This window comes from Euprymna scolopes, chromosome 8 (genome assembly GCF_053919585.1).
Source record: "Euprymna scolopes isolate OS-2025 chromosome 8, ASM5391958v1, whole genome shotgun sequence".
NCBI lineage: Eukaryota > Metazoa > Mollusca > Cephalopoda > Sepiida > Sepiolidae > Euprymna > Euprymna scolopes.
In genome coordinates this window covers 95592682-95736860 of record NC_136489.1, presented here as the reverse complement: position 1 = coordinate 95736860, position 144179 = coordinate 95592682, and the positions used below count along the sequence as shown (strand labels likewise).

The 144179-nt window shown below is 33.2% G+C and overlaps 2 protein-coding genes across 6 annotated transcripts; one reads left to right on the top strand and one right to left on the bottom strand.

The window, feature by feature from the left end:
* Positions 1 to 8096: 8096 nt before the first annotated feature.
* On the bottom strand, positions 8097 to 53174 carry LOC145283660 (uncharacterized). 5 transcript variants are annotated; one of them, XM_080132658.1, is made up of 7 exons: positions 52921 to 53173; positions 36932 to 37153; positions 31262 to 31588; positions 24817 to 24939; positions 20744 to 20866; positions 12304 to 12633; positions 8097 to 8320 (listed from the first exon to the last, which is right to left on the bottom strand). In XM_080132658.1, exons 1-7 carry the CDS (start codon positions 53069 to 53071, stop codon positions 8205 to 8207), a joined length of 1392 nt encoding a protein of 463 aa, XP_079988784.1. In that variant the 5' UTR covers positions 53072 to 53173; the 3' UTR covers positions 8097 to 8204. The 5 variants fall into 5 exon arrangements, with proteins under 5 accessions (XP_079988784.1, XP_079988785.1, XP_079988786.1 ...); XM_080132659.1 differs by having other exon boundaries at positions 37022 to 37153; positions 52921 to 53172; XM_080132660.1 differs by lacking the exon at positions 24817 to 24939 and having other exon boundaries at positions 52921 to 53174.
* Positions 53175 to 62233: 9059 nt separating this feature from the next.
* LOC145283659 (protein SERAC1-like) lies at positions 62234 to 127385 on the top strand. The gene is made up of 17 exons (XM_080132657.1): positions 62234 to 62383; positions 76957 to 77129; positions 79128 to 79155; positions 83119 to 83237; positions 88230 to 88280; positions 89457 to 89582; positions 94300 to 94418; positions 99433 to 99549; positions 99828 to 99947; positions 103054 to 103216; positions 104409 to 104559; positions 107240 to 107387; positions 110796 to 110896; positions 115909 to 116006; positions 120786 to 120962; positions 125243 to 125386; positions 126659 to 127385. Exons 2-17 carry the CDS (start codon positions 76982 to 76984, stop codon positions 126844 to 126846), a joined length of 1998 nt encoding a protein of 665 aa, XP_079988783.1. The 5' UTR covers positions 62234 to 62383; positions 76957 to 76981; the 3' UTR covers positions 126847 to 127385.
* The last annotated feature ends 16794 nt before the right edge of the window (positions 127386 to 144179 follow it).

Genomic DNA, 144179 nt, shown 5'->3' with positions numbered 1-144179 from the left:
GTTTGGACCGGGACTTCAGCTGGAAAAGAATTGGTCGGAAGTACAGTCTAAGGTCAAATCGTCAGTAAAGACTTGGATTGGAAGGAAATTGTCCTTGAAGGGTCGTGCGGAGGCGTGTGCTACATACGTCTTTCCGCTCATCCTTTACCGTTTGTCTGTACTTCCTCTCCCTGCAGAACGACTAACCCGCTTACAAGGGCGCCTCGATTCACTTTTGTGGAACGAGGGTAAGCATTATGTCTGCAGAGAGGTCTGTGTTCAACGTCCGAGCGAGGGAGGCCTGGGTCAGCCCAGTCTCTTGTGTCATAGAAACGCCGAGAGATTGGCTTTCCTGGGTCGTTCGCTTGAAGGAGACGCTCCTTGGGTCCCTGTGGTTGAGAACTCGTTTCCCAATCTCAAACCCAACCCTTTGGTAGAAGGTCGTCGTAGACCGAAGGGGGAGTCCAAGTTCTGCTCCGAATGCCGGACCGCTCTTAGAGCTTTGCCGGGGACCAGTGTCCTCGATCAGCCAAGGAAGAAACTATATCGGGATTTAGTGGAGGGTACCGCGAAGGATCCACTTTGTAGGCGGATGGGATGGTCGATGGAGGTTGTCCGTTCTCAATGGTGTTGGGCGCCGGGACGGGAGATTCTGAATCTCGGAATTCTCCCTGACTTGGCGACTGGTCCGAAATGCGCTGCCCCTCTTCGACGAACTTTTCCGGTATAAAGAACATACCAGGCGCTTCTGTCTGTGCTGTGACGAACGCGAGCCCGAAACGATCGAGCACGCGTTTTTTAGTTGCAGCCGGATACAGCCCCTATTAAAGTACGTCGAGGGGGTAACAGCTCGCATCGATGCCGAGTGTCTGCTCGATCTCGACGTAGGAACTTTTGTGTATAACATGGAGCCGCCGTTCCCCAGGGAGGAAAGTTTGGTTTTCCTGGCAATCCGAGCAGTAACGCGAATGGTCATTTGGATCACGCGCCTCAAGTTGGTCCGCGAAGGGACATCTGTTCCGGATCGGGATCTGATCGTTTACTGTAAACATTTTCTTAAAGTAAAGATCAGATGCGATTGGAAGAGGTTGCCTAGAGTGGAATTTGACAAGAGGTGGGTGCACAGCACTAGTTTGTGTATCCGTCGAGGAGCCAAGTTTCAATACGTGTTCCCTCCTTAGGCATGGCACGGGCGGTGCTGGGTCCTTCGGAACCCATCCCGCTTAGAATTTAGCTAAATCATCTTAAGAAGACTCTTGACTGGTGGTACGACTGAGATCCTGTTCCTGATTTTATTTTTTGGTATTAGAGAACCTCTGAGTCTGCCCAACCCCTCTGCACCCCATCTTTGCTTTCTGGTCACCCCCCTACTCAGAGGTCACCTGCCTACCCCCTCCATCCGTTGCTTTATGTTCTCCCACTTCCATTAAGGCTTCTTCCCCAAACCCCAGTAGGGATGCCCTGCTTGTTTTCGGTTCCCCAGAAAACAGTGGGGGATCTAGCCACATAGATTAGTACAGGGGGGTCTTACTAACAACCCAGTAGTATTTATTCTTTATTTTTGAAATGAACTCTTTTTGATTAGTTTTTTCCCCACTCCACGAACATTTTATTGTAATAAATTCAAAAACTTTCTTCCAATGAATTCGAACTTTATTCTATCACACATGCATATACACACAAAAAAAAAAAAAAAAAATGCACACACAACACAATTATACAAATTGTAAATATGTTATTCTTTACACTGAACGCTGGGGTTTTTAGTTAGATTAAGTTCCACAGAGTAAATGAGGTATTTTGGTAAATGTTGCCAGTCAAGAGTAAGACCACTAAGTCTTCATCATTCATCATGTCATTTTAGTCACAAAGACCCTGTACCCTCCCCCTCCCAATTTCTTATAGGGCCTTGTGCCTAATTTTGTTGAACTGAATTTTTTGTACTTTTATATGTTCAATTTTTTCTTTCTCAATAAAATAAATAAATAAGATCAAAGTGTAGTATCTGTTCTTAGAATTAAAGCAGTTTCATCCTTCTCCCCCCACCCCCACTAAGAAAATAAGGAGAGAAACAAACGTCAATTGAAAATAAGGAGGGCCTTCTAAATTATATACACATGTGCACACACACACACACACACACAAAATTTAAGGAAAAAAAAAGTGCATACACAAACACGAAAACACTTTTACAACGATTTTTTTATTTGCTCTATTTAATTACTTTTGGGGAAAACGATGGGGATACCAGATAGGACTAACTCCACTGAGTGATTGAGGTATTATGGTGTAAGTTGCCAGTCAAGAGTATTCGCTCCAATCAAGCAAATTTATTGAAATAGCGTTAGTCATAAAGACCCTGCACCCTTCCCCTCCCCAATTTCTTATAGGGCCTTGTGCCTAATTTTGTTGTTTGAGATCTTTTTGTTTGTTACTTAATTGTATTCTCAAATCTTTCAAAAACAATAAAATATATAAGATCAAAGTGTAGTATCTGTTCCGGCAGATGCTGCAAGCTATGACTAGCTATGACTAGCTATGACTAGCAAAGACCAGATGTGGGGGCAACCCCACATGCCTGACCATTAACCAGCTCCCATTTCCCACCTCTTGGAGCTGGTCCCCTTTTTCCCTTCCCCCTCCCTTCACTCCTCACATTAAAAATCGGCCTTGTGCCTAATTTGCTTGGTGGGGGAGCAAATAAATACCATCTGTTCTTAGAATTAAAGCGGTTTCGTCCTTCTCCCCCCCGCCCCCACTAAGAAAATAAGGAGAGAAACAAACGTCAATCGAAAATAAGGAGGGGCTTCTAAATAATAATGTTTTTAGTTCAGCTGCGATTTTTGGAATATGACATCTAAATATAAATTATGCATCTTTTTTTAATAGGAGATAATGCTCGGGAGAAAATTAAGCTGTATAAGACGGTTACTTGGTCTTTTGGCTAAGATCAAAGTGTAGTATCTGTTCTTAGAATTAAAGCGGTTTCATCCTTCTCCCCCCACCCCCACTAAGAAAATAAGGAGAGAAACAAACGTCAATCGAAAATAAGGAGGGGCTTCTAAATAATAAGGTTTTTAGTTCAGCTGCGATTTTTGGAATATGACATCTAAATATAAATTATGCAGCTTTTTTTAATAGGAGATAATGCTCGGGAAAAAATTAAGCTGTATAAGACGGTTACTTGGTCTTTTGGCTAAGATCAAAGTGTAGTATCTGTTCTTAGAATTAAAGCGGTTTCATCCTTCTCCCCCTACCCCCACTAAGAAAATAAGGAGAGAAACAAACGTCAATCGAAAATAAGGATGGCCTTCTGTGATTTTTGGAATATGACATCTAAATATAAATTATGCATCTTTTTTTAATAGGAGATAATGCTCGGCAGAAAATTAAGCTGTATAAGATGGTTACTTGGTCTTTTGGCTAAGATCAAAGTGTAGTATCTGTTCTTAGAATTAAAGCGGTTTCATCCTTCTCCCCCCACCCCCACTAAGAAAATAAGGAGAGAAACAAACGTCAATCGAAAATAAGGAGGGGCTTCTAAATAATAAGGTTTTTAGTTCAGCTGCGATTTTTGGAATATGACATCTAAATATAAATTATGCATCTTTTTTTAATAGGAGATAATGCTCGGGAAAAAATTAAGCTGTATAAGACGGTTACTTGGTCTTTTGGCTAAGATCAAAGTGTAGTATCTGTTCTTAGAATTAAAGCGGTTTCATCCTTCTCCCCCTACCCCCACTAAGAAAATAAGGAGAGAAACAAACGTCAATCGAAAATAAGGATGGCCTTCTGTGATTTTTGGAATATGACATCTAAATATAAATTATGCATCTTTTTTTAATAGGAGATAATGCTCGGCAGAAAATTAAGCTGTATAAGATGGTTACTTGGTCTTTTGGCTAAGATCAAAGTGTAGTATCTGTTCTTTGAATTCAAGTGGTCTCATCTTTCGCCCCAACCCCCACTAAGAAAACTCAAAAATAAGAAGGATTTATGTCACCAAATCCATTAACTCTCTCATTCCGTATTATATTAAAATAGGTTGATTAACTCATAATATGCCTCCCACTTCCTGCCTCCCACCTTCCTCCCTGTCAATAGAATTAGGTCGTAGTGTTACTAATATAAAAAAGAAAATGGCCGTTTCTTTTGTTTTGTTTTGTTGTGCAAACAGGCGTCGATCGTCTCAAGCCAAATATTTTTAAGCGTAATTTTTTTTATTTACTTATCATTTTTGCGTATTATTTTTGGTTTAAGTCTCGGATTTTACTATTTTTAACTTGCTAATAACTTGTTGGAATTTTTTGGATGGTATTAATTGGTCTATGCCTACAAGTAACCATTCAGTCAGATCTGATACTATAGAGGACACATCTTTTTTAAACATGGAATGGAGAGGGAGATCAGATATAAATGTACGGAAGCTATACCAGTCCACCATAAAAACCTAACAGCCAGCCATGGTTCTCCCCCAAATGTGCTGCTGCCATCGCACACAGAAATCACTTTTTCCATAGCTACCAACGTAATAGATGCACTGAAACTAAAGCTGCTTTCAGAACCGCCAGCAACCACTGTAAAAGAGTAATAAAAAATGCAAGAGAGCTATATGCGCAATCCGTTAAGTCCAAAGTAGCTGAGCAGCGGCTTGGTTCCCACCAGTTCTGGCATATAGCAAATAGAATCCTGAACAGAAACGTGCGTTCTATCCCAACCATTATCAATGGACCAGAGGTCATCTCGACAGCATCCGACAAGGCCAAACTATTTGCCAAGAACTTTTCGGCAAATTCTACCCTGTGTGACAAAGGCCATCAACTTCCCATATTCCCTCCTATAACAGACAACACGCTATGCAGCATACAAATATCTGTGTGTGAGGTCGCCAAGCTAATCAAGAACCTTGACTCCAGTAAAGCAACTGGTCCCGACGGTATTCCAATTATAGTGTTAAAAAAATTACAACCAGAACTTGCCCCCATACTTTCCAAACTGTTTAAGCGTTGCCTTAAGGAAAAGTTTTCCCAACACCTTGGAAAACCTCATCAGTATGCCCTGTATTTAAGAATTCAGGAGATAAGTCATCCCCCTCTCAGTACAGACCAATAAGTCTCCTGTGTGTCATGAGTAAGTTGCTGGAATCCACAATAAATAGAGAAGTAGTCAACCACCTCAGCAGAAATAACCTTCTTAGCGACACGCAATATGGTTTCCGCTCTGCTAGATCTACAGCAGATGTGCTAATGGTTATATCTCATAGGATTAGTGAATCTCTTGACAAAGGCTTCATTTCTAGGGCAATTGCTCTCGACATATCAAAGGCCTTCGATAAGGTTTAGCGTAAAGGCCTACTACACAAGATTTCCAGCTACGGTATAACTGGAAATGTTTTCTCTATCATTAAGTCATTTCTCTCAGATAAGCTCATAAGAGTAGTGGTTGATGGGCAGAAATCAGAGGCCCACAGTATTAATGCTGGAGTCCCTCAGGGGTCCATACTGGGCCCAACTCTCTTCCTGATCTACATCAATGATCTCCCAAAACACATACTAAAATCTTTCGTTGACATCTATGCTGATGACACGACCATCTATGGCAACACATCAAAGGCTGTAAATGATGATGTTCTCTCTGATTCACTCTCCTCTGATCTTGAGCGCGTGGTACAGTGGGGAAAGAGGTGGCTGGTTACCTTTAATGCATCTAAGACCAAGCTCCTATCTCTACATTATAAACGCTCTGATTCCCATCTGGCATCAATTGAAATGGATGGCTCTCGTCTAAGGGAGGCCCCAGGCTTTGATAAGCTCCTGGGTTTGACCTTTACACCTGATCTTAAATGGAACACATACATCAAGTCTGTGGCCAAGGTTGCTGGGAAAATGGTGCGATCCTTCTACCGCTCCAGAAGATATCTCACTAATGATGCAATTCTCTATCTATATAAGAGCTAAGTATGTCCAAAGATGGAGTACTGCTGCCACATCTGGGCGGGGGCTACTAAAAACAACCTATCTTGCCTTGAAAGAGTACAAAATAGACTCAGTGGCTTGGTGGGGGATGCCCTTTTCTCTACCCTGCAACCTCTTTCCCACAGAAGAGACGTAGCGACCCTGTCATTGTTCTATCGTTATTTCCATGGCAGGTGCTTGTCTGAGCTCCATTCTCTGGTCCCCTCTCGCCAATCTTTTTCAAAAAACACCCGACTAGCTGAAACCACCATCAATAATTTTCCCCACTTCCTATCTGTGCCTAAATCAAAACGTGGATTTTATGAACAAAGCTTCTTTCTTAGAACTGCACGCCTGTGGAACTCTGTTCCGCTTGCCTGTTTCCCTCCTGACTTCAACCTGGATGTCTTCAAGTCCAACACAAACAAATTCCTGATGAACCGCCCCCCTAAGTCATGACACCTCACAATTTCTCCAATACTATAGCTACACTATCCCTTTCATTACTGTACACACAATAACCCTTATCCCTGAGTGGCCATTGGGCCTTGATAAGTGGTGAACTCCATGTAAAAAAAAAAAATAAAAATAAAAAAATAATAACTTTGGTAACGTTGTCATAGTGTAGAAGTTCATAGTTTCATTTTTATCAGTGTTATATTTTTTTTACTGATAACAACAATGTTTTTTTAAATTCAGACTGCCATTACAGCTTGCTGACATCAAGATTACGTGACATGACTCAGCGGGTTTTAAATACAAGTTGACCCAAAATGAACGGCCCCGTGTATACTTTATGTAGAAGAGTTGGTACCCGTATTTTTGGGGGCAGTTATAAATCGATTTAAAAATATGTAATGTTTAACATTAAAATGTCACTTTTTTTGCAGAAAATCGATCAGTTGACACACTTCTAATCGTTCTTTTGGGCCAATTTTTCGATATTTGTCGTCCAGAGGGTGGGGCTTTCATATGAGACCAAGTTTGTGAATTTTTGTTGTGTCTGTCAAAAGTTTTTAGCAGGCACACAAACATACATACATTTTCGCTTTTATATATATATAGACTAGCGAGGGGTACCCGGCGTTGCCCAGGTGTTTGTAGGTGTGTGTGAAAAAAACCCGAAGCCTAAAATGTGAAAAAAAACAGGTGGCCGTGAAAAAAAAACGAAGCCTTGACGACGCGCAGTTGGAAAATAGTAAAGTGTGAAAAAAAAAACAGGTGCGCGTTTTTGATTAACGTGACGACGATAGGTATTCAGCAGTTAGCATTTTGTGCGAGACAGTTTTTAATGAGGTCAATAAATCGGTTTGTTTGTTTTTAAAAACCCGCTCCCTCATCTCGAAATGAAAGCTACTGTCTGATATGACAAAGTCGACATTGACCAAACATTACTTAGCTCTCTAGCGACCACTGTTTCGCTTTTTGTTTATACCGAAAACTGAATGTAACACATGCCGATGCGGGAAATGTGGAATAATTAACGTTTGAAAGTCAATAAAATTAAATAGACAAGCGAGCTCCGTGGTTAAGTGTGAGATATTACAATTTATAGATGATATAAAAAGTTTTAAGAAGTTGTGAAGCGAGCGAGCACTTCTCTGAAAGAAGCCTTTTGTGGACATCGAGGAAAAGCGTACATACATACATACATACATACATACATTTTTGCTTTTATATTTATAGATAACATAGAAAATCTATTTGGAAGGGAGATAATGGAACAATAGTTTAATACAAAAAGTCCTGCTTGGAGGAAAATTGCCGGTGTTTGTATAGATTGGTGATCTTTTAAACCAACACATTTCATGTGAAAACATTATTACATACTTACATGTCAATGTCGAAATTAGTATAAACACCAAAAAATTATAAAAAAAATGATCTTGTAGAAAAATAATTACAAGTAAAAATAAAATTTATTGAGTTTATCGATTTATAGAGTTTTATTATATGTTTTGACGTGAAAGAGTTCCAAAATTTTCAGGGGAGGTAATTTAAATCAATCAATTTGAGAATCTGTCATTTCAAAATACAAAATGTATTGGCTTAAAAGATCACCAATCTACACAAACACCGACTTTCCCTCTGGAAGTTATATGTTCTTCTCTGATAGTAACCGAATGATATAGTGTAAGCAAACATGTAGCAGGAATACCTGTCTTTGTTCCAATTTATTTATTTCCTTTATTTCCAAATTTTTCTTTTTTCTATTTTTCTCTCACAATATCATGCAAATAGTTACCATGGTGATCAAAATTTCCTTTTTATTTACTTGTTTGAGCAACATAGATCTTCATCTTCATCGTCAAACTTTTTGGGGCAAGATAGATATTTACTTTCATCTTCAATTTCAAACAGATTTTCTGATGATTTCAAAATGCATCCTGAAAAAGAAAAAAAAATCCAGATGCCAAATTATGAAAAATTTATTTCTATTTTCCAAATATCAAATAAATAGGAGTTGGATAACTGAGCAAAGTGGCGGGTAGCCATGTAGGGCAACATAGATATTTACTTTCATCTTTAATTTTTAAGATATTTTATTATCTAATTGATAAAATTGTACATAAATTAATATTCATTCATAACCATTCTTCTCACATCGATTCCAACTGTAGTGTGGATCCTGGCTTGAATAAGATATAGATAATGGTCATGTTTTTTTAAATGTATCAAGACCAATGCTAATAATTAATCGGAACTTGTACAGTTTAATCAAGACATTAAAAAATGAAAATATTGAAAAAAGGTTATATTGTACGTATCTGTTTTGGACTGAAGATCTCTGAAAAAAAAAATTCATTTAATTTGATTGAGTAGTTTTCTTTTACAGCGAACGAACACATTTTTATGAGAGCGCATTGAAGTCAGCCATTATGGAAATTTTTTAACACGCCATGGGGAGATAACTCCATGTAAAGCGCCGACACTCCCTCCTCATCTTTATTACTAGCTTTTCTTCCTAAAAATCAAACCTTTTGCTCGGTATCATAACAACTGTTTTTTCGCTGTAAAAAAAAAAACTACTTGATGAAATTAAGTGAAATTTTTTTTCGGAGAACTTTGTTCCATAACGGATATGTACAATATAACCTCTTTTCGAAATTTTGATTTTTTAATGTCTTGATTAAACAGTACAAGTACCAATTAATCTATATAATAAATGTGAATGTCTCTGGCTCACTTCAATAATCATGCATGAAAATTTTATTTTATGAGCAAAAGAGCGAAGACTTCATGATAATAATTAAAAAAAAAAGGAAAGAATAATAATGTATGCAAATTTAAATCTATGAGCAAAGAAAGAAAGGCTTAATCTTAATAATATCTGATAATAATAGAAAATGAAGGAAAAAATACTTTCACTTTTAATATAGACACAAAAATATTCTCATTATTATTATTATTATTATTATTATTAGTAGTAGTAGTAGTAGTAGTAGTAGTAGTAGTAGTAGTAGTAGTAGTAGTAATTTAATTTTGACTTCTTTTTATTATTGATTATTATCTTCTTATCAATTATTTTTGTCTTTTCATTTCAATGATTTCAATTAGTGACTATGAATTAAACTGTGAAACGGTAGCAAGCAGGTGAAGTCAGTATGTACAGAGTGGAATGATAAAATTGTCGCTCTAGAAAAGAAAATGTGATTATATTTCCGTTTGATGAAAACCAATTTTCTTTTTTTTGTTGCAAACCATTTACTAGTTGGCCAGTTGTGTACAAATCGCAAGAGCCATAGGAGCCTTCTATCATGTCTGGAAGTGACACAATGTTCAACAAGCAAGATCAGAGATGCGCCGCTGTACAACTCATGCTTTCTACCAATCCAAGTTATGATAACAGGACCATTGCCAGCACTCTCAAAATGCAAATCCGGACGGTTCAACGCTTGAGGGAACAGCTAAATGCATTGGATGATCCACGATTATGGTCTTTGGTGTGGTTTCAAGCGAGGGCCACATCATGCCACCTCACATCTTCAAAGTCTTGAAAGTCAACACCAAAGTGTATCTGGATGTGTTGAAAAATGTGGTGATCCCTTGGTGCAATCAGATGGCCACTAGCAAACCCTGGGTGTGGCAGCAGGACTCGGTGCTAGCCCAAAAAGCCAAAGAGACTCAGGATTGGCTTCAGAGGGAGTGCTACAACTTTGTACCCTTCTCTCACTGCCCCCCTCCTCCCCTGCTGGATTATTTTGTTTGGTCATACGTGGAGAACATCACCAACATGACCTTCCACAACATCAAAGCCAGCCTGATCGCCACCATCTACTAAGTATTCGCTGTGCTCCCACCGACTTGTGGAAAAGGCATGCTCTTAGTTCTGGACCCGTATCAAGGCAGTGATTGAGACTGAAGGCAGCTACATTGAATAAATATCAGCTTTACTACATAATCAAATTACCTAAATTGATGTTTTTAAATAAAAGTTTTAAAATAAAGCTGTAGTGTTGTTTTCTTTAGTGTGACAGTTTTATCGTTCTACTCTGTAATAATGTTGAAAATGGACAAAAAATAATTGTTGTGAATAAAAGAAACAAAAACTTGCTTAGAAAATAAAACATATCTATCTATCTATCTATCTACATATATATATATATATATATATATATATATATATATATATATATATATATATATATATATATATATATGAGCAAACAGTTAATAAAACATGTTAAAAAACACTTTGAAATGAGTTAAAAACATATTTAATCTGAAAAGGAAACACTAGATAAATGGATAGTCCTATATATATATATATATATATATATATATATATATATATATATATATATATATATATATATATAAAATAAATACATATTATATACGTTAGAAGCCAAAACAATGCATTATTACAAAATAAACAGACATTTATTTTGTTTGAAATTTATGAATATATTTCGAGGCAAAGCCTCATCTTCAGTATGTCTTTCCTGCTTGAAAACATTATTTTAGATTGTGAAAAAAAATAAAAATGAATACATCAGCTGACCGGTTTCGAAGCTCGGTCAACAGAGCTAATATCGAGCTTAATAATTACATTCTAAAAAAGAAAAAAGGGGGGAAACAATGAAATGGAGATGAAAAAGCAGGGAGAAAAAAAAAGGGGAGAACTAATTATTAAATAGAAACCAGATTAAGCCCTAAGAGATTCTCTTTTTGTTTGCAAAGAGAAGGTCTCAGAGTCTTAATATATATAGTTTCTAGAATTTTGAGATGGTAGAGAGAGAGTGTGACTTGCTAAGGATGGGAAAAAGTTGCCACTAAAATTTGAAACACAAATACGATTATTTATAAGGTGCTCTCCTATAGATGAGCCATGGATATTGCTCAAAACATCCGAAGGTAGGTAGTTTCCATTCCGAATTTTGGATAAAACATGTTGTTTTACCCTATTATCTAATCTTTGAGATGTTCGCCCAATGTAGCACACACCGCAGCTATCATTATTTTCCTTATTATTATTATTTACTCACTCCAAGTTTTTACATGCCATTATTAGTGATTGCTCACTGACAATAACAAGTGGTATCCCATAGGTTCCAAGTGATAACAAGTCTCCCCAGACTTTCATCAATCTCTGCCTCTTTTGATAACCATTGCAAATCATTTTGCATTATCGCAACAGCTGCTTATCTTTGATTTCTCACATGTGGATCCAGAGGTTAGTGGAAAGGTAATGAGGAGAAAGTGATTCACAAAAGGTAGCTGAAATAGGCTTGTTAATCAAGGTGTGGCAGTAATGGGGACAAAAGATCAGGCATAGAAGTCAGCATATTTAGAGTTAGTTTACAGACAATATTAGGAGTGGTAGTGAGTTTTATGACAGTTTACAAACAGTCTTGAATTTACAACAGTTTACAGTAAGGGATAAGCAAGAGTTAAAGAACAATCTGAGATTACAGATAATTTAAAAGAGAATCCAAAACATTTGTCCAGTAGTGTGATGCTATGAAACCCCCTCCACCTCCACAAAGTATTAGGAAGTGAAAAAAAAAGAGGAAAATCTATAACAAAAAGAAGAAATAGTTGGTCAGCAGAACAAAGGTATATAAAATGAGGTTATTAGAAAGACAATCGGAAGGAAGTGATTCACCAAGGCTATTGAAATAAGATTGTTAATCGAGGTGTGGCAGTGACTGGGACATAGAAGTCAACATATTTAGATTCTCATAGATCGAGAGCACATGGTTGCACAAAGTGAGATGGACCTTAGGCTGTACACAAACGAATGTAAAGACAAATTTGATTGAACATATTGAAATATATGACCCCCACTCCCAACTTTGGTGGAAGTAACAATAATTATAATTAGTTTCCCCGGAGGAAAACAAAGTATTAAAAATTATTCACTTACGTAAATCTGGCTCAATCTGTAAGGCTAAGTCCTCTTGGCCGACATTTGTCAGAATTTTCAGGAACTTGTGGTACCAACCATTTTTAAACCGATGGATATTATAAAGCAACATATCGGCCGCAGCAATGTCCCCAAATTCGTTTTTCTTTCTATTTATTTCTTGTGCACATCGTTCGTTAATGAGTAAATTCTTTACTTGTGACAGCAACTCAAAATTCATGTCTATTCTTTTCACAATCTGCGGCATCATCACTTTAATCTGCTGGATCTCTTTCCCGTCGTCAATCTGTGACGTTTCCTCTGTTAATTTTTTAGATAAGCACTCATAGCCTTTGACATAATGAAAAAAAATATATATTAGAAAACAAAACAAGCAGAGAATATAAATAAAGCAGAGAATATGAATAAATTAAAATAACTAGTAGAACACTCATCCCAGAATAGGCATAGGAAATAAATATAGCATTGGTTTTACATTTTAATGGGTTTTTTTTTTTTGGTTGAGGAGTATATGTTACAGATTCGATAGCATACCTCTAAATGGTAAGGTTTACAAAAAAATAAATAATGTGCCTACATTACTCACTCTATTGCTTAGAATATATATTCCATAATTCATAATGATAAATTCAATAGTTTAGGATTCTATTTACAACTAGCAGTTGACCGCGTCGGCACACACACAACGCCAAGCCAAACACAAAATCGCGTACACTCAACATCAAGTACACTCAACATCGTCTTACCATCAGCACTTACCTTATTACTTAGAGTATGAGAAATACCCATACACACAAAACAAAATCACTGAAAAAACAAAAATACCCTAACTAAGGTAAGGATAATGAGTAAACTTTGTATAAAATGATGGTTAAAATTATTACGAACTTGCTAGGATTCGAACCCGTAATCAGATGCATTATCCATTGTGCCACAAGCCCTGTCCATATGCTAAAAGATGTTACCACGAGTGTATACAGACAGTGCTAAATTTTGTTGACATGGGAAGGTAACTTTTTTTAACAATTCACGAAACGGCCCCAAAACCCTTATTTCAGGCTTTTTGTGTGACTCAGCGTTGTTCATTACAAACCATATATAGGGACTCACACCTTTCAGGGAAAAAAAGAATTTTTCAATTCGGTACATCCATTCAAAAGTCTTATTGGTATATGTACACACACACACACACACATAAATAAATATAAACATTTAGAATTTTAATAATTTCTATACAATTATTATTAGAGTATGTTTGCACACTGACCCTTTTAAAAATGTATTACCTAACCCAAAAATTGATGTAGAGCAATTATTAAATTTTTAACTTTTTTTTTTTACTCTTTTTCTTTTCTTTTTTTTTTTAACTTTTTCAACTTTTTTTTTTTACTCTTTTTCACTTCAAACAAGGCAGCACACTGCCACTTGGAATGTAAGGGACTACTACTTGGATTGTGTCTAACAGGGTACTGTGAGCAGCGAGATGTTTGTTCATATTACATTTCCTGCAGGTTAGTACAGTCAGGGAAGCAGGAAACAGGAAGGGAATTCCAAAGTCTAGCAGTCTGAGCGATAAAGACTATTAGAGTACTTATTTTAATTTAAAATAATAATCATAAAGTGGGAGTGACGGTGGCTAAGTGATTAATAACACGGACTGAAAAACTGAGTATGCCAAGTATAAATCCAGTTCGTTCCACAGAAATACAGTCTGTTTTCTGGGTTCGCTATTGTTTTGACCTGGTGATATGAGAGATTTTCAATCATTTAATAGTATTCATCATCATTCAACTGTCAATCTATCCATCTTATTAACCCTTATCCTTGAGTGTTTTTAGCCTTAATAAGTGGTAACTCATTAGTAAAAAAAAACATGTGGCTTTTAGTCTATCTGTTGGGGATATTAAAATAGTTTGTTTTATAGTATATCAATACTTTTTTGTGTTATTTAATACTTAGATACAATGTGATATTCTCCAGACATTATTAGCTTTGGTAGTGCTACAATGCAACTTAACTCACTCTATAGACTTGTTGCATCAGGTCGGTGCAAACGTTTTTGCCAATTTAAAAGTGCATCCTGAAAATGAAAGACTGTTTTTTTTTTTTTTATGTTTATCCATAACAATGATGACTTTACTCTCTATAACTTGATTTCATCTGTCATAATTTGATTTGGGAACAATTCATTTTAAAACAAGTAAAGTTGGAATTTTGACCATAGCGACATTGGATTAATTACCAGTTACCATCGTTGCTGACCAGATGATCTCGGTATTTTTAAATGTGCATGATAACATACATACAAACATGAAATTACTTAGTATGCTATGAGTATTATACAAATTTTTTTTTTAATCTGATTTACTCCAAACTTTTACTTCAAGGCTGTATATGTGAAGCTGAGATTTATTAGATCAGTGCAAAAAGCTTTTGCTGATTTAAAATTTTATATTGATCGCTTAACAGGTTGACCCCAGTTAATCATTCATTTCTTGTTATTCTCAACTAATCATTTTGTATACTAGAAACATTACTTGCTCAATATCTAACACCAGCTACAGAAGCTTACCGTATTGCAATAGTGTCTCAAGTTTAATAATACTGGAAATATTAGGTCATTGCAAAAGTTTTTGCTGGTTGAAAATTTTATCTTCAAAATGAAAAACTGTTTTTGAAAATAATTATTCATAACAATAACACCCTTTGCTCTCTATAACTTGGATTTCATCTGCCAACGAGCTTATAAATGCCTGGCTTGTAAAATTCTTGAGGTTTTCACATGAAATATGAATTTAACTCATGTTCAGTCTCCTCTTATAATGTTAACCTATAAGGCAATCTAAATGGTTTTGCAATTCTAAAAATAAGTAATCCGAGAAGGCTGAGTCAGGAGAATATGAAGGATGGGGAAAGATTTCCCAAATAAATTCTCTTAAAAGATCTTTCTGTTGTAGTCAAATCTCTCTCGATTGTTTGCTGTCAGTTTCTTTTTCCATCGGAGTCAACTGAAGCATGTGGTTAGCAAATTTCCAAAAATGTCATTTGCAGATTATTGACGATACCCCCTGTTGATTAGTGTGGTCTCTGACTTCTTGGTTCATAGTTCAATTGCTCCATTTGATCCCGTGAATCTTTCTAAGTCATTTGAAATCAAACACATCTAATTTTCTCTCTTGGCTAATTTTGAGATGTTGGGTTTCACTTCCATGTAGCAGTGTGGGCAAAACATTGCTGTTATAAAATTGTGTTCCAAATGGACTGTCGACTTCCTATTCTCTCTTTGAACCGTGTGATGTCATGTCCGTTTTTATTAATTCCCACAGTCTTACTTCTCGTTCAACAAGTTGACCCTGGCTAATCTTTCATTTCTTGTTATTCTCAACTAATTCTATATACTAGGTTTACTTGCTTAATATTTAACACTAGCTACAGAAGTTTACGGTATTGCAATAGTGTCTCAAGTTTAATAATACTTAAAATAATAAGTCAGTGCAAAAGTTTTTGTTCCGATTCAAAATTTTATCTTGAAAATGGAAAACTGTTTTTGAAAATATTTATTCATAACAATAATGACCTTTGCTCCTGTATAACTTGATTGTATCTGTCAACAAGCTTATAAATGCCTCACTTGTAAAATTCTTTAGGTTTGGAGGTGAAATATGAATCTAACTCATTCTCAATCTCCTATCGTAATGCTAACCAAAGGCGATCTAAATAGTTTAGTAATCTTCAAAATAATTTATAATCCATTGGAGCTAGGTCAGAAGAATATGCAGGATGGGGCAAGATTTCCCAACCAAATTTTTTTTAGATCTTTGGTCAGTAGTGCTGTGTGAGGACGAGCATTATTATGATTGAAGAATGGTTCCCTTTCTGTTGACTAATGTTAAACTTGATGTTTTTTAGTCAACAGTGGGAAAAATATTACCAAAAATCATGAATGATGGTTTAATAATCTGAAATAAAAAAGTTATAAATTAATCATGATGATATGTTTAAGTAATAACAATATGCATAAAATAAATGATAATGGTTCAAAATGCCCCTCTTACAAACTGGCAAAACCTTTTGTACTGACCTGACAGTTTCAAGTGGATAGATAGAATTTAATGTTGATAGACAATCTTTTATTGATTTCTCTAGAGATAAAAAAAATACTAAAGGGTAGTAGGTAAAATATTAAAAATTACATTTCTTGAACTCTTTAGATGAGGATTGATAATTTGGATTATTTGGACTACTGTTCTCATCTTGAGCGTTATTCTCACAATGTTTCAGCTGATGTAACCTCCGACCTTCTTCAGGTGTATCTTGTCAAAGTTGGAAATCTGCATGGAATTTTAAACTGAATTTTTTATTTAATCCCTAAAGGTATCATGTTCTTGTTCTGTCGGCCATGACTAAGAATACAATCACTAATTACTTAAGTCTTCACGGCTGATGGAATGAGAGCACGTTGGTCCTGTGGATTAAATAATGGGTTCCATTCAAAATTCTGTACAGATTCCCAAGTTTGACAAGATATACCTGAAGAAAGTCGGAGGTTACATCGGCCAAAACATTGTCAGAATAACACTCAAGATGAGAACAATAGTCCAAATAATCCAAATAATTAAGAATTACACCTTGAAGGACCAGTCTTTATGACACGATCCATGATTGTAGTGAATGTTAATAGAATAATAGGAGTTCAATTCTAGTTAAAGTCAATTTAAATATATTTGATCCCCACTCTCCCCCCAAAAAAGAAAAAGCTAAATATAACAAATCGTGTTTTTTTATGAGTTGAAAAGTGATACAAAGAGATTGAGACAAGTAAAACAAGAGGAGGGAGATTTTAAATGAATAAGATAAAACTTATTAAAATTTATTTTGAAAGCAGGAGAGGGCTAGGTAAGAGCCCAGCATTCACTGTTATATAATATGCTGCTCCTGAATCTTTTATTGATTTCTCTAGAGATAAAAAAAAAAATACTAAAGGGTACACACAGTAGGTAAAATATTAAAAATTACATTTCTTGAACTCTTTAGATGAGGATTGATAATTTGGATTATTTGGACTACTGTTCTCATCTTGAGCGTTATTCTCACAATGTTTCAGCTGATGTAATCTCCGACCTTCTTCAGGTGTATCTTGTAAAAGTTGGAAATCTGCATGGAATTTTAAACAGAATTCTTTATTTAATCCCTAAAGGAGGGAGATTTTAAATGAATAAGATTAAACTTATTAAAATTTATTTTGAAAGCAGAAGAGGGCTAGATAAGAGCCCAGTATTCACTGTTATATAATATGACGCTCCTGCTACAAAACTTATTCTGAATGTCAAGAGGAATAGTTTAAAATTTCAGGTTATAATCAGCTAATGTACTTCCTAACTTCCGGCACAGCTGCTACCGGAAGTAGTGACAAGGCAAATCAGTTCCTTCACTTTTATTGTTTTTCAATATTTCTGTTGTGAAACAATTTATTGACATAAAATATAAGTAAAGGACATTATTGAAAAGTATACAATGAAAATTAACGAAATTATACAGATAAAAATAAGTTTTTATTTGCTCTTTTAATAACAAACTTTAAAAAATTTAAAAATTTATTTTATTAGAAATTTTATAAGAAAGATGCTTCATGAAATTATAAAAATAATTTTTTTTTAAATTTTAAAAATAAAATTTTTTTTATTTGAATTTATGTAATAAATTTGTTTATGAAAGTATAAAAATAAAATTATTGAAATCAAAATAATAAAATTTCAAACATAATAAAAACGTATCGAATATATAATTTTGATTTTTAACAAAGGAGTCATCACTTATAAAAGCCAAGTACGTCCAAGAATGGAGTACTGCTGCCACATCTTGGCAGGAGCTGCTAAAAACAGCCTATCCTACCTTGACAGAGTATAAAATAGACTTCGTAGCCTAGTAGGGGATACCCTTTTCTCTTCCCTGCAATCTCTCTCCCACAGAAGGGACGTTGCAAGCCTGTCGTTGTTTTATCATTATTTCCATGGGAAGTGCTCATCTGGGCTCCAATCTCTGGTCCCCTCTCGCCAATCTTTCACAAAAAACACCTGTCTAGCTGAAACCACTGTCAGTAATTTTCCTCACTCTTTATCTGTGCCTAAATCAAAATGTAGATTCCATGAACAAAGCTTCTTTCTTAGAACTGCATGCCTATGGAACTCTCTTCCGTTTGCCTGTTTCCCCACCTGACTACAACTTAGATGTCTTCAACATAAACAAGTTCCTGATAAACCGCCCCCTTAAGCAAGACACTTTATCAGATCTCCATTACTAACAATTACTACGATATTGTCCCATTGATTACTGTACACACAATAACCCTTATCCCTCTGGGCCTTGATAAATGGTGACTTCCATGTAAAAAAAAACAAAAAAAAAACTCTCTACTTATGTGTGACAGAACCTGTATTTGTTGTCATTATTGAGTCCACTCATCTTCTTAAAGGAATATTATTATATTGGTTTATATGTGTATTTTGATCTGTTGTTGCCTTATTATTATCTTGCATTGACTTTTCTGATAATTACAGATGTATTATAGGATGCTCTACTTAGAAGTAGCTTGGTTTTCAGCCAAGATAAAGCCCTCGGATATCAACTCAGAGACTATCCCAGAAAGTCAATGTATTATAAATAATATGCAGGTGATTGACAAAATTCAACAGCCTATGATGATCAAAAGAAAAATGACATGACCAACAATACAACTGGCATCAGCAAGACCATAATGGTCAAAAATAAGAAATTGGAAGCTGTCAACAGCTCTAAATTCTGTGGAACAGCTGTAACAGATGACGGGTCAAAGCCTGAAGTCTTTGAAAGAATCAGACAACAGCACCACTTATCAAACTAAAGCTCATGTGAAATAACAGAAATGTTACATTCAGCTCGAAAAATAAATTGATATACTCCCTGCCTATCCTCCCTTTTTTTTTTTTTTTTCAACTTTCTTATCAGTTTCTTCAAGCTGGGGATGGGGCATCCTACCAGACGCCAGATATTCACCTACTATTTCATATATTCCAACTGAAAGATTGTTTCAAGATTCTAAGCATCCCTTTAAGTGCAATAGTTTGAACCTCTTTTGCTCTTGGTTCACCAGGTATATTTGCCAGGTAGTTTCTGAAACTCTTTTTTCATGAGTCCGGTTGATCCTATAATTACTGGAATGATGGAGATCTTCCTGAAATTCCAGTTTCTTTTCATGTCATACATAAAACCTTGGTATTTCATTATCTTCTCCCTCTCATATCTGTTTAACCCAGCATCATTAGGGACACTAACTTCTACTAAGGTTGCTTCTTTCTCCTTTTGGTCCCATATCACTATGTTATGTTTAATAGTTCCATTTTACTAGGTACATAGCTGAAGGAATTGCATAGTCATGAATGTAACTTTGAACCCGGAGAGAAGGACCCAGACCACAGAGATGAGATGCTTCCAAAAGATCCTCAACATCTTATAGATGGGCCATATTAAAAGTAAGGAAGTGAAGAATAAACTTACACAAGCAGTCGGGCAATATGGGGATCTACTGACTATGCTGAAAAGGAGAAAAATAAAGTTGTACAGCTATGTCACACGGTCATTAGGTCTTGCAAGGACAATCTGGCAATGAAAGAGGTGGGAGTATAACAGAGCATGGACACACATGGGGCAGCAGCAGCAGATGTACAATCGCCAATGTATGCAAATTATCGAGCTGTGTGCAAGGTGACGTCACAGTGAGGAAGAAGGAAAGAAAATGATTAAAAAAAGAAAACATGGCCCAAGAAGAGCAGAGATAGATGTGTTACACACATGGCCCAAAAGTGTCAGGGAAAGATGTGTCCTAAACATGGTCAGACAAAGACAGAGTACCATATGTTCGACATGGCAGAGTCTTGCTATTAAGTACATTGGAGTACAAGAACATTTTCGAACAAGAGACAATGTGTTATTCTGGAAAGTACCTGTAAATAAATGTCTGTTGTTTCAATTGAAAAAAAAGTGAGTTGAATTCTTTCCTTGTCTTTGTTCCCTTGCGTCTGTTTGCATACAATGTGTACATCCTGAGTGTTGACATGTGACGACTATGTTAAAGGAGGACAATATCTGAGAGTGAACATGGCTAGCACCAAGTAACAGTTTCAGGTAGGCAGAAAATCGGGAGAGTTGGAGAAAACTGGTTTCCAGTTTCATCAATGGCATAACCAACAGTCATTCAGACCATTGTATATGAGATGCTTCGAAAAAAAATTTAAAAAAAAAAAAAGTACATAATGAAAGACATACGAGTTCCACTTCCTTATTCTTGCTTACATGTTTCAAGTCAACAATTGTTTGAGCTACGTTTAAGTGGACCTGTGTTTCAATTTTGTTTAACTCTGATAATCTCAACAAATGGTGGGGGGGAGAAACTAATTTGACTTACCTGCTATATCAAGGGCGTTAACAAAACTTCTCCACTTGCCAGCCACTTGTCTCTTTTCAATATGTGAAAATATTTTTTGCATTTCATCCATAGGAGACTCAAAATTTGACGCCATATCTGGAACTAAAAAAGTTACAAGAATTTACAAGAATAGTTTTCATTAAAATGCATCCATTCAATGTATGAATCTAGTAATAAAAATGCTATTTCAAACTTAAATATGACAGACCAGTGAAATTTTATTTCACACTTAAGCTTGATAAACCAAAGAAATTTTATTTCAAACTTAAGCTTGACAAACCAAAGAAATTGATATTTCAAACTTAAGCTTAACAGACCACAGGAAATGATATTTCAAAGTTAAGCTTGACAGACCAAAGAAATTGATATTTCAAAGTTAAGCCTGACAAACCAAAGAAATTGATATTTCAAAGTTAAGCATGACAAACCAAATAAATTGATATTTCAAACTTAAGCTTGACAAACAAATGAAATTGATATTTCAAACTTAAGCTTGACAAAGAAATTGATATTTCAAATTTAAAAGTGACAGATCAACAAGATGTTATTTCAAACTTAAGCTTGACAGACCAAAGAAATTTGAATTTTTTAAATAACAGCAAAACTCTTGAGTCAATCCAACTGAAATTTTAGGCACATATTTGTGACTATTGTCACAATGGACAAGATATATTTCATAAAGCTTGATTGTGTATTTATTTTAATATTATGATCATTTGAAAAAGAACTTAAGTATGACAGACTAATCATACGACCATGAAGAAAGCCTCTCATAAAGTCATAGAAAGGCAAGAACATGACCAAAATTTGATAGTTATATTTAAGACAAAACGTTTGTTAAAGCAAAATTTTTTGTCAACGTTATGGGTTTATTCCCTTTATTCATTCGAAAACTATTCTATTAAAAAATCAGAGAATTATTCATTGTAATGAAAGTTTCAGAATTTATTTAATAAATTGTATAAGAAGGCTACCTGGCACTGCTCACGGCTATAAAAAAAAAACATAAGAGACGACTTAAAAATGTGTTTGTAACACCTTTATATTAAAACTTCTATTTTTCCACCTCTCTCAATTCATCTTCCCTTTTTTTTCTCCCTTCTCATTTTTCCATATCACCTATATCCAACCCATTTCTATCTCTGTTTTTTTAATGCATTAAAAATAACAATGTAAGTCACTCACCTCTCCTTCATATAATAGATTACATTGAAAATGGCTGAAAAAATTGTCCCCCCTTTCCTGACAAAAAAACTCCGGGGGGGGGGGGTAAATAATAATAAAAAAAAAGGTTTTGGTAGGTGAGTGTATGAGAATCGAACCCATACCCTTGAGTTGGAAATTAGTGTGTGAAAAAAAAAAAACATGCTACATTAACCATTGAGCCACGACGACAGACAACATTAAGCATGTTTGAATTTATTTATTTAACTATAAAAACAGGCGTGCGCAATAAAAGTTAACTCTGCTGCTTCCGTTTGACCTAATTAAGAAGGTCAAATAGAAGTCACGCAAACCCAAATTTGACTGTTTCTTCCCCCAAGAGATGTTGAGGAGGGGAAAGCAGCTCCCAATTGTCCAGACTGATATACAAGATTGATCAAAGCTGATTGCTTCTGGACGTTTTTCCTGGCGCAATGCCGAGAAGACGTCGTTTGAGTTTAGTTTCACATATTTATACTAAAAAGCCCAATCAACACACGAGAAGCCAACATAGCAATAATTTTGTAAAAGTCGACGTAAATAATTCTAGATGCGACGCGCTTTCCCAAATCGTACATATTATTATTTAGGACCCATATAAACAGTTGTAAGCTATCGTAACGACCTCGGAACCGTGTACGAGAAAAGCCTTTTGAAGACATACACGAAATGGTCACACACATTTTGCCTTTTATATATATAGATTACTAGCAGGGAGACCTGACATTGCCCAAGATTGAATGATGATCAACGAATATTTCACACTGCTATATTTTTATTCTCGTCGAAATCCATGAAATCAACCGGGGGAAAGTTTCACATGCCTCCATCCAGTAACTTAGTCCAAAATATGTTATTTCTACATTGCACTCTAGAGAACCTACTGTTTCTTTTATAAAATTATTTTATATAAATTTGTTCCCAGTTAAAAAAAAACATTAAGAAATTTACATGCGTGGTTTGAACCTATAGACCACGTCATGCAAAAAAAAAACACGCTATCAACTTACCCACAGTAGAATTTTCATGGCCCATTGTTCTATCATTGTTGCTAAGTGACACATGGAAAAAACGGCTTACCGATGATAGATAAATTAAAATAACAGTTTCAATTATTGATTATCGGTAATTTTCAGGGAGATTCTGAAACAAAACTTAACTAAGATCACTCCCAGACTCATACACTAAGGTTTTGTAAATTTTAAAGAAAATCTGTAGGAACGAACTCACACACACAGAGACAAAGTTGCATTTATATAATTGTAGAGTTTCATCCAGGGAAACACTGATCAAGAATAGACCAACTCTGTGGTTATTTGTTAGGTAGTTTATTCTTTTACTTTAGCTGGACATACAAACACACATACACACAGAAAACTGCCCTTCATATAATGAATTAAACAATAGAAGTTTTCAAATGCAAAAACAATACCTATCGCAAAGCAAATAATTCATTGTATACAATTAAATAAATATAAGTTGCAATTAAATTATACTGAGAGTTAAATTGTATCATCCATAGACTGAATACCATAACTATATGCATAGAGGAAACATTAGCAATTATGAATCAAAATAGCAATCTGTGAAACAAAACATCTGAAGTATTTTCCTATTGCATGTATGGGAGCTAGTTTCGGTTGCAGCATTTTAAGCACTATGATTGGAATATTGTTAGGATCAGTTGCCTTGCTGGTATCAAGATTCTTGATACATTTTGCAAAGAAAAAGGAATTTTTTAGTTATTGTGACTTGCTAGAATTCATCACATAATACGTTCTGAGCCTTACATACACTAATAAAAAGTACATATGTTTTTAATAAAATACTAATCTTCAAATGGTATGTGTTAAAATTTGAGCCCAACTAGATTATTAGTTAAGACAATGAAAAATCTGATTTTTATATGTTGATAAAGCACTGCTTTCTGATGGTAAAAATACTGTTCAATCAAAGCAAAGTAATAGTTTGATAAGCATTATTATCTATAATAGACAGAAGGGGAAAACGAATGAACACTTAACCAAGGCAAACTTAAAAGACAATCTTCAGTCTTTAGTGAAATGGGGTCATAAATTGATGGTAACATTTAATGCTGCTAAGACTAAGCTTCTTTCTTTAATAATTATAAAAAAACCTGCTCAACCACTGATTGCCAAAACTAATAACACCTTACCTGAGAGCTCATCCTTGAGACTCTTCAGCTTAACATTCACAGGTAACATGAATTGGAACAAATACATTGAGGATATAGCGAAGGCTGCTGCGAAGAAGGTGGGCTCCATCTACCATGCTTAACATTATTCTCGAGAGTATCTTATATCTCTACAAAGCCACAGTTTACCATGCATGGAGTATTGTTGGCACATCTGAGCTGATGCATCTATCATTAGTCTCTCTTTCTCTCTTAGACAGGATTCAAAAAAGCGTCTTAAATCTAATAGGTCACACACTATCGGCAAAACTCCAACCTCTGTCCTCCAACCTGCAATGCTGAATTCCTATACTTGTTTTACAAGTACTTTAAAAGAATGTGCTCTGATGAACCCATAGCGTTTGTGCCCACCTCAACGTGCATACTCCCAACTAATTTGACAAGTAGCAAAATCCCACCTCTTCACTGTTAAGATTCCTAAATTTCAGAAAGCCTTCTCCTCTAAGCTTCTTCTCACAGACTTTGGAATTCCCTCCCTGTTTCTCTGAATGTATCAACATGCAGAAGTTTAAACGCAATGTAAACAGACACCTTAACTTCCCATAATTCCCTGTTAGACATGATCCAAAATATTAGCTGCTTACATCCAAGTGGCAATACATCTTATTTTATAAATAAATAATTAATTACTTACTTAGATCATAAGTTTTTAAGATTAACTTGATATCCTGTGGCCGTACTCGTTGTATGATATCCTGTTGATATTTCTGGAATAATATTTCCAAATCACCATGCGTGTAAATATTAATTTCAGATCCTAAAGAAAAAGAGAATAGAAATATATTGAAGCATATTTTTTTTTAATTCTGTTATAAAAACTTTTTAAGTTATGATTATTAGAATGTACTGAATGGCACCTGATCCACTGCATCAGTGTAAATAAAGAAAGGAAAGAGAGAAGGACAGTAAGAAGATGATCATTGTACATTAGTGTATACATTTAGTTTTTTGGGGGTTTTTTAAGAGGTTAAAGTAGTTTGCTTGAAGCATTGTTTAATGTGTATATAAATAAAATTTAGAATATGGAAGTTTTCTTTATTTAATTCTATTTATGATTACAAACAACTTATAAATATAAAGGAAGATTTATTTTGTTTATAGAGTATAGAAGTCCTATTTAAAGCAAAGTTATCAGATTTCTGATATATGCACCAATAACTCTGTTGCAGGAGTTGTTTTATAAATATGGTTGTGACAATAGAATATTCTTTTCATTCTTTTGACTCTCAGGTATATATCCGACACAGTTAGACATAGTTAATCAACTGAGAACTACATCCATCTATATAAAAACATATAAGATATTAACGGATATATACTCAAGAGCCAAAACAATGAAAAGAATATGCTTGTCACAGCCACATTTATAAATCTTTGGGGGTTGATAGCATTTCATGTTATGTTTCAATTCATTTTATGATTTTAGGGAAGAGTCTGTCAAGCATATATGCATAGTGTGATGTACTGAAGTGAAATCTGGTCAGTGAAAATTCTTAGGGTTAGGTATACGAAAGAAATTTAGGTTTATAGAAGTCAGAATCATGTAACGGATATACTTATACTGACGCAACTTATGATATAATGGTGGAAGCGACATGCAGTTTCACTTTATTGAATCAATACATAAGTGTGTGTGTGTGTACTATCATATATATATATATATATATATATATATATATTACTAAAAATAGCATAATTATACAAAAAAGGCAAGATATGCTCAAAAATAAAAATAAAGTGGAACTGGCCATGCAATTTCACTTTACTGAATCAATACATGTGTGTGTGTGTGTGTGTGTGTGTGTGTGTGTGTGGCTCTACAACAAATCCATCATGCACATTTGAAAGTCAAACACACGCTTGACGAGGGGATGACTTCCCGAAATATATAGCATCACGGATATGCCATCTAACCACCTGACGCAAGTAAGAACATAAGAACAAAGGAAGTTATATAAAATATATATATATATATATATATATATATATATATATATATAAAGCCCTTTCTTAAAGAGGAAAAATTAAATGACTGCAAACATTTAATTATTTATCTTTTTTACTGAAAAGAGACATGATGCATCAGGATGGTCAATAAAAAGGAAAATAAAAAATAAATTAAATAATGCAACAATTTTTTATTAATCAAAAACAAAAAATGGTTGTAAAAATTTTCATTAGTTAGTGTTAAAATTTGAAATTAATGTTTTTCATATTTATTTGAGAAATTATCTCTGTGAAAAACCTTTGCCCTGCTCAGGAGCTCCATGATGTCCTGAAATTTGGAAAACCCTGCTCTGTTCGATAGAGCATTACTATGAGGAGTAAAAGAAAATTATTTAATAAGTTAAAGTAGTTTGCTTGAAGCATTGTTTAATGTGTATATAAAAAAAAATTGGGGTTTATAAAAGGCAGAACAATACAGAGATGTAGCGGATGGACTCACACTGAAGCAACTTATGGTATAATGGTGGAACCGGCCATGCAGTTTCACTTCATTGAATCAATACATGTGTGTACATGTACAATCATATATATGTTCTTACTTGCATCAGGTGGTTAGGTGGCATATCCGTGATACTATATATTTCAAGAAATCATCCCCTCATCAAGCATGCATGGTGGATTTGCTATAGATTTACATCTACACACACACACACACACACACACACACACACGTATTGATTCAATAGAGTGAAACTGCAAGACCGGTTCCACCATTCTACCTTAAGTTGCTTCAGTGTGAGTCTATTCATTGCATCTCTGATCATCCCCTTACTCTCCTTCTCCCTTTTCTTTCTTCTTTATTTACGTTATCTTCTATTCTCCTTCTATAGTTCCTTTTTTTTTTTTTTTGTATTCACATAGTCTCTTCACTCTTCTCTCTCCTTTTCGCCTTTGTTCAGGTCATCCTTTTACCCTTCTCGGTTTTTCTTTTCCTTCTTTATTTACATCAGTTTTTACTTCTCTCTTTAATTTTTTTTGTTTGTTTGTTTAGATCATCTTCTTACGCTTATTTCTTTTTCCTTTCAAAATTGCAGTCTAGAAGAATTTTTAAAAAAAAGCAGATAAAAACCGTGTAAATGAATGCCAAGACTTTTAACTGGGTTATCTCCTCTTGAAGATATTAATGTAATTGAGTTATCTCCCTTTGATTAATTATATGTTTGGAATGATGGTGGCGATGATCTTCATAGCACCGTTTGATATCTGTGGGAAAGGAAGCTTAGTTTTCATTCTACTACATTAGTGCATAAAATTCTGATGACTAGAATAAAAAAATGTCCTCATTTTTTTATCCACAAATGCTCTTTTTTATTGTCAACAAATGCCTTTAATCAATACCATAGAATATGAATCAAAACATTTGATATAAGAGAATAGACCAAGAACAATCCAGAAAATAACAAATTAAACTTCACAAGAAATAACAGTATCCAAAATATTATAATTAGTTATTAAGTTATAATTATTTCCAATACAAAATATTATGGATATCTTAACAAGCTCAAACGAAAGATAAAATAGAAAGAATTTATAATCTAAAAATCAAAATTAAATAGCAGTTTCCCTACTAAAAAAAACAGATACTAGGCACAGCTTGTTTAAACTACGAAATATAACTTATATTTTATAAGTCAATACAAGAAAATACACACGCACACTCACACACTTCTCATCTGCATGCAAACACACGCACACACATACTTAAGAAACAAAGTAATCACAGAAAAAACATATACGCACACACTCTGTACCTCCACACATGGAAGAGTAAAAATAAATAACAAAATGTAAAATAAACAACATCTACATATCCACGACTTTAATTCCCACTCAATGATCCTGACCTGGGCCCAGAAAAACCAAATGTAAAGCACACACTTGTTAGAAGAAATAACACTTTAAAGACATATTCCGCCTCCAACCTCTTGGGAAGAGCATTTACTCTTGAAATGCTCCTTACAAATCATCTCTTTCCAGAAAATTTCTGAAGAGGACATAAAAAAAATTGTAAGACAATCATCTGAAATGCGTTAAACTCATTTCAATAATTGGAAAAATGAAAATATCAAATAATAAAAACCTTGATTCCAGTAAAGCAACCGGCCCTGAGGATATTCCAATTATAGTACTCAAAAGACTTCAACCAGAACTAGCGCCCATACTTACAAAACTGTTTAAACATTGCCTTAATGCTTCCCATCACCCTGGAAAATCTCATCAGTATGCTCTGTATTTAAGAATTCAGGTGATCACTCATCTTCCTCTCAGTACAGGCCAATAAGTCTCCTGTGCATCATGAGTAAGTTGCTGGAATCTGTGTTAAATACAGAAGTAATCAACCATCTTAGCAAAAATAACCTTCGTGACTCGCAATATGGTTTCCATTCTGCTAGATCTACAGCAGATGCGCTTACAGTTATCTCATAGGATTAGCGAATCTCTCGACGGAGGCAACCTTTCTAGGGCAATTGCTCTTGACATATCAAAAGCCTTTGATAGGGTATGGCTTAAAGGTTTACTTCACACGATCTTCAGCTATGATATAGCTGGAAATGTCTTCTCAATTATCAAATCATTTCTCTCTGATAGGTTCATAAGAGTAGTGGTTGATGGGCAGAAATCAGAAGCTCTCAGTATTAATGATGGAGACCCTCAGGGGTTCATCCTGGGCCAAACTCTCTTCCTGATCTACATTAATGATTTTCCAAATCACACCCTTACATCATTTGTAGACATTTATGCTGATGACACTACCATTTATGGTAGTACATGTAAGACAGTAAACGTCCAAGTTCTCTCCAATTCTCTCTCCTCTGATCTCAGGAACGTGGTGCAATGGGGAAAGGAGTGGCTGGTTACTTTTAATGTATCTAAAACCAAGCTTTTATCTTTACATCATCAATGCTCTGATCCCCATATGGCATCAATTGAAATAAATGGCTCTCTCTTGGGGAGGCCTCATGTTTTGACAAGCTTCTGGGCTTGACTTTTACTCTTGATCTTAAGTGGAACACATATATTAAATCTGTTGCCAAGGCTGCTGGAAAAATGGTGGAATCCTTCTATCGATCCAGTAGATATCTCACTGCTGATGCAATTCTCTATCTATATAAGAGCCAAGTACGTCCAAGGATGGAGTACTGTTGCCACATCTGGGCAGGAGCTGCTAGAAAGGACTTATCCTGCCTTGATAGAGTTCAAAATAGACTTCATAGCCTCATAGGGGATGTCCTTTTCTCTTCCCTGCAACCTGTTTCTCACAGAAGAAATGTTGCGAGTTTGTCTCTGATGTATCGTTATTTTCATGGCAAGTGCTCGACTGAGCTCCAATATATGGTCCCCCCTCGCCAAACTTTCACAAGAAACACTCGTCTAGCAGAAATCACTATCAATAATTTCCTCCACTTTTTATCTGTACCTAAATCTAAACATAGATTCCATGAACAAAGCTTCTTTCTTAGAACTACACGCCTATGGAACTCTTCCATTTTCTTGCTTTCCAGCTGATTACAATATGGTGGTCTTCAAGTCTAACGTAAACAATTTTTTGATGAGCCGTTCCATATAAGTTAACAAATTCACCAAATTTCCATTACTAACGATTACTATATTGTCCAATTTCTACTGTACACTCTTTAACCATTATCCTCGAGTGGCCTCAAGGCCTTAATAAGTGGTGATACCCATGTAAAAAAAAGATTTTTTTTTAAATACAAGTATATGAAAACATAACAATTGTTGATGACCCCACTCATTTAAATATACTTTTTTTTTTCTCTCATTTGAATCTCTGTACCCTTTTTATAAAAAGCATAATGAAAACTGTGAACCAAATTTTACAGGTAAAATTTATTTTTCGACAGAATATCTCCAATAAATAAGGATGGTTAATATATCCTTATTCTGCAGAGTTTCAAAGAATGCAAAATTTTTCTCCTCAGAGGAAAGAAATGAGTTAGCAAATTATATAAATAGCAGAACTAAAATATGCTGGTTTTAGCATTTTATGAAACTGCATTTTTAGGGATGAAAAGTACCTTGAAATTCCCATGAATAATGTTTTATGCCAGAAACAAATGAGTGGTAATTATTCAAAGATCACTGACTATGATCCACCCATTGCTGCCATGAACTATTTTTTTTTTTTAACTCATATTCATCTCAAGTAAAATTGCCACAGAGACATAGGAAGCTACTGTGAATTAGGAACCATGTTTACAGGGACACTAAGTAAAGAGTTAAGCAGAAAGATGTCTGTTCACATTGCATTTAAATCTCTGCATTTTAGTACAGTCAGGGAAGTAGGAAACAGGGAGAGAATTCCAAGGTCTTGCAGCGTGAGATAAGAAACTATTAGAGTAAAAGGTTTTCTACTATTGGAAGGCTACTACAGCAAAGGGATTTTGCTGCTTCCAGCTTAGTTGGGAATATTAACGTTGAGGAAGCACCAGTGCTATTAGTTTGTTGGACCACATTCCATAAAAGTACTTATAAAACAAGCATCAGTAGTTATGGGATAGAGTTTGGAGCTTGGTTGATAGTGTAGAACCTATTAGATTTGAGATCCTCTCTTGAACTCTATCCCATAGAGAGAGACTAATGGTTAATGTACTAGTCCATGGTGGCTTTGTAGAGATATGGGATTCTGTCAGATGCTGTCATTTATCTGACTAGTTTTGTCACTTTAACGGATATTTACTAAAACACAAATGATTATTACAAAAAAAAATGATTAATATAAAACAATAACATCATATGAATCACTGTTCAAACTTCACCTACTTCATAACTTTTAGTACTATCTTATGCTGTACATGCAGAGAAGTACAGAGGAGAGACCGATAGGGAAATCATTCAAGATACTCAAATTGGGGGTCATCCTATCATTTTCAACATATCTTCTTTTCTCATAATATTTCTTAGTATTAGGACTTATACTTGAGCCTTTGGGGCATACAATTAAGAACTTGGTTTTGGACATCAACGGACATCTGCAGGACAGATACTAAATCTCGACTAGTGATAGATGTTTAATTTTTAGGCACATTCACTATGAATTAATAATGGCATACCTTTCTTTTTTATTATTTGGCACAGGTTAATTTTGTTGATACCATAGAGACAAGCTAAAAGGTTCTGGAGCCAAATTTCCATAGAGTCTGGCAGACAAGAAAGGAATTCCAGGATGGCAGCAGATTCTCCTCCTTCCTGAAAGACAATCTTAATTCGTTCAAACTGACTTTGGCTGAGGCTATTCAGCTGCAGCATTCCCATACTCAGATTGAGAATGTCCACACCGTTGTCAGAAAAATCTATACAGAGCAAATCAAATATTTCAATGGAGTAAACAAAGTCTCTTCTTTCACAGACATGGCAAACTTTGTATAAACTTTGGAATTCTGAAGAGAGAAAAAAAAGAGAGAAACATCAGAAGATTTAGTCAAATCAAGAAATTTTGTGTTCAACTAAAAAACTAAAAGCCATAATATGCATGTTTGAAAGTAAACATATGTCTGATGAAGAAATATTTCCCTAAATATAACAATACAGATCTTCCACTGACCATATTAACGCAAGTAAGAATACAATACATGTAAAATATTTAAAGCAAAAACAAATATTTTATTTATATATATATATATATATATATATATATATATATATGTATATATATATATAAAATATTTGTTTTTGCTTTAAATATTATACATTTATTGTATTCTTACTTTATATATACATATATATATATATATATATATATATATATATAAATATATATATATATAAATATATATATATATAAATATATATATATATATATAAATATATATATATATATATATATATATATATATATATATATATATATATATATATATATGGAAAAAGAAAGAATATCCTGTAGCCTTCTAGGAAATTTTCAATGCTTCATCCCAATTTTCAGGGTATTTCTTCAGGAGATGATAGAGATGATTAAGGAAATAAAATGAGCAGAAAGACCTTCATGTCTTCCCCTCTGAAATATATATATATATATATATATATATATTCAAAAAAATGTTCTTTTAATTACTTATTAATGGCGCTATGTTATAGAAACCTGCAAGTTGTTTAATCGTGCTTGAATTTGCGATAAGTGCAGATTCAAGAAGTCTCTGGCGCGGTTTATTTGAAATAAATTGAACTATTTTTACTTGTTTAAAGTCAAAGGTGTGATTATGTTGCAATGAATGAGAGAATAATGCACTTAAAGAATTGCTATTTTTTATATCTCTTTTATGTTCACTGAGCCTTTTTATCAATTTATGCTGAGTTTCACCAACGTATTTATGATGGCAATTATGGCAAGGAATAGCGTATATACCTCCATTGGAAACTGGTTTGTTTTGGAGATGTTTCATAGTTTTTAATATATGTCTTATGGTTAGTGATGTGGTTTGTACGATAGGAATTTCTAGATTGTTTAGTGTGTTACAGATTATTGCATTATTGGTGTGTGTAGGTAAAAGAAGATGTCTGTTTACGAGAGAAAGGTCTGGTGTATATGATTTTTTATTATTATTTATTCTGGAAAATATTTGTGTGGCTTTTCTCTTAGCCACACAAATATTTTCCAGAATAAATAATGATAAAAAAATCATATACACCAGACCTTTCTCTCATAAACAGACATCTTCTATCATTTCCTTGTAGGGTCTTTCCACCCTTGAACAATTTTCCCATATGTTTTTTTTTCTTATTCTATGGATAATGTCTACTATCGGATGATATTGGATTATGTCTACTTTCTGCAACTATTCTATCTAAAGACAAAACATCAGTCCATACCCAAATACAAGAATTAATCTTCAAATTCTTCTATTTTAGCTTTTGATTCTTTGTAAAATTGCAACCTTGATATTACATCTATGTGTGGAATTGAATTTCCTTTGATGCATTCTATATCGAAGTCAAATGCCATTAATCTTATTGCCAATATGAATAAGATATATTTAATGGGTATCGATCAAATTTAATGTGAACCTGAAATATTTTAATTTTAAAATAATAGGTTGTGCATATATTATGTTCCTAGAAGTTCTTGATTATACAGAAATTTGATAGAAATTTATCTATTTACTAGCGGTGGCGGGGGGGGGGGGGCCTGGTTTTGCCCAGGTGTAAAATACGCTTAAATATGATATTTTAATTTGTCCATATTTTGTATATATTATATATATATGAGTCATGATTTCAAAAGTAAAAAAAAACAAAGTATTTAGGTGCCATCAGCTAGAATCAAAACCAAAACTGTAGCATTCAAAGCTGGTGACGTTACCACTGTACCGATGTGCCATGCATATAAAGTGATCAAAAATAAAAAATTAAAAATAAATTAAGATGAATGTACAAAATGTTTAACGATTTTTTTCCATTTTTACCTATTTTTGACCCCCTTAAAAACAATTTTAACTGGCTAAAGACCCATAAGAGAACAGCCCATAAAAAATCCAACCATTTGAGGCCGCTAATGCCGCTCTGTGACTTTTAGTTTCAGAGGAGATAGAGTTTGAAAATATAAAGACAGACAGACAAACATATAGCCGTTTATATATTAGATATATTATAAGTATCATTAAAATTTCAGAAAAAATTGGAGATATCTGAATTTTCACAAAGGGCTTCCACCTCTTTGATATATGTTAGTTAAAATAGTATTGATTCATATTGTTACATTTAAGTTCGAAGTATCATTTCCTTTGGGCTGTCATGCCTAAGTTCGAAATGTATTTTTATTGGGGTGTCACATTGAATTTTGTAATAATAGCTTCTTTTGTACGCCATACTTTAGTTTGAAATATTCTTTTTTATTTAGCCTGTCAAGCATAAGTTCAGAATAGAATTAAATTTGGTCTATCAGGTTTATGTACAAAATATTTTTCCCTGAACAAAAATAATATCTTAATATTCTTGATGTTTTGACTTTGAGTAACTAATTCTTGGATTGAATATAAAATATTTTATATGTTTAAAATGGAAATTTATATAGATAGGAAAAACATAGAATATTTGTTAATATTTTTTAGAATCCTTGTAAAACAAGGGGATTCTTCAACTAAGTTATTAAAGAAGTCTGAGTCGATAATTTAAGGACTGTAAATTATCAACAGGTCTGACAAATTACAATCAAAAGTTTCTCACTTATTTATGCAAATTATACTTGATTGAAAGTTATTAATAAGAGTCAATGTTCATTTGTTTTCATTTTAGAAAAAAAGTTCAGTGAAAAAAATTAAAAGTATTTAAAATGAATAAGTTTATATATTTGTTTTTGGTGGACAGACGATAATGTGAAAAGGTTAATCAGTTTTGTGTATATGCATGCATTAGTATCAGCATGTGTATGTTTATGACTGTGTGCAAGAATTATTAATTCAGTTGAGTGCATGCATCAAACCGGTTGCACAGAAACAAGTTTAAGCATTTTCATTTTGAACAGCAAAGAGTAAACTACAGTCTATGTTCAATTCTCAAAATATAATTTTTCTAGTTAAAAATTGTCAGGCTCTAATTGTTGTTGATACAATGGCCAATGCTTTCTTCTTTATATTTGTAAGTTGATCTACCTATTTCAGGAATAAATGCGCTCATCTAGACACAGTAAATAGTTATGACTAAACGTTGTGGCAATTAGTGGCAGTTATGGCCATGGAATTGGACACCAACTTTCTGTAACATACTTTTGTTAATTTTGTCTTGATTATTACCAAACCGTCAAAGTTACAACAATATTTAAATAATTAAATTCAGTGTAATGTCCTTTTTCTGGATAAAATATTTCCACTGCTGGTTTCTTTGCCGTAATTAATTTTAATCTACCAAAAACTATCTGTTGTTCCTCTGACCAGATAAATTCAACATTCTTTTTTCTTAAATTTGTAAAAAATTCAGTCAGGTTCGTACATTTTGGTAAATATCTTTTGCAAAATATTTTCCAATCCCAAAAACGCTTAAAGTTCTTTTTTTATTTGTAGGTATAGATTTTTTTTTTTTCTATTCTTATTTGTGCATGTTTTCTGTTTTCTTTTTTTCACTTATTGTCATTTCAGCATTTCTTCATTTATTTAAGATGGCATTTGGGTTCCTTATTTTTTAATTCATTTTCATTAGTAGCTCCTATGAAGATATTTCCAGATTATTGTCTTCTAATTTTTTTTAAATCTGGTTCAATTTTTAGGTTGATGTTCGCTTTTTTATGTATGATTAATGTAATATGATCTTTCTGGAGTTGATCATAATCATATTCTAAAATGTTTTTTTTAAATTTATTTAATTCTTTGAAAAACCCTTGGATTATTATTTTAACTGAAAACTATCAGGGTAGAAAGACTTCTGAAGAGGGTGTTATCTGTCAGCATAAAACCAAATGATACTATAATAATTAATTAATTAATTAAATAATCTTAAAATAATACTTCCAAAATCATTCTATAACTAGCAGTTCAGCCCAGCTTTGCTCGGGCTCTATGTACAGTGCATAACTTTATGTGCATAAGTATATATATATATTAAAAAGTTTGACTCATGTCCAGATAACCTATATGTTTAGACCCAAAATTGGCAGAGGAGTTTGGTAGAATCTGTAACGGTCAACTCTCTAACTTTGACCTCTTGGCAGCCAAATTTTCACCCAAAAACTGATTAAAAAGCTTGCTGCATGTCTGAATACCCTTTATGTAAAATTTCAAATGTTTAGACCCAAAATTGACTGAATAGTTTGCTAGAGACTGCAAAGGTCAAATCTTTTGAACTTTGACGCCTTGGCAGGCAAATTTTCAGTCAAAATCACATTAAAAAGCTTACCTCATGTCTGAATACACTTTATGCAAAATTTCAAATGTTTAGACCAAAAATTGGGTGACTAATTTGGTAGAGATCGCAGAGGTCAAATTTTTTTTAACTTTTACCCCTTAACATTTATATTTTGGGGCTTAAATCAAACTAAAAAGTTTGATCCATGGCCAAGTAACCTACATCTAAAATTTCAAGTGTTTAGACCCAAAATTGCCAGAGGAGTTTGGTAGAGTTTTCAAAGGTCAAATCGTTGAACTTTGACCCCTTGACAGCCAAATTTTTGGCCAAAAACCGATTAAATAGATTTTCCCAAATCTCAATACTCTCTATATCAAATCTCAAGTCTGTAGACCAAAAATTGACAGAGTAGTTTGGTAGGGAAATGTACACAAACAGACACACATACAGACAAACCAATTTCACTTTTATATATAGATTTGTTACATAAAAACTTTTTGTATTTTCAGCAAATACACATTTATTTTCTACTAAACTGGTTCCACTTTAAAACAGTCTTGCTAGATATGTACCGTTATATACACAATCCACTATGACTATGCAATCCCCAATGCTACATATCTAGAAAATGGAGATATTAAACCTGACATAGTGATATGGGACAAGAAGGAAAAAGAAGCAACCCCAGTAGAAGTCAGTGTACCCAAAGATGCTGGGTTAAACATAGCTGAGAGGGAAAAGATAACGAAATTACAAAGTCTTATGTATGACATAAAAAGAAACTGGAATCTTAGGAAGATCTTCATCATTCCAGTAATTATAGGAGCAACAAGAATCATGAAAAAGAATTTAAAAAACTAACTGGCAAATATACTCAATGGCCCAAGTGCAAGAGAGATTCAAACAATTGCACTTAAGGGGACAGTTAGAATCATGAAAAGATCTCTTACTTTTAATGTATGCAATAGCAGATGAATGTTTGGCATCAGGTAGGATGCCCCATTGCCGACTAGTACAAAATAATAAGAAAAATTTTTTACCAGCTTCTTTAAGTGCATGTGCGAATTTATTCCACTTTTCTGGCTCCTCACAATTTACTATCAAGTTGAATAGCAATTTGTTTGCATCAAGAGAACATTTTCGTTCAGTCTTTGTAATTTTGCTGGCACTGGCTAAAAAACAAAACCAAAAATAAAAAAGAAACTGTAAAATATTAACTTGCAGGCGAGTAAAAATAAATATATGTATCAACAATAAGTTTAACCACAATTCGATATTCAAAAGTCCAAAAAGGTAAAGCAGTCACAAAAAGTGCAGGAAATAAAAAATAATACCAAAAATGAAGTAAATAAAAATCGACATTTTACTCGCAACAGAGGAAAAACGTTCATATTATTTGGATTCTTCAGACTACAAACAAATATAACCCTTTCCGGGAGATATCAGTTCTAATGAAAGGAAATTAAAGATGTCACCTATTTGAAAAATGATTTATACCCAGACAAAATATTTTTTGGAAGAAATTACATTAAATTACATTTTGTTCTTTTTAACAATATGGTGCAATGATCCTCCAGAAAAACTGATGAACTGGAATCAAATGTTGATGCTGTAGGAAGAAAGCTATCGATGACAAAGAAACTATAAACAGACTGACTTTATATTATGTATAAGATAAAAAATGAAGTTTTAACGATGTGAAAATGTGATTGTTGTCAGTTTCCTGGAATTCAACAAGAAACAAACGGTGATTTTCAACTTTAGTAAATATGAATGATATTGAGAGAAGCTGTAAAGAAAATATCTTCTATATATTAATAGGTTGGAACGATGAAGAATTCGTATTATTGAGATTCTTCGAATTACTGTTCTCATCTTGAGTGTTATTTTCACATCGTTTCGCTCAATGTAACCTCCGATCTCCTTCAGGCGTATTCTGTTGAACTTGGGAATCTTTCTGTTGAACTCGGGAATCAGTATGGAATTTCAAACAGAACCCTTTATTTACTTCACAGGAGTTAGCATGCTCTTGTTTCATTAGCTGTGACTGCGTAGAAGTCCTCAAGTAATTCATAATTATATTTTGAGTGTCACCAGATCTGCCCCAGTCTTTAAATTCCGACCCACTGAGTGCTTATTAGAAAACGTAAAAATATTCAGGAAAAATTTTTTAAATGGAAACGTGTAAAAATAGTGTGGTGGTTTTTGTTTTTTTAATCAGAAAATAATTAAAAGAATGAGGTGGTATGGGAGAACCAATTTCACTAAAAAGCAAAGCTAATAAGGAAAACACTATAAAACATGTCCAAATCATTTTTTTTTTTATTTTGGCCCACATAGCTTTAAAAAATCAGCGACACATACACCCTCCCTTCGAAAACTTTAGATACCCCTGATGTAGACCACAAATTGATGACCATCAAGTGAATGTACATAACCAGGATTTAATGGCCAAATGTGCTGCAATATTCTCTCGGTTTCAGCTGTCTCAAAAAATATGCAAGAAGTCGTATTTTTTGTTGATGCTGCTGTTTCAATACTATATCCACAGCTATGCCCCATGCATTAACGACCATTGGAAACTGGGCATTGGACAAAAGATATGCAGGTAAAGATGCCTTCGCATGTTTTCTCTTCGCTTCATTTCAGCTGACTATTTTTCAGCAAAATCTGCTTGTTTTTCTTCTTCTTCTTCTTTTTGTTATGTAACAGATCAAAAAGATAATATACTCTGTTGCAGGGTTTCCCAAAGTGGGCTCCACATGGCTCCTAAAGCCCTTTCTTAAAGAGGAAAAATTAAATGACTGCAAACATTTAATTATTTATCTTTTTTACTGAAAAGAGACATGATGCATCAGGATGGTCTTTGAAAATAAATAAAAAAATAAATTAAATAATGCAACAATTTTTTATTAATCAAAAACAAAAACTTTTCATCAGTAGGTGTTAAAATTTGAAATTAATGTTTTTCATATTTATTTGAGAAATTATCTTGTTAGTGCTCCGTGAAAAACCTTTACTCTACTCAGGGACTCCATGGTCTCCTGAAATTTGGAAAACCATGGTCTGTTCGATAGACCATCTGACCACCTGACACAAGTAAGAACATAAGAACATATTACATGTAGAAAGTTATATATATATATATATATATATATATATATATATATATATATATATATATATATATATATAGTGATTTAAAGGTTATGAGGGGTTTTTTTGAAGCATGAAAAACGATGTTACTTTTTGTATTTAATATTTTTATTGTTATTTCTTATATTTCAAGCGGACCTCCACTCTTGGTCACAAAAAAGTATCGAAATCTATATATATTTTAAGGTAGTGAAATGAATTAGATTACTGGTTAGTGAAGTTTTTCTTTGAGGAGATGTTTTACATTGAAAATCAATGGATTAAGGATTATAATTTAAACATTGTATTCTTTAGTTCAAACAATAAATTTTTATTTTGAAAAGTGATTCTTTTTAAATGAAATTTGAACATATAAACTCTAATTTTATTTATATATATATACATATATATATATACATTTATATATATCATTATAGAAGCGTTGATTTAACTTGAATAAAATAAAATGCGTATCAAGTGCACTTGAAAGCCAAATCACAATGCAATATTCGATATACTGGAACTCATACCCTTGACGTTAATCTCACGTGACCAACGCAATGTTGGAACATTTCAAAATACAACCACTGAGAGACAATGCACAGATCTTTAAAAAAATATTTTTCTTTCTCCAACTTTACAACATGACAAGAAAGAAAAAGGAAAATAAAAGAAAGAAAACAACATATTGAGGATGGAGTTTGACTCTGAAATATATTTAAGTAATAAATTTCAAGCAAGTAAAATATTTGTTTACTTTCCTAATATTATGTTGTAATTTGGCTTTCTAGCGCACTTGATGCATATTTTACTATATGCATATATACACATATATATATATATATATATATATATATATATATATATATATATATATATAATTCTACATATACTCTACACATGTATTGACTCAATAAAGTTTCACCATTATACCTGAAGTTGCTTCAGTGTGAACCATCTGTTACATCTCTGCATTGTTCTGCCTTCTATAAATCCAAATTTCGATTATATAGAAAATATTTGTTTGTTAAATTATCAATTTGTATTTTGAATTTTTTTTTTAATTACTGTTTATAAAAACACAAATTTTTATTATTTGTAAAATTTGGAGGCAAAAAAAAATTTCATTGTTAAATTATAAATTTACAATAAATTTTAAATCCAGTTATAAACAAAAAAAAAACACTAAAAGAAATTATTTATTACTTGAAAATGTGAATCAAAAAATAGAAAAAGAAAATTACTGTCTGTTATATTGTTGGTCACTAATGATCAATTTTAAAACTAAGGATAGAAGACACAGGCAAAAAGGTAACACAGCAATGGCAAAAAAAGATAACAAATGCAGATGAACAATGTAAAAGATGGAGGTTGTACCTTTGGTTCAATAAAAACAAAGAACAGTAACAGAGAAGAAAAAGAAAACTAGTTATGGTGGATGACATCACTGAACCCCCAGATAGGAGGAGAGACATCTCTGAAATATGAATGGCAGAATAAGGTTTGGTGATGTCTCTGGAACCTGGACATCAGAAAAGGACATCTCTGGAACCTGGACAGCAGGAAAAGATTTGATGATGTTAAAATAAATTGCTTTGACTCTTCTGGAAATAAAGGATTGTAGTTATTCCCCTTACCCGGAATGAAGGATTCTGCCATATTGATTTCTCAAAAACACGTGTATATTTTTAAGTTGATAAAACCTTTATGAAAGGCATTCCTGTTTATTCTTCTTTTATCTCTACTTATCGTTTCAATTTTGTCAACTTAAAAAAAAAAATGGACAAACTACTGCAGCCGGACAGATTCAACGTAGAACCAACAGCTCCAAATTTATAAACACTGGAAATTGACGTTCGAGTATTACACACTTTAAACAATGGGGAAATAGAAAATAATGCACAAAATCACTTCGCCTTGATTAATTCAGTCTCAGCGACAATATTTGAAATAATGAGCGATGCTACAGATTACAACAGCGCCATAGAAACGCTAGACGCTGTTTACATAAAACCGACAAATGTTATATTTAACCAGCATCAACTTTTGACGAATAAACAGAAACTGCCACAAACTATCGATAATTTCATGCAACAACTGGAAGTACTTGCCAAATCTTGCAAATTTCAAGCAGTAAGCACTGAGGAGAACAAAAAGCAATATATCCATGACACTTTAATTAGCGGCATCTCCTCCTCATCTATTCATCAGCACCTACTCGAAAAACCATTATCAACTCTACAAGAGACCTTTACAATGGCTAGGTCTCTAGAACAAGCGGAGAAGCATACGATAAGCTTCGATAATCACCCAAACGTAGCCGCTACTGCAATTAAACCAGAAGACACTCCCTTAGCCGCTATAAAAGGAAATACTCTACCAAAAGTAATTTGTTTCTTCTGTGGGAACACACGACATTCACGGGTGATGTGTCCTGTGCGTAACTCCGAGTGTAGGGAATGTAAGAAAAATGGCCATTGGGTGAAGGTATGTAAATCTTCCTCCTCCACTGCTGCTGTGTTATACGACCCGGACTCCCCCCACCCCACCCAATCTCTCCTGACTAGGAACGGGTGCCAAAGACATTACATACACAAAATACAAAATAAATGGGCAAGTAGTGAATGCTATGGTAGACTCCGGCAGCGTGGGGACGTTTATCAGCAAAAATATAGCAAGAAAGCTGAAACTTTTTATTATTACCAAACATAAAACCGTAGCATTGGCGGACCCTAATCATCATGCCAAAATCATCGGTGAAACTATTGTTGACATCTCCCTAAACAGTAAAAACCACCATGCCATGACAGTGGAAGTAATTAAGGACCTGTTCATTGATATGATTATCGGAAAAGTCCTCCTAAAACAATATTAATGTAATGGAATAACCTAACATCCCTTCATAGATGAAATGAACTCACGTGACTGAGAGAGAAGGAAAAAAGACAGGAAGAGAATAAGACAAGATGTCGAGTAACTCTTATGTCACCTGTATTCCTTTGTAAATAAACCCCTTTGTCTTTCACTCATAACCCCGTGTTTCTTGCTGTATTCTTATTTAAAGTAAGGATATAACAAATGGCGACAGGATTCAAACTCACAAAAATGGAACTTTAAGCCAAAAATATTGGAAAACAAAGAGAAGAAAATACTGCACATATAAATTCAACTATTGAAAAAAAAAAAGCTAAGGTAAGTTATATTTTTTTTAATTCAGTCTGTTACGGTCCTACTGAAAAAAAAAGAGAAATTGACATTTCACGAAGCATTGAACGGAACAATTTTTGAAAGTGTCCATTTCAAATTTCTTTTGTTTCATAAGAAGAAAAAAAAATATGGCAAAAAAAACATGTGTATGCTGTGTTTCAGTGTCAATTTTGTGGGTGTTGCAAAAACATTATCTACAAAAGAATGGTTTTTTTTTGTGGTTTAAAAAAAAACTATTCAGTGAATTTATTTAATGCTTTGTGCAGGTACTGTTAACCTTTTGTTTTATTACTGTATAAAAATAATTCTTCAACATGGAACCATTAGCCGAGTTTACAAAAACAATACAATTAGCATTGGCAGCTCAACAAAGTCAGATGGAATTTTTACAAAAAGAACAGTTAAAACAAAATGACATATTAAAAACAATATTAATGAAACAAGAAGAAAAAAGGATTGTCGGTTCATTCCAGAAGGAATTGCAAATTGGCTGACATAATTTTTATATGAACCAACTAATAGCTTAACATTTCCAGCAGATACGAAAATATTTTTTCCAAACGATGTCAGGCCTGGTCGAATGAAGAAAAAATTGTTTTACTGTTGCAAAAACTGGGTTCCCATGAAAATACCAAGTATACAAATTTTATACTCCCAAGGAAACTCAAAGATATTTCTTTTAAAGAGACTATAGACATTTTATCGAACATTTTCGGGGAACGGGATAGCTTATTTTATACTCATTATAGGTGTTTAAATATTTTGAAACAAGATGAAGACTTTATCGCCTATGCTGGGAGAGTAAATGCCCAATGCGAGTTATTTAAGTTGAAATACCTAAAAGAGGACATGTTTAAATGCTTGATATTTGTGCAAGGGTTAATATCCTCGAATGATAAAGAGATTCGTTCTAGGATATTATCCGTTATGAACCAAGACATAGACATAACCTTACAGAAAGTTACTGAGGAATGCCAGAAACTGTTAAATTTAAAACAGGACAATACTAGTATCGAAGAGAAAAATGTTGACAAAATACAAAGGGTAAAGCCAGGTGACCACTATGTAAAAAAATACTGTAAGACTTGTGGAGGAAAGAATCACTTCACAAAAGAGTGCTACTTCAAAAGCAAAATATGCTATAAGTGCGGACGTAAAAGACACAAGTCAGCAGTATGCAAAAAGGAGAAATACTGTACATAAGCCTGAAATAAAGACCATTGATTCTAAAAAAGAGTCCATGTGGTAAAAAAAGGAAATATATTGAAGTTAGAATTAATGGCCGGAAAGTAAACTATCTTTTGGATACTGGAAGTGACATATCCTTAATTGATGAAACAACATGGAAGAAAATTTGGTGCTCCAAAGCTTCAAAACACAAAGAAAATTGCCAGAAGAATGTCTGGAAATAGATTAAAATTTAAGGGTGAATTTTATACTAATGTGACCCTGAATGAAAATATGTTAAAAACTAAAATGTACGTGATACCTGGAAAAAATTCTAATCTATTCGGTATAGATTTGATGATACTTTTCAGTTTATGGGAGAAACCAATAAACTCGTTTTGCAAATGAGTAAATGTGACAGGATCTGAAAGTCCCAAACTGCCAGGAAGATTTGTTGGGGATTTGAAGAAGGATTTTAAAAATGTATTTTCTGAAGGTCTGGGTTGCTGCACTAAAATGGAAGTGAAATTTGAACTGAAAGATGAAGCAAAACCAGTGTTTAAACCCAAAAGGAAGGTTCCGTATTCTGTATTAGAAACAATCGAGAAAGAATTAAATAGACTCAAAGAAATCGGAGTAATAAAAAAAAGTGGACTACTCTGAATGGGCATCACCCACAGTTTATGTGAAAAAGAAAAAGAAAAAAATCAGGGTATGTGGAGATTTTTCGACGGGACTGAATGAGTCCTTAAATGATCATAACTATCCACTCTCTACCCCTGAGGAAATATTTTCTAAGTTAAATGGAGGAAAAATTTTCACAAAAATTGACTTGTCAGAAGCATATTTGCAGGTCAAAGTCCACGAAGATTGTTCTAAATACCAGACAATGAATACTCATAAAGGATTATTTTCCCTAAAACGTTTGGGTTGAAAGTAGTACCAAATTTATTCCAACAAATTATGGATGCCATGCTAGCAGGCGTGGATTTTGCAATGGCTTATTTAGACAACATTTTGATAAGAAGCAAAAATGTTGAAGAACATAAAAACCATATTCAGAAGGTATTGGAGAAAATAGAAGACTACGGATTTAAAGTGGCTCTCGAAAAATGTAATTTTGGTATGCACAAGATTGAATATTTGGGACAAATAATTGATTGAAAAGGTAGAAGACCTAACCCAAATAGGACAGAAGCAATTAGAGACATGCCTAAACCAGACAATGTAGTGAAGTTACAGTCATTCTTTGGTCTAGCAAACTATTATAATTCTTATATCCCAAATATGCACGAACTAAGAGCACCATTAAATGAACTATTGAAGAAGAATAAAAAATGGCTCTGGATAAAAGAATGTGAGGAAGCATTCCAAAAACTTAAAAGATGTTTGTTATCGGATCTAGCATTAGCACATTACGATCCAAAAAAGGATCTAATTGTAGCGGCAGATGCGAGTGAATACGGTTTAGGAACGGTGCTTCTACACAGAATGAAAGATGGATCTACTAAACCAATTTCTCATGCCTCAAGGGTTTTATTACTCGCTGGAAGAAAGTACAGTCAGATCGAAAAAGAGAGTTTGGCGATTGTGTATGCTGTGAGAAAATTTCATGGATTCATTTATGGAAGATCTTTCGTTTTGGAAACGGACCATAAACAATTACTATCGATTTTTGATTCGAAAAAGGGAATCATATGGCAGATTACAGAGATGGAGTATTATTTTGCTCAATTACGATTTCAAAATGAAACACCTAGTATCTAGTAAAATTGCACATGCAGATGGTTTGTCGAGATTGATCCCCAGTAAAACTGAATTTGAAAAAACTGTTATAGCAGCACTAAAAGAAGAAAATGAACTTACAGATATAATAATAAATACTGTTAGGGAACTTCCTGTTACACTTGAGGAAATAAAGAAAGAAGCGAAAACAGATAAATATATTAATAAAATTTAAAAAAAAACAAGTGGGACAAGACGAAAAGAATAGAAAAGGATTAAAAGTGTTTCCATTTTCTATGTGTGATGAAACTCTGATGAACGCGGACAGAGTGGTAATACCATAAGTACTACAAAAGAAAATCCTAAAGGAATTCCACATGGGACATCCTGGAATCTCCAGAATGAAGGCTCTAATGAGAGGATTCACATACTGGCCTGGAATGGATCAGGACATTGAGAAAATGGTAAAATTATGTAAAGATTGCCAACTAGCTGCAAGATCTCCCCCCATAAGGACGCAACCTTGGCCTAAAACAGATGTACCCTGGACATGTATCCATATTGATTATGCAGGACCTCTGAAGGGATATTATTACCTAGTAATCGTAGATAGTATGTCAAAATGGCCAGAAATTTTTAAATATACAGCGGCAAACACAATAAAAAGCGCTGGACGAGATATTTAGTCAGTTCGGAGTTCCGAAAACAATTGTTAGTGATAACGGCACTATGTTCACAGGTCAAGAATTCAAGCACTATTGTGAGACACTGGCCATTGAACACATTACAACACCAACTTTTAACCCTCGATCAAACGGACAAGCGGAAAGATTTGTCGATATTTTTAAACGAGCTTTAAAAAAGAATAATAACATCGACATGGAAGAAAAAAGCATTCAAAAATTCTTAGAAATATATAGGATAACATCAAATTCAAATACAAATGCTAAATTATCCCCAGCTGAAATTATGTTTGCCAGGAAGGTACGTTCGGTGTTCGACCGGTTAATCCCAAGAGAAAAAGTAAAAAAAAGTATCAAGGATATTGTAAGGTAAAAGACTTACAATGACGGGGATAAAGTTTTCTTCAAAAATTTTCAGGCAAGGAAGAGTTTTTGGGAAGAAGGCATAATCTCAAGAAGAATTGGGAGAATGGTTTACATTATAAAAGGGCAGACTTTTTTCCACAAAAACATATTAACCAACTGAGACCCCGATACATAGAAACAGTCAGAAACCAAGAGTTACCGATGGAAGTGCTATATGACACTTTCCATATACAACCTCCAAAAAAGGAAGTACCAATAACTCAGAAATCCAGTCACTTTCCAAAAGTAAAAAATCGGCAAACACAAATGGTGAGGAGAAGTGAAAGGAAAAGGAAAAGGACCAAATTTTTTGGACAAAGTTTAAAAAGAAAAAAAATGGTAGAAGCAAAATTCTATGGAAGAATTTAGCTTGGGAGAAAGGTGATGTAACAGAATAACCTAACATCCCTTCATAGATGAAATGAACTCACGTGACTGAGAGAGAAGGAAAAAAGACAGGAAGAGAATAAGGCAAGATGTCGAGTAACTCTTATGTCACCTGTATTCCTTTGTAAATAAACCCCTTTGTCTTTCACACATAACCCCGTGTTTCTTGCTGTATTCTTATTTAAAGTAAGGATATAACAAATATAAAACTGTGACCCTGAAATTTGACAGTCCCGGGGAAGAACTTGTTATCAGAGCAATGGGTAAGAGGGACAGTTTTTCATGTATCAAAATTTCTCCCCCTCCCTTTTTCTCTCATCTTTCTATACACACGACCCCTATTGCCACCAAATCTCATCGTCACTCATTCACTGACAACATATTTATTAGAGAGGAAACTGCCAGAATATTGAGGGAAGGCATAATAGAGCCCTCTATATCTCCTGGCGAGCCCAAGTTTTAGTGACCTCTAATGAGAATCAAAAAAAAGAATATTCAGCCGACATGGCTCCCTACGGTGAAGTCAAGTGTATTCGCTCTGACAACAGTACGGAATTCACCAAGACTTTGAACTTTTACTAATTAACCATCATATCAGTGTTTAGATGACCGAAGTCTATCACTGGTAATGAGAGAAGCCCTGGACGATGGCTGCAAAGCATTGAACATATTGAGAGAGCATTATTTATCGAAAGGAAAACTCAAAATCATTTTTTTATATACTGAACTGACCTCTCTAAAACGAATGGAAGCCAAAATTATTACTGATTATATTATAAGAGCCAAAACGACTGCAAATTCTTTAAAAATGTCTGGTGAAGTTATAAGTGACAGTCTGTTAATTTCCATGGTCCTTAAGGGATTACCAAGTGATTTCAAGCCATTTACCACCGTGATAACCCAGAAAGAAAAACCCATGACTTTTAGCCAATTCAAGATAGCATTCAGAAGTTACGAGGAAACTGAAAAAATGATCACAGAAAAAAAAAAAACGAATCTACAAATATCATGAAATTTCAAAATACACACATAAAAACACCAAAATTAAATTATACTCATGCCAGGAATAAAAACCGCAACTTTGCCAAAAACAATTTTTCTCCTAAGTACAAAACTTATTTGCTATAATTGTGGACGATCTAATCACAAGAGTTTCCAATGTAGATACAGGACTCAAAATGGCGACTCCATTAAAAATGTGGAGAGCTCTGTTAGCGAACATACATTTTTATTTTCGTATACTTTTAATGCTTCAACAAACAATAATAATTTTCTTGTCGATTGTGGGGCCACGGAACATGTGATTACAAAGGAATCTGATTTTATCAATTTTGATCCCAACTTTAAGCCACAAAATCATTTTGTAGAACTAGCTGACGAGAGTCGAATAAATGATATTGTTTTGAAAAAAGACGATGCTAAAATCTCGCTAAAGAACAATAAAGGTGAACTGTGTTTCTGTATTCTAGAAAACGCTCTTCTAATCCCAAAATTTAAACAAAATATATTTTCTGTACAAGCTGCCACTAAACAAGGTGCAAATATAAACTTTAGCCCCAATAAACCAAAACTGGTATACCCAAATGGAACTGTATTCGACATTAAAGAAAATGGAAGACTATATTATTTAAATAGTGTAGTCCCATTGAAAACCGCCTGCCATGATCTACAGACATGGCATAAAATTCTTGGACATTGCAATATTCCTGATATCAAAAAGTTGCCGACTGTAGTTGATGGAATGAAAATACAAACATCAAAAACTTAAACTGCGACGTCTGTACGCAAAGGAAAATGACAAACTATCAAAGCAAGATACCAGACAAGAAGGCCAAAAAAATCCTATCAATGGTGCATTGTGACTTGAATGGTCCCGTGGAACCGATGGCCAGAGAACATTATAGATATGTGTTGAATTTTGTAAATGACCATTCAGGTTTAATAATGGTTTACTTTTTAAAGAACAAATCTGATACCCTACTAGCAACTAAAAAATATTTAGCCAACATGGCTCCCTACGGTGAAGTCAAGTGTATTCGCTCTGACAATGGTACAGAATTCACCAATAAAGACTTTGAACTTTTACTAATTAACCACTATATCAAGCATGAAAAATCAGCTCCTAGATCGCCACACCAAAACAGGACTGCTGAAAGAGCATGGCAGACACTTTTGAAATAGCAAGATGCCTACTCATTGAATCAAAACTCTCCAAAAACCTCTGGACGTATGCACGTATGGCGGCAGCCTATATATGCAACAAGTGTTTTAACAAAACACTATCTAAAACTCCATATGAATCTTTCTGTGGTAAAAAAACAAATTTAAGCAGAATGCATATATTTGGTTCAACTTGCTTTGCATATATAGATAAAAAGAGTAAATTGAATATTAAAGCTGACAGAAGTATATTTCTTGGATACGATAAAAACAGTCCAGCCAATTTAGTATTTTTTCCAGAGAAAAATAAAATAAAAAGAATCCGATGTGTAAAATTCACAGACACGTTTAATTTTACAGACGAAAACTCGTCATATGAAGAAGATGAAATTATATTTCCTCAAATTATTAAAACAAATGAAGACAATAAAAATGACGGAGACAAAAGTATCCATGATGATGATGATGATGAAGATAAAATCGGAAGATATCTCAAAAGAAATAGAAGGCGACCCGATTTTTTTGTGGTCGACAATATAAAAGACTATCAAATCGACTATTGCTATTAAATGGAAAATGCACTAAAAAGCTTTAATGAAGCAATTAATTCAGAACATTGTGATGAATGGAAAATTGCCATGAAAAAAGAAATAGATGCCTTAACCGAAAATGATACCTATACGGTAGTGCCTCTCCCAAAAGATAAACGTGTTATTTCTACAAGATGGGTCGTTACAAAAAAGACTACAGCATCAGGCGTAGAACAGTACAAAGCTAGATTTGTTGCTAAAGGGTACTCTCAGATTTACGGTATAGAATATTTTTCTAAGTTTTCACCGACCACAAACCTAATGACAATCAGAATTTTACTGCAAATCGCATCACAATATGACCTAAACATCCATCAAATGGACGTAAAAAATGCTTATTTGAATGCCGCAATAGACTGTGAAATTTATATTACCCCTCCAAAGGGATTTATAATGAAAAATAAAAATAGCGTGTGGCGACTTAACAAGTCATTATGTGGTCTAAAGCAGAGTGCTCAGTGTTGGAATACAGTATTTCATGATTATATTATTAAACAACAATTTAGACAATGTGCTGTAGACCCCTGTTTATATACCCAACACAAAGACGATAAACTACTGATTTTGGTTTTGTGGCTTGATAATATTTTAATCGCATCAAATTGTGACATAATGTTAACCGATGTTAAGAACAAATTAAGTAAAAGATTCAAAATGACCGATCTTAGCAAAATATCCTGGCTTTTGGGAATAGAATTTACTCAAACAAAGGACTTGTTACGATGAATCAATCGAGATACATTGACAAAATACTATTAAAATTTGGAATGGGAGAGTGCAAGAAATGCTCTGCACCGGTCGACAATGGTATTAATAAAAATATACACACAGAATCTGAAATAATAAATGACAAATAATACCGCAAAATTATAGCTAGTCTTGTATATTTTATGACTGCAACCAGACCCGACATATGCTATACAGTAACAAAACTGTCGCAAAAATTATCACAACCGACAATGAAGGATTTAAACAGAGCTAAACAAGTCCTGCGTTATTTAAAAGGAACTAAAGAACAGAAGTTAGTATTTAGAAAATCAAAAAATCCCCTAAAATTAGAAGGATTTTTGGATTCAGATTGGGGAAACGACGAAGATCGAAAAAGTATATCTGGATATTGTTTCAGACTCTCAGAAAATGGGCCTATTATTTCATGGAAATCTAAAAAGCAACAGATTGTATCTCTCTCTACATATGAAGCAGAATTTATCGCGATCACACACACAACACAGGAAGCACTCTACCTTAAAAATATCCTAAAGACTATTTTAGAGCCAGAATTAACTAAACACCCCGTAGTAATTAATTGTGATAATCAAGCCAGTATAGTCTTAGCACAGAACACGGTAATCAACCAAAGATCAAAGTATATAGATATAAAATACCATTTCATAAAAAACGAGGTGAAAAAGGGATCCATTATTTTGAATTACATATCATCAGAACAAAATATCGCTGATGTATTCACGAAACCCGCAACAAAAATAAAATTAAAGCATTTTTTCTCAAAACTTGTTGGGGGATTCGACTAAATAATTTTTTTTTTTTTTCACGACCCTGTATGTATATAAATTTCTATATATCAAAAAAAAACTTTTTAAAAAATAATAGTCCTGGACAAGGCGTTAAATTTCTCGAAAACACGTGTATACTTTTAAGTTGATAAAACCTTTCCTGTTTACTCTTCTTTTATCTCTACTTATCATTTCAGATGACATATCTGATACATACTGAGTTAGATAGAATGTGATGTGGACGTCCCAGAGGTATAATGAAGTACCTTAAGTAGATCCAGTCTGTACAATGTACTCAAGAATTGGATTGGCAGGAACATACAAGTCAGGGCATCAATGGGATGTATAATATGAGTCAGATGTCGGTGTGCACTAAAACAGAAAAGAACATAAATAGGCACTAGATCAGGAGCCAAACATCGAGAAACACTGGAATGGGTGCCAGACGTCTACATGTGCTAGAACAGGAGATGGAACAGGAAATGGAACAGAGGATATGCAGGAGTCAAACCAAAAAAGGAACATCTTTGCCATGTTTTTTTCCATGAGGAAATTTATCAGCAGGTTTTTAAAAATTATGACGTGAAATGTTTGAGTTTCATATCAAAGATTTTTATTATTCTATGTAAGACAAAGAATACATTAGAAATATTTCTAATGTATTCTTTGTCTTACATCGAATAATAAAAATCTTTGATATGAAACTCAAACGTTTCACGTCAATGTATTCTTTGTCTTACATAGAATAATAAAAATCTTTGATATGAAACTCAAACATTTCACGTCATAAATTTTTAAATTCATTGAATGACTAAAATTTTATATATATATATATATATATATATATATATATATATATATATATATATATATATATAAATATAACACGGAAATTACATAATTGTCGATGCAATAATTTATTTCAACCTTATGGTATTTTCAAGCATCTAAACTAGACAATTACATTTTTTTGTCTAGTTTAGATGCTTGAAAATACCATAAGGTTGAAATAAATTATTGCATCGACAATTATGTAATTTCCATGTTATATTTTTATGTTATTGCTCTGTTTACCACATTGAGCTCTCATACCCGGATTTCCTCTGGAATTATTCCATTATAACACTATATATATATATATATATATATATATATATATATATATATATATATATATATATATATATATATACTAGCAGTTCTGCCTGGCTTTGCTCGGACCCTATGTACTGTTCATAAGTTTATGTTCATATGTATATATTAAAAAGTGTGAATATGTAAAGTAATGCCTTTCTGTATAATAGTCTTCCTTAACTACCATAGAGAAAAGACAGACATTTTCACTTTTATAGATATACTAGCATGGGTACCCGGTGTTGCCCCAGTGTTTGGAGGTGTATGCTGAGCAAAAAAAAAACCAAAAAAAAACAAAGAAAACGGTCATTTTTTTAAAATTTGATCCCTATTATGACCCCTTTAAATTCATTGGTTTGGGCTCAAATCAAGTTATTAAGTTAGATCCATGTCCAAGGAACCAATATCTAAAATTTCAAGTGTTTAGCCTCAAAATTGTCGGAGGAGTTTGGTAGCGTTCTTAAAGGTCAAATCGTTGAACTTTGACCTCTTAACAGCCAAATTTCTGGCCGAAAACCGATCCCATAGATTTTCCCAAATCTCAGTACCCTGTATATCAAATTTCGAGTCTGTAGACTAAAAATTGACAGAGTTATTGCGTAGGGAAATATACACAAACAGACAGACAGACACGTTCACTTTATATATATATATATATATATATATATATATATATATATATATATATATATATATATATATAGCCTGAAGACCATATAAAACTGGCACTTTTTCACACATCTTTGTATAAGAAAGTGCCCCACAGTTGAACTTCAACAACACAATTAGAATGGGTTTGTCTACAAAAAGAAAAAAGCATCAAAACACTCACATCTAAGAAACGGAAGATTGGGTAAAAGATGTGTGGCTTTTAAATAATTCTGAGTTAAAGGTTGCAAAATTCTAAACAAATCGAACAAATGTTTTTCCGGCCACGTTCTGTTATTTGTTACATTGGAAAATTCTCCGCAAGCAGCCATCATACAATTTTCATTTCATAAGTTAAAATTTGAAAAAATAGTGTATTTTACCTAAAAAGAAATGAAAACTAAAAGTAAAACTAAATTGTCAACATTTGGGTTGTTATAAAAAACGAACCGCGTTTATCTCAGCTGGAAGACGGAAAGAAAACTAAAGTAAACTTGTTTCGTTTTTTTTTTTTTTTTTTTTTTTTTTATTCTGTTACTTGGGAGCGATATTTACTTCTTTGATTCAAACACTAAAAAGAGGGTCGTATTTTTACTGAAAAGTAAATGAATAAAATACAAATCAGTGCGGTAACATTTAGCCAGAGAAGAAAATATATTTAAAAAAAAAAAAATGAGACGAAATGTGTGTTAAACTAAAGATTGTTGTAACTTGATTCACTTTTTAGTAAATGCTTTCGTTCTAAAAATAAAATAGGAAAAATATTTTTGTTGACTAAATAACGTGTATGTTACTGATTGAGGTTGGACATGAATATTATTAATTCAAAGATGTGTGTGAATCTTTTTTGGAGGGAGAGTTACAAGGGTGTGATCATTATGAAGGCCTGGAGGCCACTCGAGGATAAGAGTTAATGAGTGTAAGGTGGTCAGTGAGACAACAACATAGTGATCGTTCGTGGTGGAAACTGTGTAGAATTTGATTATTTAAGGGGACTGCTCAACAAGAACTTGTTTACATTAGACTTGAATACGACCATGTTGTAGTCAGCTGGAATACAGAGTTCCACAGGCGGGCAGGTCTAGGAAAGAAGTTTTGTTCATGGAATTTGCCTTTAGATTCAAATATAGAGGGTGAAGATAGAGAGTGGGGTAAATTGTTGACAGTGGTTATAGCTAGTCGAGTGTTTGTTGTGAATGTTTTGCATGAGGAAGAGAACATAGATTGAAGCTCAGTCGAGCACTTGCCATATGTGCATGTGTCCATGCATCAGTTTTCAATGTTTGAATGATGAGAAAAACCAATGTCATATTTGTAAGCAACAGGTTATTTGGGATGTTTTATTATTATTTTATTTATTTATTTTTATTTTTTTTTTTGTCATGTTCATCCAAAACAAGGAATATTGTCACTGGGACATAAGGGGCTACTATTTGGGACCAAGTTGGGGAACATGAGCCAGATGTCGGTTTATATTACATTTAAACTTCTGCATGTCAGTACAGTCAGGAAAGCAAGTAACAGAAATCTACATGCTAGGTAAACAAGCATAATAAGCTACCCTTTTTCTTTCTTTATTCATTCGATCTACTCTTCCTTCTTCTTTCCTTTTCACTTCTTTTATCATCGGATTTTTACACCAATTCAAATGAATGCTAAAACGCAAATGGTTATGATTGTTTGCCCTCTTTCTTTCTCCAAGTCCGTTTCGATATGTTCTCTTCGTCACTTCCCAAAGCTACCAACTTTTAACTTGAATCAAAGAATTTTCAACCAAAGGAAATATTTCAAACTTCAAAAAAGAAAACCTATATGCGAATGTAATAATCCGGTGTGAAATTCTACAAACCTCTGAAACAGCAGCTTGATGAGCAGAAATTCAGATTTTTTTTTCAGGACACTACAACACCAGCCTCAACTTTCAAAACGTCTATTCCAGAAGACTAAAATGAGGTATACTAAATCCCTTTAAGCCTGATGCTCGATTTTCAGTGAACACATGCCACCCAGAAGATAAACCTTAGAGCTGGCTTGTGATTGGACAAGCCAGGAAGAAAGTAGATTTAAAATCTCGAGCTGCAAGAATTAGCTCCTGCTTGTGCTTGTTGCAATTTCAACTGCTATAAATACTTGCTGGTGATCCATTCATGTTCTTTTTCATCTTTTCATTTACCAATTTAGCTAACATATTTATTAATTGTTAGCGCTGCTTTTATCACTTTCTGAAGACTTCAGCAAAATACACTACATGTAGTCAGGAGCGGCACCACAAGACTCAAAAAGAGCAGGATTTGATTATTTAAGAGGACGGCGTTACAAGAATTTGTTAACATTGAACTTGAAAACGACTACATTGTAGTCACTTGGGAAGCAGCCCCCTTCTATTATGCACAGACGAGTAGTTAGTGGAGAAAAAAACAGTCTGCATATGAAAGTTCTGTATAGTTCATGTGATGCACAGGGGAATAATGGAAAATTACTTACAGTGTTTGTCATTCAAAAAGTAAAGCCTCCTATTTTTTAAACTCAAAAAGTTGAAGCGCTATGAAGACAGGAGTAGTACCATTAAAACGAGAGACATTTTGTGCTATAGGATTTATTTTTTACCATTAACCACCATTCTTAATGCAACTTTGCCAAGAATTCAATTTCAATGATGCATCTCTGCTTCTGACACACGTCTATAACAGGAGTTGCTTTTTTAGAGTCTGACACCGTCAATATCTGCAACAGAGAGATGAAACTTCCAGGTCATGAATGCATAAGTTCAATCATCATAATGCAATTTGCAATCCCCTCTGGTCGATTCAGGCGGAATAAAAAATTAGGAAGTATTATTTTTGGAACACCTCTCGTAGATGATTTTTTCTATTTGCAAATCATATTCTGATGATCTTGGGGGCATTATAAAAAGTGACCCAACACCCGCACTCGACATTCAAATACCTTCAATTTGCAGGAAATTTAAACCATAGTGATGTGGGCCCAGATTGGGACATGAATGACAACTCCGAACAGAGTATAGGTTTTTAAAATATATTGAAAAAGGAACAAGATACAGAGAAAAGTGATGATGTAAGCTAGGTTTACTCGTCAGTCAGATATCAGTAGAGTCCCATATTTCCAAGAGTACTTGACACAGTCTCATGACTAGTAAAAAAAAAAATATATATATATATCATCTAAACCTCCCCAATAGGGGCTTTGGTATAAGTCAAAAATTAGAAATGTTAAACAAATACTCATTTAAAAAAATAAAACATATTGCACTAGTCTGATCTTTTAACCATCATCTTTTGAATTGCATTTTCATCATGCTTCTTAACAGTGGATTTCTATTAATTTTAATACATGTGCACATGATCGAGCACAAACATTGAACTGGATGATACAATCTCTATCTTTGACAACTAGAGACTGCGGCCAAACACCATCATAGCTAGTAAGAAAAATAAGTATTGTCTAAACCTTCCTAAAAATAAAAAATACTGCACAAGTTTGATCTTTTAGCCATCATATTTTGAATTTCATTTTCACCATGCTTCTTAACATCGGATTTCTATTCATTTGAATAAACACACACACACACACACACACACACACACACACACACATACTGTATCAATAAAAACGTGTATCTGCATAGCTCATTCCACCATTATATGCTTTAATTTGCTTCAGTTTTTAGTCAATAATGAAGACAACGAAAAGGAGTCTAATTTTAACATTTAATAAACAACTTTATTTGTTATCTTCATTAGTAGTGTTTGTAGAAGAGAGAAACGGGTTAGTAGGTTGAAGTGTTCTTGCGTGAAGATAGAATTAATATCATGCCAGCTGGTTGAAGAAGAGAACAGTTCAGTTCTGTTTACACGTGTTTATAGGTAGTAGCCATCAGTATGAAGGAAGCCGGTTAAAAGAGAAAGAAAGGGCAAAGTCTAGTGTATTAATGTTTTGGTGTGCGTCAGTGTGAGTTGCATGTTCTTTAGCATAGCAAAGAATGTTCGTATGCGTACAGCACGTGAAAATAAATGGTAGTTTGAAAGGTCACCATGTTAGCTTGTAGTACTCACGTTCTGCCTGGGTGCAAAGCCCCAGGCAAAGTCTGCTCCCAGGCAGGGTCACTGATGTTCTGACGACATTATATACCCCTTTCTCTCCAACAACATCCAGTGAGTGACATCACCAGATTTGTCCGCTCTGGACCTCGTTTGGTCACTGGGACTGGGCTGTTTCTTTAACAAGGATTCTGGTTGATGGGAGAATTCAGTTGGACAGGCTGCCACTCTCCCCATGTTGCTTTTGATAGATGTGTGCAATCTGTTGAGCCCTGGTCTCTTAAGATGACATCACTGGAAAGTAGAGGTCATTTCAAGCCAAAAGAGGGAAAGAATAGCAAGTTGATAACTGGTCCTTTTGTATTAATAATAGGATAATTATTCACTGAAAGTTACAAAATTCTGATCAGTCATAAGTTTCTGATTCAAGATGTAAATGCGGCTTCTATTAGTAAAGTTGGGGTGGTTGACCCTAAATCTAAGGACTTGTCTTTTTACAGTGTGGATTCAGTGGTTTGGAACCGAATGAGACTTAAGTCAAGAGTTTTTCTTTTCTCTGAATTATTGGTTCCCCAGCAGTCAAGCAGAGTGTGTCATCAAAGTTATTTTTGCTTTTCATTCTATTGAGAATCAGGTGGGCTTAATCCCACTTCCTGATCCACAGAATTGTAGATATTTGACTCTTGGGTATTGAGGCTCTTATCTGACTTCAGTCGGGTCTAGGTAATTAGGATGTTGGGCTTGTATTTCCTGTAATCCTCAGTGCAAATTGTTACGAAAATAAAAGAACATAGAGTTGGCAGTTCAGCAAAAAAACAGGGAGATCAACACAAGGACAAAGAGAAAAAGAACAGAATGGCAATGATAACTCAAAATCCAGATAATTAGATTTATATATCTTTTCCCTTTTTCTTTTGGTCCGACTTTTATTTATTTTTTTATTAATAACAACAAACAACACTTGAACGGTGCTGAAATAAAAACATAAGCATCAACATAAGCATAAAATAAAATGCCACAGGTATCAAACTTAAACAGTCTTTCAGTTTTCCCCTGTAATTAGAAAGCCTGGTAGAGTTTAAGCATAGAGAAATCTTCTCGACTGAATATTCAATGGGACGACCCAACAGGTCCCTGGAAATGTAGCAAAGATGAGGGTTTAAGCAGAGAAGTTTTCCTGACTGAATGTTCCATGGGACGACCCAACGGGTTCCTGAAAATATAGGAAGTAAGAGGGGTTAATTAGGAGAAGTTTTCTCGACTCAATGGATGACTCAATGGGCGTCAGTTCTATCTATGGGTTTTTAAACATAAATAGGTTTTTTCTTTTCACATGAGAGGAGAGGATGTGCACTCACACACACTCGCACACAAATAAATGAACGTTCATTGATTTTAATTTCCCCACGCATTTGCACAAAAATAAGTTCTTCGAGCAACAACATAATTTCAAATATGCCCACGCGCTTTTCTCACAAAAACAAAAGCAAAATGGACATATTTCTGCCGGACGTAGGCGAAGACAATACCATGTGACAATATCGACCAATGAGAAATTTTAGAAGATTGTTTTTTTAACACTTCCCCAAACCAAATATCAGCAGTAGCAATTTTGTGCTGGAATCTGATTCAAAAAGTATTTAAACGCAACAAACATTGTTTCTCTCTTTCTCTTTTCACTCCAACTTGACATGAGAACATGTCTCTTGTTTTCATCTCTTCGTCGTTTTCAAATCTGTCAAAGCCATAATTATGCACGCCATACAGGCATAAAAAACACACACACACACACACACACACTTATGCACACATGCACCCATTCCGTACATTTTCCAAAAGAATGACTAACAATGGACTACTTTCCTCATGGGACTTTCGAATAAGGTGAACTTCGCCAGTTAAAACAAAAACCTTGGAATAAGGACATTATTTTCACACAAGATTTTCACCTTCCAATTTTATTATTTTAACAAAGAACTTTCATCTAACATGACCTTTTAATCTTAGTAATTCCACAAAGGATTTTCACCTAATTTGAATAATCTAACCTCAATGATTTCACAAGAACTCTTACTGATCGGACTTTGCTTGTTCATCTTATTTTGTTGAAAAATAAATGCGGCGCGTTTTAAATGAGAAGGCGGTGTCATTGTGTTTTATTTCTTTTTTATTATTATTTTGTTTAGGGCAGAGGAATTTAATTTCTCTTAAATTTCTTTTCCCCTGCAAGGGGTAAGAATTTGACATGACCCTACTACCCAAGTCTAGCAAGAGGAAATATTACCAACTTGTTTCCTTCCAGTATAATTCGTCACAACTCCAGCAGAATATATTGATTTGTCACATAAAAGTTCCAATTTACAGAGATGGTCACGCATCTCTGACTCCATCCATGCCATAATGTCCAATAAGGGACCTTGTGCCCCTTAGGGCAGAGAATTGTCTTTCATCATTGCTCCATTTGCGATTATCACGATGAAAACCACCTTGTTTTTTTTTCTAAGCACAATGTGAGAAATCTATTTCCGCATAGCTAAGAGCTTTGGCAAAGGCAAAAAACTAAAACACAACATTGAAAAGTGCACTTTTTTTCTTTTTTTTTTTTTTTTTTACACAGTGATCACCACTTATCAAGGCCCGGAAGCCACTCAGGGATAAGGGTTATTGCAAGTACATTACGTCAGTGAGGAGATTTGCTGAAATGTTTACTTAAGGGGGCGGTTCATTAGGAATTTGTTAACATTGGACTTGAAGACATCCAAGTTGTAGTCCGGAGGGAAGCAGGCAGACGGAACAGAGTTCCACAGGCGTGCAGTTCTAACAAAGAAGCTTTGTTCATGGAATCTGCGTTTTGATTTAGGCACAGATATAGAGTGGGGGAAATTTTTCACAGTGGATTCAGCTAGACGGGTGTTTTTCGTGAAAGATTGGCGAGGGGGGACCAGAGATTGGAGTTCAGACGAGCATCTGCCATGGAAATAACGATAAAACAAGGACAGGCTCGCAACGTCTCTTCTGTGGGAGAGAGGTTGCAGGGTAGAGAAAAGGGCATCCCCCACTAAGCCACGAAGTCTATTTTGTACTCTGTCAAGGCAGGATAGGCTGTTTTTAGCAGCTCCTGCCCAGATATGGCAACAGTATTCCATCCTTGGACATACTTGGCTTTTATATAGATAGAGAATTGCATCCGTAGTGAGATATCTTCTGGAGCGGTAGAAGGATCCCACCATCTTTCCAGCGACCTTGGCAACAGACTTGATGTACGTGTTCCATTTCAGATCAGGAGTAAAGGTCAAACCCAGAAGCTTGTCAAAACACGGGGCCTCACCCAGACGAGAGCCATCCATCACAATTGATGCCAGATGGGGATCAGAGCGTTGATGATGTAAGGATAGCAGTTTGGTTTTGGATGCATTAAAGGTAACCAGCCACCTCTTCCCCCACTGAACCATGCACTCGAGATCAGAGGAGAGAGAATCAGAGAGAACTTTGTCATTTACAGCGTTTGATGTGTTGCCGTAGATGGTCGTGTCATCAGCATAGATGTCAACGAATGATTTAAGTATGTGTTTAGGGAGGTCATTGATGTAGATCAGGAAGAGAGTTGGGCCCAGGATTGACCCCTGAAGGACTCCAGCATTTATATTGCAGGCCTCCGATTTTTGTCCATCTACCACTACTCTTATGAGCCTATCGGAGAGAAATGATTTAATGATGGATCAGTAACAGGTCGTTTCATCTTCTCTTTGCAAAATTATGTTGCGTAATTTTGCTGCTTCTGGAGACAGGAGGGAGTGTCTGTATAAGCACCCTTATTTTTACTAATTGTACTTCATTTTGATTAAATTATAGTCCTGCACCCTATGATAATTCCTACAAAGGAATAAAAGAGATTCTACTTTATTTTAGGTGATTACAAGTAAACAGCTTGAAAAATATATTTCAGAATTTTCACTGGGGAATCAGTTTTGCATACAAATTTAATGTAAAATGATCACCCACTTCTGGACAAGAGAGTGTCCTAAGTTCATATAACCATTTTTTCTTTTTGTTTTTTTGGGGTTTTTTTTTTTTCAGAAATAAATTGTGTGTGTGTGTGTGTGTGTGTGTGTGTGTGTGTGTGTGTGTGTGTGTGTGTGTGAAACTAAGAAAGCCTTTAAATAATAGTTTGCTTTTATTCATTGTATAGTATTATATTATACGTACTGTATAAGGATATGTGGGTTGCAGCCTGGGTTCTTCACTACAATCAAATCTATTTTAAAACGACCCTGGTGTCTAACTCTGTCCCGTGGGGAGCCATAGTAAACAGGTACAATCAAATCTATTTTTAAATCGATTTAAGCAAAAAAGAATTAATTTTAATTTTAACTTAGAACTCATAAAAAACGGCCTACCTCCAACTCCAGGTTGAAATGGTAACGCAAAATTTTTTTTCTAAATATATTATGAAAAAAGAATAAAAATGTGTGCATTGTAGGTGTAATCAGACCGTTTAAAGTCAATTTATAATCTACTGAACCATTATAAGTCATTATGACCATTAAAAAGTAATTATTTTATTTATAACATATTTTAATGTATAGTTTCAGATACCTCCCCCAGTACACGCATAGACACAATTGATTTCGAATTTTTTTTTTTTTTTTTTTTTTTAATGGACAAGATTTTTTTTTAATTGGTTACATATCCCTAAAAACATTATCTGGTTCTGAACTGGGCGATCATTTTTTGCTAAATGCATATCCCCCATTCTAAGATCTAAAAATAAGTCAAGTTTTTACGTTGTTTGCATAAAAAAGAACCTTTTCCATTTGGATGAACTAACATAGAATCCGGGCATCCAATAATAAATATCCTCCACTCTATTAAAAAAAAAAAAAAAAGTGTGTATTTATTTGTATATATCCATCTTCCCACGCGAAGGTTAGCGAGTCAAAAATTGCCGGACGTTACCATTTCAAGTGTCTAGAGTAAAGGAGAAAGCAAATAGCAAACCAAATACACCTACGGCACGTCATTAGCTAAAATGATTTAGGAAAATTTTGCACTCTATTTCCATAATGACAATTTTCTTTTTTATTATTACTATTAGTTCTTCTTTATGTACAGATTGATAGGTTTCTTTTATTTTTTTTTAACTTTCCAGTTTGAGACGTTTTGTTTGTTTCTTTCTTTTTTCCTCATGTTTCCTCCCATTTTTTTTTTTTTTTTTTATTTACCGATCAGGACGTCCTTTTATATGAATATGAAGATTAGTGATAACACTAGCGAAGAATAATATTCCCCCACATTTTGTACTAAGAATGTACTACACTCATTATTTAATAATGAAGCATTTAACCGAGTTATTTGTATTTTAGTTAGCTCCAGTAATTTCTAAATAAGATAGCGTAGCGTTAATAAGGCAGGGAACCATTGCAGTTCTTTTACATTTTCAAGACTGAAGAGTTATACTCAAATATTACGCAAGCATGTCTTAAGTGCATTCTCGTCATTGCGGTTCATATCTTCTACTTTCTTGGAGTTATGAAGTAAACCCAATAATTATTATTGTTCCTTTATATTTGTGTCTGCTTTGTTATGGAGGTAAGTAAAATGCTACGCACACTATGCGCGACATTTACAACTCTGAGAATACGTTTGTTTGGTTAAGTAAACTTATTGTTGGAAAATATTAAATAAAAGAGAAGAATAATATCTTTAATTTCTTGTCGCAGTTAAGTTTCTATTTTTTTGTTTGCTTATTTTTTCCTGTGATCAAACAATTGCGCAGTTATTTCATTTATGAGGATATTTTCTCGTTTCACTCTATTGAAACGAAACCAAAGGTCAAAATGAAAACAATATGGTTCGATCGTAAAAAAAAATGGACGGGAAAACCGAAATGTTGTTTACTTGTAAATTGTATCCTCTTTTGATTACGCAATAACAAATAACATGAATAGACGAAATTATATATATATATATTTCTTAATTTTTCAGTTTTAATATTTTAATTTTCGATATCGTGAACCCGAGTCATCTCCTCGATCTATCATTTACTGGGGACATTTTCATGCTTCACCGTTTTTTTTTTACTATTGACATGTGCCATTTATGTCATTTCTATCCTTTTCTCTTCTTTCTTTCCTTTTATTCAATGACGATATTCAACAGAAAGCTTATCATTTGCTGATTAAGCGATTTAGAATAACTAGTTTCCGTCGACATTATCTTTTAAGTTAGTATTTATTCTATTTATAGTATTTGTTTGTTTAATAATTCAGTATTTCAATTTAGTACAACTGTAAATCTTCTTTGTTTTTTTGTTTTTTTCTTTAGCACCTTTGACAATTTCAGTTGCGTAACTTATTTAGGTATTATAACCCCCAACTTATTTTTGCTTAAACCATTTGGTAAATTTTTACTTTAATTGCAACTCCAAACTCACCTTTAAATTAACGATTTTTATAGGTTTTCAGGTCTGATGAAAAAATATCACATTCAAATTTGAGGCAGACAAGTAGTGTTTTGGATATTAAGACATTTTTTTTTCTAATGTGTTACTTAATGAATTTTAGTGGCCATTCTTAACATGGGGAGAGGGTGTTTTGTAACACGCATGCGCATTACTGCTTGTTCAGTTAGGGAAAAACATGTCCACCAGTGAAACCAGGGGATTACATTGGATAATAAGTCTGAATATCTAGAAAATTACTTGCCTGCCCCAAATTTAAATGGGATATTCATTTTCAGCATACCTGAAAACTTTTTAATTTAACAGTGAATGCTTAATTGCAGTTAAAAAAAAAAAAATACCAATCTTTTAAGCCAACGCATTTCGGGTGAAAACATTATTATGTACTTATGTGTCATGATTAAATAAGAATAAACTCAAAAGATTTACCAAAAATGATCCAGTAGAATAATAATTATAAATAAAAATAGAAGTTAGCGAGTTTTATTATATGGTTTAATGTGGAAGATTTGTGCGACCAATTCAGTATGCCAAACTGACTTATCATCCTTGACTTAAATTAAAGGTTGTCAGGTTGGAGATTTAAATTAACACGATTTATCCAGCCGACACCTTCTGAGGGCAATTGCAGAATATATTAGTATCAACCTCTCTTAAGGACAACAAGTATTCATTGTGCTGAATTTTTCAATATACCTGTTTCTCAATTCCAGAGATTGCAAAAGTTTTGCTCTATTGGGTGGATCAGGACACAAATGCTACTGATCCATAGTTATTGATCAACAAACGTGGGTTATAACCCCTTCAGAAACAGTAATATATCTAAGTGGTCAGTTGTTGATCGCTTTTTCAACATCGGAAAAGGTAGTTAAGAAGTCAAAATAGTCGACTTTCTTTCTACCTATTAATTTTTTCAACCATTGTTTGATTGTTTTTATCATCCTCTCCCATGCACCTCATTGCCAAGCCGAATAAAGAGGGACAGTAAGATGACTAATTGAAGTTGACCTAATTTCTTCTTTTTTTTTTTTTAATTCGTTCGAAACAGATTTCAGATAACATGATGCCAGACACTAAGAAGGTCTTTGCATTGTATGTATAAACATGCGTAGGAATACCAAACAAGTTGGTAAACCTAATAAATGCTAATGGAAAAGATCGTGTGCTCATATCCAGTAATAGCTCCAGATGGATGGCACATAGACTCGTGCAGCTGAACAACAAGATGTACATTTGCATGTCTTCATCATTGTATTTTAACAAAAAAATGATCAGGCAATACCCACTTGTTGAAATGAGTGAACAAAATTTGTCTGATGAGTGAGCAGTTGAGAATCCGAGGCAACGAATTGGTTTTCTTATAAGTAATACAATTATACAGATTTACCGATTGCCTCCCTTGAGGAATCCAGAAACCAGATAATTTCAAATTAGAAAGAGTTCAATTGGTTCCCAGATGGCAACAATTTAAATGTGCCTCTTTAATAACCAATTCAGTTAAACGATGATGTTTTCCTAAAAGTATAAGAAATTTAACTTCAAAAGGGTGGATATTAGAATTCTGTATACATCCTTTAGTCCGCAAAAGACCATCCTTATCAATAAACAAATCAAGAGCCGATATGCTTAGATGCATAACTGTATTAAAAGGTTGGTTTAAATATTCCAACTCCTAGGGAAATTCTTCCCTCTGCATACAGGAAAAGAACAACAGTTTTTTCTTTTTTTTTTTTTTTTTTTTTTTACATAGGCATCACCACATTATCAAGGCCAAGAGGCCACTCAAGGATAAGGGTTAAAGAGTGTACAGTAGAAATTGGACAATATAGTAATCATTAGTAATGAAAATTTGGTAACTTATATGGAACAGCTCATCAAGAACTTATTTACGTTAGACTTGAACACAACCATATTGTAGTCAGCCGGAAAGCAGGTAAACGGAAGACAATTCCACAGGCGTGCAGTTCTAAGAAAGAAGCTTTGTTCATGGAATCTACGTTTAGTTTTAGGCACAGATAAAGAGTAGGGGGAATTATTGATAGTGTTTACAGCTAGACGAGTGTTTCTTGTGAAAGTTTGGCGAGAGGGGACCATAGCTCAGTCGAACACTTTCCATGAAAATAACGATACATCAGAGACAAACTCGCAACATCTCTTCTGTGAGATAGAGTTTTGCTCTATGGTGTGTCAATGTCTAAACTTATTACAGAACCGCAAAAATTTCTCAAGGACATTGATTGTCCTAGTCAATAATGAGAATTCAGAAATATTTATTGATAAACCATTCTCGTCAGTACAGGAATCATTAGAGAACATACAGGATATAATTTTCTTGTTAGTGCTGTTAAGACAAGGCAAAGGGGGACACAGTCGATGATATGCTGATTTAACCAATCAGGGCTGTGTACTCAAAAATTGTACAATTGCTCAAACTTCGAGGCGGAAAGACCTCTAGTCAACAAATCTGCAAGATTTTCAGACCAAGGACCATATTTGAACTGAGGGAGGATATTCAGTTTGAGGTTAACATCTTCTAATACTTTTTTTTATGTTCAGTACACGATTCTCCACAAAAATGTTTCTTAGTCCCTTTTCTATTTACAACCCAAGATAGGGCCACTTGGGCATCAAATACAAAGAAAATGGAAAGGATATTGATAGGCTTCAAAGCCTTCAAAACATTGGGAACAACTTTAAGAGCAAGATAGACAGCTATAAGTTCTAAGGTAGGAAGGGTTTTCCATTTAATGGGAGCCACCTTCGCCTTAACGAACAACAGGAAGCATTGTGTCCCTTGTTTTACATACAGGGAGAACCCATATGCAAGTTTAGATGCATCACAGAAGCATATAAACTCAGGCACGGAGTTCTCCATTGTCACACATTTGGGGAACTCAAAATCACATAGCTTATTAACTCCTTAACAAGAGTTTGCCAGGGCTGTAAAATTTTCAAGGATCTCCTGAATTGCCTTTCCAGAGTTGACTAACAAGGACTTTGCCTTGAATGGTAACTGGAAGCAGCAAGGATAAAGGATCATATATACTGGAAATTTGAGACAAAATCCCTTGCTTTTTGATCAGTGCCTATCACAGTAGGGGCAAGTCCAACAGTATCTAGTCAAGGAAAATAACGGTACCCCAGCACCTTTTCATAGGTGAGAAGAGTGGAGGTAATAGATGTCTTCAATCATCTTCTTTTGCAAGTCTGTACAGTTGGAGTTACAAGATCGAAGTTCAAATCCTGCATCCATCAATCTGTCATCACGAACAGTACAATAAACTGAAAGGAGTGAGTCATAATCACAACTAGTAGTGACTAAATTGTCAACATAAAAATTGTTAGTAATTACAGAAGAAAATATATCTGATTTATATCTTTCTGCATGAAACATGAGTATGTAGCTCAAAATGAAGGGGCTGGCATTGAAGCCAAAAATGATTGAGGAAAGAGGTTGCTAAGGTGAGAAAAGGGCATCGCTCTCTAGGCTACAGCCTATTTTGAACTCTGTCAAGACAGGATAAGGTCTTTCTAGCAGCTCCTGCTCAGATGTGGCAACAGTACTCCATCCTTGAATGTACTTGACTCTTATGCAGGTAGAGAATTGCATCAGCAGTGAGATATCTACTGGAGTGGTAGAATGATCCCACCATGTTCTCAGCAACCTTGGCAACAGATTTGATGTATATGTTCCATTTCAGACCATAAGTAATGATCACAGAAGCTTGTCAAAACATGTAGTCTCGTCAAGATGAGAGCCATTCATTTCAATTAATGCCAGACGGGGATCAGTGTTGATGATGTAAAGATAGCAGCTCAGTTTTAGATGCATTAAAATTAACCAGCCACCTCTTTCTCCATTGCACTGTGATTAAGATCAGAGGAGAGAGAATCATAGAGAACTTGGTAGTTTACGGCCTTTTGAAGTGTTGCCATAGATGGTAGTGTTGTCAGCGTAAATGTCTATGAATGATCATAGGATGTGATTTGGGAGATCATTGATGTAGATCAGAAAGAGAGTTGGGCCCAAGATGGACCCTGTATGGACTAGCATTAATTGTATGAGCTTTTGATTTCTGCCCATCAACCACTATTCTTATTAACCCATCAGAGAGAAATGATTTAATAATTGAAAAGACATTTCCAGCTATAATGTAGCTGTAGATTTTGTGGAGTAGACCTTTATGCCATACCCTATCAAAGGCTTTTGATATGTCAAAAGCAATAGCCCTAGAAAGGAAGCCTCCATTGAGAGATTCGCTAATCTTATGAGATACAACTGTTAGCATATCTGCTATTGATCTAGCAGAATGGAAACCATATTGCATATCACTGAAGAAGTTATTTTTGCTGAGATGGTTGACTACTTCTCTATTTAACACAGATTCCAGCTTACTGATGACACACAGGAGACTCATTGGTCTGTATTGAGAGGGAGATGACCAATCACCTGAATTTTTTAATACGGGACATACTGATGAGGTTTTCCAGGGTGTTGGGAAGCCATTCTTCCTTAAGACAATGCTTAAATAGCTTTGTAAGTATGGGAGTTAGTTCTGGTTAAAGCTTTTTCAGAAATATAATAGGAATGTCATCAGGGCCAGTTGCTTTACTGGAATCAAGGTTTTTGATTAGCTTGGCAACATCATACACAGATATTTGTATGTCACATAGTGTGTTTTCAAAGTACAATAAGGAATATGTGTGATCATTTTAAATGGGTGAAGCTAAATTACTTTATGGAATAATTCAACATTTAGTTGAGTTGATGGCTATGAATTAGGAAACATGTCGGTGGAATGTTTGGAGTCCAACAATAAAGACATCCGTAATTATTTGCAATTCCTTTCAAGAAAACCATCACTAATTGAACAGTTAATTGATGTTATTAACTTTCCACTAAGATATGTCCAAATATCCAATTTGCACTTTTGTGAGTAAAATTCCGAATGGAAGTTTTTGTGCCCTAAACACTCCCATTTTTTAAATATTTTAGTTTTTCTGTATTTGACTCGTCGTTTTACTTTAAAAAAAACCCTCAACCACTAGCTAAAGACTTGCCATTGTCTCTATTTCCACAAATCAGCGATCTGAGCCCACAGTGCGGTTTTAGTCTCAGTACATCTATTACGTTGATAGCAATGGAAATAGTAATTCTGGAGAAGATACTTTCTTTTTAAACATGGAACGCAGAGGTAAATCTCTTGTAAATGTATGAAAGCTATCCCAGTCAGCCATAGAGTATCAATATACTGTACAATGGAGAGGCATGTCAGAGAATTTATTAGATTTTGTTTTTCTCTTAACTGAGACAACTGAGTGGTCGAAAGATCCCCATGGAGACAGAACAGAAGATGAACATAACTCCGGGCAAGTTGTGAGAAAAACTCTGTTTTGACCATAAGTGTTGGGCATATAGGTGGGTTCGTGATATGCTCTCAAAGATAGTAACTCTGCTGTTATGGGGGCAACAGAGGGCAAATATAAATGCAGTGGTGTGAGCAAGTGCAACCCAGAAGCATATATAGGGCAATTTAGGGTCATTTCTGGAGATGTCCCTACCACATGTAAAGCCTTCTCTAATTTGGAGTTCTGGGTTTAATTGTGTATTCTTTTTTGAGACTTTCATGATGGAGTTTTAGGTTTTGTCGAATAGGTCGACGGACTTGGTTAGAGCAGTATAAGACTCTCACCTTGGGTCAGCAGATGACTTCTGACCCTGTTGAAACTGCAATGGCCAACGATCGTCTTTTTCTGGAAGCGCTTAACAAAATTCTTAGCGTCACAGGCTTTGTGTCGATTTCCGCTGAAAAATCAATTAGCTTCTTATGCAAGCCAAAAAGGAAGACAAACTCAGAGAGGTTCTAGTCTACTTAAAAGTTAATTCACGAAAGTTACAGGTTTTTACATATATACAGTTGTCCAGTTCAATTACACCAGAGAAACAGTCCAAAATCTTATTCTTCATCTCCACGATAGTGGCCAAGATGGATAGAGGGGTTGGCAGTTCTTGGGGGAGCATGTGGTTCTCTCAAGATTCGGCTTCGATCTGATCTGCTTTGCTAATCTCAGCTCGGGCATCCGCTCACATTGGGACCAATCAGAACTTAACACGTCCTTTGAGGAATCCCCAAATCTTTTGCATGTGTGCACCTTGGCAGGCCTTCCATAGCCTGCAAGTCTGGGATCAAACCTTAATTCTATTCACAGCAGCATTTTCACCTTTCACACTCAGAAAGCCACACAGTCTGAGCAGGTGTTCGCCAGGCCGAACGAATGTATAACTTCATTCCACATTAATCTGATATTTCCTGCTATATTTCTCAAACAAATATATATCTGTTTTACAAAAACACAATAAATCCATCCCCTTTGATAGGTTACTCGCTGCTGTCCAGGATTCAATCAACGTTTAACAGACAATCTCAGCATATTTACCCGGTCTTACTCAGGGTTTTAGGCGATCATAATCTTCCCAATGGGGAGCAATATCTCTCCTCTAGGTGGTTACATCATACAGAGAAAAGAGGGAAAGTAAGGGAGAAAAAGAAGTGAAGAAATATTTTTTTCTTTGTAGACCATGAAGCTTTGCTTGCTAATTTTTTTCTCAAAATAAATGCATTCTCCAATTTTGAATTAATATTTTCCCACATTCTTTTGAAAAAAAAAAAATGCTGACACTGTTTCATTTTAGTATACTTTTTAAATAGTCATACTAATAAATGCGCCACCTAGTGTCGAATGTTAGCAAAAGAGGTAGAAAATTTCCATTCAAATCAAGTCAGGAATGAGTCAAGGAAATTAGCCTAGTTGCTAATTGTTGGATCCCTCACAGGCCCATTATTAAGGAGGGCTTTGGTGTAACAACAAAAATCTACCCCATTTTTAATTGTTCCTTGAAGTGGTGGTAGAGGTGTTTCAATTAATGATGCAGTGTATGCTGGAGTAAACTTGACAGCACAACTGCTAAACCTGCTATTAGTCTTTAGGAAGAATAACTATGTCCTTTTGGAGGATATTGTTGTCAATTTGCGGCAAATTGACAGCAGAGTTTCCTTATTAGATTTAAGTGTCAAAAAATTATACCCATTACCAAATGGATAATTCTATAAGAAATTTTCCATGCCGTCCCATTGAGGTATTTAACTAAACAGAAAGTTTTTATCTGCTGGGTCAAGTCCAAGCCATGAAGCATGGTGCCGTTTAAATCTTTATAGTCATGACAGAGGTGAAGACCTGCTTTTGTAATATTAGAGGTAATTTCATCAAATCTGTTCACTTGAAATTTTAAGTTGAGACTGTCCGTGAATAGGGCAGCAAAAGAGAAAGGGGTTTTGTGATCCTAATTTTAGGGAGACACTGAGTTTCAGGAGGTCCATGGATCTCGTACCTATGAAGGTGTTGACAGGCATTACTACGGGTTTAGGTACTAATTTTTCCGAGAACACAATTTTTGTAAAATGGCGTGAGAGAAAAAAGATTTTCCAGTGTTCAAAATACAATGGAAGGAAACTGGAGGTCCTTTACCCCTCATAGACGTTTTAATAACTGGAAATATGCAATTATCCTCATCAGATAAAGTAGTCCTTCCCACAAAAGATTTTGAGATCTTTGGACACATGGCAGAGAAGTAAGTTTTCAACCCACAAGTAGCAATCCTGATCTAAATGATTACTAAGACACTTAGTACAGATTCAAAGCTCCTTGGCTTGTTGAACCTTTGAGTCATAAGAAGAATATTCAAAGCAGTCCTTAACTGTATAATCTGCTAATTTAGAATGTTCACTAGTATTAGTATGAAGTTTTAAGGCATCCATATGCTTTTTATGATTAACAGTCTTATAGCCACTGCCATATTGGGTTTAACTTCTGATGATGAAGAACAAAAAATTGGCGGTTTTGGCAGGCAACTCTTCTTTATATCCAAAGGCACTGCCTGTAAAAAGTCTATTATGCCAAAATAATTGGGCATAAAAGATGAGAATGAAGGATAGCTCTCCTTCTTTCTCAACATTAATTCCTTTCTGACGTTCATTGGGAATTTGCAGAACAGGATGTGAGTCAGCATTATACCAGAAGTAGAGTTTTCTGTGAAAAAATCTGTTCCAAAACATTTGTCCAATTTAGTTTTACTTGTTCTACAGAGGTCTTAAGTTCTTCAAATTCCATTATCTGCACTGCCTGAGGAATAATTTCCTCCAAAATCCGATCCTTGATAAGAGAAGGATTCAGGAATTTTTCCTACAAACAATCCAAGCTACTGTATAATTATCAGAGGAAACATCCCTTTCAACTTGGATTTGAGGAGAAGCAATTTATCCGCTTTCTCTAAATTGATAGTGCAAAATTCAACCCTTCTCAGGAAGGTTCTAAATTCAAATTTGTTGGCTGAGAGAGACCCACTAAAGTTTGGGCATTCCAAGTCCAACCTTAAAGGCTGAAGTGAAACTGGGTTTTTAAAATCACGGCTCTCATGGTCAGATTTTAATGCATTCAATTCTTCCCTAATGTTGTAAGAAAATTGTTCAGAATCATGACAAAGCATTAGCCTCTCGTCCTGGAAAGATTTTTAAATAATCTGATCAATTAAGTCATCTAATCGAATGTAAATTTATGTGCACATACAGTTGTTTACCAAGTTGATAATAACAACAAAATTAAAGTGGAAAAGGAAGAAAGGAAATTGTAAAGGACCTTTGACTAAACAAGACCAGGCAGTATCCACAAGATGAAATAAAAGAGAATAAAATTAAAAGGAGAGAATAAAATTTATTCCTTCTCAAAATATCAACAAAATTATTTTATTTTTGAATAGGCAAAGCAATTAAATTAAGAATTGAAAAAATCTTTTTTTCTTCTGTAAGAGAAAATAATCTTTATTCTTCGAAGAAGTATTCAAATACAGGCAACTATGGTTTGCAATAAATGTTTGTGAAGAAAAAAAAGAAAATCTCTTTTTCAAAATGGCACAAGAAGCCATGCGGTGGCAATTACATGCAAAGTAAACTTAAACCTCATGTTTAGCGATAATGCTTCACCGAAAAATCAAAATTAAATTAAACACAGAAGGAATTTATATAATTTATTTACAATTTTAAACCTGGAAGATTGGGGGGGGGGGGTCCGGTAATTAAAAGGCAAATTTTAAATAAGTAAATATCATACATGCAATTAAAGTTAATTCAAAATGGCGCAAGAAGCCACTTAATAAGTAAATGACATATCTTGCTATTATAGGGAAAAATTTTAAATAAGTAATTATCATATTTTGCATATTTTAGCTATGTCAGAAATTTATTCCCGCAAAGCTTAGAACTTTGGCAGAGAGTGAAAAACCAAAACACAAGACTTGAAAGGTGTACTTACCTGATGGTGGAGTAACAGGTCGTTTCTTTTATTTGCAAAATATCTTGCATGATTTTGCGGCTCTACTAAAGCTTGATTTCTGGACAAAGTAGTAGTGAAAAATCTTTTATGAAGATTAAAAATTATCCTTGTTTTGAAATGCAATTCTTTTGATACGTTTGATTAGTAATTTCAGACACATCCGTTAAGGTTTTAATTAACCAGAATTCAACAATCTTTAGTAACGGAAATAATGATATTATATCAAGAAAGAAATACCTAACTTAGGAGGTTAAATTGTCTCAAAGGTACCAGGAACATTTGAGTGCCAAAGGTTCTTAAATTAATTAAGAGAAATAATGTGAGTTCGGCTTGTTCAATATTTTTTCCAGAATTGATTTTTCAGTTGAAAAGGGCCTGCGCTTATGCAGATTAATATTTGAATTCAACTAATGAGAAAGGCTGTTTTAATAACAATGTACTGAATTAATCAACCAATGAGGAGACACAATTCAATTTGTGTAATTTCTCACAAGGTTCACCATTTTTTAACACAATATGCCAGAACATAATTGTAAATGTTTTTGTATTTGTTCTTTGTTTTTTTTTTGGGGGGGGGGGGTAAAAATACATCTACCATGTGTTCTACCGGCTCATTTTATGTAAATTTTGGAATTTATACTAATTTTAGCATAACACTTAAGTACTTATGTTTTCAATTGAAATATGTTGATTTAAAATATCACCAATCGACACAAAAAATAGGCAAAACACAGGATGAACCTTTTGACTAATTCAATCATTTATTGAACTTTAAAGGAAGTTGTTTGTGAGGAAAGATTGTTATTAGAGGTATGAGTCCCTTGTGAAGATAATTGGAGTGAAGTTGTTCGCGTAGACATTATTGTGTGAAACGATATTAGGGCAGTGTTGACCACGTGAAGATTATCAAGATGGTGACAACAGCAAGTGAGTTGTCGAGAACCTTTGACTCCGCAGTCAAGGTCAAATTGATAGTTCCCTTATGTGAGTTGTGGTTTTGAATGACAAGGATTTGTTAGGCAGCATTGCTGCTCTTCCGAATCTCTCTACTGAGTAAGCTTGTGATCTGCCTTCTATTTAGAAATTTGGCAAATTCCTAGCTCCCACAGCTGGTTGAAGTCAGTTCACAACAACCAATCAAGCTCTAGGTTTTCAACCAATCAGAATTGATTATTTTTGCAGAAATCGTTTTTTCTGCTCTTGCTAATTTTTGTTGCTGCTCTTGCTGCCAATTTTGTTGACACTACTACTGTTATAACTTCAAAAAGGCTCCATCAATTTTTTGTTATGTCAGGTTTGACTAGAACAATAAATTGGAATGAGATCTTAGCAATGACTATAACAGCATGAAAAAAATAAATATACAATACATAAATAAATGTATCTCAGCCAATAATAGTTTCTTTTATGTGTACCTGGCTCATTTTGTGTGTGTGTTTAAGTAGCTTTAATGCTTTTTATTTGATCTTAAAAATTCAGTTTTACAAGCAAATTTGAATCAAGATGGCAGCAGGTTTTTGTTGAGAAAGAAGCCTTGTTTTGAAATTTGCAGCTTCATGTCCCATGAAGTTTTTTTTCTGAACACATCTCAGAAACTTGTGTGTTTTTCTTGTGTAGATTAACATTCCAAACAAATTTTGTTTATTTTTTCCAAGTTTTTTTTTTTTTTTTTTTTTAGGGGGGGGGGGGGATTTAATTTTGGCACTTGCACAGTGTAGCATTTCCAAGCAAATTCTGTGTTTAAGAGTGTAATGTAGGTACCATCACAGAAAGAAACAAACAAAGGAAATAAATAAAAATCTGACTCAGCAATTTTTTTAAAAGTGCAAATGAAATGCTTTTATTCATGGGTTTTCCAAAGCAACACATTTCATTATTTTTCCAAGTCTCTTTGCACATGCACACATGCTTTTCTTAAAAGTCTCTGTTGCTGTTACCCCATGCCAGTGCCAGCTAGCGCTTTTTTTTTTTTTTTTTTTGGCTTTCACACGTCCATCCTGCCTCTTTTCGACCATATGCTGTCCTTTTCTTTCTTTTCTTGTGACACAAGCTCGCACATGCTAATTTGCATACGTGCTTTAATGGCTGATGGCTGCTGCTGCCACCAATATTTCATTAACCATCTATCCTTCAGCTGCTCCTGATATTTTCACACACTCTCATTCATATACGCTCTGTTACAAGAGTTTCATCATGAGGGAGGGGGGGGTCTAGTGGCACCCAAATAGTCGACACCCATTTCACTCTCAATAATTTGAGTGCCTGAAATAGGAATTCACCTTGACAGTATGTCATATTGAAAATTGAATAACATTAATTGTTAGCCTTAAATTGTATTTTGGTGCATCTTGGGATGGCAATCCTAAATAACTACAGTAAATATGATTTTAAATTTATGTTATGCAGGCTTTTGTTATCGTGTAAAAGTAATATTTCAAGTAGTTTTTCAAAATTTTATTTAAGATTTTTAAACATTAAAATTTTTGTTGAGAAAAACTTTGTATTGCTACTATTTCAAATGTTTACAAATCTAACTTGGCAAGAAAAGATAACTCTGTTAGATTAAATCATATTGAAATTGCCGTCTGCTAGATTTGATTTGCCAACTACAAAAATTTGCAACTCTTAATTCTCTATTAATAAAACTATGCAACAAGATCTGATGTGTCTTCATGTGTTTCTTGCCTATATGTAACTTTGATAAATACACATTAACTTATTTTTTTAATTACTACAGTAGAACCCCGGGATACAGCATTAAAAATTAGTAACAAAATATTGTACAGTATATAATACATATGTATTCAATCAAATAACATTAGAAATAATGCTGTAAGGCGGGACAAATATTGTAATCAGGGGCTGGAAAAACATCATATTTCACATCATAACCTAAAAAAAACGTATCCTAGGGCCACTGTATCCCAGGGTTCTACTGTATCAATTTATTAAAATCAACAATTTTTTAAAAAATGGTAAAGGTAATTGTTCCTATTTGCTTATTATCGCACAAGGTCGGTTTTAAATGTGCAGAAAACCCAACTCTCCAAAAATGGACAAAATTAAATGCTTTGTATTGAAGGATTTCTCCTTCACCGATCAAAAACAGAAAATGAAGTCTAGTAGTATCAGAAGAGATGCTACTACACTTTGTTTCTAGCCAAAAGGCGCAGTTATTTTTTAATTATTTTCCTGTAAACTCTCCACTGGAAAATATCTAGCCGGACAACACCGGATAAATACACAAAAACTGCAAATCAGTCATGAGACTGCATACCTCTGCCTGATAATGTAAGGATGGGTCAAAGTGTTATTCTGGGCTTTTACTCCTCCATATTGTATAAGTTATTCCTGAAGTCATAGAAAATGTTGTGTGGTTAAAACAATTAAGTGTCAACTGTTTAATTTTCAGGGTTGAATCGACCCCCTGCTGTCAAATTTCACTTCTCAAAATTCGACACTGCTTCCAAAAACTTGTCACGCCAGTATCACTGTATGGATATACTAAGCTGGTTTTAAACTCATTTGTTTATGCAGAGCTTCTTTTTGCCTTCTCGATTTGAAGTTAATGTTTTAAATTGATATCAACACTAGGATACTTCAATTAAAAGTCAAATAACCCTTATCCTTGAGTGGCCTCTGGGCCTTGATAATGTGGTGATGCCTTTGTAAAAAAAAAAAAAAAAAAAAAAAAAAAAAATGAACAGGTAAAATTATAGAGGAATAAAAGGCAAATCAAAAGAGATGTAGGTTGTTTAAATAGTTACCTTACATTCAATGTAGTTTAAATTCGCGGTTTTTGAAAAAATGACAAGTGCGGACTTTCTTTTTGGCACGACTGTATTTTTTAAAACATTTATTTCAGTAAGCTTTTGCATTTAAACAGAGTTAAAAGATTTTTTTTTATATTTTGTCTTGTACTTTGTATTATTTACTTGGCTCAAAACAAATAATTAGAATTTTTTTATGAGCGGTTAAATTAAAACAAAAATCATTTTTCTTATTCGGTTGATTTAAAGATCAGATTACTATTAAATGCAGGAATATTACAGAGGTAAATTACAAGTATATTTTTACCATAACCGCTTAAAGCTTTTTTTTTTTTCTCGTTCACATTTCCCTATACCGAGTTCAAAAATATGTGTCATTTATTTTGTTAACTGAAACATTGTTTGACTATGTTTTATAAATCTTATTTTCTTAAAAAGCTTTTTGTTTTTACGTAATTTTAAAAATAAAAACTGAAAAACACTCGATTGGATTCAGTAGAGTTTCTGTTTTACCATTCCTCTTTCTTTATTTTTTTATTTTTAAGTGTATCTGATTGGTGACGGTGCCCAATGCCTGTTTCTGCTAGTCCTGCTATTTCTCCAAGAACAGTGTGTAAATGGCACAGAAAGAGTGCATTTGTCTATGCCCGGAATTCCTCACACTGGTTTCAACGTTGGCAAAAGAAAACCAATTTCCGTTCCAAGGTTCAAAAATTTGGTGAGTAACATTTGTTAATAGAAATCATTACCATCATCAAGGAGGTTATGTTTTTATTTTTTTTTTATTTTTTATTTATTTTTGTTTTTTACATAGGTATCACCACTTATCAAGGCCAAGAGGCCACTCGAGGATAAGGGTTAAAGAGTGTACACTAGAAATTGGACAATATAGTAATCGTTAGTAATGGAAATTCAGTAAATTTGTTAACAAGTGGAGCGGCTCATCAAGAACTTGTTTACGTTAGACTTAAAGATAACCATATTGTAGTTATGTTTTCGGACAAGTTTGTTGGTCAGTTTGTCACTGTTTGTTTGCAATATTCACATTGCTTGACCAGTTGACAACAAACTTGGTCAAAATCAGCAGTCATAGTCTAACTTAGAACTGATTTAGGTTTAGGATATCTAGGTTAGGGTCATGGTCAGCAAAAAGATTTAATTCAAACTATTGATGATAATTTCAATTCTGGTTATTGTGTAGACTCACTACTTGGCGTATATTATAGCTAATGAAGTCTTGCATCTTATATAACCTTGATATTAATCTAGAAAAGTTCATAGTTGAAATTTTGATAGAATTTCAACTACTAGTTTTTCCAAATTTGATGTTGTACATCAAATTTGGAAAAATCAGTAGTTGAAATTTTGTCAATGTGCTGATGCGCTTTGATAATAATAAGCACCATGCAACATTTCAATCTGATCAGATAAATAGTCTTTGAGTTAGCAGCGTTTCCATGGCAACCAGAAATGCTCCACTATGTAGAGGTATGCAGTCTCACGGTGGTCTTGTGTTCTTGTTGATAGAATGAAATTGATTAAAAAATTTTGTTTTTGAATTTCAAACAAAATAATCTTTGGATGGATTGTTATTGATTGAGCACCAAATGTTCAGATTATATAAAAAATAAAAAAATACCTTAACAAAGGATTCATTTTTTTTGTGAACTGCTATCCTCATCTTCATAGTTGTTGTTTCACCACATTTCAACTTCATCTCAAAATATTCCAAAAAAAAAAAAAAAAAAAAAAAATTTAACAGAGGAGTACGTAAATTTAACATCAAATAGTCCAAATCCCACCCTCCGAACTTGATATTTTGACCGGTGTATTACCAAAATAATCCTGTTTACAAATGCTTTTTTGGATTTTTGAGTAAAAGGTGGGGGATCATTTTACGTTAAACTTAGTCAACTGAAAAGGAGTTTGAATGTTGACGAAAAATGCTCAATTATGGGATTAAGATTTTGAACCATTGTACAGATGGACATTCATTCAAATAAATTTGTTATTATCATATCTGTATTTCTGTGATTAACATGTTTAGTTATTAACCAAAAGGTTGATGGTTCAAATCCACCTGAAAGCAGTTAAATATTTTATAACGCACATTAGCATGTAAGAATGCCTACTGGAGAGAGCTTGAATGCCTACTAAACTCTATCCTTGAGTGTCTTTCTATATAGAGGTTTGTCAGGACAACCTGACATGACAATACTTTTCCCTACAAGTCAACCCTGACTAAATGTTCAAAATGACATATCTGCGGCCGAAAAAGGATCTCCTCGGTCACTGGTTTTTCCTAGAAATGGTATACCTTCTCTAAGTGATGTTACCTCAAATAACAGCACAAAGCTGGATACTCCATTAGACTAGATGAATTCTTGTCCTGGAATCCAGTAAGACCAAGAGATCACAAGAAAGATATACTATAACATATTTAAATGGTTACTTGGGGAGAAAAAAATTATGTTCTCAACTTCTTTACTAACTTTGTGTTTTAGAAGTAAAGGAGAACTTTAATGAAATATTCAATTATCTATGTATCTCAGATAAAGATCAAGTGGAAGGGTTCTGCTTTGATTTATGCGATTTCTGAAGTAAAATTAAACAAAAAGTAAATAAATGTTAAACTGAATATGATGATACTAAAGAATTGTTTCTTTGTTTCTTTATTTTTATTTTTAATAAAATGATTTTTCATTTACTTATTCAGGCATTGCAATCGGCTCCATATTCCTCTGGTAAGTAAGCAGTATATTTCTCCTTGATTCTTTTGTTATTTGCAAATATTTTTAAATACTAAGGAAGATGTGTAGTTTCAACATATTTGTTTTATTGAAGCATTGTTAGTATTTTAAACATTTACTGCAAATTAGAGTTGTTAACTATCTGAAGAATGATATCTGTGAACTGGATTAAAATATTACTGTAATTACATACTTCTATTGTCCTCATCAGCATTCATTTTTTTTTTGTTTTTTTTTTAATTTTACTAAATTTTTGTTGATGTATCTTCTGGCCTTCTTCAGGTGTTTGAATTACTTTTATATTTGCTGATTTTTTTTTTTTCTGTATTTAAACATAATATATGTTTCATGCTTTTATACTTTGATTTTTCTAACATACTTAAATCTGATGAACACACATACATACACATCTCTATATAAAGTTATGTTTGTTTATATGTTTGTATGTACAGGATTTACATTTAAACTAGTTAACTGCTTCTCATCATAAGAAGTTTAAATATGGATTATAATGAAATGAAGTAAAAAAAAGGGTGTGCAGTCCCTTTGCGGAAATTCAAAAACCATCTATTTTGGTAAAATTCTGACAGTAAGTATTAGACATCAATTAATAAATAATTCTTTCTTTTATGGATTTAGGCAAGCCTGTTTTACACCAGATATCTTGACGATCATCTCTGCATGCATATTCTGTAACGTTATACATGTTAACATGTAGACACCATCGCAAGGTCACAAAGACAAGGAAAGAATTCAACTCCCTTTGTTTCCAGTTGAAACAACAGATATTTATTCACAGGTTCTTCTAAAATAATGCTTTGTCTCATGTTCAAAAGTCTTCTTGTACGCCAATATGCTTAACAAGACTCTGCCATGTCGAACATTTTTTTTTTTTTACATCTAAGGTCACCACTTATCAAGGCCCGGAAGCCACTTGAGGATAAGAGTTATTGTGTGTACAGTAATCAATGGGATAGTGTCATAGTAATCGTTAGTATTGGAGATTTGATAAAGTGTCTTCCTTAAGGGGGCGGTTCATCAGAAATTTGTTTATGTTGGACTTGAAGACATCCAAGTTGTAGTCAGGTGGGAAACAGGCAAGCGGAAGAGAGTTCCACAGGTGTGCAGTTCTAAGAAAGAAGTTTTGTTCATGGTATCTACGTTTTGATTTAGGCACAGATAAAGAGTGGGGAAAATTATTGACAGTGGTTTCAGTTAGACGGGTGTTTATTGTGAAAGATTGGTGAGGGGGGGGCCAGAGATTGGAGCTCAGATGAGCATTTGCCATGGAAATAATGATAAAAAAAAAAGACAGGCTCGCAACATCTCTTCTGTGGGAGAGAGGTTGCAGGGAAGAGAAAAGGGCATCTTCCACTAAGCCACGAAGTCTATTTTGTACTCTGTCAAGGCAGGATGGGCTGTTTTTAGCAGCTTCTGCTCAGATGTGGCAGCAGTACTCCATCCTTGGATGTACTTGGCTTTTATAGAGAATTGCATCAGTAGTCAGATATCTTCTAGAGTGGAAGAAGGATCCCACCATTTTCCCAGTGACCTTAGCAGCAGACTTGATGTACGTCTTCCATTTCAGATCAGGAGTAACAGTCAAACCCAGAAGCTTGTCAAAACATGGTACTTTGTTTTTGTCCGACCATGTTAAGGACGCATCTTTTCTTGTCGCTCTCAGCCCATGGGTGTCATATGTCTATCTCTTTGTCCATCTCTAACCTCAAGGGTCCACGTTTTTCTTCTATTTTTTTTAATAATATTTTTATTTACTTCTTCCTTGCTGTGAAGTTACTTCACACATTTTTCGGTATTTGCATACGTTAGCTGTTGCTGGTATACACGTGTCCGCACTTTGTAACAATACCATATGCTGGAAAGACTGGTTAAGTTATGGTGGTTACCTTTGATGTATCAAAAGCCTTTGATGAGGTCTGGCATGAAGGTCTTTACATTATGCTTAAGTTTAAGGAATCTTAAGAAAAAAACTGAAATTCAGTGAATATTGTTTAATTGGTGTCTAATGACTATCGATCAAATTCAATGCAAATCCAAAATATATGAACTTACAAATGAGAAGTTGTGACTAGATTATGCCCTCTTCCTTAAAACCCTCTTTAAAATATTCTAAAGAAACTGAAATTTGGGGAAAATTTAATTATTAATGTCTAATACTTATTGGTATAATTTCACAAAAATTAGAGTTATGTAAATTTTTGCAAAAACTTTCACCCTATTTTTATTCCCTTTGTATAAAAATAAATTAAATACAGCCCACATTACTTTTTATGCCTAGCAGCTGTGTGAAAAAATTCATAATGGTCAGTAAATTAGTTTTAAAAGTGAATCCTGTATATACAAATACATGAACATATACGCATACCTAACTTTATAGAGATATGGATACATGCAGTTGTGTTACAATTCTTCGCATCAAGGCAATATAAATTTTGCTTACTATCGTGACATTTTTATTCAACTAATGTTTTTGTTCTGAAGATTGATAGGTAAAATATTGGTTATTAATAGATGCATGGAACGATAAAATCAATGAAAATATTTGCTATGTTTTTCATCTCTGTAACTATAAAGTTGAGATTTTTTCTCGCTTTGACATTAATATTAAACTTTTTCTATTTGTATTTATTTGCTTCCTCACAAAAGCAAAATGTGACACAAGGTCGTTTTTAATGTGGGCGAAAAACCAGCTCCATAAAAAGAGGCACTCTGGCAGTAGGTAAAAATAAAAATTGCCTTAGTATAAAGGGCCTCCACTCCATCATGGACATGTAAGCAACTTTATGAAGGTTAATTAATTTGCATACCTCTTTGAAAAACTAGCACTTATTAATTAATTATCTATTTTTTATGATTTCTAATTAGATAAGTGGTTTCATTTAATTATTATGCTTAATTCTTTTTATTCATAGTTTCTACATTGTACATAATTACATAGAATTTACGATGAAAATATTCTAACACACTGACATATATATATATATATATATATATATATATATATATATATTAAATTTATTTATACAAACATTAATGGATACATATGTGCATACATGTTTCTGTAATCACCTGTTTTAGGGAGACTACGAGGGAAATTCTTGGCCTGAAGACATACTCCCCCTAAAACGAGTGCTTACAAAAACATGTATGCACATATGTAGCCATTAATGTTTGTATAAATAAATTTAATATATCTGCTCTGTTTACTCATTTTTGGTAAACACCTGTTGTTTCATTGGATGTACTTCTAGGAAACTAAACTACATCGCTATAATATATATATATATATATATATATATATATATATAAATGACCTTATTAGTGTATGTGTGCACAAATGTTTCTACTAAACTCTTCTCTGAATATTTGATCTACGTATTTGAAATTTGATGTATAGGGTATTTGGACTTCGGGAACACTTTCGATTTGATTTTTAGCCTATAAAATAGCTTCTGAAGGGTCAAAATCGAAAAAAAAAACAGTTGCCCTTAATCGGAGTAGATCAGGTAACTTCTGATATATTTTTAGCTTGAAGTTGCTTTATTTCTAGTGTTTTTTATGCATCTGGCAATAGTTCAGACAGTAATGACGAAGACTGAAGTGCTAAATAACGACTGTGGCTGAAGCATTGAATGTTTTGATTTTGATTCTAGCTGATGGCACTGAGGTAATTTTTTTTAACTTTTGAAATCATTACTATATATATATATATATATATATATATTGGGTACAATATAATAATCAATAGAGAATTTGCTCTATAATGATAAATACAAAATCTCTATAAATTAAAATATCATATTTAAGCTTATTTTATGACTGCGGAACGCTAGACGGTCTACTAGTTAGAATAATTCTTAGCCAAATTCTCATTTGGCCATAACTTTCTGCTGTACATAATTGTTAATTCTTTCTTTTTCTTTCCCCTCTTTTCAGTGGTTCTGGTGTCTATCTGCAGGTTATGCTATTAAATGAGAATTTACCCTCCTTCAATAATGTATCCAACATGGATAGAGAAAGTGCTACAAAACATTGGCATCCTTCGGAACGTTTGGGTAGGTTAAATATACAACTACATAATCACTCACATAATGTGATTCATTTAATCTTACCATTCTTAAAATCCAAACGTTATAATTGAATAAGTTGTTTGCAGCAATTTTAAACTCTACATTTATAATTCATCACAATTTCAACATCTGTCAAATAATGGTATGACATAGCTTAGAGAAAAATGCAAGTCACTCTCTGTTAGCAGCAAAAAGTGTAGCCAAGTTCTCTTGGGTTTTATTTACAAAACAAAGCAGACATATTTTCAAAGATCTCCTTTCTTCTCCCTTACAGGAATGGGTGGGAGCAATATTAATGCTGTGTAATGAAACTATCCTGAAAAGTTATTAAAATTGTAAAATAACAATAGGTATTGTTTTCATTGCTACAACTATTACAACTGTTGCTATAAAGAGAAAGCAAGAAATAGACAACTTGACATTTGCTGATACTACATATTGCATTTAACTACTACGTAATATGATGAATGAGAGACATTTATGTGGCAACAATTTATCTGGCTATGATGCATGTCTTTTCAATAAAAACATGTCTGTAGTTATTGTTCCGATATTGTACATCTTTTGTTCTTGTGATAAAATCTGGTTATAAATTGCTATGGTACCAACTGTAGATCTAGCAACTCCAGTTAAGTTTTCAATTGAAGAAAATAAACTTAGCATAACACCATATACAAATAAGACTTTTTTTTTTAAGTCAAAATAAACAAAACCATATTTTTTATCCAAAAGATATGAATAAATCGTCAAATAAAAAGATGCTAAAAAGTAGAAATTTAAAATTTTCTGAATTTAAATCCCAAAGCTTAAAATTGCAAGCCGCTATGTAGGTCACTTTTCCATAACAGTTGTTAATATTATTCCAGTTCATTTCACAAAAACACTTTCACCAAAACCACACCTGACCTTGTGTCTAACTTCCTACACAGACGTAAATAAAATAATAATGAAGCGTAATCGTTACATGTCAACACTCGAGACCCACATGTTGTATGCAGACAGTCACAAGGAAACAAAGAAGACAAGAAAAGAATTCAACTCACTCTTACTTTTAGTGAAACAACAGACATTTATTTACAGGTACTTTCCAGAATAATGCCTTGTCTTTTGTTCAAAAGTCTTCTCGTACTCCAGTGCGTTTGATAAAACTCTGCCATATCGAACAAGTGGTACTCTGCATTTGTCCAGCCATGTTTAGGATGTGTTCTTTCCTGTCGCTTCCAGACCACATGTGTGACGCATCTATTTCTGTCCTCTCTAATGTGAAAGGCCCGCATGTTTTTTTTGTTTTTTTTATAATCTTTTTCTTTCCTTCTTCCTCTCTGTGACGTCACCTCGCACACAGCTCGGTAATTTGCATACGTTGACTGCTGCTGCTGCACTATGTGCCTTCATGCTCTATTACAATAATATTAAGCAAAGAATACAAAAGTTTTCTTTATTTAATTCTATTTATCATTACAAACAACTTATAAATATAAAGAAAGATTTATTTTGTTTATAGAGTACAGAAGTCATCTTTAAAGCAAAGTTATGAGATTTCTGATATATGCACCAATAACTCTGTTGCAGGAGTTGTTTTATAAATCTTTGGGGGTTGATAGCTTTTCATGTTATGTTTCAATTCATTTTACGATTTTAGGGAAGAGTCTGTCAAGCATATGTGCATAGTGTGATGTACTGAAGTAAAATCTGTCCAGTGAAAGTTCTTGGGATTAGGTACATGAAAGAAATTTAGGTTTATAGAAGTCAGAACAATGCAGAGATGTAACGGATAGACTCACACTGACGCAACTTATGCTATAATGGTGGAAGCAACATGCAGTTTCACTTTATTGAATTTATAAATATGTGTGCATATGTACTATCATATATATATATATATATATATATATATATATATGGTGTCCACAAAGTCTAGCTGCATAATCTACAGGGTATCCATAAAGTCTGGCTACATAATCTACAGGTCCACAAAATCTGGCTGTATAATCTACAGGGTGTCCACAAAGCCTGGCTACATAATCTACAGGGTGCTCACAAAGTCTGGCTGTATAATCTACAGGGTGCTCACAAAGTCTGGCTGTATAATCTACAGGGTGCTCACAAAGTCTGGCTGTATAATCTACAGGGTGTCCACAAAGTTTGGCTACATAATCTACAGGGTGTCCACAAAGTGTTGTTACATAAACTACTGGGTTCCCATAAAGTCTGGCTGCATTATGTAGTCAGACTTTGGACACCCTGTATATATATTACTAAAAATAGCATGATTATACAAAAAAGGCAAGATATGCTCAAAAAATGTTTACAGTCAAATGTAAATACAAAACACTTGCTTACTTACTTTAGTAAAGATATTTTTTTTACACAAAATAATGCATTTTCACTAACATTAAAAAAAACTGATGGGTTCATTAGATTTTGTAAAATTGCTGAAAATTTCATTAAAACTGTTTGATTTCTTGAATTTTGGTGAATTTTAAATTGAAAGGATAGGTTAAAATGTTGTTTTTATATTTTGGGGATTCGCCCGCCATTCATTTTGCATGTATCTACAATTTTAGTTTTATATAAATGACCTTGTTAAAACAGCATGGCAACCTTCCTTGAAAAATAAAGGGCATATTTTAAGGAAGGTTTTCATAATTTATTCTCTCATTAAATAACTTTAATCACTGCTAATACTAATAAAATTATTCATATATATATATATATATATATATATATATATATATATATATAGTAGTAATTTATAAAATATATATGGCGATTAAGCTACACTGAATATTCTGCGTTTCATCCACTATAGGATTCGTCAGGCTTATGCGCGAATTCTGTGGTTGCTTCTTGTTTTTATATATGTTGAGGATTTCTAATAAGCCACTCAGCTTTCTAGTATCCACCGCGCCCCTTCCTATCAGCCAATGGGCATGCATTTTATCAAACAAAGGATCTGTTTTAGAACTAGGTTAGTGGTTTAAGGTAGATCTTTTCCTTCCCTTTTTTTTTTTTTTTTTTTTTATATATATAAATATACCTATGTGTACACACATACATGCACATATATATACATATATATGTAATCGTTTATGTATATTCATGTTTGTTTAATTTATTTATTTGTTTGTTTTCTATTGTTATTGTTAGTTTTAAAGCTATTTTGTATCGCTATCCTAGAGTTTTATTTTGTGAACACAGTTGTTTGCTATTTCTCGTCTACAGTAATTAAAAAAGGAAGGAAAAGATCTACCTTAAACCACTAACCTAGTTCTAAAACAGATCCTTTGTTCGATAAAATGCATGCCCATTGGCTGATAGGAAGGGGCGCTGGATACTAGAAAGCTGATTGGCTAACTAGAAATCCTCAACATATATAAAAAAAAGAAGCAACCACAGAATTCGCGCATAAGCCTGACGAATCCTATAGTGGATGAAACGCAGAATATTCAGTGTAGCTTAATCGCCATATATATTTTATAAATTACTAACTAGCTCTACCTACGTATTGAGCACTTTTGAAGTAAAATACTAAAGTTTACGCATAAATCTATACTTTCGTATATTAAATTTATGTGAGTAAATGAAGTAGTTATATATATATATATATATAGGATCGGTCGAAAATTACGAGTATGTGCTTTTGAAAGAAAGATTCTTGTTTTTTTTTTCAAAAGACTTTTTGTATTCCTACACGTCAACACATAGGAAATAAATACAGAAAAGATATAAACATTTATATATATTCGTATTGATTTTTTATTCATACATATTTACATATATATATATATATATATATATATATATATATATATATATATATATATGCAATAAAGTTTAAAAGTAAAGCACCAGATATTAATTTAATATAGACTGTTTTAAAAATACTTACGCAAAAAGGGTTTTGAATGTCGATGGGTCTTTCATCAGTATTATATATACCATATTTCAAAATATTGTGTTGTATTATTGATTTAAATAACATTAACCAGTTTTGATACTAATATAGAAGTGATATATGGAAAAAAAAAATTTGCATTTATTTATTTAGAAAATGTCAGAACAGGGTATAGTCAGCTAATGTACTTCCTAACTTTTGGCATGGCTGCTACTAGAAGCGGTGACAAGGACAAATCCGTTCCTTCGCTTTTTTCTCTCATGCCTATGTCTCCTTTGTGCATGAACTCTTTTTTTTTTTTTTTACATTTTTCCAATCTTTCTCTTTTTATTTAATAATCATTGAAAAGTTTTTTTCAGTCTTATTTTAATTAACAATTATTGAAATTAGTTTGTTCTTTTTTTATAATTATTAAAAACACTTTTAAGGAAGTATTGAAAACATTTTTTAAAATCTTTTGGAAATATTATTTTATACCTTTTTTATGATATTTGAAATTTTATTTTGATTTCAATCTTATTTTTATACTTTCATAAACATATTTATTATATAAATTCAAATATAAAACTTATTTTAAAAATTTAAAAAAAAACTTTTATTTTTATAATTTCATAAACATATTTCTTGTGAAATTTCAAATAAAATAAAAACCTTTATTTTTTAATTTAATTATTAAAAATGCAAATAAAGACTAATTGCGTTATTTTTATCTTTTATAATTTTGTTAATTTTTATTGTATATTTTTCAATAATGTCTTTTTTATATTTTATTTCAATAAATCACTTCACAATAGAAATACTGAAGAACAACAAAAGTGAAAACACTGATTTGCCTTGTCACCGCTTCAGGTAGCAGCTATGCCGGAAGTTAAGAAGTATGTTAGCTAGCTATAACCGTCAAAACATATTGGTTGTATTCATGGATTATTTAAAATAAAATTTCATTTGAATATTTTCAGACCAATTAATTTTAACAAATATTGATAATATTGTCAACAACTCTTATAAGCAAATTACATTACTCTACTATCAAATGTGATTGTCACAACTTGAATTTCTGTTTGTTTTTTATTTTATAGATGATTTGAATACAGGACCAGTGAAAGCCAAGCCAAGAGGTGACAAATTAGGTAATTAACTTTTGTTTATAGAGGGAACAATAAAATTGTCATCCTAGAAAAGATGACATGATTCCATTTCTGTTTGATGAAAACTGGTTTTCTTTTTTTGTTGCAGACCATTTACTAGTTGGCCAGTTGTGTACAAATTCCAAGAGCGATAGGAGCCTTCTATCAAGTCTGAAAATGATACAGTGTTCAACTAGAGAGATCAGAGATGTGCCGCTGTACAACTCATGCTCGCTACTGATCCAAGTTATGACAACAGGACCATTGCCAGCACCCTCAAAATGCATCGCTGGATTGCCATGAATAACAGGGACGTGCCCATGGTGATTAAAACAAAGTTTCCAACAATTATGGTCTTTAATGTAGTTTCAAATGAGGGCCACATCATGCCACCTCACATCTTTAAAATTGACTTGAAAGTCAACACCAAAGTGTACCTGGATGTGCTGAACAGTGTGATGATATCCTGGTGCAATCAGATGGCCACTGGCAGATTCTGGGTATGACGCCAACCCACAAGTCCAAAGAGACCCAGATTAGCTTCAGAAGGAGTGCTAAGACTTTGCCCACTTCTCTCACTGGCCCTCCTCCTCCCTGGACCTAAATCCGTTGGACTACTTCGTTTGATCATATATAGAGAACATCACCAACATAACCTCCAACAACACCAAAGCCAGCCATATCACCGCCATTTGCTGAGTATTCACTGAGCTCCCACCAGCGCAAGTAGAAAAGGCAAGCTCCCAGTTCCGAACCTGTATCAAGGCGGTGATTGAGACTGAAGGTGGCTACATTTAATATATGTCAGCTCTTTGTTTTCTTTGGCGTGATAATGTTATCATTCCATCCTGTACTTGTTTGCTACAATGACCTGACACCCTGCATTAATATCTCTATAAAATCAACCTTTGTCCAGACTCAGCCACTGATTGTGCAAAGTGAAGATCATTTGTCTTAATTATTTATTTATTTACTCTTCTGCTACTAATCCATCTCCTATTTCCCTCTTTCCACCTCTTCTCATCTTATTCAACTTTTTTCTACCATCTAATACATTCAATATGCAAACAAACAAGCAAGATTACCAAACTTTTTATTTATTATTATTATATATATTTTTTTTTTAATTTTGTAACCGTGAACTTTTTTTAAACATGTTTTATGCATTTTACTTTTCAGTGTCATTTCTTCCTTGGTTGGTGTCCCAGAGTGTTGATCACTGGAACTTATTGCGACTGGCACAGTCTCAGAGTCGTATTGCCCGCATTATTGGCATAGATAAATTGTCCCGGGAGGATTGGCAAGGTATGACCTCTGACCCCCCCTGTTTGCATTCATGAATTTTTATGTTTTATAGAGATAATAGCCCCAAAAAAACAAAAATCAAGAGAACATTTTTTCAATCTTCTGAATATTTTTCAGGGAAAGAAATATAAAATATATATATATTCTTTCTTTTCAACTATAAAATAAAGTAATAATTAAAGATGCACTTCAATTCTGCAGACATACATTTTCAAAAATAGGATATCTTATTGGGTTGGCCAAAAAGAAAAGTTTTATTTTTTTTAATCTCATTTTTCCGGTCACTAAAGATTGTTTTATATTTCTATTCTTCAAATCCTGTATTTGTTGTAGCAAATATATTGACGTCAGTGTAATAAATCTCTGAGCAGAGGATTCCTTACATTTTTGCTTGTATTTTAGGCAGGGCTCTACAGACAACTTTATTTTTAGTTGACTTTTGATAACTAAATATTTTCATTTACTAGCCAAAAAAAAATTACTCACCAAATCAATATGATTTTTGGAATATAACAACTCTGTTCTGTGATGAGTATGGACACCATAAAGGTTTTTCTACATTTTTTTCTTTTTTTAATAAGTAATTCTTAATATGCACCAAATTTTATGTTGAAACTTGAAGATATAAACATTTTAATTTCTGCAAATATTTTTTTAAACAGCCTTCATAAAAAAAAAGAGTATATTGTTCTATTAAACTTTTATTGTTTAAATAATTTGACTTTGCTCGTTTTATTAAAAAAAAAAGGTTGAAAGACATTTTTCACTTGGTAATAAGCTTTGGAAGATTGTCAGTGAAAAAACACAATCACTAAAAGATAAATGTTTTCTTATTTCAAGTCGACACTTAAAAAAATCACTTGCAAATGCAACTGTTTCACTTGCAATGTAAAGAGCACTACCAATAACTGATGTTTTTTACTACAAAATTATTTTTTTAATTTATAAATCTACATAAACCTTCTTAAAGATATGTTGTGTGTATGGGGAGGATGCTGTTATAGAATGGAAGTCGCAAAAATAGTTTGCTCGATTCTGAAAATGAACAAAACTTTTGACCAACCCAATAATTTTTGTTACTCTCTTCGTATATGAGTTGATGTAGTCATATTAGTTGCTATATTTATAAGTGAAGTCTGCTGTATATTGATAAAACAGCTTATGTAGCTTCAAATTGTAGACGTAGTCAACAGTACAAGGTAAATGCATTTATTAGACTGGTTGATTCTAGTTTTACACTCTTCAAGCATCTTTCTCTATTTCTTGCATACTAGAAGAATACCCATCCCAGGATGGGTAAAAAATACTTCCTATAACAGAGCAGTTTAACACCACTTTTAAGTCCCCTTATGCAAATTGAAATCAAAATATAATACTACTAATCCTGACATCTAGAATAGGGACCTCCAAAGTTTTCGAACGGTGGGCAATATTATTGATTTTTTTTTTTTTTGTTTTTAGGGCTACACAAATGCAAATTAAAAAAAAATAAACAGTGGACAAATAAATATAAAACAGTATTTGTTTCCAAAGTCTGGATTTTCTGTTAAAATATTAACATTCAAAAATCCTTTTGACTCAATCATTATTTGTTAGTATTATTTATTATAATTTAGTAGCATGAAATTGGTGCATTTTTGACATAATGATATTGGAGAAAAAGGGTGTTTATCACAGATGTACTCATCGCAGTGGTTTAGCAACTTAATTAAGTAAACTCCAATTTTTTTTTTAAAAAGAAGGGCTTATCTCAGATGCAATGCACAGGTGCAGTGTCCAGATGAAAAAGACATGGCATATGAATACAAAAGGATGTGTTTAATGCAGTTTTGCTGATTATTTCTGCCTTTTAGTGAAATAAGTGCTTCATTTTTTTTAATCTTTTTTCTGAACAAAAAAAAGACCACCGCACTATTTTCACACACTTCCATTTAAAAAGTTTTCCTGAATATTTTTTACGTTTTATATAAGAGCTCTGTAGACCGGATTAAAGACCTTGGCAGACTGGATCTGGCCCTAAGGCTGTACTTTGGAGACCCCTGGTCTAGAATAAATATTCTGATTTTTTTTTTTATCAAAATCCATTACATGATTATGATTCTAGGAAATGCCTAAAATTTAAGGCTCAAGAAAAAAAATAGAATTCAATTGAAATCTTGATAAATTGGTGGTTAATGACTGTTTTAAATTTAATGCAAATCTGAAATTGCTGAATTTTCAAATTGGAGGTTGTACTCTTAAAAGCCTTTTAACACACTCAAGCAAAACTGAAATTTTAGAAATATTTATTAATTAATGCCTAATACCTTATTTTTGTAAATTTCAACAAAATCTGTTGTATCTAAATTCTTACAAACAAGCTTCTAATTTTTTATCCCCTAGTAAAACTAAGCTAATTAAACTAAATATAGTCCATATTACTCACTCTTACACCTAAAAGCTGTGTTCCAAAATTCATAATAACCAATTAATCAGTTTAAGAGGAAATCTTATTCATATACATAAACAGATACACATACTTAACTTTATATAAATAGTTTTATGTGTATATATATATATAATATAAAGCTGAATGTGTGTGTGGTCACGAATAGGCTCCTATATGGTTGACTAGTTTAAAAAAACTGATTACATATAATGATAGAAGATGTATCGAGACACAGGAATGGGTATGTTTGATCTGGCAGAACGGTGGTTCATTAAAATTGTGGGGTCTGCGTTTGTGCCTAGTCTACAAAGTATGGAAATAAAAAAAATTTTAAATTAAAAAAAAAAACGTTTACAAGTATGTTTGATATAGATGTACATAAGAATACTTTGATAAGTATGTTTTAACTTAAATAGGGATGCTATACTAAAATTGTGGGGTCTGTGTTCACGCCTGGCCTCCATGGAATGGAAATAGGGACAAACTTTAATAAAGACTTTTCATATCTATCTATGTAAGTATACTTTGATAATTATATTTCAGTTTGAAGAAATATGGTATAATAAAATTATGGGATGTTCGTTCGCACCTGACCTCCATAGAATGGAAATATGTCACAAAGTTTAACAAGGTTTTTTAATATAGATCTACAGAATATTGTGATAAGTGTTTCAGTGTGAACAGGCATGGTATAATAAATTATGGGGTTTATCTATTTTATTTTTACTTTCATCATATTTTGCTTTGGTTTTGATACCCCCAAATTCGAAGCTGTCTCTTTACAACCCTTTCTTTTCATAACCTATCATACTTTCATAAATCAGAGTCCATTTTCTGTAGGCTGTTTATGAACCCAGTCAACGACGGGTACTTTTGCTAGTATATATATAAAATTTAGTCTACTAAAATCTATATATCGAGTTGACAAGAAAGTTCTTGCGGTTTTTAACTTTTAAATTCAGATGAACATCTCGACTCAAACCAAAATTTATTAGTTGAAATAAGCATCCTCAGAATCAACATACTTTTGCCAACGCAAAACAAGTGTATTTATGCCAGTAAGGTAAAAATCTTGCGTTCTGGTCGCGAAATAGTCGTTTATGGTGTTCTTGATATTGCTTCAGTTTTTGAAGCATTTTTCATGTAAAAAGTTGTTGAGATGCTTGAAAAAGTGGTATCCGTAGGTGAGAGGTCTGAAGAGTATGGCGGATGCGGCAAGGTTTGTAGCCCAATTTGTTCAACTTCTGCAGGGTCGGTTTAGCAATGTGCGATCAGGCATTGTCATAGAAAAGAATTGGGCCTTTTCTGTTGACTGAGTGTTGTTGTTGAAGTTTCTGATGCATTTCATCAATTTGTTGACAGCACTTCACCGCCATAATGGTTTCGCCTGCATTCAAAAAAACTGTAATGGATGAGACCGGATGCAGACCACAAAACAGTCAGCATGACCTTCTTTTGGTGCAACTCTGGCTTCGGGAGGTGTCGCAGAGCTTGTTCGGCGTTTAACGATTGCGCTAAGCGTCGTCAGTTGACATAAAGAACCCACTTTTCATCGGAAGTCACGACCAGGTCGAGAAATGGACTGTTCTTGTTGTGTAAAAGAAGAGAAAATGACACTTCATAACAGCATTACTTTTGGTTGTTGTTCAATTCGTGAAGCACCCATTTATTATTTTTTTTGTCTTTTCAATCTCTCTTAAGTGGTTGGAAATTGTTGTATATGTTACGTCTAATTCAAAAGCAAGTTTTTAAACAGTTGTGCATGGATTGGCTTCGACTAGGGCTCTTAATTGATCATTTTCAACATCTTATGGCCAACCACTATGCTCATCATCTTCAAGACTCTCATCACTGCCACAAAATTTCTTAAACCACCATTGTGCTGTGCATTCAGTAGTGGTTCCTGGGCCAAACACTTCATTGAAATCGGAAACTGTTTCAGCAGCTTTTCGGCCTAGCTTGAATTGAAATAAGAAAATTGTGCAAATTTGCTTTTTTTCCATTTTGTATTCAACGTTCTGAAAAGAAAACATAATTGTTTTAAAACGATTGTAATTTAAATGATTAGGTAGAGCAAAGAACGCTTTTTTAAGTGATATATAAAGTAAAGGTATGAAAACTTATGTGAAAATGCATCATTAAAATCAAAATTAAAAATTTTGCAAGAACTTTTTTCCCGATAATGAACAACAATTATTTTCTGATTTAAGAATTTACTGTAAATCGAAGTGAAATTTTTTTACATTCTAAATTTTAAATAAATTAATAAATTTTCTTTGCTGCCTTCAGATTACCAATATCGAGAAATTCGTCAAGCTGCCGACTACCGAACTTTTATTGGATTGGCTCGCTCTCAAAATGTTGATATGCGTTTCTTTCTGGACCCACCACAACTCTCCAATCCAAAGGTATTTATTATATTCATTATTGGCAAAATAAAGTGACACATTTTTTTTGTATCGCTATTATTATGTTTAAAAATGGTTAAAATCGATTTTTTTTTTTTTCGTAAAAAATCTTCTTTCAATTAACATTTATTCAGAGACATTAGAATAAAAAGTACAATGAAATCCTTAGAATTTGGATTATTCAGACTATTTTAATCTTCAGTGTTATTTTTACAATGTTTTATCTGATGTAACCTCTGATTTTCTTCAAGTGTATATTGTTGAACTTGAGAATATTTCTGACAATCTCTGGAATCTACACAGAATTTTGAACAGAAGTTTTTATTTAATCCACTGGGCATAGCATGTTCTGTCTTTCATGACTGAATAGAAATTCATTCATGTATCTTAAGTGTCGCCTGCACTGAAGATTGAACTTTCAACCTCCATTAGAATTATCAATCTTCATCTCAAAAATTCAGAAATATAACTGGGAATCTTTATGTTTAAAAATGACCACTAAAATCGATTTTATTTTTAGTAAAAATCTTTTTTCAATTAACATTTATTTGATGTAACCTGATTTCCTTCAGGTGTATCTTGTCAGACTTGGGAACCTTTCTGACAAGCTCTGGAATCTGCACAGAATTTTGAACAGAACCTTAGTAGCGTGTTCTTGTTCTGTCTGTCTCATGACTGGGTAGAAATCCTAAGCAATTCGCAGTTGTATTTTAAGTGTTGACTGCACTGAGGATTGAACTTTCAACCTCAAGAAGAATTATCACACTTCATCTCAAAAATTCAGAAATATAACTGGAAATCTTTATATTAAACTTGGGAACCCATACAGTTCATTATAGTAACTCTCATATGAAGTAAAAAAAAATCCAATTGGAAACCTCCATCACAAATCCCATCATTGATCAATACACTGTACCACAAATACAGCCAGAACCACAGCACTATTCATGGATTCAGCGGAATAGTTTGGGCCTATGACACTCCACCATAGATTCAGTTTCACCAACAGTATTCCCTTTATCCAGTGGCTTGTGGCTCTCCGGAAGGTCTCCCCACACCATCCACTGTTTATTTACAAGCACAAGATAGTCTTTCACTGAACCGAAGTTCTTCCTCCACACTATTACTGAAACCACTGCCAACACTTGAACCACTATCATTACCTCAGGAATTGTCAAAACCAGATTATGAATTAATTGGCCCTAGAGGAAGAACTTAGTAACACCATTAAAGAACTCCTGATGAATAGTCTGGAACAAAGAGCTCAACTGCCAAAAATCCAAGCTTCAAGAGCAACCAAATTAGTAATAAAAAGCGCAAACATTGCTCTCCAAAGACTTGTTCTATCCAACACATCCCTCACAGAGCTGAATCAGATTACATATGCTGCAGGACTCTACATTGTCAGGAAAATGCTCACTCAATTCCAAAAACAATGGGAGTCCAGAACATAAAACATCATTCAAAATTATGTATAGGTTTTCAAGTTTGATATAAAGATTCAAAAGTTTGAAAAGATGCACCTGAAGAAGGTTTGAGGTTATATCAGCTGGAAAAATGGAAAGAGAATAGTAGTGCAAATAATATAAATTATTAAATCTCGTCTAAAAACATAATTTTCAGAATGTTTTAGAAATGTTTAGAATCGTCAATATATGCCAGGTTATGGTTGAACGATGGCATTACGAATATGCATGCATAATGTAATAGATATTGGTTCATGTTTTAATTTTTAGCCTTGCAGAAAGCACATCTTCATAGCTCAGACACTCACATCAAAAGAAAAAGTAAATCTTAAGCTAAACATTATGGTTTTGATTCTCAGTGGTGGCACATGAGTCATTTTTTTTTTTTTTTTTTTTTTTTAATTTTTAAATCATTACTATTTATTGGTTCCAATATAATATAATAATAGATATGAAATCTGCATTAATCAAAATATCATATTTAAGCATATTTTATGACTGAGCAATGCCAGTTAGCCTGCTAGTGTATGTATGTATGTATATATATATATACACACACACACACACACACAATTTTTTTTATTATTTTCAAATTTTGTAGACAACAACATTATATTATTTCTTTTATCAAATGTTTATATAAATTAAATTATAACAAAATTTGTATCTTCACAAAAAACGCTCACATTAATTTGACATTGTAAATATGTAAATTTGCATATTATATTTAAAAAAAAAAATGGTTAGAAGTCAAGACAACGCAATTGTTTAAAAATATATTTATTTTAAAAGTCAAATTTTCAACATAAGACATCTTCATCAGAATAAAAAAAATTGCATTGTCTTGATATCTAATCTTTTTTTTTTAAATATAATTCAAATATTAAAGTGTTTGAAACAGAAGGAATGATCTATAATTTCTTATAAATTTCTATATCCTCATCTGTATTAAAAAGATATCAAGTTTCATTTTCATAGTTATTCATTAATAAAATCGGTTTTTAAAACTTTCCTAATAATTTCAGAAATAAATTAGATCTTTTATTTATATTTGAGAATAGCACAAACATGATGGATGTAAATAGCCACCTCACAAAAATAATTCTTACATATTTAAAGATTCTACTTCCTTCATCCACAGCTAGCACTCTGAACAGTTTGAAACCTCAATATTTTATACTAATTTTGTGTTTCAGATATCAAACTATCTATCCTATATCACCTACAAGTCTGACACGGGCTAAAAAAGTTTTAAAATTGTCAGAGTTTCAGAGAAATCATGCTATAAGTTAATCTCAAGGTGGCTTTAAAGTATCTCGCTCCTGATGCAATCTTCTATCTTTATAAGAATCAAATACGTCCTATGATAGAGTACTGTTGCCACATCTGAGAACGTGCTGCTCAGAACATCCTTTCCTGCCTTGATAGAGTAAAAGACCGACTTTGAAATCTATTGTGTGATGTTCTCTTCCTTCCAGCCTCTTATAGAAAAGATGTTGCTAGCCTTTCTCTACTCTATCATTATTTTCATGGCAGATGCTTAGCTTTAATCTATAGTCCTCCACCTCTGTAAAACATTCGCAATAAAAACTCGTCTAGCTACAACTGCTCTCAATAAATTCCCTTTCTTCCAGTGTGTACCTAGAACTAAGCAGCACTTCCATAAGCAAAGTCTCTTTCTTAGAACTGCTCATCTGTGGCACACGGTGCTACAGAGTTGCTTCCTGGCCAACTGTAATATTGCCATTTTCAAGGTTAATATAAACAAATTCTTGTGGAATCGACCTCTTAAGTAATAATTTTCTGACCAGTTACAATCATCATTGCTAACACAGTAATACCTTGAGATACAAATTTAATTCATTCTATGATCACTAACATATCTTGAAAAAATCTTATCCACATTTGAATTAAAAGAAGCAGAATTAATCTGTTCCAAGGGTAAGAAAGTTACCAAATTATGCTCAACTTACACTCAACTAAAGACAGATGAATGCAACAGAAATTGATATAGACAAAATAGAGGTGAGTGCTAGTGGATGCATGCAAGGAGGAGGGAGGGAGAGAAACAAGGCTACCATGCACACACACACACACACACTCGCAATATGGTAACTAAAAAGGGGCAAGATGATACACTGTTAAAAACGTTGAATGGACTTACTAAATACTTAATATTTAAGTCTTATGTAACTGAAAGTATAAATTTAAAAAAAATAAAGAATAAAATTGTAACCAACTTACCATGGAGGTGGATGAGCGACTAATGAAGATGATCTAGAAGAAGGAGAGAGAGAAGCTAACCTCAGTGCCGAGTGAGCATTCAGATCGACTCGAGTAATCAAATACTCTGCTATGTACCAATGGCATCATGCAATTTTTCAATTCATATCTCAGAAACTCATCTAATCTAAGGGCATAAATAAAGATACAATGTATCATCGTATTAAAAAAAATTGTATCTTAAAGTATTACTGTACTCTTGATATTTCAATGTTTACCTGTCAAATTTTTTTATCCTCAAGTAACCTGTTGGCCTTCATTAAGCATTGACTAATTTGGAAAAAAATTATTTTAATCGGCTTCAAATTACGGCAAACCTTAAGATTCCACTTTCCATTGTTCATCAAGAAAAAATAATCAATATCAATTCACCTCGGTCAATCAGAACTCTTTAACGGCAGGCTTAATTACAAAGGTAGTTACAAAAGTAATGCCACACATTTTTTTTTCCACCCGAATGGATCGGAGGGGATTACAAATTGTATTGTTATGATGACTAAATTTATGCATTCATGACTTGGAAATTTCATTTCTCTGTTGCAAATATTGATGGTGTGAAACTCTAAGAAAGCAACTCCTGTCATGGACGTGTGTCAGAAGCAGAGATGGGTGTTTGGATTCCTCTATGCAGAGAAATTGAACCGATTAACATTCATTTTTCTGAAACTGATGCAGTTGATGTCAGCACAATTAGAAGATGGGTTTCGTTGATTTGAGAGTAGTGATTTAAGATGTGAGTGACAAAGCGCGCTTCGGACGCCCGTGCAAAGCTACCACCCCATTGCTGGCGAAACTGCATTGAGTGGTGACTGTGTAGAAAAATAAATTCTAAAGCACAAAAGTTCACTCATTTTAATGGTACCACTTCCATCTTTGTAGCTTCTCAACTTTTTTTTAGTTAAAAAATAGGATGCATTATTTTTGGAATGACCCTCATATTAATGCTAATAAAGGTGTATATTTAATTCTGTTTATATAAAAAAAAAATGTTACAGACCTTCAAATTGAGGACAATTAATTTAAAATATTAAAATCTTTGATAAATATTTTAAAATTATGAAAAAAAAAGTCTGATTTCAATGAAACTCTCAATAATTATTTATTTTACTAACTATTTTTATGAGTAAATTTCGTTTTTTTTTTTGTTTTTTTTCTTCAATTTTCAGATATTTTTGGTAAAATTGCTTTATGAAAGAAAAAAAGATCCAATTATTTTTCTTTGAAACTGATACTTTTCTTTTTATAACTTCTTTTTTTAATTTTAGAAAGATTTGATCATAGAAATGCAACAGTTGCTTTCCAGTTTGCCTGTAGCTGAAGATCCGTGCATTGGATATTTTACATCCACTGGATTACAGAAAAATGAATCTAGGGATTTGGGTGTACGTTTTTTTTTTGTTTTTGTTTTTATTTAATTATTACAATGAAGTTTTTAATCTCTATTTTTTTTTAAATATTATTAATCTTTATATACTCGTTTTTTATCTATAAGATTGGAACATTGTTTTTTTGTTGTTTTTTTTAATGATATTACTAAGATACAAATTTTCATGTAGAAGAAAATTAATTTAATCACTCTTTCATCAAATTTTTTTTGTTGTTGTTACATTTGAAGTAAAATTCAAAATAAGAACCTTTTCTTTTTAATTCTATTTTTTAGAGACTTTTTTGGAACCTTGAAAATACCGATGCTGATGCTGATATGAATAAAGATAATTCTGCCAATTCAGAGTTAAATATATTGGAATGCCTCTTGGAGGCTTTGTTGCGACATTCAACAGTAAGTTTGTATCTTTTATAATTCTGGTGATCACTATTGAATAAAACAATCAAAATTTATTGAAACGCTCCAAAATTTATTTTCCAAAATCTAAAAGTTTCAGTAAAATCAAATTAGCAGCCAAGTGAAAAAAATATGAATGAAAAGGGATATTTTGTTTGACACGGCTGTTACTATAATTCTAATTGACCCCAATAATTTTCTTTATGAAAACTTAAAAAGACACATCCATAATTATTATTGTTTGTGTATGGCATATCAACTCTATGCCAAATCCAGTTATTTTGATATTGATTTACTTGTTTCCCACATCAGCAAGAGGTGGCACAAGGCCAGAAGGTGAGAAAAATCATCTTTGCCAAATAGTTGAGAATGGCTCCATCAGCATTCCTCAGTAGAGATACCACAGACAATCAGCAATAAACCAATTCCTTTCCCAAAGGAGAAGATAATGCTTGGAAGGATGCACTTTCTATGAGTATACCCCATCCCCTGATTATTTTAATAAAAGTTTTTATTATTAAATTTCTTATCTTTAAATATTTATTCGTAGTGTTTACTTCAGTGAGTTATTTATGATGTATGCCTTTGTGACGTAACATCTTTTGTATAACACTGGTGTCAGTTTCATGTCATACTAGTGCTACATTCTGTTTAACACATGGATAGTGATACAATTCAGGTCAGAGTGGATCTGAGAATTATATCAACTAAACGGTGATTGTACATTCCAGATTGTATTTAACTCGTAAATAATACCATGGCAGACGCCACGATTCTGGATTTGTGTGGACATGACACTGATGTCAACTAAGAACCTTCTTTCTATCTTAACTTATCTTTGCTCTTTTTCTTTATTTTTTTAATAGAAATTGCTCTAGACAAGGCATGTAATTAGTTAACAAGAACAAAGATGCCTATTGGCCTTAGTATTGAAAAGACAAAGGCTATATATAGGAGGAAAACAGTCAGCGGGAAGAGAGTTCCACAAGCCTACAGTTCTTAAAAAGAAACTATTGGAATAGGAAGCTGTATCATAACAAGTTATAAAAACAGCAAATTGAGGAAGACTATTAAACTAATGAGTCAACAGCATAATCGTTTGACACACCAGTTCTCAATAGATATCAAAGTTAAGCAATGCTGAGCAATGTCAGTACCAGATAGATGACCATTTGGGAATACCAGGTGCTGTATGTAGGAGGATGTCGACCCCTCCCTGCAAGAACTGCAAAAAAATAACATTGTTATTTCCCCTAACCGGGGTATACATGCAACTGGGAACTGCTTGTGAATTTGCTATTTCCTATTCACTTCCTTCTTCAGGGAAAGTTAGTTCAACCTGCCAAAGGTGAATGCCACCTGGATGGATGGATAACAAATCAAACGAGCTTGAACAAATGAAGCAGAGGATATATCAAACAATTCTGAAGAACACATGCCATCATAGTGTTCATAGAAAAGACTGAGACTAGCAATATCAAGTCTGTGACACACCGGTTCCTACTAGATTATCAAAGTTAAGCAATGTTGAACCTAGTCAGTACTAAATGGGTAACCATTTGGGATTTTCAGGTGCTGTATGTGCTCTCTGCTTAATTTCGGCATTGTTTCCAATTGTCCTGGACTGCTCCTTGCCACTGGGCTCAAATAGTGCCGATTCAGGATAGGTGTGGTTGTGGATTGCACGACCCTTGTTTCACAATTACATGTGCAATTGCCCCTACAGGGGGTATCCTTTGTCTTTTAAGACTGAACGGAGGCATCGAGAGAGGGGGTGCAGAAAAAAAGAAAGTGTAATGCCAACCAAATTGTAGATATATTTCAATACCTTATCAAGAACTTTCAAATGGGACAGAGATTCACTAGTCCAAATATGACAACAGTACTCCATACTTATTATTAAGAGTGGAGGTCAAGTGTCATGTTAAAGGCAAGTAAATGCTGAGCTCTCACTAGATCTGTATTTCTGAGGATTCAGAGGAATGACATAACTATGGTTTGGTAGATTTGTAATTTGTGATTTCTTGATGACAGTTTTAACTGCCTGCTATTAAGGCTCAAATTGCCCAGATTGGAATCAGTTCTGCATTGGAACTGCTCATGCTGATATGTACATGTTAAACAAAATTCTAATTGAATAAAGTGATGTTTGCATATTCCAAAAAGAAAAAAAGCAAGCAAAGAAAACTTTGGAATGACTCTGTCAAAGTTGATTTCCCATAATGTCATGTTGGAACCAATATGTAATAATTTCATGAAGAAAGTCATTTTGCGTTCTCATAGCCAACATATAATCCACATCTGATGTAGAAGAGACACATTAAGCAATAAAGAAAAGATATTGAATATTTTGAATGGCATATTTTATGAATTTGCCATTGATCTATTTGGATGTATTTTGTCTCCTGTCAAACTGTTGAATACTTCTTTGACTCAGGTTAACTATTACAAGACTTTGATAGTTTTTTTTTTTTTTGTGCTTGGTAAGATAGTTGACAGATTTCTTTTAAATATATGGGTTTAAGCAAAAACAACAGTACTTACTTGTCATGCTGAAAATAGTAATATATCCAAAAATTACAAAAATTCATTGAATACTACAACTGATTTGTTTTTAATAAAAAAAGAAGTCTATTGCTATGATCTAAAACGGTATGTCAACCATTGAAGTGGTGAAAAGGGAGGTAAATATGTCCTCTTGTATTCACAATCTCCAAGGTGCACACATCTAGAGAAAATGCAATTTCCCGTAAAAAATTGTAACATATTTTCATAATTTTTTGATATATTACTATTTTCAACATGACAAGTAAGTACTGTTGTTTTTGCTGAAAACCACATGTTTAAAAAAAAAAAAAATCAATCTGTCGACTATCTTAACAAGCATTTTTTTTGTTTCTGTATCTGTTATTTCTTGCCATTTTGTTTTTAAAACAAACCATTTGAAATATGAGCAATGCTTCCTCTTCCTTTTTAAATTTCTTCCTTGTTATAAATCTACTAAATAAGCTTTTATTGAAAATAAAACTATTTGAAATATTAAGAATCAGAAAATCAAAGATAATTTTCTCTTTCAAATCTTTTTTATTGTTCTCTTTCTCAGATTGGCAAACATTCGGTTCAAATTGTCCATCATGGAGGACTGGCGTTACTTCGGCGTGCTCTTGACAATTACCCAGACAACTTCCACTTACATCAGTTGTGTGCTCGCATCCTAGGCAATCTTGCTCTCCGCCCTGAACTGCATGAAGATATTGTAAAAAGTGGTAAATTTGATCTTTTATATCTTTTTTTTCTTTTTACAGGTCTCTTTCTTTTTACCTAAACTCTGTTTGTCCGATAAACATTAACTTTAGAGAAATATTAGCACTATTTCAAAATTTATTACTGCATAAAATCATTATATTTAAAGTTTGTTTGTTCTTCTTTTTCTCTTTATCTCTTTTTAGAAGTTATAGCAAATTGAGTTGCCCACAAAACTATTTTTATATGTTTAATGTAAATAAGTGTAAATACCTTATGTTTCAAAATGGCGTAATGTAAACATATTATAAGGTATTAACAGCTTCACTTCCAATTTTCGGATTTTAATCATGTCAAAACGAACTTTAATTCCTTTTGATGGATTGATTGTTGCTATTTCTTCTAATGAGTTAAAGGCAAAATAGATTCACTAATTGATATAATAATTAAGTGATTAATTTTGTGCTATGAAACAGATACTGTCCCTATTTACAATGTCTCCCCACGGGACAGAGTTAGACACCAGGGTCGTTTTTTAATGTGGAGAAAAGGAACAAAAATAAAAATTGTCTCAGTCGTGAAGGATTTCTCCTCCACTGACAGAGAACAAGAAATTGAAGTGCAGCATCTGAAGAACAGATGGTATTTATTTGCTCCCCCACTGAGCAAATTAGGCACAAGGCCGTTTTTAATGTGAGGTAAAAACCAGCTCCCCTTAAAGTAGGCAAAAAGGGGGCACTCTGGTTACCAAAAATAATAATTGTCCCAGTATAGAGGGTTTCCCCTCCATTGACTGGTACAAATTATCTTAAGTGCAGCATCTGAAGAACAGATACTACACTTTGATCTTGACCCGAAGGCAACTGAATTAAAGGAATAAATTGTAAGATGGTCAACACCATGAGCTTTGGTATATAGACTTTTGTCATGTATTCACTATATTGCTCTGTAATTACATTGAGCTTCTTAAATAAGGATTGATATATATTATAAGGAATTTTCTTTCCTTTTTTTTTTCTTTTTATAAACTTTACATTTTGAGACTTTTTTTTTTATCTTATTTATTTTTTAACTTCACCGATTCAGATGTTATTTGATATGAATGAACACTGATGAAGCGTAATGTTTTTCTCCATCATTTTTAATGGAGGGTGTACATTCATCAATGAATAATAACAAAATAATCTCAATTTGATCTTTTTTCTTTTTCTTAAGGATGGGTTAGTATCTTAGTTAAGTGGATGCAATCAATTAACATTGATGTCTGCCTCAATACTGCTCGTGCCTTAGCAAACCTGGATATTGACAGTTCATCTGCCATGTACTACGATGGAATCTATGTTCTCCACCCAATTAATAGGTCAAGGTATGTTAAACTTTTTTTTAACCTGTTTAGAAGTGCATCGTTTATCCTATCCTCCTGGAATGAAGATTTAGTGTCTGTCACTCTATAGCCGAAACTGAATATCATTGTTTTATTTCTTTTTAGCATCAACTTTTCCAGACTGTGTACATGTAATCACCTAAAAAAGGAAAATCGAATCTAAATTTTTATTTACTTTTTTTTTGGGGGAGGGTAACATAGGGTGCAGATTTCCAATAATATTCCATTTTTATGAAATCTTGTATAAAGTGAAGTAGGAAATTTGGTGACCCTTTAACCAATCACAATCATTGCAAAATTATCTACCTACAAAGCATTCAGTTAAATCTTGGTTGATTTCTTCTCCAGTGGACATTTTGTTTTTTTTTCCTAAATCTTTCAAACTCACAGAATATTTTAGCTAATGTAATATGGCATGCTGACCTCTTATTTTAGAAAACTGAATGTAATTCAGTCAGCAATTTCATTTTTAGTCTAATATTTTTCTTGATAATCTCAGTATTTATTTCTCTCTCACTGTGAGAAAGGTGGCACAAGGGCTGGAAAATGGGTTTGATAAGTCAGCATCCCCGAAGGGCACTCTGACCTGCAAAATTACTGAGGCAGCCCAAAAATAAAATTTTCAAAATTGTTTCATATCCTACCATAGCCTAAAAACAAATTGGTGGTTTCATTTTTACTTGCAAGAGCTTATTGTGTGGTTTATTTTTTCTACCATAGGCAGCCAAACATCATAGCCAGCTTTAAATAAATTAATAAAACTATCACTTTCAGATGAGATTAAATGAATGATGAAAGTGAAATATATGGACAGGGAAGTGTACAGTGTTTTATTTTTCTTTTTAATTAATAAGAGAGAATACACTGAAGCCACCAGAAAACGCATCAAAGCACAGAAATTAGGAACTTGTAATTTCTGGAAAATCTACAACAGTGTAGTAAATAATAGGCAATCAACAATTCCCCCACTATTCAATAATCATAAGGTTGTTTGCATGGCAAGTGAGAAGGCTAACATGCTTGCCAGTCGGTTTGCTTCAAACTCTACATTGGACCCAGCAAACCACTCCCTCCCTGATTTTTTTTTGTGGACTGACACCACACTAGATGATCTGAAAATCAACTCTTCTCGGTTGCATAACATCATAAAAAACCTAGACACTTCAAAAGCATGTGGACTCAATCTCATCCTGGCTATGCTATTAAAAAAATGCTCCGTTGAGGTTGATCCAGTCCTCTTCAAACTTTACCACAAATGTTTAAATGAATCTTGCTTTCCTGACTGCTGGAAAACTGCTTTTGTGGTACCAGTTTACAAAAAATTCTGGCAAAAGAACTGACCCATTAAATTATTGCCCCACTAGCCTCCTCCCTCTCTTCACCAAAATATTTGAGTCCATAATTAAGCTCTAGTCCATCACCTTACAGTTGCTTAACTTCTGACCAACCAACAATATGGATTTAGGCAAGCCTGTTCTACAGTAGATATCCTAACTGTAATCTTTGAAGGTTTATACCATACACTGGACAAAGCAGGGGAGGGTAGAGTAGTAGCGCTAGATATATCTAAGGTTTTTGATAGGGTATGGCACGTTGGTCTTCACAGGAAAATCAGATTATACAGTATCACTGGACGAATACTTAACATAATTAAATCCTTCTTAAATAAGAGAAGAATCCAGGTTGTCCTCAACAGTCGTACATTTAAACAGGGTTCATAGGCATTTTAAAAATGAATACAACTTCATTTGATATCTAGGAAATACAGCTGCAATCAGGAGAAAAAGGCCTACGTTAAGATGGCCGTCTGCCTGGGAATCTCATCTAAATCTGATCAGAAGCAAGATCTGACAAAATGGCATCAGAGGAGTGAAAAACCATGTAAAAATATAGTCAGGTGGAATCTGTCTGAAGGCCATAGCCAGAAAGAGAAAAAGTCTTATTTTCAATCTCACATATGTGTAAAGCAAGTCCTTTTGTATTTCTGAATAGAAGAGTGTATCATCCTATGCTTAATATAATTTAGTTGAGATAAATTGAATATGGTTCAAGGGAGATAATTCATGAATATTCTAAACCAACACTTACATCATTTGTGATATTTACATGGCTTGTGTCAAATTATTATTGCCTAAACATTAAAAAGAATAACAAGGTAAGTGACAGTATCCTATTGACAATCTGAGAAAAAGGTCATTAATGTAAATCTTAAAAACAGGTTTAGATCTGGTGACCTCAAAAGAAGATTAAATCTGGACAGTAAAGGAAGATATGTGCAGAGCAGGAGACTTCATTGGTTTGGTTACATTGAAGTAATGGATGAGAATGTTTGACCTAGTAGATAAGGAACAGTTGAGGGAGGCAGGATCAATTGACAAGGGAAAAGCAAAGGAAAACATGGGGCGAGATAAGGATAAACTTGAGGGAAAGGGAGATAGGTTAGTTTTGAAGTCAATTTCTAAAAGCTGTCCAACACGTGATAGCATGCAAAGATGTTTAACCAAATATGATGATGATGGCGGCATGATGACTACAGACATGATACTGATTCCATTTTATTTTATTAGTAGTTTCTAAACAACCAAAGCCTGTTGAACCAAAAGAAAAAATTGTTTGTGTTATCAATGATTGCATTCTTGTCTTGTTTCTTTTATCTCAATAGGAAACCTATTTATGCTGACATTGTCTTCATTCATGGTCTGTTGGGTGGACCTTTTAAAACGTGGAGGCAAGGCGGTTTGGATCATCGATTACCTGCTGAATTGGATGAGCTCCTCACACAAGGAGAATACACAAAATGTTGGCCAAAAGTAAGATATTAAATCCATTTTTAATCTACTTTGTTAGCAAATAAAAACTCACAAATTATTTATACTATTTTATTTTTTGGAATCTTTGAGATGAGGCTTCATAATTTGTGTATTGATTTTTTTTTTTCTGTGGACTATTATCCTCATCTTCATAGTTATTGTTTCACCACGTTTCGACCAGCTATTCTTCTGACCTTCTTCAGGTGGTTAACCGTGACGGGATAGGAATGCTGTGTCTTGTAATTGTATCCCCAGTAATTACTGCCTTCCATAGTTTTTGTTGTATCACCATGTTCGGCCAACTAATCCTCTGGCCGGCTTTGGGTAGGATTGAAACTACTTCAAGTCCTATGGCACAATGGATAGAGATATTGTATCAATGGTTCCAGGTGAGCATTGTCTGAAGATAGCGGTTTCAATCCTACCCAAAGCAAGCCGGAGCATTAGTTGGCCAAAATATTGTGAAACAGCAACAACTATGGAAGGCAATAATTATTAATTACTGAGGTACAGTTACAAGACTCCGCATTCCTCTCCAGTCACAGTTAACCACCTGAAGAAGGCCAGAGGAATAGTTAGTCGAAACGTGTTGAAACAACAACAACTATGAAAATGTGGATAACAGTCCACAAAAAAAAAATTTTTTTTAATCACAAATTATCTATTACTTCAATGTGGTATAATACATTATTCTCACTTCCAAACTGAATGGCTTGTCGTCTTCTCTTATCAAAATAGATTTAACCATTGGATATTATTTTAAAGCTGACTGAGATATCTCTTTGAGAAACTCTACCACATGTTTATTTTTTTTTTTACCATCTCTTATTTTAATCAATAATCTCACTTTGAATTTTAATTAAAATTTTTTATCAAATCTCACAGAATATTTAATGAATATAGAAGTCAAAATCTTTAATTATTTTAGATAAACCTAAAATGTATGCTATTCTCTCTTGCTTTGTAAATAAAAAGAGTCTCTAACTTAATAGGTCTATATACCAATTTCCAGGCCCTGTCCCAGCTCCACAATGTTGTGTAACACTACGGGCCGGTCAATGGCATGACCGATCCACGTGTTACGTAAATGTCCTGGAAACAGTACCAGACTGAAACACGATGGCCTGTTCAATAGGATTAATGATATGAGGATCAGTCATTTAGACACCTTTTGTTAGAGTTGAAGAATAAAGGCATACCTTAGGATTCTGGGTGTGGCTGGCTCCTTCCTTCACTCAGTATGGATGTCTCTGGCTTGAATATTCTTCAGGTTGCTGGCACCCTCTCAACATTTAAGGCAGACGCACAACACAGGTTGTAGTATATATATGAAAGAATCTTATCTATTTATTTTTTACTATAATATTACAATATATTACAACAAAAATGATTTACAAATCATAACAATTTAACAATTAACTCTTTAAAACTAATTATCTAGCTACTCCTTAAAATGCTTTTGGTCAAGATCAAAGTGTAGTATCTGTTCTTCAGATGCTGCACTTCCATTTCTTGTTCTCTTTCGGTGGAGGAGAAATCCTTCACGACTGAGACAATTTTTATTTTTGTACCTTTTCTCCACGTTAAAAAACGACCCTGGTGTCTAACTCTGTCCCGTGGGGAGGCATAGTAAATAGGTACTCCTTAAAATGCTGGAAGGTCCCCCTCCCCTTTTACAGAGAGCCAAAAAAGATGATGTCCTTACCACATGGCTGTCAGAATGGAAAGAGAGGGAGGGAATCGAAATTTTATGGGAATCAAATTTTTATGTATCGCTACACGTGGGACCAAATCACTTCCTGCTATAGTGGGAAGGGGAAACAACCACAACAACCAGGGGTACTAGCAAATAGTACCACAGTTGCATCTCTGTACTTGTTTTACAGATATTTTAATTGTATGCGTTGTAATTTACTCATCGCACTTGTGCCCCCTTGACGTACATACTCTTCACAAATCTGTTTAGCAACAAAATCCCGTTCCTTTACTGTAGACATTAAAAAGCCTTCTACTCTAATAGCTTCTTTCTTCAGACTACTAGACTTTGGAATTTCTTTCCTGGTTTCCTGCTTCCCTAATTGTACTAACATGCAGAAGTTTAAATGTAATGTAAACCGACATCTCGTTCATTTCTTCTAAACATGATCCTAAATAGTAGGCCCTTACATCCAAGTGGCAATATGCCTTGTTTAGGGTGAATATCACACACATCACCCTAAAAAAAAAAAAAAAAAACAGAATGTGCTTTGATAAACTTACTGCACTTGTAATCCCTCAACATAAATACTCTTGATCAACCTAATTAGCCACAAAATTCTATCCCTTTACTGTAGAGCTCCCCAGATGAAGGAAAACTCTTTACTCTAACAGCATATTTTGTCAAACCCGCTAGCCTTTGGAATTCCTTCCCTGCTCCTTATTTTCAAACTGTACTAACATGCAAAAATTAAAATGTATTGTAAACAAACATCTTGCTGTGCAGTTTCCTATAAATCTGATCTCCTAATCACAGAAGCCCATTATGTCTCGGTAGAAATATACCTTGTTTTAAATGAATAAATGTAAAAAATGAAAAGAAATTTGATGTCATTTCTGAATTAGTCGAGTTTATTTTAAAATTGATCTACATTATAACATCCATCTTAATGCACAATCCCTAAGTAGATTCATTGCTTGGCATCTGAGGTGTCATCACTATATAGAAGTGAAGACATTTTTAAAGATAGTTTGTTACCAGCTGTGAATGTCCTTGAGACGTTCTGTTCTAACTCCACATCAATTAATCTCATTTAATATCATTTAGTATAATTTAAGCTTATTTTGTGTCATGTCCTCATGTAATGTCACAGGAACAAACAAACAAACAGTAAAAAAATTAAAATCTGACTCGGCTTCTTCTTTTTTTTTACGTTTTAATAAAAGCTATATATTACCGTTACTTTTTAAATAATGCCTGCTTCTTGTTTTGGGTTTTTTTTTTAATGTTTATTTCGTCTGCCGTGAAATTACCATCTCGACATCAGCTTAAAAGTCTCTCACCACCACTACGGACGGAACCACACATCCATCTCACCCACCACGCATTTTTCTTTCTGCTCCTCCCAACATGGTGCATTTTTTCTCTCAATGCACATGAGTCAAAAAAATGTCCGATTGCTTTCTTTGCTCAATTTTGTGCTGTATTTTTCTGCTTTTCTTGTGTTGCAAGCTCGCACACACTTGCTAATTTGCATACATGCTTTAATGACTACTGCTGCTCATATTTTCTCATACGTGCCCATACTTGCATGTTGTATTCATAGAATGGCACCTAATTTCACTTAAACTTCTCTATGAAGCATTCTTGGTTATATTGTTTTGACAATTTTTTTATTTTTAAAATAATTTTACATCATTTTTTATTTTCAGGATTGGCTTCCTCGAGACTGTGAACATGTACGTATTTTAACCGTTGAATATGACACTTACCTCAGTGAACTCTCTGCAACCTGCCCTTTTGATAGAGAAAAGTAAGTAGTTTGTTCTTCTATTTATTTAATGTTGCCTTTAACTTGTTCAGGGGTCAGACATTTTCTGATATAATGCAAGCCTACTCTTCAGTTTTCACAAGTGTCTCCAAATTCTACTCTGTATCATCTTATCTAACCATTTGCTTCCGAGTTTTCCTTGGCTGACCAAATTTCCTACGATTTAGAAAATTCATAATTTTGCAAGTTTATCCAGGACAATGAATATTCCACGCGATTATACTAACATCATCGATTCATCCTTAGAATGACCTTCATGCTTTGAGCAAATCGTGTAATGCTTTTAGCAAATTGTCTGTGTTGGGTTTGGTCAATTCCATTTGATTTTTAATAGTAGCTTGTCATGGTTGTGGCATTTACCCTAGGTCAGTTGGGCCGACTCTTTCCAACAAGTTCACCACATCCTGAACACTAACTAACCAAGCATGGCGATCCAAGGCTGCAAGCCATTCGCTGTGCCAGCAACAAATCTTGTGAAGGTGATAGCCCAGAATCAGTTCTGCATCCTTCTTCACCATTCCCAATTAGGTTTTAAGTTGGCCACTGAAATGTTTCTTCCAGCCTGGAGGTAGTGAAGTCACCTGGATGTCGATGAAGGTTGTGGCAAAACCAACAAAGGCATTTGGCAAGGAGAGATTTTTGGAAGGAGTGGATCTTGCAGCGAGACACGAACTGTACTGTTGGGTTGCCAGCAGACACAGAGGATGCAGCATAGCCAGTGATGATTGAATACCTCCAGTTTGCATAGTTCACTTGTCGGCATAGGGCAAGTCTCGCAGTCATAAAGGAGAATGGTGCGGATGAGGTTTTGGTAAATCATGACTTTGGTTTTCAGCCTTTTTGAGACCAGAGCCATAATCAAAATCATAATAATTGTTTGCAAAGTGTTGTAAACTTATTTTATTAATTATTGAAAGTTTATTATTTGATGAGAAAGGCACGCAAAATATTTCAACACAGATTTAATAAAACCATTTTTGTTTCAGGCATTAGCTATAAAAATCATAAAATTGATTACATTTCGGACTGCAATTTGAATGTTGGAAGTCTGCTGATTTTTGTTGTCATTGGCCAATCATATTGTTTATTATGACTGGATGGTGAATCAATTGAGATTGTTCAAAAGTTTTGTTACCTTGGTGATCTCATTGGAGCACAGGGAGGAGCTGATGCTAATGTGATTGCAAGAGTTAGTAGTGGATGGAGTAAGTTCAGAGAACTTCTAACATTTTAATTAAATATGCTCTGATGAACTTGTCACACTTGTGCCCCCTCGACATACATATCCCCAACAAACCCACTTAGCAACAAGATTACACCCTTCACCGTTGAGGTCCCTAAATACTAGAAAGCTTTTTACTCTAATAGCTTCTTCCGTCAAACAGCTAGACTTTGAAATTCCCTTCCTGCTACCTGCTTCCCTGACTGTACTGATATGCAGAAGTTCAAATGTAACAAAAACTAACATTTTGTTAATCTTTCCTATGCATGATCCCAATTAGTAGCCCTTTATGTCCAAGTGGCCATATGCCTTGTTTAAGGTGAAGGTGAATAAAAAACATTATTAACTAGCACAGTGTTACCATTGTTGTGTAACAGAGGAGCCTACCAGGCATGTGTCCACTGTGTGATGATATATGGAGGTGAAACCTGGCCAGTGAGGGTTGAAGATATGTATTGCATGGAGAGAAATGATATGAGAATGATACGAGTGCGTAATGCGAGTCTTGAAGACAGGATTACTTCAAATGACTTCAGAAGATGATTAAATCTGGATAGTGTAGGCAGATATGTGCAAAACAGGAGACTCCATTGGTCTGGTCACATTGAAATAATAGATGAGGGTTTTAGGGTTAGTAAATATAGAACTGTTGATGTGGCAGGGTCTGTTAGCAAGGGAAGGTCAAGGAAAACATAAGAGAAAGTGATAAGGATGGACTTGAGAAAAAAGGGATAAATAAAGACCTGGTCAAAGAGATCAGTTTGGAGTCAATTTCTAACAACTGTCCAATACATTTCAGCATGTAAAATGGATACTAAACTGAATATGACTATGTTGATGATTAATGAAGGCGAAATTAATGGCTGACTGAATAGACTTTAAGAATTGAGGAAATTATTATTCATGAAAGATTATTTCCTTGATGTGTAAAATAGATTTGAAGGTCGAAATGTTAGGTTTAGTATATGAAGTAGTGTTCACTATTTGCTTACATTGTAAAAGTAATGCAAAAATTTATAAACAGTTTCTTCAACAACGGGCAATCTATATATCTATAAAAGTGAGAATGTGTGTGTGTGTGAGGACGCTTCTCAATCTATATACTCAACAAATTTTTTTATCTACAGGCTTGAAATTTGGTATATAGGGTATTCAGTGGAAAACTTTTTAACCGGCTTCCATCGGGGGGGGGGGGGTTGGAGGCTGCTAAGGGGTCAAAATTGAAAAATTGGTACTATGGTACTAGGAGATCATCGGATTTTTATTTGTTTGTCAACTATTTTATGACTGCGCATGCACAAACGTTCATATGACAGATTCTTACGTTAAGAATAAGTAGGTTTGAAAGCACTTTTTAAAGATCATATCAAGCTGGTCTAATGGTTATCATACTTTACTCACTGTCTAGGATTTGGTTTCTATCTCAGCTCGAGTATATATTTTTTTTACTTACAAGAAGTGAACTGTTTAGACAAAAGCAATACTCACATTCACATGTTTCGTTTTTTGTTTTTTTTAGAATTTAATGTTATCTTTAATACCTATGGTATTTCCGTTTATAAGAAATCTCCCATCCATAGCCTTGAGCCCCTGGTGAGGCATAGGCAATCCACACCTTTTGTAGATGCTTTTGTAGCGAGGAGTTCTTTTTTTTGGGGTGAGGATGCTGGCCTTATGCCCAACCTTCCCAGAAATGGGCATACAACACCTAGCCTTCCCAAATGGTCACCCATCTGGTACTGGCCAGGCTCAACATTGCTTAACTTCGGTGATCTGGCAAGAATCAGTGTATCAACATGATTGTGCCATACTTTATAAGAAATCAGCGTTAATTAAAATATAATATTTATGTGTATTTTACAAATGGATAACCCTTGTAAATACATATTTTAGACATTGTTTCAGAATTAGTAAGATGAAGCTTAATAATTTGTATTGCAGTTTTGAATTTTTTGGGATGAGGGATGATTGTATTATTTGGATTAATCAAACTACTGTTCTCATTTTGAGTGTTATTTGCACAACATTTCAATCGATGTAGCCTCTGACCTTCTTCAGGTGTATAAGTTGCCATGTTTGGTAAAGGAAAGGGAGGAGCTTTAGTGCTACACTTTTGAGGTTTAGATTAAGTTGTAAATAAATTTACAAAAAAAATTATAAAGTCAATAAAAAATATTAAGCAAAACAATGGAGGGAAATCATTTCTGAATTAGTTGTAACAAAAAAAATGGGCTTAAAGTTAATTACATGGTGAGACAATAAAATCGCTACTCTAGAAAAGACGACATGATTCCATTTCCATTTGATGAAAACCGGTTTTCTTTTTTTTGTTGCAGACCATTTACGAGTTGGCTAGTTGTGTACAAATCCCAAGAGCGATGGGAGCCTTCTATCATATCTGAAAGTGACTCAATGTTCAATGAGCGAGATTGAAGATGCACCGCTGTACAACTCATGCTCTATACTAATCCAAGTTATGATAACAGGACCATTGCCAGCACCCTCAAAATACATTGCTGGATTGCCATGAATAACAGATGTGCCCAAGGTGATGAAAACAAAGTTTCCAGTCACGGTTATGGTTTTTGGTGAGGGTCACATCATGCCATCTCATATTTTCGAAGTCAGCTTGAAAGTCAACACCAAAGTGTACCTGGATAGGCTAAAGAGTGTGGTGATCCCCTGGTGCAATCAGATGGGCACTGCCAGACCCTGGGTTGGGCAGTAGGACTCTGCGCCGGTTCACAGGTTCAAAGAGATCCAGGTTTGACTTCAGAAGGAGTGCTACAACTTTGTACTCTTCTCTCACTGCCCCTCCTCTCTCAACCTGAACCCGCTGGACTACTTCGTTTCGTCGTACGTCGAGAACATAACCAATATGACCTCTCACAACACCGAAGTCAGCCTGATCACCACCATCTGCAGAGTATTCACCAAACTCCCGCCGGTGCTTGTGGAAAAGGCATGCTCCCAGTTCCAGAACCATATTGAGGCAGTGATTGAGGCTGAAGGCAGCTACATTGCATGAGCTCTACTACATAATCAAGTTACCTGATTTGGTTTTTGCAATAAAAGTTTTAAAATAAAGCTGTAGTGTTGTTTTCTATAGGGGAACACTTTAATTGTTCCACCCCGTAGACCATTAACCAATTCTAAGTTCTTACAAAACAAAAGTCCAATTAATCCAAATAACACATACTGTACTATATCTTTGGTATTATTCTCACAATGTTTCATCCGAAGGTTACATCAACTGGAATGTTGTGAGAATAACATCTAAGATAAGAACAGTAATCCAAATAATCCAATATTTTAGACTTTACAGTAGGTGATCACATTTGTACATAAATTTTGCATGAAACCTTGTTTGGAAGTAGGTGAACATTTTACATTAAATTTATATGCAAAAGTGATCACCCATTCTAACATCTCAGATATTGAAGTGTTTCTATTTTGTTAGATTTTTTTTCTCTTCCTACTTCTCCAGACTAAAAAAAAGTAAAATCTCATTTTTTCTTTTCTTTTTGAGTGAATTAGCAAAGGTTGCAGGATGACAGTTTTACCATATATTTGAATTTGAAAAAGTTTTATCTATTCATTTAAGGATTATTTTACCGACATAAGATGTTACTTTTATTCAAAAAGTTGGTTCAACCATCGTATTCTATGGAGTATTTTATGTTCACAGCAATAAAATTGAATCTTCTTACTTATAACTATTGTGAAATTAAATTAAATTTTCTAATAAAAACATTGTTGTCTTTTATTCTAGGAGATCTTTGCATGTTCGCGCTAAAACCATCCTTCACAAACTCCGCAAAGCTGGTGTAGGAGAACACCCAATCATTTTTGTTGGCCATTCAATGGGTGGTAAGAAATATTTCTTGATAATTTTATTTTTTTATATATTTATTTTTAATGCAAAAGTAAACAATGAATAAGTCACAAAGCATACTTTTTTTTCCCAAATTATACAATGTTAACATTTTGATGTCTCTAATCAAAATAAAAAAATATTATTTAAAAGGAATATGTTAAACAATGTTAATCATTAGATTTTAAGATGTACCAAATTTTCTTTTATCTATATTCCTATAAATTTTTTTTTTTTTTTTGTGTACTGATATTCATATTAAAACTCTTTTTTCTATTTACTTAAAAAGAAAATACAACTTTGTCATATATGGTCTGTGGAATTGCATTCATCTACAAAAGATCTAGCTAATTTGCATATTCTTTTAAACATTCATTTTAATTAATTCCCTATTTTTTTTTCTTTTCTTATGGGATGATCATCTTTAGTTAACTATTATGTGTAGTTATATTCATGCAGATATTCTACATGATTTCTACTTCCATAATATTTGCATAAGAAGGTTATAGTAACCACAACCCTCTTTCTATATATATTTGTGTATGCGTGTATATATTTGTTTAAAAAATTTTGCTTACCAAACTCCTCTGTCAGTTTTTGATATACAAAGCCATGCAAAACTTTATATTTGGGTTTTAGCCAGGGAAAATCAGTGCAAAAGATGGGAAAAATAAAAAATGGAATTTTTCAGGTGAAGGTCAAAGGAAGGTATGCATGCGTAACGTAATAGCTATTGGTTCATGTTTTAATTTTTAGCCTTGCAGCAAACGTTTTCATAGCTCAGTCATTGACGTCAAAGGAAAAAGTAAATTGTAAGCTAAACGTTTTGGTTTTGATTCTCAGTGGTGACGCACAAGTATTTTTTTTTTAACTTTTTAAATCATTACTATATATTGGGTCCAATATTATAATAAATATGAAATCTTCATTAATCAAAATATCATATTTAAGCATATTTTATGACTGAGCAATGCCAGGCAGCCTGCTAGTGTGTGTATATATATATATATATATATATATATATATATATATATATATATATATACTTGTATGTACAGTATACATTTAATTAACAATCATTATGAATTTTGGAATACAGCTGTTATGTGTAAAGTGTTCAAATGTGGGCTTTATTTAGTTTTCTAAAGAGGTAAAAAATGGTGTTGGGAACTCTTCTATACCTTTTCCAGTTCGAAATGGGAATAGTTCACTTCAAAATGGGAATAGTTCACTTCAAAATAAGAAATTTAAAATAAAAAAAATTTAATTTATAAATGTCTTTGGTGCTACAACAAGGCATTAATTTGTTACATTTTTTTTAGCTTAATGGTTAGGTCAACTGAAAACCGCAATAACAGGGGAAGTGCGAAAGCACATATCTTGGAGGTATATGGGATGGATGAAAATTGGAAAGCCCTAGCGGAAAATCTTTCTATTCTGAAAACCACCCTCTATCGCTAGATTAGTAAGGGAAGTCAACCTGATACAAGAGGAGGGTATAAAAATTGTAAGGTCAAACAGGTGCATTTGGATTTTATTCAAGCACTAGTGGATGAAAATTCTAGGATCACATTAAATGTGATCTGTGAAAGAATTGAAGCCCAGTTTGGGTTTAAATTGTCCAAATCTACAGTCGCGAAACATCTAGATATGATGACTTATACACTTAAATCTGTAAGATTTGTGCCCAAGATTGCAAATTCAATTGAGAATAAAAATAAACATAGTTTATTTTGTTCAAAATGATTGAATTACCAATCAACTGGAAAACCTATTTTATTTATGGATGAAATGAACTTTAATGTTCATATTTCCAGGAGAGATGGGCATTCTCTAAAGGGTAAGTGATATAACATAGTTTCAGCTGGTACTCAGGGTTCCAATATTCACATTATTGGATGTATTGGTCCCCATGGCCTCGTGTACTATGAAATTAAAAGAGGATCTTTTTGAAAGGAAAGCGCACAGTCTTGGATGTGAGAATGTTTGAGAGCTGCAAAGAGACAATATCAGGGTCCAGTTGTGATGGTTATTAACAATGCCCCATGTCACTCAAACATTGAAGAAGTTTTTAGTGAAGAATAATTTCTAGGATGTGAAGTGCTTAGGTTGGGACCATACAGTCCAATGTTTAATCCAATTGAACAAGTATGGTCTTTAATCAAAGCTTACGTCAAGCAGGAATTGGCTGCTAAAATTGTGAGTATTTTTACAATGGAGAAATGAACCAAACTATTTGCATTTGGAATTGGAAATTCACATTCAATGCTGCTAAGACTAAGCTTGTTTCCTTCAATAACTACAAGAAACCTTCTCTACCACCAATAGCAATGGCCAAGAACACATTGCCTGAAAGTACTTCTTTTAAACTCCTCGGCCTAACGTTTACAGGGAATATGAACTGGAATAGATACATTGAGAGCATTGCCAGGGCTGCTGCAAGGAAGGTTGGCTCTCTCTACCATGCTAGAAAACTACTTACGCCTGACAGTATCCTATACCTCTATAAGGCAACCATTCGCCCATGTATGGAGTACTGTTGTCACATCTGGGCTGGTGCATCTGCTGCTTGTCTCTCGCTCCTGGACATGGTTCAAAAGAGAGTCGCCAACCTGATAGGTCCTGAACTGTCATCTAGGCTTCAGCCTCTGTCCCATCGACGAGATGTTGCATCCCTCTGCCTGTTCTACAAATACTTTAATGGTGAATGCTCTGACGAACTGCAAACACTTGTACCTCCCCGACGTAACTACCCCCAACAAACCCGACAAGCTACTAAGTCTCATCCCTTTACAGTAGAGATCCCTAGGTGCAAGAAAGCCTTTTACTCCAATAGTTTCTTCCCCAGAACTGCGGGTCTTTGGAACTCCCTTCCGGGATTCTGCTTTCCCAACTGCAATGATATGCAGAAGTTCAAGTGTAATGTTAACAAACATATTTCTACTCATCTCCCTTCATAATGACCCCGCTAATTAAGTTCCTAATAGTAGCCCCCTGCTTTAAAGTGGCACTGTGCCTTGTTTGGGGTGAAAAAAAAAAAAAAAAAAAAAAAAAGGTGTTTGTTTGGGGTGAAAGTTGAATAATAAAAAAAAAAAAAGATACTTCCAATATTTTTATGATCAGAGGACAGAAAGAAATCAGCAAATTATTTCTTTCTATCCTTTGATAAGAATAGCATTCTTTGAAACTCCGCAGGATAAGGATTTTGTAAATTGTTTTTTGAAGTATTCACTCGAACAATAAATTTTGATTGTGAATTTCAACTTGCAGTTTTAATTTTCTTTCTCTTATAATAAGCTCTACTCTTTATTATTTATTGAGCTTTTTTATTCGGTTGGAATTGAATTATCTATATATGAATATTGGTATTTATATTAGATTGAATTTTACCATTGCTTATATCAGATAAACACTACATCCTTTTGATTTCATTACTCATATATATATATATATATATATATATATATATATATATATATATAAATTCCCTGCATACAATCTACACACTAATTATGTATAACTTTGTCACAAAATTATCCAATTTCTACACTACTCTATCAATATTACTGAAAAGTAATATTGTAGAATAGACCAATTCTAATCTGCTCTTACCCACATTGACTTTATTTGTACTTATTCAGTATGCATGAACTGATTTATACTTTTGCTCTCTCCCTCTCTTTCAATCTTTCTGTTCCACTTTCAATCTATCTATCTCTCTCTTTCTATCTCATTTCCTCTCCATCTCCATCTTTCGCTCTCTCTCTCTCTCTCTCTCCTTATCTGTTTCTTTCCTTATTTGAGTTGATATGAACCTACTGCCAGTGATGTCAACCTTACAAGTTGAAATTTTAATGAATTGTTTACTGTCTCTGTAGTGGAAAAGAGGATATGAACTATTTCAAATGTTTGGGACAGTGAAGGAAGCCATGTCAGGTTATGCAAATAATTAGTTTTGCTCAAACAGTGGCAGACAGACATCTGAAGAAACTATGCTAGTAATGGCTGATTATGTAATTAAAAAATTTTTTTTTTAACTCGTATTCACCTCAAGCAAGGTAAATTGTCACTGAGACATAAATGGCTACTGTGCATCAGGGACCATGCCTATAGAGACACTCTAAGTAGGGAGTTAAGCAGCAAGGTGTCTGTTCATATTACACTTAAGCTTCTGCATGTTATTACAGTCAGAAATCGGATACAGAGAAAGAATCGTTTTGAATTCAATATAAACATTTTGTGCAATCAGTTTTCAAGTGGTATGCTGTTCAAATTGGTGTTCATGAGAAAGTTATTTTGCAATGTATGTATGTTCATGTCCCATGGTAGATATTATTCTGGCAACCCATATTTGTAGCCAGTTTGGGGGAGTTACTTGCTTCAGTTGAGTTTTTCTTTCAATATTTCAGCAAAACTCCAAAAAGAACTTCAGCTTACTATGAGCCTTGTTCACTATCCTGTGGAAAAAAAATGGACAAAAGCAATGCTTTCATTGTTCATGTCTCATTTTTGAGCTAGTTACAAATCAAAAACTGTTCAAGCAAATTTCAATATAAAAAAGTATGCTTAATAATGTGAGACCATTTTCTCTTTGGCTTTGTAGGGACCATTTTTGCTTTCCTGTGTCATAAGTGGTGTCGTAAGTGCCCAAGTTTTATTTACAACTCTCTCTTCTTCTGTCTCTCTTGTTTTAAATCAAAATACGTTCATACAAATTTCAATAAAGAAAAAAAAAATGTTTGATAATGTGTGCCAATTTCTCTATCTCTTTTTAGGTTTGCTCATAAAACAAATGTTGCTTTTAGATGAAACCATGGAGAAAAAAGTGCTTAAAAAAACCAAGGGCATAATCTTCTATAGTGTACCTCATCGAGGCTCAACGCTTGCTACACTCTGGAGACAAGCTTGGTTCCTTCTGTATCCATCCATTGAAGTCAATGAGTTAGACCCAGGTTTGTTGCAACTTCTAATCTCTATTTTATTAGCTTTTCTTTTTTTACTTTAAAACTAAAGTAAATACAGAAATTTGTTTCCAAAATATATTACATACAACACTACATTTTTGGTTGATGCTATTGTTTGCATAATATTATTAAATAAATAGTATTTAGTTCATTAGTGCTGACACTTTTGCATTCTCACCAATAATAGAATTGGTACCAAACCCTGAAGTTTTAGCAGTGTCAGCAGAGGATCGCAAGTGATCAAAATAAGCCAATCTTCATGACAAATTTGTATTCCAACTGATAACCATGGAGACTTTACACAAGACTTCCTTAATCATCTGGCTCTGTTAATGATATATTACACCAGGGATCACCATAACTTGGCTTTACAAGAACTCTTCATTAGCATTATTTGAGGAAATGTTTTGAACCTGTTATCAACCTGCCAAATCAGCAAAATATCAGTTGAAGCTTTCTGATGATCTGTGTATAGGCCTTTTAAATTTGGCAATTGAAAAAGATTACGTAGAGTTTATTTCACCAAACGGAAAATTCAGAAAAGACAAAACTGAGACTACTACAACATTTAAACTTGTGCTTACCAAGAGGAAACATCATTAGCCCAAATCATGTCAGACTACTAAGCCAACAAGCCTTACAATTATGCAAAGGTCAAATCTGTACAGCAAACTCATGTCCATTACTTTGTGAGCAATATCTGTTTTTGTTTTACTCTCATTATTAACGATATTTCCTTTGTATTTATGTCCAGTGGCAAAATACAATGCACTTATAATAGAATACACACATTAATTTTTTTTCCAATAATATATTATTAATAAAACACAAACTGACTCTAATTGTTTAAAGTGAATTGTTTATTTTCTGGTTTATCTGTAATTTTGTTGTCTTTGAATTGTAATAAAATTTGTTAGATTTAAAAAAATTAACAACATTGATTTCTGGAGAAAAGGCATTTTTATGCATATATTACAATTGAAAACAACAATATTAATATGATTTTTCAAATTTGACATTTGGAAACAATGCATGACAAATTCCAATAAAAGATAAGAAATCTTATATTGTAATAAAATAACCAGTTAGTAATCAAAATCTACTCGGTGTTAAAATATACTGGCACCTAAGTATCATATAGTTTAGCCCACACAGCACTAAAACACACATCACAGTCGATTTTTATCATTGATAGCTTTCTTTTTACAAAATCAGTATTTAATTTTAGTTCGTCAGTTTTTTTTTGTGGATTGTTGAAGCGCATTGTTAAAGAACAAAAAAATATTCAATTTAATTTTTTCCAGAAAATAATTTGACTGGATTGGAATTATTTTCATAGTGATGCCATCTTAAAAAAAGGGACATAACTCTCATGAACACAGTTACTTTACCGTTTGGAATAAAAATAATATTTTTCAAAAAATTAGTTTTAAAAATGAAAACAAATAAAGTCAAAACATTATTAGGATCTGTACAGCTAGTATTGTTATATAGAGGACAGGGCTGTCTAACTCGAGGTGTTATGCTTTCACTTGCCAATGGTTGTATAAATCCTTTATACACCGGTGTTGCCGTTATGGACTTAAGTTCTTGATAGTCTGTAAATGAAACATTCAGATGCTGATGTTAGTTTATAAGAAGATTTAACAATTTAGATAACTTGAACCATTGATAAACCCAGGGTATCTGTGTGTGTGGAGGGGTACAAAGAAGTTAACATACAGACTGACACATTATAGTGAGAGAGAATGGTAAACAGTTGCTACATTGTACGTAACTACTCTCACTCTCATTGAAGAATAGCTACATTTTACATCCATTTGTTTAAATGGTCAGCAAAAAAAGAGACTGGAAAAAAAAAACATGGCCAGAAGTCATGTGGCTTCATCAACTTCCATTTTGAGGTTACCTCTGACATTTAAGGTACTATTAAAACTCTTCCTTCAAAACATTGTCCTTGCGATGTAACAGAGGGTTTTAGAGTTAACATAATAACTTTGGCTAAAAGGATGTCTGGGTAGAGATAAGATTGTTAAAATAGAAATTAGTACAAGGGTTTTTCCAAAAGTAAAGCCTATTTTTTTCTTTTTTAACTCAAAGTTGAAGTGCTATGAAGACAGGAGTGGTACCATTAAAGCAAGCAACCTTTTGTGCTCTACGGTTTATTTATCTATGTAGTCACCATTTAGCCAGGAATTCAATGACGCATCTCTGCTTCTGATGCATGTCTATGATATGATAGGGGTTGCTTTCATAGAGTCTCACATCATCAATATCTGCAATAAAGAGATGAAACTTACAGGTCATGAATGCATAAGTTCAGTCATCATAACAATGCAATTTACAATCTACTTTGATCCATTCAGGTGGAATAAAAAATAGGAAGCAATACCCACTAGCAAAAAATTAATCTTTTAGCAAATTCTGTTGACTATTTTCCAGACTCTTTGGCGCTTAGTCTTTTGTTATTCTCATAACAAAAACTTTTAATATCTTCATTTTAATGTGAACTGAACATCTAATTTTGGTAGATTTAATTATTAGTTAAATACCCAAATCCCAGGTGGTTTTAATGGAAGACATTGTTGTACATTTTCCAGTGGGCATCAGAATTTTGATAGACTTTTCTTGGTGGAAAAAATAAATGGTAATGTAGCAGAAGAACCAGTACATCAACTGAGTGTTTAATCTTGTTGAGGAGATCCTTGGTTTTCATAAGGTGGTTCTCTTGGGTCTTGGTGGTGAGTAGTTGGCTCTTGTCAAAGATCCTTGTTTAGCGCTTTTCTTGTAGTCACCCTTTTTGATGCTCATCTCTCTTTCCAAAGTCTGCATTGCCTTGCCTGGATCTTGCGATATCTTTTCTTTATTTTTAGCTTTTCAATGAATTTTCATTTTAGGCTCAGTCAGATGGCTTGCTATGATCTTTTCTGCTAGCCATTGCCTCCACATCTCCATTGCAATTTTCCAGCTCGCATCTCGCAGCCTTCAAGGTATTCAAAGAGCACTGAACTGCAACTAAGCTTTCCAAATTTTTTAATCTGGCATAAATCATCGTGATGCAGGTCAATCTCTTCCAGTATTCTGGTGTTTTCAAGTTGTCCATGATCTCCGGCTCTCAGATCGACTAATAGTATACAGAAGCAGCTACCTGCTTCATTTTATCACAATTAAATACTTTAAATGGTTTTGAAATGAATGTCAAAAAATGTTAAAATTTGTCTTGAAAGAAATAGTGTCATCCAGAACTAAATCTAAAGACATAAATTTAATTTGATTTGGTATTAAATGAACTGAAAAAGGATATGTCATAAAAAAAAGGTTTAGAGAAAAATGTGTTTGTTAAAGAACACTCTTTTTCTTTCAAAGAATAATGTTTTTAAAAAAAAATCTTTTCAAAGAATCCAGCTTGCTTTGACATTAAATGACCTGAAAAAGGTTGATATTGTTATGAAAGAGATAGAACAGAATAAATTATCTTATATCAATCTAGTTATCTATCTAACTTTGTAGTTATTTATCTATCTATCGATCTAGCTATCTGTCCATCTCAATCTATCTAACTGGAGAGGTAGACAAGAGATGGCTATGATGATGTTTTCATAAAACCTGTCAAAATATAACAAAACTAGATCATAGACAAGTTTACTGGAAGGTATGAGATCAGAGGAGTTGGAACTTGGAATTGAAGCAGAGCGGTTGGGCTTTACGGTTGTCTTTCCTCCCCACTTGGGAGGGAGTTACGTGTCTCTCAATATCCACTGTTAAGACCACAAGCAAAGAAACTCACTTTCCATTTTCATCTACGCGACATCCTGGAAAGTGAAATAAAAACTAATATGAAAACCACTCATCATCTTGGAGTCAATGTGTTTCGTCCAAAAGGCTCCAGCCCCCTCTAAGAACAAGATGAAGTCAGGATGGACCAGATTCAGTGAGCAGAGAAGATAAAGGTATGTCGAAGGTACATATAGGACACATACACGCACGCATATGAACATTAGACGATCCCAAAACGTAAAACGTGTTCAAAAAGTGAAGAACCACTAATAGACATTTAGTAACACATTTAGGACACGTCACAAACACGAAACATATGCACTCGTTTACATAGGTGTCATTCATAACGTAACAATATGCTGTAAAACAAACAAATCATAGCTTGGTATATTTTTTTTTTTATTTCTAAGTTTTTAGTCCAACATTTCCATAAAATTCTGTCGTGATGGTTATTGTTATTATGTTGCATTCTTATTGCTTTCATATTTCAGACTCTTTGCTATTACGAACACTTCACAAAAACTTCCAAGAGTTGATTGTTGAAAGTGACATTGAATGTGTCAGCTTTGGTGAATTGCAAAAAACTCCATTAGGAATGCGTCTTCATGCACTTATTGTTCCTCCTCATTCAAGTGGTGAGCATATTTCAATCATTCAGGTCAACAATTTTCATGAAAACAACACTATTTTTACTTGATGTATCTACTTGTAATTACTTTCATTTTTTTTTTTTTTTTTTTTTTTTTGTACATTAACTTCTTTCTTTTGTCTATTTTCTTAATTAATTTCTTGTTCAAAAATAATTTTCATTTTTGGAAAAATAATTCAATTAAAAAATTGGAATGCAGATCCAGAATTCAACTTAATTAAAAAAAAAAAAATACAGAAAAATCTTTGATGTATACATTCATCACAGAATAAAAATTCCATATTCCAAAAATTATGTAAATTGATCAAGTAATTCTTTTTTTATATATTATATATATATATATATATATATATATATATATATATATATATATATCTTATGAAATGTTCAACTTGAAAACTGTACGTTAAATGAAAGGTTCCATTTGAAATTCTATTAAGATTCTCGAGTTTGACAGAAAGAGTCCGAAGTTTGACAAGATACACCTGAAGAAGGCCAGAGGTTACATCAGCCAAACTGTTGTAATAATAACACTCAAAATAAGAACAGGAGTTCAAATAATTCAAATGATATGAAAAAAAAATAGTTTGTATTTTCCTGATAAAAACTTTTATATGGGTCAAAAATTACAATATAAATAAATATGTTTGTAAAAAAACAAAATCTGCATTTTGACTAGCCCTAAAATTGTTGCATTACAATGAAATATCCTTTTGTTAAGAACGGTCCTTTATCTCATTTTTTAAATGAATTATTTATGGTATAATTATATTCATTGAATAAAATTGCTTAAAAAAATAAAATACCTTAAAAAGAAGTTAATTTAAAAAGTTAGATATACAAATATTTACAGATAGACTTTTAATCTTCAGTGAGACTGACTAACAGATTGACCAACAAAACCGGTTAAAGATATATTAAAAAAATAAAAACATTACTCACATAATTGAACATTTCCAAAATAAGTCAGATTGAAAGGAGAATGGATATTCTTAAAAGGTGCATTTAGTAACGGATCCCATTTTTTCTAGTATATTACATATCAAGAAGAGAGTAAGAGTAAATTTACTGAGCACATATGCAAACAAATGAATCTCAATTGCTTTAATAAAATATCTGAAAAATCATGCAATTTTCCAATTTTTAAGATTTTTGCATCGATTTACAAAACTGATTCTTATTGAATATCTCTTGACTGACTGAAAACTAAATCCATCTTTATTAGTGCTAACGGCCTTGTTTCTTTTCTTTTTTACAGATCCTGGGTTTGGTGCCTTTTACACAATTGAAGCAAACCATTTGACAATATGCAAACCTATGACTCATAAATCACTATTGTATGTGGTCACCTTGCAGTACATTCAAAACTGGGCAAACCAGACTTTGGTAGAAAGTGTCATGAAAGCAGGCCTGAGTATAGAGGATCAAGTGGCCAACTTAGTTTAGATTTGAATCATCTAATCCAACAGGAACAAATCATGGCTGAATGTTAAATCAGTTTCAGTCAGAAAGGCAGGGCAGAGTATTGAGTATCAAGTGGTTTAAATTTGTGCCGTCTTATTCAACATAATCAAATCATAGCTTAAAGTTAAAGCAGTTTCAGTTTTGGATCAATTTGAGCTGTGCTTTCCTCTTTGTTGTTTTATGTCCCTATTTTATTCTGTACATTTTTTTATCATCAACAGATGCAATCAAATTGAATGCATTTCATCAGTGGTTTCATGAAATATTTGAACCCTGAAGATATTTTTATGTCATTTAAAAACTCGGAAAAGCTGTTTGAAGAGGAAGAAAAATATTTAAGCTGGAAGTAAGAATCTCAACAAACTTGTAAACATCAACTGCTTTCATAAGTACTGTTTCTTTTGTGTATTTAAATTCCAAAAATGCTTCCAATGTAAAAATATCAGCAAAGATTGTGTAAAAGATTTTATCATTTTTGTAATTCAGTTTGTATCATATGCAATAATTTCTTGAGAAAAAAAGTTTTCAACATATTTATTAGAGGGTGGAAACAAAGGAAAACAATCAAAATAAAGGCAACAAAATGCTAGGGTTGAACTAGAAAAACAGCAAAAAGAGGGCGGTTCCTGAGTCTGTTTGACAAAGCTTCACCAGCCATTATTGAACTGCCAAATTAGAGATTTATAAAGTTTAAATGTAGCTCAAAGTTGAAACTTCTTTTAATGAACAGGTATGCTGAGTCACCTGCTGCTTTCGCATATCATTTTCATACATAGATCTAACAATCTCTATATAAATAGAGAATATTTTATATGTGATCTATTTGCCAGAATAGACACAATTAAGTTCAATATGAGAATTGAAAAAAAAGTACAATGCTAAATACATAAATTGAATCTCAATTATTTTTAAATATTTTATTCTTTCAAGACATTTGATGAACGAATGGAAATGTAAAAATATAAAGATAAACATACAAGTTGATGTGTATATATTATTTCTTTAATTAACTGGTAAAATAGATTTTAAAATATCTCAGCTGTGCTCAAGGCATACTTGCTTAACCTACTCTAGTTCTGTTGTGTGTAGCATGCTGCCTGGTGTTGCCTGGTCATAAGATATGCTTAAATAAGATTTTTATTCATGCAGATTACGTATTTATGATTATTATAGAGACAATCCTCTATTGATTATTATATTGAACCTAATATATAGTAGTGAGATAAAAACTAAAAAAACATATATATATATATATATATATATATATGACTTGGGTGTCATCAGCTAGAATCAAAACCAAAACATACAACTCTACCCTCATTCCTTAGCTTCTGAGCCACGCCCATATGCTTATATATATATATATATATATATATATAAAAATTCATCTGTCATCCCTTTTTAAAAGATAGAATCATCCATCATCAAAGACAAGATTCAAGCAAGGGCAGCAAGATGGTTCAGTTTTATAATATATATATATATATATATATATATATATATATATATATATATATATATATGTATATATATAGTAATTTATAAAATAAGAGAAGCATATAAAAACGATAAACAACCACAGAATTCTCGCATAAGCCTGAAGAGTCCTAGAGTGGATTCAGTGTAGCTTAATCGCCATATATATTTTATAAATTACTGACTAGCTCTACCTACGTATTGAGCACTTTTGAAGTAAATACTTAAAGTCTACGCATAAATCTATACTTTCATATATTAATTTTATGTGAGTAAATTAAGTAGTTAGATATATATATATATAGAGAGAGAATAAATAATAAAAAACTATATTCCAAAATTCATGATGTTGACCATCTTATAATTTATTCCTTTAATTCAGTTAACTTATACAATTCTGGGCAGTATCTGTTTCATAGTACAAAATCAATCACTTAATTATTATATCAGTCAGTGAATCTATTATGCCCTTAACTCATCAGAAAAAATAGCACAATCAATCCGTCAAAAGGAAATGAAGTGTGATTTGACATGATTAAAATCCGAAAATTGGAAGAGAAGCTGCATATACCTTTAATATGTTTCCATTACGCCATTGTGTATAAGTCAACTGAATTAAAGGAATAAGATGGTCAACATCATGAATTTTGGAATATAGTTTTTTTTGTTATTTATTCTCTATATTGCTCTGTAATTACATTGAGCTTCTCAAATAAGGATTGGTATATATTATAAGAAGACATATTTCTACAGAAATATATATATATATATATATATATATATATATATATATATATATATATGGCGATTTACAGACCCTATTTATTTTTAAACAATAAATTAAACAAATAAGATGTCTGAAGTAAGTCACACTCGGCCTATCATTTGAAGATTCTAAAAACCATTTACATTAAATCTTTGAGACCTTTTCTTTGCAAACAAAAAAAAAATCTCCTTGGACTTTATGTGGTTTCTATTTGATTCCTTCTTTATATTTTTACCTTTCCCTCTCTATAATCTTCATATTATTGTTTTTTTCTCTTAATTATAATGCTAACCTCAGTTTAGCTCTATTGAGCAATGTTCAAAGCTTTCTAGCTAATCCTTTCAGTCATTTTATTTTTAATTTTTTAATTCATTATGTTTAAAAGTAACTACGGTCTTTATTTAGCCATATTGAAATTTTGTACCACAAAAAAAAATAATATAATAATAAAAAAATATATAATTACATTAGTTAGTACTAATGTGACAGCCTATCTCAGAGAGTCGTCATTGCTGAAATGATACCCTCAGGAACATAGATGCGGTTATTTGGCAGTTGAAATGTGAAACACTTGGTGGAAATGGTATGCATGCGTGAGTCCTTCACTGTAGTGTAGGACCAAGGGCAATATAAATTAAAGGGTTGATTGACAACATCTGGTTTTATGGGCATGTTCAACATTGGTGTGACTCCATTATGGTCTCTTTATATGAGGGCAAAGGGAGGAAAGATGAGTGTTGAAACTATTGAAGCATCTCTCTTTTGAATGGAACAGGAAAGGTACTTATCAGGATCCTGTTGAATCGCCTAAATTCCTACATCTGTCTTTTTGTGCTTCCTGAGTCAGTGTGGCTTTAGAAGTAAGAGTACCACTGATATGATTTTTACAGTACGTCAAATGTAGGAAAAGTGTATTGAATTTCAGGTCTTTTTTCATCTAACAAAAGCATTTGATGCAGTTAATCAGAATGTGTTGTGGAAGATATTGGATAAGTTTGGATGTGCTCCTAACTTTGCTGGACTCCTTTGTGAGCTGCAAGACAATATGAACACATATGTCAACTGCAATGGTTGCCTCTCTAAACCCATTGCAGTTGACAGTGATATTAAACAGGGTGATATACCTGCACCTACTTTGTTTTCTGTCTTTTTTGCTGTAACTTTATCATTGGCTTTCAATAACTGTGATAACATTTGAGGGATGATCATTGAATGCTTAGATAAGTAGATGTATTAAAGAGGTTGGTGTGTCTTGATCATTGTGAAAAGCAGGTACGGCCACCAAATGATACTAAACAAAGATATCTGTGTATTAAACCTGTGTTGCATTAACTGATATGCGCCTCTGAGACATGGTCCACTTACAGTGCTCATATTCGCCTGCTAGAGCCTTTTCAACAGAATTGCCTTAGACACTTGCATCTATTGGGGTAGCTTTACCGCTGACACCAGAGTGTTGGAGCGAGCTGTTATACCAAGCACTGAGTCTCATATAAACACAGACTTTGTTGGACTGATCATCTTGTTCATCTTTCTGATAACTCACTGCTGATTTATGGCAAACTGACTGAGTATACTCAGCCACAGCACAAACCACATAAGCCATTTAAAGATTGAGAGAATCTTTGAATGGCTTATGTGGTTTGTGATTTGAAGTGCTTTGGAATTGATGTTAGAAGATGGGGGGGGGTCTGTACACAAGTTAAGGTGGAGAAAACCGACTTTTGAAGGCAACAAGCTTTTTCAAAAGAATAGGACAAAAGAAAAGAATTTTTAATGCACTACTTATACGTAACAAACAAGAAAATTAATGAAAATAAAAATGGAATAAATTGCAATATTTATTAACCCATCAAATAGTCAAAAAAACAAATCAAAATAAAGAATAATCCTCATATATATTTATTATATAATTTATGTATATATTATATATATTACAGAGTGGTGCAAGTCTGAACGGTGCTTATACATCCAAAACTACATGAAAATCGCATTAACAAATAAAAAATCTTTGATATACTTATGTATCGGGCAAAAATAACTATCCTTTCTCAAAATTAGGAAAAATTATCAAGTAGAATTTTAATCAAAAATAAAATTCAGTTTTATATTTTTCTAATCCATTGGTAAGAGTACAAGTAATTTTGAAGAGTTATATAAAACAGAAGATAAATCTGTCATTTCAGCAAATGTCAAAATTGTTAGGTGAAAGTTCAGGTTAAAAATGTCCCCTCTTTCCTACTAAATAAATCTGATTTATTTTATTTAATATTAAAAAAAAAACATTGTTTTATTAGTTGCTTTGATTTTTAAATTTAGTTGTGTATTTTATGGTTTATTTCTGGCATTATTTGTCTTCCAATCAGGATATATATATTTGCTATGCATGCAACATTGATAGATTTACTTAAGAAATTCTTTTTTTATATATTTTCAAAATAGCTAAGAAAAGAGCAGGTTCATTTTCATGTACTATCTTCTGTGAAGATCTTTCAACTACAAGGTGAACATTTTCTCTCAAAAAATGCCAACCAGGGAATTGTTAATAAAATCCACAATCCTTTCTTAATTTTAACCATATTTGTACAAATAAACCCCAATCTATTCCTGATCTGTACACCACGTTTCAATCATAAATATCCAACTCTGAAACAATACATATTTTGAACTATCAGAACTCAGCTAAACACCTAAACTCTGTAGTATCTTCAAGTACACAATGAACCCTCCAAAAGTACCATCCATAAAATGGCTAGTAAAATTTATAATATCTCTACAATCCAAACTCATTTGGTACAAATAAACTTTTAGCTATGTCTAACTTGTCCACCAAATTTCAGTTATGAATCTCCAGCAATCTTTACTTTACCACCATTCAATGAGAAGCACAACTGGATTAAACATGCAGAATTTTCAATAACTCTGATAGACTCCTCACTTGGCACTACCCTGATTTTAGCTTTGATGGCCCCTTTTTAGTTCAGTAATATTCCAGGAATTGTTTTAATATTATATTTGAGATGACCACACAAATAAAAATCTTGGGTGGTTATGGTCTAATCAGTGTGAAACCTGTTCAGGATCATGTTTTCTCTTGATGAGACTATCACAAAAGTTTTCTCCTCATATTGAACAATGATAAAACAGAAAAATGTGTGACATTTATGGCTGAAACTTGGTGAACAAGTCAGGCATAAAATGAAGTTTATTTGTACCAAATACGATTGGATTACAAAAAGGATTGTTAATTTTATTAACGATTGATGATAGGTGGCATTTTTAGTGGATCAACCAGCAACATACATGAAAAGAGTTATGTTAAAATGTAAGTGCACTTGAACATGACAGTAAAATTATATATTAGTAATAATTAATGTATAATTTTACTAAATTGTTTAAGATCTTAAGAATTAACATTCATTGGAGTATTGTGCTTAGAATTCAAGTATAATTGAACAGGAGAGTAAAAGTATTCATTAATATTTAAAGAAATATATTCATTAATATTAAAAAAATATATTTATTAATATTAAAAAATATTCATTAATATTTTAAATATATTCACTAATATTGAAAAATATATATCCTTTAATATTTAAATAAATACATTCATTAATATTAAAAAATATAAATCTGTTAATATTTAAAAAAATGTTTTTAATATTTTCAAAACTATATTCAACAATATTAAAAATACATACATTAATATTAAAAAATATATTCATTAATATATATATATATATATATATATATATATATATATATTTATTAATATTTAAAAAAAAATATATTCATTAATGTTTAATGTTGTTTAATTCTTCCACTGAATGTTAGTTGTGTTGAAGTGTAATGGTCATTTATCTTGCTGGATATGAAGCGAAACAAACAAGTTTTCACTTCAGTAAATATGAAGAATATATTAAAGATGATGAATTGAGAGAGAAGCTGAAACTGAAAATCCTATGGAGTTTGAAATGATGAAGCGTGGTTAATAATAACATTTATTTGGTGTGTGAAATGAAACAGATGTACAATCATGTATAATTAATTGCAAGAAAGAGCAAGAGTGTGTCTGTGGAAAGGCAATGTTTGTCTATTTCCAGAAATCTGAAGACAAACAACCAATTTGCACTTGAGTAAATGCAAACAATGTATTACAGATGCTGAATTGAGAGAGAAGTTAAAACTGAAAATTCTTTGAAGGCCGAGTGTGATGAAACAATCCAACATGCTTAACAATAGTAAAATTTATTTGGAGCGTGATGTGAGAAAGATGCTGTATGTATATAAATATATATTTTGTATATTGAATTTATCTAAAAAGTATTGCAAAGCAAAAAAAAATAACATCTCTCTCTTTCTATACATATGCATATATATATATATATATATATTTTTTTTTTTTTTGCTTTGCGATACTTTTTAGATAAATTCAATTATATATACGAAAGTACATTTTTACTTAAATACGAGTTGGAAATAATTTTCCCTTTAACCAATTTTGGTATCCTCAAATGGGGAGCGGCATATGTATTATTTTTTAAATTAAATTATATTTTAAAAATAATATATATATAAAATTGAGAAAGAAAAGGAATTGTTGAAGTTTGGGTAAAAAAAAAAAAAAATTGCCTCGCTCTCTAGTATGTGTAAGCTCACATACTGTCATGTCAGCCAAACTCTGTAAAAGAGAATGAATGTTTGTTCACCTTGAGTGTTTTTTTTATGGAAGAGCATGAAAGCTAGTCACATGGCTGACATTATACATTCAAAGCTTTATAGTAGATATTCAAACTTATGCTAGCTTTGCATTAAGATATGCTTGAGTTGAAAGAAGATCTTATTAAAAATAAACCCTCTGCTTCTTATTAGCATTTTTATTTTATTTTGTACTCCTCCACATTTTATGTGCTAATGATGTGGTAGTACATTTATTTATTGAACTTGTCCACATTCATGTAAACTTAATCTTTCATCAATAATTTATTAGATAAAAGCTAATCATTGTTTGAATGTTGAAATTCAAAAAATTAATCATGTTCTTAATTTGTGTGCGTCTACAACTTCAATTGTAACAAGGTGACGAATAAAAACTTGAATCTGAATAATGATTTCGGATTGTGTAAAAATTTGGTAAATTTTAGAATAACATTTTAATCGATAAAATTTGCTCAATTAAAATTTTTAAAAATCGATTTTTTTTTATATTTCAATTCTGAAATAAATATTAGAATTATTTATTCATTTATTTTCAATTCTAATTTAAAAAAAAAAAATTTTATTAAGCAAAATTTGATCTTCCTTCATTTTAATCTCGGTGATAAAATTGTTTTTAACATTTTTTATTGTGTTTTTAAAAATATTTGTTTTAATTTAAAAATATGGATTGTTTACAAAATTAAAATAATTTTTTTGGTTTCATTAATTTTATTCTGATTTGTTGTTATTTCCGCTAAGGAGGTTATGTTTTGACTGGTATCTATTTATTTGACCATCTATTAATCATTTCTCATTCATATAAAATCCCGGCTTCATAAAAAAGAAATATATATATATATATACCCGATATCTACTTATGTCAAAGATAAAATGATCCAATTGTAAGGATAATCTGTTACAAATGTTAACTACTGTTTCTCCATGTAGAGTGAAAGAATCACTCAAACTCATATTGTGAAAATAAACTGTTTTATTACATTGTTTAGTCTGTCTTTATTAATATGTGAGCAAGAGTATTCAATATTTGATTTGTCTGGTGTCAAAGAGAAAAGAAGCTGATGCAATTTTTATACGATTCTTTCTTTATTTTTTTACTTTTTTATTTTTCTTATTATTCTCATATTAGTTTTTTTTATTTTTTGTATTATTCTCATATTAGTTTTTTTTTTATTTTTTGTATTATTCTCATATTAGTTGAGGTTTTTTCTTTTTTTTTTTTTTTTCTTTTTTTTTCACAACGTTTCGACCGATGTAACCTCCAGCCATCTTCAGGTGTATTCACACTGGATGTTATTGTTGAATAGTGAAAAAATGTTTGGTTTATGGACCTGAATTTATTAATAATAATGTGGAATGGTTTATGGATCCGAATTTATTAATTGCAAAATTAAAAAAAAAAAAGACTTGGCACTATTTACATTTTAATTTTTTAATGGCTGTGTTCGTTGGGAAAGCAAATAAATCAAACATTTTTTCACTATTCACCAATAACATCCAAATATGAATGCATCTGAAGATGGCCGGAGATTACATCGGCCGAAATGTTGAGAGAAAAAAAAACAACTAAGGTGAGAAAAATAATACAAAAAATAATTATAAATCCTCATCTCCAAAATCTACAGATTCTTTCTTTCTTTTTTTTTTCTGTGCATGTGAACATAGGTTTGTAAGTATTTCATCTGAAGAACTACATTTTCATCTATCTATGTAGCTATATCTGTATGATTAGATGTACAACAGCTGCGGTAGCAGGGTCAGTTGACAGGATAAGGCCAAGGAAAACATGGGAAGAAGTGATAAGTATGGACTTGATAGAACGAGGGATAAAGACCTGGGCAGATATAAATTACTTTGGAAGTCAATTTTCTAAAAGCCATCTAATGCATGGTAGCATGTAAGACAGATATTAAACTGAATATGATGATAATGACAATGAGTCTTATCTATATATTTATGCCAGTAACCTATGTCTTCTTTTTTTTTTTCTTTTTTTTTTTTTTTTTTACAGGCATAACCACTTATCAAGGCCCAGGGACCACTCGAGGATAAGGGTTAAGAGTGTACAGTAGTCAATTGGACAATATGGTAATCGTTAGTAATGGAAATTCGGTAAATTTATTAAGTGGAACGGCTCATCAAGAACTTGTTTATGTTGGACTTGAAGACAACCATATTGTAGTCAGCAGGAAAACGGAAGACAATTCCACAGACGTGCAGTTCTAAGAAAGAAGCTTTGTTCATGGAATCTACGTTTAGGTTTAAGCACAGATAAAGAGTGGGGGGGGGGATTATTGATAGTGTTTTCAGCTAGACGAGTGTTTCTTGTGAAAGTTTGGCGGGGGGGGGCATCCTATCTGTGTGTCTATGATACATCTGAAGCAATTAATTATTCCATATTTTATAACTTTAACATTCTATGTTCTAAATTGATTAGACATTGAGATGATCACGGATTTAACAGATCAGCTCATAAAAGAAGAGAAAGACTGGGAACTTAGTACAATAGTGAATTATGTTCCAAATTGGACATGACATGTGATGTAGGGAACGTGTGCAAATGAAATTTTTTACCTAGATTCAAATGGGAGTAAAAGAGAGTTTGTTTGTTTGTTTGTTTTTTAATTAGATTATCAATCCCCACCTTTGCTTTCGGTTTCTAAGTAGTTAACAATAAATGCGACATGCTGAAGGAATAACAAGGACATAAGGATTATATAAAAGTAGGATGTTTATTAGCTGACAATGTGAATGAAATGAACACAATAAACAATAGGGAACAAACAAGATAATATCAAGGCGGAAAAAAATAAAAATGTTTTAGGATAAACATAGTTTCTTGGGAATGACAAAGATGCAAAGATATTAAAATACAGGTCTGAAGAAGATAATGTTCTGGTATTGGGGAGCAGAATCTCTAACTCTACTTCAATATAAAAGGTGCTTTGTGTGTGTGAGTGAGAGAGAGAGAGAGTTTGTCTCCTATGGCCGTTTTTTTCTTGAAAATTCACATAAATGTACTTTATGTGTCTGGGAATGTTCTTATATAGATTGTGTATAGGAATGCCTAAGTATCGATAATCAAAAAAATATGATTAAAGAATGAACAATCCGATTTTGACAAATGTTAACACCCTTATACAGCCTAATTACACATGTACTTGAGAAGTTTTATCAGCGCACAAGCAGAAGGGACCAATGTATAAATAATAAGATAGGGCCGCATTTGAAATGAATGTTTCTGTTTAGAGCACTATTAAACCATGATATTTGACTTTTGCATTTTAAACTTTAATTCAAGCCATTATATAAAAATAATTTAATAAAATAAACAGTAGGTTCTCTACAGTGTGATGTAAATTACAATGTATTGTAGACTAAGTCACTACAAAGTTCATTGATCCTCATTCAATTCTAAGGAATGTTGTGTCTCTTTGCTAATAAGTTTGTAAATGTAACATAGGCAAGGGAAACAAAAAGTTTTCAGGGATCAAAATAACTCAAAGGTTGCTTAGTTTTGATAAGATGCATCATGGTTGGGTCGGAAGTTGATGTTCCTTAGATCAAGCTCCAGGCACCTGTTCTTTTAGGCATAAGGAAATTTCTTCAGAACATGTCTTTTTATTTACACTAAATTTGCATACCTGCTTGATTGATGGAATTTTGTTTTTCAAAATAGTGACATATTTTTCTTGCAACTGCAAAAAATAAATTCAAGCAATTGCTGATGATAATTTCATCAACAAAGAAGTTTTTTATGTTAGTCAAGTTTTTGTATTTGTATTTCTATATAATTTTCAAACAGCAATTAAAACAATATTTCACTACACGTCTAAATTATACAAACCTCTGTTGAAGTCTGAATATTATTATTATTATTATTATTATTTTATTTTAACTAAAAAATATATATATATGGCTCAGGTGCCATTAGATAGAATTGAAACTAAAACACACTCTCATTACCTAGCCTCTGAGCCATATCCTGTATACTAACATACTTTTTTAAATTTTTTTTTTACAGGCAATCAATCAGGGGAGGTAATAAACTAACACAGGAAATGAAAAGACTTGGTGTAATAGTTGCAATAACGGCAGAACACGATTTGCAAATTGTACAATTTCTTAAAGTTGCTCGATCCTTTGTTTTAAAAGTTTGCAAAGAGTTAGAAGATAATGATGGCCAAATTTCCCCTGTTTTTAAATGTAAAAAGCACCAGCAACGCTCTGACAGCATTAGAACACCCAAGTTTATTCAACAAGTTCAGAATAGCATTGACAAAATCAATAAGGTCAATTGCAAAAGATCTTGGTGTCTCCGAAGCCACAACTTGAAGGACTGTCCATGAGAATCTTCAATACAAGTCCTATGTGATGAAGAGAGGCCAGTTTGTGTCTGAGATCACAAAGAAAATCGTTTAGTGAGATCCAAGAGACTCTGCACCATCACATAAGACTCAAATCACTCAAGAATGGTTAGTAGAACATATTCATTATCACATTACCCCCAACTTGTGGCCTCTAAGCTCTCCAGACCATAGTCCGTTGGATTATTACATGTGGAGCGTTATTGAGAGGGATGTTAATAGACATCCTCACAACACCAAAGATTCTCTGAAAACATCCATAGTCAGAGTAATGGACAATATGGACGAGGACCATTTTATATGCGCCTACTAAAGGTTTAGATCTTGAATAGAAGCTGTCATTGAAGCGAAGGGAGATTTCATTGAATGAAATTATTAAATAACAGTGTCACTAATGTAACGTTGTCATTTTATTTAATTACAGATGTGTTCTTGTTTGTGTTTTTATTATCCTTAAAAATGTAACAAATGTTCTCAAACACTGGATGCACCTGATACATACACACACACACACTCACACATATATATATAGCAAAAATGGTAATTAGTAAAACCTGAAGAGAGTGCTCAATACTATTGCAGAGCAAATATGCATTTCATTTTTTACTAGCGGGGATACCCGGCGTTGCCCGGGTGTTTGGAGGTGTGTGTTGGGGGGGGGGGTAGATTAAAACAACCCTGTTAAAAAAAAATACGTTGGCCGGTTGTTTGGAGGTGTAAAAGAAAAAAAATAGTTTTAGTATAAAGGTAGGCTTGAACCCCGAACGTTTGACACGGAGGAGGAAAGGAAATGGAAAAAAAACTCCTGCGACCTAACCATCTCGACCACAGGAACAGATGAATTGATAAGTGTGTTAAGTTGATGTTTATAAACCGAAATTAGCAGGTGCGACAACGTCAAGTTGCGGAAGCCAGTTTCTGTTTTCCCCGCTATGCGGCGATCAAACAATAAAAAAAACACAAAAAAAACTAACGTAAGGCAAGCGAACGGTGAAAACAGAAAAACGAACACATGAAAAATGGCTTAAATAAGCCTGTTTCGATATCAAAATTTAAAAATCGGTGGGTACCCGGGTGTTTTTGGGTGTCGCTAAGAATAAGCGAAGTTAAAAAAAAAAAAAAAGCAAAAAAACGAACGTTACGTGATAATAGCTTAAATAACACTGGTTTAATATTTAAATTTTAAAAATAAAAAAAAAAAAAAAACATCCTACACTAGGATTCGAACACAAAACGATTAGACAATGAACCAAGGCCTTAACCAACTGAGCTAACACGAAGTGCATGAAATTTGTTTGGTTTTTCAACTATTTAAAGTAAATCAGGTCACAACGTCATCTGACGCATGCGTAGAATCGGTCATTGTCATGAGAGGACCATTTTTGTTGACACCCCCCCCCCCATCGAAAATTGTCGATTTCAGGGAGAAAAAGTTAACGTTTTTGGCCAATTTTTCGATATTTTTCAAGCAAAGGATGGAGCTTCGATGTGATACCGAGTTTGTGAATTTTCATCGTGTCTGTAGAAAGTTTTTAGCAGACATCCAAACATACAAACATACATACATACATACATAGATACATTTTCGCTTTTATATATATAGACTAGCGGGGGCGGGGTACCCGGCGATGCCCGGGTGTCTTGAGGTAAATCAAAACTCGTGGGGGGGGGGTTAAATAATAAAAAAAAAAATGTTTTGGTAGGTGAGTGTATGAGGATCGAACCCGTACCCTTGAGTTGGAAATTAATGTGTGAAAAAACGTGCGATGTTACCATTGGGCCACTGCGACATACAGCGTTGACGTGTTTGAATTCATTTATCTAACTATAACTATAAAAATAGGCGTGCGTAATAAAAGTTAACTTTGCTGCTTCCATTTGACCTAATTAAGAAGGTCAAATACAAGTCACGCAGCGCAAGCGTCTGTTCGCGGCAATGCGCCGGGAACACGTCCATTTGAGTTTAGTTTCATTTTATTTATACTAAAAAGCCCAATCAACACTCGAAAAGCCAAAATAACAATAATTTTGTAAAAATCGACGTAAATAAATCTATACGCTACGTGCTTTCCTAATTCCTAGATATTATGATATAGGACCTATATACACAGTTTTAAGCGATAGTAACGACCCCGGAAGCGCGTGCGAAAGAAGTCTTTTATATATATAGATTACCGTTTTATCTGTTCAGTTACATATGTTTCGGTTGCCGAACCATATTTACAATCCAGCAGCTTCGTCAAACCTTACAGAAAACCTATAAGGTCTGACAAGGCTGCTGGATCGTAAATATGGTCCAGCAACCGAAACATATGTAACTGAACAGATAAAACGGTAATAAAAATAAAACATATATATATATATATATATATATATATATATATATATATCAATCATTCAAACATTACTGTGTTTGAATATATGGTTAGGTGTTAGTCTTAATCATTTAGAACTGCTTTAAAGCTTCACATCATTTTGTGACCATATTTCAAACAATTTTTACAGTTCATGGGTCACCTTCTCCGCTATATATATATATATTTTTTTTTTAATTTTCAATTTTCGTTCAGTAAAGCAAAAGTTACAATAAAATTACTGTTCAAAAATTCTCAGAGAGACGTTATCTTTTTTTTTGATTGGCTGTTTGTTACCATAGCAACCAAATCTGTTATGCTCCCTTAAATTAGCTGGGAATGGTAGAGACAATGACGTAACAGGATATAAAAAAAACTGTCGCTAATAATCCACCGCTGTCCTGATCTATCGCTCAGCTGTACTGTCACTAATAATTCACAGGTAACAAGTGAAACAGAGAGATAAAATATTATTTCAAAGCAAAGCCTGAAAAAATCATGGATTACATAGAAAAATGCGAGCATGAAAAGTGATATGGTTAAAATTTAAACATGGAAAAGTAAAAGAACTAGTTGTTAAAACTGGAAAAGAAAAAGACAGGATATTCTAGTAAAAATTATAATAAATTCATAACTTAAAATATTGCAGTATTAATTGAGAATTGATTATAAAATGTTAAATTGAATTTTTTTTTTTAAATTCTTAATGCTGCAATATTTTAAGTTATAAATTTATTATATTTTTTATTGGAATATCTTGTCATTTTCTTTTCCAGTGACATCCTTATAAATTTTGTGCGCTCGTAAACTCCTGTAAAATTTTCCTTACAAACTAAACTTTGTACAAGCAATATGACCTGAAGGGGTCTCTAGTTAATTGTAACTGGCTGACCAAAACATGCTCATGAATGTGTAGCGACATATTAATGCTTATGTAAAACAAATAAAAAGTATATCTTGCCCTACTTTGGTATTGAGCACTTTTGCATTAACCTTGTTAATACTTCATTGATTGTTTTACCTTTGAAAAGTATTTACCTGGAATTATGTGTGTGTGTGTGTGTATATATATATATATATATATATATATATATGATGATTATAAAGGTTTGTTTTGGGTCACTGTTGACAATGCTAATTCATTTTTTTTTATTATTTACAATGGCATGCACACAAAAGAAACAAAACAATAAACGTATTCATTTATGGCATTCTGTTTTATTGTACTGCAAAGACTTAGATATTTTTTAATTTTCATTACTGTGTAGCTCCCAAGGTGTGGGCGCATTCCTACAAACATTGTGAAGTAGTAATTGCATTATTGTTCTTTGAAATTTGCCATGTCATCTCCAGTATCGTGTAGATGTAATGTCGGGTTGTCAGTAAGAGACTCCCTTTTTAGTCACAAAGTTATTTCTTTTATTTTACTCAAGAAGATCCCAAAACTATAATTTTGGTGTGAACTATGTTTATTACAGTTCTGAATTTTTTAGATAAGGACTGATTGTTCCTATTACTTGTATTGATCGGACTATTGTTCTCATTTTGATGCTATTTATGCAACATTTCAGTTGGATTGCCCTTCGACTGTCATCAGGAGTGTTGGTTGTTGTTTGCAACAATCAAGATTAGATCAATAGTCCAATTCAATACAATATGTATGTTTATGTCTTTTTAGTCGCGTGCAAGCGACTCTATAATTTACTCTGTCGGTCTGTCGGTCCGTCGGTCCGTAACACTTTTGTGCTTGGCCTTTTTGGTTAAGATCAAAGTGTAGTATCTGTTCTTACTACATGCTGTACTTATGTTTGTAACTTTGTGATATAAAGTGAGGGATCACTTTTCTGTATTAATTTAATGTAAAATGATCACCCATTTTACAACCAGTCAGTCTCAAAGCCATTCAAGTCATTCTTCAGATCATTTAAGTTGTTTTTGAAGGATTCCAGTTATTTTTTAAGCATTCAAGTCATTCTTAAGGTCATTCAATTCATCCTTAAGTTCATTAAAGTCATTCTAAGTCATTTACTTTTTATTTATTTAAGTCATTTCAGCCAATTTTTCGGTCATTTTAGTTTATCTTTAAGAATTTCATGTCAATCCTACATTCACGCATTCATTCATTACACGAGAGCACGTGACTAATGGCTATCAGCCTTGTTTATTCGCCTCTGATTCTTATGCCAGTAATCTAGTTAATTTTTTCTAGTTTTTCTGAGCATATGATATTGAAATAGTATTTATAATTGCCTGATATAGCCCTTATAAACATTTCCCTTTGGTGTTGATCATATATTTAAGGTTTCTATGTGATGTCTAACTTTGATACTGATGATAAAACTCTATTCAAATAATAAAATTTTGTATCATCTTAGAAATGATCAGATACTAATTGGTTGTTGATGTTCTTGGTGCTTAAATAAATGATTTTTCCATAAATCATTTTACCATTTGTTTTATATATATATAAAAGTGACCTTGAGTGAGTATGTGTGTGTGTGCATGGAATGGTCTCAAACAAACTACTCTGTCAATTTTTGGTCCATAGATTTATCATATAGAGGTATTCGGATCTGTGAAAAAAATTCGATTTGGTTTTGGCCAGAAGAAATAGCTGCTAAAGAAGTCAAAATTGAAAAATTGACACTTGGCAGGCATAAGCAACTTAATTTGTATCCTCCACACATGCACAAATATACATTAATTTTTAAAGTTTTGATATCCATCTGTCCTTAAGTCATATAATAGCAAATACTGCTAGAGAGCTAAGTGTTTTGGCTTCGATTCTAGCTAATGGCATCCAAGTTATATTTTGTAAAAACTTTTGAAATCACTGCTATATGTTGGGTACAATATAATGATCAATAGAGAATTAGCTCCATAATAATAAATACGAAATCTGCATAAATTAAAATATCTTGTTTAAGCATATTTTACGACCAGTGTCTGTAGGTATTAAAAATAATTATTTATAATTATAATTATTTTCGCCCCTTTAAGAAGTAAGTTTTGTAACAATTGAGCACCGTCTTGTAAAATGAAAAAGTCGGTCATTTGGCCTGCATGTGAGATCGTGTCAGTTTAGTCACTCAGTCACTATAGACTGTTCTTGTATTACATTTATGCCTTTATAAATGTTTCATTTCACTTGAATATTGTTGTGGTTGACAGTGACCCTCCTGTTTTTTCTTTACTAATGGAGACAAAGATGGCTTCCTTGTAGGGTTCGAATCCCATGACTAGTAGCAATCATAACCATTTGCTTTATACATATAAAAGTGACCATGTGTGTGTGTGTGTGTGTGGAATGGTCTCTAACAAACTATTCTGTGAATTTTGGATCCATAGATTTGAAACTTCATATAGGGATATTTGGACCTGTGAAACAAATTCGATCATATTAATCATATATATTCCCGATTATATATATATGTATGTGTGTGCATATATATGTGCATGTGCATATAAATATGTGTGTATATATATGTGTGTGTTTGTATATATATATATATATATATATATATATATATATTATATATATATATAATATATATATATATAATATAGTAATTTATAAAATATATATGGCGATTAAGCTACACTGAATATTCTGCGTTTCATCCACTGTAGGATTCG

Coding starts and splice junctions, on each gene's coding strand:
- LOC145283660 (XM_080132658.1), bottom strand. CDS start 53,071: ATGATGGCTGCTTGCGGAGAATTTTCCAATGTAACAAATAACAGAACG. Junction 37,154..52,920: donor CAATCTTCCGTTTCTTAGAT/GTGAGTGTTTTG, acceptor TTTGTTTTTTAG/CCAGTGCCAGCAAAATTACA. Junction 24,940..31,261: donor CCAAATAATAAAAAAGAAAG/GTATGCCATTAT, acceptor CTTTTTCTTTAG/GATCTGAAATTAATATTTAC.
- LOC145283659 (XM_080132657.1), top strand. CDS start 76,982: ATGCCTGTTTCTGCTAGTCCTGCTATTTCTCCAAGAACAGTGTGTAAA. Junction 110,897..115,908: donor TGCCCTTTTGATAGAGAAAA/GTAAGTAGTTTG, acceptor CTTTTATTCTAG/GAGATCTTTGCATGTTCGCG. Junction 116,007..120,785: donor TGTTGGCCATTCAATGGGTG/GTAAGAAATATT, acceptor ATCTCTTTTTAG/GTTTGCTCATAAAACAAATG.